The 141,407-nt window shown below is 33.1% G+C and overlaps 13 protein-coding genes across 26 annotated transcripts in view; 7 read left to right on the forward strand and 6 right to left on the reverse strand.

Annotated features, from left to right (window-relative positions):
- The first annotated feature begins 2,031 nt into the window (after positions 1-2,031).
- Positions 2,032-4,373, forward strand: Cdc6 (Cell division cycle 6). Its single transcript, XM_065357460.1, has 9 exons — positions 2,032-2,390; positions 2,474-2,566; positions 2,635-2,834; positions 2,913-3,085; positions 3,157-3,406; positions 3,488-3,629; positions 3,700-3,878; positions 3,957-4,097; positions 4,167-4,373. The coding sequence occupies exons 1-9, from the start codon at positions 2,303-2,305 to the stop codon at positions 4,245-4,247; spliced, it is 1,347 nt and encodes a 448-aa protein (XP_065213532.1). The 5' UTR covers positions 2,032-2,302; the 3' UTR covers positions 4,248-4,373.
- On the reverse strand, positions 4,360-6,568 carry Orc1 (origin recognition complex subunit 1). Its single transcript, XM_065357461.1, has 9 exons — positions 6,140-6,568; positions 5,940-6,061; positions 5,758-5,863; positions 5,523-5,693; positions 5,300-5,446; positions 5,124-5,236; positions 4,899-5,054; positions 4,704-4,822; positions 4,360-4,623 (listed from the first exon to the last, which is right to left on the reverse strand). The coding sequence occupies exons 1-9, from the start codon at positions 6,176-6,178 to the stop codon at positions 4,463-4,465; spliced, it is 1,134 nt and encodes a 377-aa protein (XP_065213533.1). The 5' UTR covers positions 6,179-6,568; the 3' UTR covers positions 4,360-4,462.
- A 645-nt stretch (positions 6,569-7,213) lies between these two features.
- LOC135840784 (uncharacterized) lies at positions 7,214-11,848 on the forward strand. 3 transcript variants are annotated; one of them, XM_065357464.1, is made up of 6 exons: positions 7,214-7,471; positions 8,108-8,163; positions 8,283-8,414; positions 10,837-10,952; positions 11,042-11,195; positions 11,324-11,848. In XM_065357464.1, exons 3-6 carry the CDS (start codon positions 8,345-8,347, stop codon positions 11,371-11,373), a joined length of 390 nt encoding a protein of 129 aa, XP_065213536.1. In that variant the 5' UTR covers positions 7,214-7,471; positions 8,108-8,163; positions 8,283-8,344; the 3' UTR covers positions 11,374-11,848. The 3 variants fall into 3 exon arrangements, with proteins under 3 accessions (XP_065213536.1, XP_065213537.1, XP_065213535.1); XM_065357465.1 differs by lacking the exon at positions 8,108-8,163; XM_065357463.1 differs by lacking the exon at positions 7,214-7,471 and having other exon boundaries at positions 7,936-8,163.
- Positions 11,849-13,136: 1,288 nt separating this feature from the next.
- On the forward strand, positions 13,137-16,112 carry LOC135842098 (membrane-associated tyrosine- and threonine-specific cdc2-inhibitory kinase-like). Its single transcript, XM_065359442.1, has 11 exons — positions 13,137-13,331; positions 13,410-13,503; positions 13,581-13,761; positions 13,833-14,034; positions 14,103-14,222; positions 14,292-14,499; positions 14,574-14,698; positions 14,766-14,895; positions 14,979-15,015; positions 15,090-15,152; positions 15,223-16,112. The coding sequence occupies exons 1-10, from the start codon at positions 13,293-13,295 to the stop codon at positions 15,145-15,147; spliced, it is 1,194 nt and encodes a 397-aa protein (XP_065215514.1). The 5' UTR covers positions 13,137-13,292; the 3' UTR covers positions 15,148-15,152; positions 15,223-16,112.
- Positions 16,113-16,662: 550 nt separating this feature from the next.
- LOC135842096 (nucleoporin NUP188-like) lies at positions 16,663-26,389 on the reverse strand. Of its 2 annotated transcripts, none has more exons than XM_065359441.1 (29): positions 26,171-26,389; positions 25,836-26,046; positions 25,553-25,765; positions 25,225-25,479; positions 25,027-25,160; positions 24,731-24,962; positions 24,381-24,653; positions 24,050-24,295; positions 23,368-23,495; positions 23,005-23,284; positions 22,611-22,938; positions 22,405-22,538; positions 22,193-22,330; positions 22,018-22,122; positions 21,763-21,933; positions 21,530-21,693; positions 21,324-21,459; positions 20,994-21,256; positions 20,746-20,912; positions 20,427-20,674; positions 20,184-20,360; positions 19,973-20,113; positions 19,724-19,849; positions 19,483-19,646; positions 19,193-19,412; positions 18,914-19,123; positions 17,139-18,829; positions 16,997-17,052; positions 16,663-16,919 (listed from the first exon to the last, which is right to left on the reverse strand). In XM_065359441.1, the coding sequence occupies exons 1-27, from the start codon at positions 26,218-26,220 to the stop codon at positions 18,470-18,472; spliced, it is 5,274 nt and encodes a 1,757-aa protein (XP_065215513.1). In that variant the 5' UTR covers positions 26,221-26,389; the 3' UTR covers positions 16,663-16,919; positions 16,997-17,052; positions 17,139-18,469. The 2 variants fall into 2 exon arrangements, with proteins under 2 accessions (XP_065215513.1, XP_065215512.1); XM_065359440.1 differs by having other exon boundaries at positions 16,997-17,055.
- A 538-nt stretch (positions 26,390-26,927) lies between these two features.
- Prp40 (pre-mRNA processing factor 40) lies at positions 26,928-32,501 on the forward strand. Of its 2 annotated transcripts, none has more exons than XM_065355341.1 (18): positions 26,928-27,097; positions 27,168-27,405; positions 27,474-27,588; positions 27,664-27,790; positions 27,860-28,008; positions 28,082-28,155; positions 28,228-28,329; positions 28,417-28,532; positions 28,608-28,868; positions 28,939-29,167; positions 29,247-29,383; positions 29,471-29,585; positions 29,671-29,783; positions 29,870-29,977; positions 30,056-30,250; positions 30,325-30,420; positions 30,505-30,672; positions 31,592-32,501. In XM_065355341.1, exons 1-18 carry the CDS (start codon positions 27,095-27,097, stop codon positions 31,922-31,924), a joined length of 2,679 nt encoding a protein of 892 aa, XP_065211413.1. In that variant the 5' UTR covers positions 26,928-27,094; the 3' UTR covers positions 31,925-32,501. The 2 variants fall into 2 exon arrangements, with proteins under 2 accessions (XP_065211413.1, XP_065211414.1); XM_065355342.1 differs by having other exon boundaries at positions 30,325-30,396.
- A 2,951-nt stretch (positions 32,502-35,452) lies between these two features.
- LOC135839510 (mucin-2-like) lies at positions 35,453-39,328 on the reverse strand. The gene is made up of 4 exons (XM_065355576.1): positions 39,044-39,328; positions 38,565-38,757; positions 38,355-38,487; positions 35,453-38,276 (listed from the first exon to the last, which is right to left on the reverse strand). Exons 1-4 carry the CDS (start codon positions 39,241-39,243, stop codon positions 35,557-35,559), a joined length of 3,246 nt encoding a protein of 1,081 aa, XP_065211648.1. The 5' UTR covers positions 39,244-39,328; the 3' UTR covers positions 35,453-35,556.
- Positions 39,329-41,405: 2,077 nt separating this feature from the next.
- On the forward strand, positions 41,406-43,150 carry LOC135841785 (uncharacterized protein DDB_G0292186-like). The gene is made up of 2 exons (XM_065358971.1): positions 41,406-41,675; positions 41,818-43,150. Exons 1-2 carry the CDS (start codon positions 41,595-41,597, stop codon positions 42,790-42,792), a joined length of 1,056 nt encoding a protein of 351 aa, XP_065215043.1. The 5' UTR covers positions 41,406-41,594; the 3' UTR covers positions 42,793-43,150.
- Positions 43,151-44,120: 970 nt separating this feature from the next.
- On the reverse strand, positions 44,121-53,159 carry Magi (magi). Of its 3 annotated transcripts, none has more exons than XM_065358970.1 (19): positions 52,985-53,159; positions 52,361-52,785; positions 50,780-51,013; positions 50,497-50,706; positions 50,261-50,417; positions 49,956-50,164; positions 49,768-49,887; positions 49,496-49,687; positions 49,228-49,416; positions 48,880-49,148; positions 48,179-48,813; positions 47,955-48,093; positions 47,681-47,879; positions 47,471-47,590; positions 46,079-46,246; positions 45,921-45,964; positions 45,674-45,832; positions 45,475-45,592; positions 44,121-45,361 (listed from the first exon to the last, which is right to left on the reverse strand). In XM_065358970.1, the coding sequence occupies exons 2-19, from the start codon at positions 52,728-52,730 to the stop codon at positions 45,249-45,251; spliced, it is 3,645 nt and encodes a 1,214-aa protein (XP_065215042.1). In that variant the 5' UTR covers positions 52,731-52,785; positions 52,985-53,159; the 3' UTR covers positions 44,121-45,248. The 3 variants fall into 3 exon arrangements, with proteins under 3 accessions (XP_065215042.1, XP_065215040.1, XP_065215039.1); XM_065358968.1 differs by having other exon boundaries at positions 45,448-45,592; positions 49,971-50,164; positions 52,985-53,158; XM_065358967.1 differs by having other exon boundaries at positions 45,448-45,592; positions 52,985-53,158.
- A 741-nt stretch (positions 53,160-53,900) lies between these two features.
- ATP8A (ATPase phospholipid transporting 8A1) lies at positions 53,901-90,289 on the reverse strand. 7 transcript variants are annotated; one of them, XM_065359220.1, is made up of 24 exons: positions 89,883-90,289; positions 89,274-89,496; positions 75,976-76,202; positions 69,058-69,156; positions 67,904-68,064; positions 65,666-65,863; positions 65,225-65,559; positions 62,966-63,075; positions 62,634-62,729; positions 62,344-62,460; positions 62,101-62,233; positions 61,828-62,024; positions 61,594-61,740; positions 61,379-61,516; positions 58,439-58,591; positions 58,149-58,349; positions 57,919-58,077; positions 57,652-57,837; positions 57,320-57,577; positions 57,116-57,234; positions 56,899-57,033; positions 56,622-56,720; positions 55,626-55,720; positions 53,901-55,546 (listed from the first exon to the last, which is right to left on the reverse strand). In XM_065359220.1, exons 2-24 carry the CDS (start codon positions 89,383-89,385, stop codon positions 55,464-55,466), a joined length of 3,558 nt encoding a protein of 1,185 aa, XP_065215292.1. In that variant the 5' UTR covers positions 89,386-89,496; positions 89,883-90,289; the 3' UTR covers positions 53,901-55,463. The 7 variants fall into 7 exon arrangements, 6 of the variants coding, with proteins under 6 accessions (XP_065215292.1, XP_065215291.1, XP_065215296.1 ...); XM_065359219.1 differs by having other exon boundaries at positions 75,976-76,205; XR_010558038.1 differs by having other exon boundaries at positions 55,504-55,546; positions 56,505-56,720; positions 75,976-76,205.
- Positions 90,290-91,395: 1,106 nt separating this feature from the next.
- On the reverse strand, positions 91,396-93,533 carry LOC135841979 (histone-lysine N-methyltransferase Suv4-20-like). The gene is made up of 6 exons (XM_065359233.1): positions 93,117-93,533; positions 92,873-93,041; positions 92,667-92,779; positions 92,400-92,586; positions 92,182-92,318; positions 91,396-92,097 (listed from the first exon to the last, which is right to left on the reverse strand). The coding sequence occupies exons 1-6, from the start codon at positions 93,209-93,211 to the stop codon at positions 91,830-91,832; spliced, it is 969 nt and encodes a 322-aa protein (XP_065215305.1). The 5' UTR covers positions 93,212-93,533; the 3' UTR covers positions 91,396-91,829.
- Positions 93,534-98,387: 4,854 nt separating this feature from the next.
- LOC135841976 (one cut domain family member 2-like) lies at positions 98,388-140,635 on the forward strand. Of its 2 annotated transcripts, XM_065359225.1 has the most exons (5): positions 98,391-101,657; positions 127,996-128,070; positions 128,552-128,575; positions 133,031-133,212; positions 133,333-140,635. In XM_065359225.1, exons 1-5 carry the CDS (start codon positions 99,722-99,724, stop codon positions 133,555-133,557), a joined length of 2,442 nt encoding a protein of 813 aa, XP_065215297.1. In that variant the 5' UTR covers positions 98,391-99,721; the 3' UTR covers positions 133,558-140,635. The 2 variants fall into 2 exon arrangements, with proteins under 2 accessions (XP_065215298.1, XP_065215297.1); XM_065359226.1 differs by lacking the exon at positions 127,996-128,070 and having other exon boundaries at positions 98,388-101,657.
- Positions 140,636-140,770: 135 nt separating this feature from the next.
- LOC135841978 (uncharacterized) overlaps positions 140,771-141,407 on the forward strand; it is a 6,011-nt gene continuing 5,374 nt past the window's right edge. The window contains exons 1-2 of the mRNA XM_065359232.1: positions 140,771-140,959; positions 141,298-141,342. Of these exons, the coding sequence (XP_065215304.1) occupies positions 140,911-140,959; positions 141,298-141,342 (94 nt within the window). The 5' untranslated portion in view covers positions 140,771-140,910. The remainder of the gene's footprint in view (positions 140,960-141,297; positions 141,343-141,407) is intronic.

The raw sequence follows: 141,407 nt of genomic DNA on the forward strand, positions 1-141,407 counted from the left end.
CGAGCTCTAGATCTTGACTCGTTAGATCAACCACAACATTACCAAAATCGAAACCGAATATAGATGAAATTTCAATTTTGGAATTAACTAATCTAGGAATACTGAAAAACTGTTGACAGTTGAGTTGATCGAAACTTCGAAAGAAGAACGTTGATAATTTTTTAATCGAGTTCTCCTAGGAATCTCACGGGGCGTCCGCTTCCAAATACTGAATACATAATAATTATGACAGACTTCTGTAGCTGTATTGTGCTGAAAGCCCTGGCGGGCAAGGCAAAGTGCAGAGAACTCAACATACAAAATCTGGCCATACCCAAACTGGTATGCTGAAGCATTGAATCAATGGCTGAAGCCTCCAGAACTACAATTAGCCATACCTCAACTTTTAGCCACCCAAAATAATTTTCACGTCTTTCTGGAGAAGTTTTTAAATTTTTAGAATGGTCAAAAATTTGCCAAAAATCGAAAATTAATCAATTTGGTTACTGTCAAAACCCCTAATTTCGGACACTTTTTCTCGTTTTTCGAAAAAGGCTTTAAAACGAGCGATTCAACTTGGTGTTTGTCTTCACATTCTCATAGAATGTCATCGTGTGAATCGTTTTTGAGCATCAATTTATAAATTTTACGTGATTTTGTTTATTTAATTTGAATCCGAAAAGTGTCCGAAATTAGGTCCAAGGTACCCTAATTTCGGACACTTTTTCTTTAACGTAAGAACTCGAAAATTTTAGTTGAAAAAGAAATTATTTACCTCTGAAAAACAACTACAATCAAAACAGCTCGAATCATGATGTGAAATGTAGAGAAAAACGATTTTTCAAGGAAATGTTCAGCACTCTCATTATCCACTTTCTCATTAGAAAAATAAGTTGGTAACATTGAACAATTTCTTATCAAACTCCTTGTTGATGATTTTACGACTCCGACTTTCACTTTTCAGTATGGTTTTTAGGAAAATGAGTGAAATAATAGTACAATATCTTCATCAAAACTGAAAACACTTGAAAAAATACCGTCGAACTCGAAAAATACACATTTGCAAGTGCATCAGTGTTACCCTTCCAAACTCGGTAAAGCGTTAACCAAAGTGTCCGAAATAATGATCCGTTTCGCGACTTTTTCAGTTTTTAGGATTTAAATAATAGAAACAAAACGTGAAATTTGATAAATGAATTTTATTTTTAATTACCAGTGACTTCTTGATATTTTAGAGCGATTTTCGTGGTTATGAAAGCATTTGGATAGACTCTGTGAATAACTTTTTCCCCACACTTTACATGAAGCACTTTGTAAAGTCCATTTTAATGGCTAAATAAATAGTGTAAAATGAAAATTCTTACATCAGGGAGATTGTCCGTGATCTAAACTAATAGAAGAAGTGTTCACTTTTACTTGTACCCTTGGTTCTTATCAATAAAAGAGCAAAAACACTGAGTGTCCGAAATTACGTACCCTGTCCGAAATTAGGGGTTTTGACAGTACTGAAATTTTTTTCAACTCAAAAGGAGGGGCTATACTGAACTTAACCGTAAACTTATTCCCTTAACTTAAGAATAAGACTGGTTTATACTGAATTTAATGTACGTCAACATAAAAGTTGCCTTTGTTTAACTTCTAGGGTTAAGTTTAAGGTTATGGTTAAATTCAGTATAGCCGCACCTAAACTTAACTTCAGAGTTCAGTTTGCTATTTCTGCAATCATGATCCCGTTCAAACCGGAGGTGGACAGTGAAGTGAACACCTCGAGAGGTTCCCTTGTATAGCTCAAATTATTATTTCCTTTCAATTCAATGATCAATCATTTTCTAAATTCAAAATCAAAAATATTGTTCAAATTCAAATCGAAGCTTTTTCTCCTGCCAACATCCTGCTTCTGCAACTTATTGTACGCGTGTCTCTTTTCAATACCTGCGCACAAGCCTGCGCACTGCGCAAACTCATTCTTGAATCTTGAATAGAAAAAACTTATGCGCATATTTAAAACTGAAGAATATTTTTGCAAATCAGCTGTTTCGAACTTTCGACAGGCAGCTGTTGATCCGAAAAAAAAAATTGGAGGGAAAGCGCCAAGGTATCATTCGTACGGCATTTTTCACTTTGTTCGTTGCGACTTCGTTTCTTTTGTTTTCTTTGATTAAATACTAAAGCAATAATCATTTTCTGTCTAGAAGACACAAACGGTAAAAATACTCCTAAATCGACTATCCAGTGATTCGCGTTCTTCAATTCTTGTGAAATTTTGTTCGATCGATTTTGTCGATCTACAAAACACGCGTTTCCCGTTCACATCGAAAGGACAATGCCGCCGAAAAGTTCGTTGAAATTTCCCGTAACCAAGAGTAGTGGCCGTCTTGCGGCGAAAAGGAAAAGTACCAAAGAAAAATTGAGTGAGTAACCCTTCTTATTGAAGTAATATAAAAATACACCCTTTTTGACTTGCTTATTTTCATGTGTGTTTCTCATCTTTCAGATGATGAACAATTTGACGATCATTGCGATAGTATTTGCAAAGAGAACAAAAAACCGAAATTGAACGACAATATTGACAATTCGTCTTCGATCGGTGAGTATTTCTGTGTTCTTTTCTTCATCGTAAATGTAGTTTCACTATAACTGAAGTATGTTTTGTAGACGATGAAATGCAGACAATAACTGACGCTTTGAGTAGTAGTACCGGCGAAGAGTTCCTCGAGAGAAACGATCAAATTAAAACAATTCGTTCTCATTTGACTAAATGTCTGAATAAAAAAGAATCCGTTTCGTTGTATTTTTGCGGACCTTCTGGTACTGGAAAAACGGCCGTTATCCAGTTTCTACAATCTCAAAAAGACGTAAGTTGATCAATATTCAATACTGATTTTAAACGTCTATTTGGCGGTATTCGTAATGAAACTGATTCATTTGTTCAGATTCAAAGTAAATTCACCGTTGTATACGTAAATTGTCTCGACCATCAAACTAACTGCAACGATGTCTATCGAGAAATCCAACAGAAACTCGGAGGAGACGCGAAAATGGGTAAAACTGTTAAAGACAACGTTGATAAATTATTGAAAACTTTGAACAGTCAAAAACAGCCTGTGTAAGTATCACTGTTTGTGTTTCGTGTTTATTCTGGTTTATAGTATTATTAATGATTACTTCGTCTTTCAGGTTATTAATATTAGACAAAGTACTCAAATTGAGCACGAAAAATCAAGCTGTACTGCATTCGTTGCTTCAGTTGCCTTCTCAAGTACGAAACGGTCAAATGGTTTTGATAACAATAGGCCATATACTCAATTTTGTTGATCGATTTTTATCCCGTATGGCGAATGGAGCTTTCATGAAACCATTCATGGTGGAATTTCCTCCGTACAGTGATCAAGAAATAGTCAATATAATTCAAAAAAGACTGAATAAGGTGCGCATATTTTGTCACTTTTTTTCGTCTCAATCTTTTTCTTAATTTAGATGTGATTCATTTTTCTATTTTTATTTGTAGATTAACCTTAAAAGTATAAAATTCGAACCAGCTGCTATTCAGTTACTGGGTAGAAAAGCTGCAGCAAATTGCTGCGACGCTAGAAATGCCTTAGAACTTACCAAAGAAGTAATCAAAGCGTGTATCGCAAAGAACACTAAAGGTGGATATTTTTTGCCTGACGATTTATGTATGTTTTTTGAAAAATTTTCTGAAGTATTTGTGTTTTTTAGATGGAGTTTGTACCATCCAACCTATCGATGTACAAATTTTAATGACTGGTATACTAGGAGAAACTGAGAAATTCGACAGATTGGATCATCTCCCATTACATCAAAAATTGATCGTTTGTGCGGTACTGATGTTAATCCGAGACCAGAAATTCGACCGTACTAAGCTGGATATTTACAAAGTACGTTAATGTGAAGTGTGTTTTTTTTAAACACGTTAGCTTCAATGACTTGAATTTAATTTCGAATTTAATTCGTAGATCGAGGACATGTACTTGAAAATATGCAAGAAACAGAAAATCGAACACTGCCGTTCGGATGAATTCATCAATTTGTGTTCTTTGATTGAATGTACCGGAGTATTTTCAATTGCTGGTAAAAAACGAGATAGACAATCAAAGGTGAGCTTCTCCGCTTTCGAAATCTGAAATCATGGCGGTTTCAAGAAACTAACGTTTGTTTTTTCTCAGGTGACTGTGGAGTGGAATGAAGATGAAATTAAAAGCAGATTTTCAGATAAATGTCTTTTTGGCACCATTCTAAGTTCGTAAACTGATCTTTCAAGATTTACTCGACTCTGTTCGTACATAACGAATTTATACAGTATTATTTATTGAGTTTATGTTTGTTCCTCGCAGAATGTAATGATAAAATAATAAACAATTGCATTGTTGAAATTTTAATATTGATTTAAAATTTAAAAATTGATTAAAACATTTCTAAAACCAGAATACATACGAATCACGATCAGTTTCATCAAATAAATTTACTCAGTCATATGGAAGGCTGTATTAACGTATTCTCCAGGTATATTTAACCTGATCTTAGAATGTATGTTCACTCTAGCATCGCTTACTTTCAAAAAACCCATTCGACTAAGCACTTCTGCTGTGCTACAAAGTTGAGTGATTGAAGGGCATCGTAAACCTGTACATCAGAAATACAGTCGAATCATAATAACGAAAGCTGCCAAAACAGGAAACAATCTCAAGAATAAATATACGTACCTTCGATAGTGCAGACACCTTTGCAAAGGAAATAAATCTTCTCATCCAAGGAGCTTTCTTCAACAGTACATTCGTCACGAACAACTCTTAGGAGTACTTTTTGGACCGGAGCTAGGGTTCTGAGCAACAAAAACAATCTCATAAGCACTTGTCTTAAACCTTTCACGAAAAAAATAATATGAAAAGATAACTCACTTTATAGTCACTGTGACATGATCGGAAGAAATTTCTTCGCAGATCTTTTGTACGACTTCTAACGTAATTTGATTTTCATTATTTTCAAGTTTGTCTAAAATTCTCCCACAGATATCAAGAGCGATACGAGCATCTCCTTCTTTCTTGACACATTTCCTAAAAAATTACCGGATTGAAAAAAATGCCACAGAAACGACATTCTGTATAATAGTTATATGAAATTACTTCATAACGAATTTTATCACTTCCAGATCAAATTCCTTATCTTGCAAACGATCTTCGACTATTGTTTCGAGATCTGAGCACGAGTACGGTGGAAATATTAATTCGGAGATTTTCTGAAAATTGAAGCATCACTCATTAATAAATTCATCGTGTTTTGTTCGAAATAAGTAACTTACTATTTCTTTGGTGAATTTATTCTTTAAACTGGATATCAGAACATCATCATTTGCAATGGTCATAAGTATTAGCTGAGATTTTTTTATTAGATACCATTGCAAGATATTAATAATCACATTGGCAGATTTGTTGTAAATACAATCCAACTAGGAGAAAGAATAAAAAAATGAGTAAATAAATCCAAGTTACATTAATCAAAAAAAAAAAAATCAGATTTCGTACTTCGTCAATAAATAGTATCACCGGATGGTTTTTAGTTGAGCGAGAGGTGAAAATTGAGTTAAGGGAACTGAGAGCTTGTTTAGGAGTAGCAATTTCTTCTGTCATTTGCTCCAAAATCCGACTATAAGCTTTCGATGGCTCTGATAAATATAAACCGTTTATTTCTATGAACTGAAACACGATTCAAAGTTACAAAATGGTTATAGAACATTCTAAAATATAAAAAAACGCTCACTTGAAAGTTGTTAGATGATTGATCGTTCTCTTCGTTTAGTCTTTCGATCACTCTGTGAACTGTTGCAGTCTTACCGGATCCAGGTTCACCACTGATGAATAAGTACCTGTCGTTGATACATGATACAAATTTTATCAAATGAATGTCATCACGATGGATGGTATCGATACCGAAATACTCACCCGTTACTTTTAGAGCTCATGTTTTCCTGTAAAAATCCCTTGATTATATCGAATTCTTTCTCCCTAGTTTTCAACGCTTCCGGCAAATTGGATTGGAGTTGAACAGGATCATCATTTATTTTCTACAAACAAAGAGCAGATGGATGATGGTAATTATTAATAATAAAGGTACCAGTATATGCATTCGATCATTGTCTTACCCTTTTTCGTCGGGTTTCCATTCTTATATTAGGACTCATCGCTTGTGCCTCAAAAAATTTAGGAGATGATTCACTCAACGAATAAAGAATAAAATGATGTATTATAAATGGAACACAGACACAAAACAAGCTTCGAAGAGAAGAATTATGGTTATAAAAGTATCCAATTGTCCTAACAAATTGGAAAATATTAATAAACTGCAATTTTATTCCATATTTCTACCACGTTCGAAAAATTTTCAAAATATTTAGCGCAAAAAAACTTATCACTCAATAACGAGCGTCTCCTTTGCGTCTCCGGAGCAAATTTGTGTTTGTGCAGCCAATCAGAAACGTGTTCGTCTTATCACGTCTTTCTCATACCGGGTGACCAAGAATAATGGGTTTTGTAATGTTCTGATATGCCAAAAAGGGAAAAAAATTTCCCTAATTAAAAACTGGAAAATGAAATAACAATCGAGAAAAAGTGCTTTCGAATTATTGTTTCGATGCAAAATGAAAGATTATTTCGTATTTCATTGAAACAATCACTCAAATGCCATTTTTTACATGATTATTTAATTTTCTAATTTTCATAACGGGAATTTTCTCTCCTTTTTGATAACATCGAAATCCCATTATTCTTGGTCACCCGGTATGTTGTTTAAGGCTCGTTTACACTATGACAGTGCTGTCGTGATAGTGCTTTCATGAAAGTTGTTGATTTTCACGCTTTCATGACAGAGGTGTTTACACACAAAGTACACTTTCAACCCTTCATTCTGACCTAAAGAGCTTCTTTTGTCCTTAAATCATAAAATATCACTAGAAATATGAAAATACTGAACTTTTAAGTTTAACTTCATTTCACACTAGCCATAATTATAAAGGTGAGAAAAAAACTCTAAGTGCACTGCTACATAGACGGAACCTGGCAACCAGCAACTAGCAACTCCGCGACAGTGGAACGAAAATGATAAGAAGTTGCTCGGTTATTGGCTGGAACTAGCAACCAAATCAAAATTTTTTGATTTGGTTGCCAAGTTGCCAGTTGCTGGTTGCTAGTTGCTGCTTATGTAGATGTCGACTAAACACCTTCCTCACTTTCACTGTCATGGCTCTACTATCATGCATGCATGATAGTGTGACAGTACTGTCACAGTGGGGTGACAGTACATGACAGTGCAATTTATACTGTGAAAGTTGCTGTCATGACAGCACTTTCATGACAGTACTGTCATAGTCTAAACGAGCCTTTACGTTGTGATGAAACATGAAACTCCCGAAAAAAGCGAAAAAGGAAGAATTAATCCGAAGGAAATGGCTATGAAATGAATGAACTATGCTATATAGGTACGATTATTTTTTGATTATACTATGCATTCATTATTCATTCTCATGAAATACCTCCCTTCATCAAAATGCATCGCAGACTAGAGCCCTGCGCCGCCGCGCCGCGCCGCCGCCGCCACCGATTTTTCAAACATTTTTCAAGCCGCCGCCGCAGTTTCAAAAATTACTTCAGCCGCCGCAGCCGCCGCCGAGTAATCTGCTCGGCTGAGCCGGCTCAATTCACTCAATCAGCAAATTTCAGGAGGATTTTTCGAATATTTTGACTTTTTCAAAAACAAAAATCAAAACTTTTCGTCATTAAAAACAGCCAATCTTTTCAGCTCGGAAAAAATTGGTATTTTCATTTGAGAAGTTGAATTTGATTTTGCTTTCCAATTTTTATTTTGGGGTAATTTTAAAATTTACGAAAAATTACCCCAAAATTTCAACTTTGTAGCCGGCTGAGCCGCCGCCGAGCAAAATTTTGGCAGCCGCCAAGACCTTCGGCTGGAATCGGCTCCGCCGCCAGCCACAGTGCTGCGCGTACTGTAGCCGCCGCCGATCATTTCGCTGTCGGCGCAGGGCTCTATCGCAGACCATATTTTTAACGGTCGACGAACCGAACCAATGAACCGTAACTTGGCTCTTTCGAAACAGCTGGATCATTGAAATACTATTGTACGACGTTTATTGACCAAACATTTTCCCTTTTGGTAAGTAGTTCATTGTTGCTCGTAAGTTCTACTTGACATTGGATATCCTACTTTTTCTTTATTCAATTACCAACTCACTCGTCCATCTTATCTAATTGATAATTTTTGGATTTTTACAGCTCCACTGCTTCAGCTCAGCTCAGCTTTGAACGGGAAAATTCATCTTTGAGAGAGCAAAAACATGTTACTACAAAACAAACGCTTGTTTCCTGATAGTGATGGGAAAATCTCAGATCTTCCACATAAAAAAGGTATTGCTATTGAGGTAATTTTTCTTTTCATTTGTGCAGGTCCCCGAGTCAACATGTTGTAATAACTGTGTGCTAGCAACCTACATACATAACTTATACAGGAGTTACACAAAATACAAATAGTGGGGGGGGCGCATAAGGATCACTTGCACCCCCCTGCCGATCCTCCGGGACAACTTTTTTCTTAAAGTGGGAGTCCTAATGAACATTTCTAGCCCTTGTCCTTCAAAACAAAAGTGGCCCTACTTACAAAATGGCAGCCATTTTGATTGGCAGGTCAGCTAAAATCGCAGATTTCGCGTTCCAACATAGGAATAGCATAAAAATTTTTAAACCGTACAAAGGTAGATCGAAAGAGCAGGCAAACTTTCATCACCTGTCAAAATTTCAAGTGCTAAAGTGCCTTTTTCGATTTTTGGCGAATTTTCAAAAATCAAATTTTGGCCAAAATGCGAGAAAAAAATCAAAATTTTACCAAATTGACCTATAGAGTAGAAAGCTGAAATTTGGTATATACCCTATTTTCGACCTGCCACATCGAAACTGTTTCATACCGTTTTGAGTAGGTCTGGAACCTCCGGCAGATTTTTGAAACTCGAAATTCTCACAAAATTTCATCAAAATGGAGTTGGAAAGCCGAAATTCTGAAAACTAAATTTAATACGCTATGAAGTCGACTGCAGGTAAATTTCAAGTCATTTTGGAGCCTCCAGCAATTTTTTGAAAATTACTGGAGCCTCCAGTAAATTTTTGAAACTTAAAATTTCCTCAAAATGGAGATGGAAAGCTGAAATTAACTATGCACTCCAATTTTAACACCCTCTGAAGACGACTTCAGGTGGGTTTAAGTAATTTTGGAGCCTCTAGTGACTTTTTGAAAGGTTTCATGGCATTTATAGCAGAATTGAAATTTCCAAAAAGTAGCTGGAACCTTCAAAATCACTTGAAACCACCATGCAATCGACTTCATATTATATTGTATTGAAATTAGTTTGCAGAGTAAATTTCGGCTTTCCAACTCCATTTGATGAAATTTTGTGGGAATTTCGATTTTCAAAAATCTACTAGAGGCTCCAGTAATTTTCAAAAAATCGCTGGAGGCTTCAAAACGACTTGAAATTCACCTGCGGTCGACTTCATAGAGTACTTATTGAAATTAATAGTTTGCAGAATTAATTTCGGCTTTCCAACTCCATTTGATGAAATTTTGTGGGAATTTCGAGTTTCAAAAATCTACTAGAGGCTCCAGTAATTTTCAAAAAATCGCTGGAGGCTTCAAAACGACTTGAAATTCACCTGCAGTCGACTTCATAGAGTATTGAAATTAGTTTTCAGAATTAATTTCGGAACTTGATGAAATTTTGTGAGAATTTCGAGTTTCAAAAATCTGCTGGAGGCTCCAGTAATTTTCAAAAAATCGCTGGAGGCTTCAAAACGACTTGAAATTCACCTGCAGTCGACTTCATAGAGTATTGAAATTAGTTTTCAGAATTAATTTCGGAATTTGATGAAATTTTGTGAGAATTTCGAGTTTCAAAAATCTGCTGGAGGCTCCAGAACTGCTCAAAACGGTTTGAAACAGTTTCCAATCGATTTGGCAGGTCGAAAATAGGGTATATCCCTAATTTCAGCTTTCTAGGTCAATTTGGTAAAATTTTGATTTTTTTCTCACATTGTGGCCAAAATTTGATTTTTGAAAATTCACCAAAAATCGAAAAAGGCACTTTAGCACTTGAAATTTTGACAGGTGATGAATTTTTGCCTGCTCTTTTGATCTACCTTTGTACAGTTTGAAAAATGTTATGCTAGACCTATGTTGGAACGCGAAATCTGCGATTTCGGCTGACCTGTCAATCAAAATGGCTGCCATTTTGTAAGTAGGGCCACTTTTGTTTTTGAGGACAAGGACTAGAAATGTTCCTTAGGACTCTCCCATTAAGAAAAAAGTTGTCCCGGAGGATCGGCAGAGGGGTGCAAGTGATCCTTATGCGAGCCCACCGACTAAAAATGTGTAGAGCCTTTTTTATAATAGCCGTAGAAAGCTAACGAAAAAAGGTGGACTAAATTTCATCGTGTTTCCTTCAAGTACGAAAAAGGGAAACTAATTTTACTTTTCCGTGCGGTTTCTTACAAATAAAACTACGGAAAAAGTACAGAATTTCTGTAATGAAAACCACGCTTTGAAATTTTGTCTTAGTTTTTTCCGTATCCTTCTACACTTATCATCATGGAAAACAAAACGAATTCAGGCACAAAGTTATCTTCGAGGTCATTTTGGGGTGAAAAATTTTTGTTGGACTGTTTTGGGGGGGAAGGGGCACTAAATTTTTGGAATTAGGGGTTAGGGCCCACAAAACCCTTAATGCGGCACTAGCGATGGCGCAATATTCAGATTCAATCAACAGATTTCTGATCTATGTAGGTGGAGGCATTGCTTCAATCATAGGAGAAATAATTCTACGGTACTGTGGCTGTTTCCGATCGCCTACTTCGTCTCGCTCTCGTCCAACGGAAAAACCGAAACCGACCGCTATCCAAGTAAATTAAATATTCATAGTTACTTTCTAGCGACTAACGCTTACACACGTCGTGAAATTCACCACTAATTTGCCATTTTTCTAAAACAGATGAGACCAAGACCTCCAGCTCATTCAGCTAAATATTACACTGACGCAATTGGATACCCCCAATTAAATGCTATTATCGAAAATTTAGAATCGCTACCACTTCGAGTTAGATGTAACGCCATAGACAAGATGGTTCACTTCACTAAAAACGCCCGTAAGTTCCCACAGTTTTACTTACTGTTTACGACTTGACGTTTATTTTGTTTCCTCACTTCACTGACTTCACTGTTGAAGTTTTCTACAAGGTATAGTTATACAAGGAAATTGTTTCTTATTTTTCAGGTGCTCAGTGGGAAGCTGGAGATAGAGGAGATTTACCGGCAATTGATTAGAATGCATAGGCGCATTGAATACAATATACACATTGGTATCTTTACGTGAAGTGAAAGTGATGGTTATCTAAATTTTTTCCCCCTGCTTTACAAATCTTTCACATTCTTTTTTTTTTTTTGAGTTATTGAGTCGACGTAACGATTCGTCGAGGTCTCATTCTACTTTTTCCATCGAAAGTTTTGTATTTTAAATAATTTCTTTTCAATTTTCTTAGGTTTAATTTTCCAAATTGGACTACAGTTTTCTAATGATCCATTCTGTTCAGTTAATCTAGTTGTTTTTCGGAATCAAGAATCTGATTAAAAGTTTAGTTATACAGCTTAAAAGTAACTGTACCTGCTTACTATCAATTTGTAATTTTCTGGATTTTTTAAATGGCCAGGAAAACGAGCTATTGATGTAAAAGAAATTTTTAATGAATGGAGTTGTGTAATGAATTGATATGAAAATAAGAATGAATATTTTGAGTTGAAACTTGTTTTTTATTGCGTGTTTTAATGAATTAGGTAGGTACCATAAAGTATTGTGGAAAATCCAGAATAACTTCGCATTGTAATAAATTTACCAAAGATGAGGTCTCATTGCTTCAGAATTGTAAATTAAAGAACTTGGATACTTTTGTTTCATCAATGGAATTGCATTGGCAAAAGCATAAACGGCACAGTCCTTCAGATTATGTTGCTGTTGGACAAGAATGAATGTCACCTTTGTTTCGTTTTTTCCATTCCAATAGAACATAAATAATACTGTTGAGTGTTGCTGTTCCTGGAGACAAATGAAAAGCGTTCATACTATCGTATATAAAAAATGCATTACTAAGTATTAAACCAAACCAACGTTGGCAAGAAAAAAACAGCCATGAGCCATGTTTTGAACAGCCAAAAAAATGTTTGTTTAAAACAAGGAAAACGTTTTAGAGCTCATGTTTTCCTGTAAAAATCCCTTGATTATATCGAATTCTTTCTCAGTTTCTACCTTTGGAGTTCGTTGCCCAAGTTGCAAAGTAATCAGGATCATCATTTATTTTCTAGAAACAAAGAGTAGATGGATGATGGTTATTATTAATAATAAATAGTACCAGCATACGCATTCAATCTGTCATCTGTCTTACTCTTCAGTCTTCTTCATCGGGTTTTTATTCTTATTTCTTATACTCAAACAATTTTAGGAGATAACTCTCATCTCACTTAGTGTCAGTGACTCAACGAATAAAGAATAAAGTGTATTATAAATGGAACATAGACAGAGAAGAACAGCTATGGTTATAAAAGTATCCAATTATTCTAATTGTCCTAACAAATTGAAAAATATCAATTTATGCATTATTTTATTCCATAATTATTAATTTCTTATTATTCTAATTCTACCACATTCGAAAAATAAAATTTCAAAATATTTTAGCGCAAAAAACAATTTCTACCAATCAAAGCATTGGAAGCCTTTTGCAAGCTCGTGATTCGTCGAATTTTCCTGTTCAATAAATTTATATTATTTTCGCATTTTTTTGTTTATTCTAAAATCATTGTTACAAAACGAAACTTTAAAATAATTTTTATTTAAATTTGCGTATAATTAAATACATTTTTCTAAAATTGATGTGAAATATTTTCAAAAAACAGAAATATTCAATTAAGTACAAACTTGCGAGTTCTGGAGGTGGAGTTTATATACGCCAATCAAATTTCATGATTTTGGCGCAATTTTTGAATATTTTGAAGCATAGAGTTCGCTGCGTTGTAGCCTAGCCACGTTATTTGTGTTTCTTCCGCCTAGAAATTTTTTTATCAGTTCACTAATCTTTTAATTTCCAGAATTGGTGATTCATTCATTTATTGCATGCAAAGTTGGGTTTATTTCATGAATACATCTAACGCAGTATTCGGTTGATATATTCCAGTACTCGGCTGTATTCCTTACAATGGAAATCATGGCAGATGTAATACTTCCCAGGAAAATGGTAATATTTCAATTCAACTACCGGTATATGTATCCAATTGTGCTTATTTTAATACTATTTCAATGTGTTTACTCGTAGCTCGATCCGGATTATCGTAAAATTCAACCCCGTGCTCCAAAACAGTGGAAAAGAACGAGACCATTCAAGGAGAAATTCGTTTCGGGATTCCAACGTAAGTTAACGTACTTATCGCAAGCAACAAGTTATATCAGTGATTATCTCATATAATAACGGTAATCGTATTTCTAGCGGTCGCTCCGTCTCGACGCTCTTGTGAATGGGCCAAAGATCCTCTTTATTTGTACGAAGCCTTTGAGAATCATACTAGAATCGGCCAAGGATCATTTGGTATGGTTTACAAAGTAACTTGCAAAGAAACAGAGGAGAAGTGTGCCGTCAAGATTTCTAGAGTCAATGGAATTTACAATTGGTAACCATTTACGCTTTAATTTATAGAATTTTGTACAATGAATCCGGTTTAATATACAAATCTTTATATAGGAAAGAATCGGTGGAAAAATTATTAATATATGAGAAAGTTAGCAAACATGAGAATATTGTTAAACTTTATAACGCATGGATTGAAGATGACGCTTTGTATACTCAAATGGAACTATGCAGGAAAAGTCTACTTCAGTTTATTTTAGATAATGTACATATGGAAGAACACCATACGTGGAATGTTATGATCGATATATTAGAGGTAAATTATAAATCGATGATTCTTACGTAAACCAGCTGAAATATGTATTAATAGCAATGTTCCTGTAGGCTCTGAATTATATTCACTCGCAAGATTTCGTACACCTTGACGTCAAACCGGAAAATATTCTCTTGGGTTTTGATGACAGATATAAATTGGCCGACTTTGATCTTATACACGACATCAATGTAAGTTTAATTTCGTTGCTAAGATGACGATTAATGAACTATTCTTGAAAAAAAGGTGTCTATTTACAGATATCAGTCGACCATATCAGAGCAGGAGATGATAAATATCGAGCACCCGAAGTTAAAGAAGATTCTTTCCAACCACATCCTAAAAATGACATATTTAGCTTAGGTATGACACTTTTAGAAATGGCAGGAGATTTCTATCTTCCTAATGGAGGTGCTCAATGGAAACAACTCAGAAGAAATAGCTTCCCTTCGAGTCAGCTCAAAGGACGTAAGTTATTGAAAACCATAATCTTAGATCTAATTTAATTTATTCCGATGACAATATTTTTGTCCTTTTTTCAGATGTCTCCGATACTTTGATCAACGTATTGCATTTAATGTTGAGGAAAGACATTCAAGACCGACCTTCCGCTGAAGAATTATTAAACCACGAAGACGTTTACGATAGAAAAATGCAAAGGTTACAGGTAAGCAAGTACGAATCGAATCGAAAATATTCGTTGAACATTTTTAATTAAGAACGTGATTCTACAGATATTACCACCCGAGTCAAGCGTTGTTCGTAGATTCGTTGATCATAATGCCATGAAATTACAAGAAAATTTAGAGTTTATGCAAAGGCTCGAAGAACGAGCTGAAATTTCCGATATAGAAAATTTCATTCGTAAGTAACTTAATCATTAGAAACGATTTTTAATTTCCGATATTCCGGTGATCAAATTGATTAATCTGTTGTATGATTTTCAGGTGCAAGATCTCAGTCACCTGATGTACTAGATATAAGGTAAATATCTTTGTTTTATTTTTTCATTCGAATAATCATATGTATTAAATTAATCGCTGCTTTATTTATTACAGTGCGGAGGAAGTATCAGCTCCAAAAAAATTGAAAGTCATTCGTCGTCTGTTCACTTAACTCAGGTATTTTAAGAGTAATACCGTTAAAATGACGTAATATGTGGCGTGCTTTACAACTAGTATCTTTTTGCAGGTGGCCTAACGATCTGATTTGTGCCTTTTGCCTATTTCTTCTGAATACCATAAGTCTCATTCGTTTTATTTATTTATTTACATTTAATGGAGATATAATTATTTATTGTTTGTTTCTCTGATTTTGCTTTTTAAAATTATTTTGTATTACGTTAATTTTGTGCTTTTCTCGTATTTATTTATGTTGATAGATTTTACGTTTAAAATGTTGGATATTCGGATGAAACATCGTGTTTTACAGACGTTATGTTACCTTGTCAAGAAAAAACAAAAAAACAAAAAAAAAACGTAAATTATTTTGATATTTACCTCATTTAGTGTTTTTGTTATGATAACAGTCTAGTCTGTTGTTTACTCGATCTCATAATTTAAGAAATTTACCAAGATTCATTGTATACTCTTACTGAACGGATGTTTTCGCGTAATATCTAAGTTACTTTTATGATTATTTTTTCCCCTTTCCCCCCTTACGTATTAAGTAGAATTATTATATTATTTCGTCGATTCCAATTTCTACGTATCATTATAATGAATACGAATCGTTGGATGTTTCCTGGATCAGATTGAGAATCATTTAGTTGCTGGATGCGACGATGTTATTCAAGATACGGACTTTCTCAGTGATCGAGTCAGCTTAGCTGAGTGTAATATATTCTTTATTTATTGCGGTCTTTCGAGGATGTGTAACGAACGTGTCGATCAAGTTGATTCCGAGGATTAGAGCTGGTGCTACGGTCGAGTTTAGGATTTAAATGGGATCGAATTTCTTGAAATGTTTTGTTTTGTTTCGTTTCATGTGATTTGACTTGTGTTTTCTTTCTTTCTTTATTATTCGCGTTTCTTTTTTACTGTCTTTTTGTAATGATTTGAGATATTATAGTTTTGCATTAATGTGGTGTTTTTCTGTGTTTTGTGTGGTGCTTGGAGGGGCAGGAGGCGGAAGATGAGGTGTCAAATCTATTCATTTGATTCACGTTTTAGGTACAGACCTATTTAAGTGTATTCTTTCTAGAGAATGCGAAAATAAGCAAATGTCATTGAAAGTGTCAATCTTTTTAAGAATTTGTCATTTGTGATCAACTTGTCAATACTGATTGTCGGTGGAGAGTTATCAAATCTAACTTATGATTTGAACATTCCTTGAGTCTGATTTAACTTGTCTACATCTGATTAGATCGAAGTTTTAATCGTATTACATAGATCTATTCAGCTCAGACCAGATCTGTTGGGTCGGATCAAATTAGAACATCCATTTTTCAATGGGAGTGGCAAAGGTTTAATGCCGAGGTTATTCTGATCGTGAGAGCACATTTTTTGCAATGCTAATCATCAAGTCAATTGAAATATTCACCAGATCATTTCGATTCTCAAACGAAAATTCACAGATTTTACACTGCTGAAGAGAAGGCCAAACAATTAATCACAATGAAAACGCAGTAGAAAAATAAATACCATTTTGATGATTATTATTTATAATATTTACATTGAAAAAATAATTTTATTATTTTTTTTTACAAGTTTAAGATTACGAAATATAAAAACGCCATTCACGTAGTTGAACTGCGTTTATTTCTAAGGTCAGTAGGACCCTGGAAACGTACTTTTCGCGGGTTCCTGGCGGGATAATGTATAAAGTGGTCGATCGTAGGCACGAACACACTTCCTTCGCTAGTAGATCCCTTGGATCAGGCTCAGGACCTGCAAAGATACATATGATTGGAATAGTGTTGAAGAATAAATTACTCGTAATAAAAACAAAACCGATTAAGGATTACCTTCTCCTTCGGTGGAACTCGGTGATGATGCGAATTCGTACGTATTAGTACGTGTCCTTCTGAAAAAGGACGAATTGTATGAGAATGAGAAAACAAATGATTTTGTATAATAACACAGGTAAGTAATGAATGGTACACTTACATCTCAGATGTTATGGAATTTAAGGTAGAGGCATGTTGTTGTTGGTTGAACGTAGGACTTTCTTTTATAAACGTCTCAATTTTTCTAGCGATATCATCACAAACGGCCGAATCGGATTCCAACAAACTGAGAGGTCTTAGCCCTTGATTTTGCACAGCCATCCTTTTGAATTCTTGGGATAACAATCGTTTCCTCAATGAATGTTTTCGCTTTCTTGAAGACAGAGAACATAACATCGTTACAGCTATCAAAAGTAAAATTTTGACAATCATTCAATTCCCACAATTCCTCACACTGATATGATTGATAAGATTAGCGCAGAAAAAAAACAAAAAATGTCCACTAAGGCAATTAGGGCACTAATCAAAACAAAATACACCAATCAAATTTCAGGATTTTGGCGGAATTTTTGAATATTTTGAAGTATAGAGTTCGCTGCGTCGCGTTGTAGCCTAGCCCTAGCCCTTATTTGGGTTATTTCACTTATTTCCTATAAAGTGTATGTATTCTTTCTAGAGAATGCGAAAATAAGCAAATGGCATTGAAAGTGTCAATCTTTTCAAGAATTTGTCATTTGTGATCAACTCGACAATACTGATTGTCGGTGGAGACTGGAGAGTTATCAAATCTAACTAGATTTGAACATTCCTTGGGTCTGCTTTGACTTGTCTACATCTGATTAGATCGAAGTTTTAATCGTATTGAGGAGCTCATTGCAAAAGTAGCCCTTGTCACATGAACTTTTAGACCTTTTTCACTCGATTGCACCTATTGCCAACTGCGGAGATCATGTTGTAATGATGAAATGACCGTCAAGTTGGTCTACCCTGAGTAGCCCTGAGAGGAATTGCTTTATAGAGTTTACATTCATGATACTGGGTTCGCTCAAGGGAGAGCTTTGGAGATTGCATAGGTTCATGTGACAAGGGCTACTTTTGCAATGAGCTCCTCAGATCTATTCAGCTCAGACCTGTTGGATCGGATCAAATTCGAACATCCATTTTTTAATGGGGATGGCAAAGGTTTAAATTCCGAGGTTATTCTGATGGCGAGAGCACATTTTTTGCAATGCTAATCAATATTCACCAGATCATCGTTCGATTCTCAAACGAAAATTCACAGATTTTACACTGCCGAAGAGAAGGCAAAATGGTTGATCACAATGAAAACGCCACAGAAAAATAAATACCATTTTGATGACGATTATGTACACAAAAAAAAATATATAAAATCAAACGTTATAAAAAAATACAATACACGATGAAAAATATACCTTGAAAAAATAAACAACTTCATTAAAGCAAAAAAAAAAAACACACACACAAATCAAATCAGCTATGCTTGAAAGTAGTAATTAATTTATAAAACAGCGCCGCGACTGTTTGCAAGGCAGCAGTTTGCAAACATTCGGTATCCTTATGGATTTCGACTTCTGATTCGTTGATATTTTTAGATCCTGACGGTGTCGGTTTCAATCCACTCATTCCTTTGAGCGAAAGCACCTGGCGAGCTGGAATAGGAGTAATAGTCGAGGCAGCTTTATCGTTGGAATTTCCACCGTCGACAGGTTCTTCATCCACGTCGCCGTTTAATCGTTTCTGCTTAACAAACGTATCGTAATCATCGATGCCAGCCGGTATGGAAACATCTTTGGTTAACGAATCGTTGATGGAGTTTTTAACAAACTCTTTCTGTAATTTAAATAATATTTAGAAAAAAACTAGAAACGTTCCTGGAATCGAAATCATTGACGTAGGTAGGTATTTCAATCTTACCAAATTCACAAAAATATGATTAACGAAGAATAATTTCTTTGATTGATCAACACCAGGATGCAATAGATACATAGAAGCTTGCGAGAATAAAAAGTTACTCAAGCATATCAACGTTTCGCCAGATTTATCGTAATTTAAAATAGTCAATTTGTTTCCAACTAGATTCTCCGACGACGGTTGTTCCATTTTCATTCGTTTCGTGAAAGCTCGCTAGAATAATAAAATTTATATAATACTCGATTCGAGGTTATTTTCAAGTTGAGGTATCGGATCACTTACATGTTCTAGAGTTACATAAGCAGCCAACATAGTAAAATCATCGTGAACGTTATCCGCATCTAATAAGAGGAGTGGAAACGAAGCTTCGGATTTGCTTTTAATTCTATTCAGCCATCTGAAATTCCAATCTTCCGGAGGCCAAGCGCCGTATAAAATTGTATCGATATGGATGCAAAATGACGATAACGTTTGTATGCCGAGTTTAACCAGGTTTGCTAATCTGAAAAATTTATTCAAAATGAAAATAATGGGTTTTCAACGAGATTTCACTTCAAAAGTAGTATTCTTACTTTTCGTAAGTTTCATTGATATCTTCGGAGATACTTTTAACGTTATCGGCGTCTTCGAAAAATTGAGGTAAATGATGCAAAGATACATTCAACAATAATGAACACATTTTCGAAGGTTGAATCAACGATGAGACCGATGCTTTGATGCAATTAAATAATAAAAACTGCAACAATAATTTGAAATGTTAAAGAAAAACACAATAGGTCTAATAAGTACGTTGAATGAGTTAAATATTTATACCATGCTTTCGACTAGATCGTTGATTTCCGAATATTTACAGAAAAATAAATGCTGCGATATTCGAAAATAAAACGTCACTACGGCGGTGATCAAATATAAATCATCTTTCTTCAACGAAACGGTTACCTGCAAAAAAAAGTACAATTTTTTGGGAATCACTAAACTAAGTTACAAATAAACGTGAATAAAAAACTAGATACGTTTATTTTTATGGACTAAATACTCAACCAAATTCGAACAAATACTCACCATACGTAAAACAGTGTACAAATATTGTTTATTTTTGGCATGGAACTCGACGAGTAAAGATTTAGATTCGCATGTCGGTTCGTTGGTCAAATTCGACACAAAATTCAGTCCGAATCTAAATAAATTATTCCTCTCGTTATCCTGAAAATTAATCCAAAATTACACAACTAAACGCTTCAAAATGAAATTTAAAAAAAAAAAAAATTTTTACATTAAACGTATTGAGGAGAGCCTGCTCATCAGTAGGTAACTCCGACGGGAATACTGATTGAAAAATACTCAATACTGATTCATTCGAGTAATAATTTTTCTTCAAAAATGGATATTTTTCGAATACGAAATTCTGAAACTGTATCAACATCTTGGCAGTCTTCGTTCCGCTGTTAATCTGTAAACAGGTTGAAAAATATGAAACATAATTTTCAACGAAACCTTACAAATTAACGATATTTACCCTTAGGACATCGTTGTTGGTTTTCAGAGTAAAGTTTACGAAATCGGTTTCTCTTAAAATGTACATCAAAGTATCCGTCGAGATATCTAAGTCATTAATAACTCGAGTGAAAAGACATAAATGGATTAATAATGGAGGATACTCGACGCATCGTTCGTTCTTCTCGTGGATCAATTTGCTGAACGTTTGTAACTTTTGAATGAGGATTTCTCCGCAAGACAAGAGAAAGACTGGAGTGTCTTTCCGTTCTGCAATAAATTAAATAATCTCATTTACAAAAACGAGCTAAAAGGAAATTAACACGAAATTTCCAACTCACCTTTTAGCACGTTGATACGTTCATTTCCAAGTTTCAAAATCTTGTAGCCAATTTCCAAAAGAGCCGAGTAAAAGTAAGGATTGTACCGGAACTTATACTTGTTCAATACGATGAACATTTTAGACATAAGCTGGAGCTCATCTTTCCAATTTGTTTGACTACATTCGCTAAAATACGTAATTTAAACGCGATAAATTAATACGCTGCAAAAAATCCTCGATAAAATGCCTAAATTAATATCAGCTTACGTGTTCCAAGTGGTTAAATAAATACGATAAATATCGCATAAGAATTTCTCCTTGTTGTTGTCTTCGGGTGATGACAATTCGTCAACCAATGATTCAAGTATCGGATACGCGGCTGTTCCCGGTGTGTCTATTAAATCGCTGCAGTGACGAGTGACAACTTGAATGAACTTTTTCCACGAATCTGCTACAGATGAAACGGGCAAAGCGATTGTTTCGAACTCGACGGCTAATTCGGCCGGTTTATCGATCACGTTGGCGCAAAACTGAGTCAAAAAAACATGAATTATCAACTGAAATTACCACGAGTGAAATAAAAACGTCGAGTCTTACTTCGGTCCATTTGTTGAAATACTCCGAGTTGAGGAATTCTCTCAGCTCAGACTTCAAATTCTGATCGATATTCTTCGAATTGACTATTTCCAAGCAGATGGTTTCTAATATGAATCCATATCCTTTAAACGACTCTCTAAGTAAAGCAAATAATAATAATCAATAATATAATTCACACTTCAAGAAATTCAAATTAAATATCGTACTTTGGGTAATTATGAAACGGATCGAATAAAAATTTCCAAAATTTCGTTTCCATTTTATAATATTGTTGCGGAACTCGTAGTTTCTTTTCCCAACACGCGTAAATCACATTTAAAACAGCGCAATGCATATTACTCAGGTATAGTTCTCTTCTTTTAGGATTATCCTATAAACGAATAATTCTATCAAAAACATTCAAATAATTCGGATATTCATGGCTGAAAATAATGCTTACAATAGCAGTATCACGAAGGTAATCTCTGGTTATCGATAACAAATTGTTCCCTTTTCTATCGGCTGTTGAGTTTTCAACGCATATTTTCCTAACTTTATCGATTTCCAACAGAGCATCAGCTATTACGATTTGCTTCATGATACAAACAGCCATGAGAGTGAGCAACGAAGACTGGAAAATTCAAAATAAACATTAGGAAAAGCTTAAAACTTAAGCATCTAGCTGAATGCTGAATAGAATATTTCAGTGTATTACTTTGACCGAATTGGATTCATTGTTCGAATGCAAAGGATATAGGAACTCTTTTTGTAATAATTCATTAGAATACTGCAGCCAGCTAAACATACAGTTTTCTTTAGTCTGCAAAAATACATTTTTCGTCAATTTTGTGATAAATTCGAGGGTAAAATGAAAGTAGAAATGTACATACCGAAGCTAATTTGATTAAAAGTTTTACGGCTAACAAACAAATAGTATCACTGAAGCAATTGTAGCGGTAACTTAGAAGGGCTAGGCATTTATCAGGTTGGAATAAATGATCGAATGATATTTCGGTCTTCTTTAATTTCTGCAAAATGGAAAAATTATTTAGTCAGGTTGCATTGCATTGAAAAAATGATACAGAAAAAATAAAATTTCTACCTTTTCGACGTCCACGAAAATAAGACATCGTTGTATTAATGAAAGAGAGTACGTAATTATGTTGATCATTATTGCCGACTTGCCTTTGGTCCAGCAGGCATTTTCCACCACAGACTCGAGCAAACCAATATCACCTGTAATGAACATACTCGAATGATTCGGGAGTTGAAATTCATATCGTTCTATAAAACATAAATGAAAATTACCAGTAATCGCAGTAGACAGCACAGTGCTCTCATTCACGCTGTTTAAAATGGATAAAACGCAAGATTTCGTAATGAAATACGTAGTCGGTAGAACGTATTCGTGTTCGTTGTCTCTAAAATCGATCAATTCTTCTACGCTTTTCTTATCAAACACATCTTTCAACCCGTGGTTCAATATTTCGTGAATAATTTCGATACAATTCCATATTATCATGTTACGATCGTCTAAATTCTTGAACTTCCAAAAATCATTGTTCACGTTGTTGTAAATATGAAGCACGAATTTCAAGCCGGCCACAGTGTACCAACTTTCCAACATATTTTGAACCTAGATACAAATTTTCATCAGTAAATTTCATTAACGAGTCTACCTACAATGCAATTCAACACATACCACTTTGTGAAAGAAGCTTAGATACGATGAGAGCACAGAATATTCTCCGGATTTAGCTTCTTTGCAGCAGACTATCGTATAAATACGACTTTCCGTGTAATACGTGTCGTATAAGTGAATATCGCGTCTTTTCATTCTAACCGGATAGCCAGGAAGGAAATTATATATTTCGAAACATTTTATAATGTCTTCTGGCATAATGCAAAATAGTACTCCTTGGAATTTCATACAAGCTGCCAGCAGGTTCATTTCGTTTGTCGAATTACAACTGCTTGAAGTCCTAGTGCATGAAAAAACCGATTTATGTATGAGCATTGAATCATAAATTTCAAAAATTACGAAAATATTTTAATCTTTACGTACTTCCAGATCACTTGTACAACCAGTTCAGAAAATCGTACGATATCGTCGTCAATGGTTCGAATTTTTTGCAACCATATTTCAACAAAATTTATTACTTCAATGATGGTGACAATTAAATCTGTATCATTCTGTTTGAAACAAAAATTATTCTTAGTAAAGGTAAAGCTTGTAGTCAACTAAAAAGGCTCGAAAAAGTAACCAAATAGTAACCAAAAAAAGTTACAACAAAACATTTTAAATGAAGAAAAAATCGCATTAAGAAAAAAAATACAAATTGGAATGTTCTGATTTTTTATTTTAAAAAGTTGAACTATTTCAAGATTTTTTTGATAAAAAAGCGAGATTTTTCGGCAATTTTTAGCAACAAAAAGAATTTATGCAGTTTCCGGCAAAAAGAGAACCTTTAAAAATTTCAACGAAAGAAGAACTTTTTTGGCAATTTCTAGCAAAAAAGTAAGAATTGAATTTTCATAACTTTTTGGAAAAAAGTGAAGATCTTCAGCACTTTTGCTAAAAAAAAACAAGATTTATATCAAAACCTAAAAAATTTACAATTTCAACAGGAAGCAGCAATTTTGGGAATTATTGGCAAATTTTTTAAAAAAATATTTAAATTACTTTTGGCAACTTTGAGCCCTGCGAAGGTTCGAAAAATAGCAACAACGCTTGATAAACAACTTACATAACCGTTTAGATACATCGTTAAAAAATTCCTCATTATGTCCCAAATAGGCAACGATTTCTTCAAAGTGACAATATCATCTTCAAAATCAGGAACAGCCACAGTTCCTCGAGGTATCACGTTGTTTGGAAAATATCTCAATGGCGACACATCATGTTCCAAAACGTATCTATTCAATTCAATTGTTCTCAAAACACATTCGTCTTTTTTCACAGAAAATGGAAGACGACCGAGAGATTCTATTATCTGTCGAGACAAACATAAAATTTACACATGTATTTCTTCAAAACTAAAATCACCGATGGGTGAATCTAAAGGTACGTCCACGTACTTCTTTTCTTTGGGCGACATTTGTGCTGAAATTCAGAATTGATCCGAACATCTTGAAAGTACTGCAGCAATTCAAAGGAAATCTATCTTTAAAATGAGCCATTATCAGAGTGCTTGACTGATTCAAAACTCCGACGTGAAATTTACTAAAGAACGATATGATGGAAGCTAAAGTGAGCTGAGATTTAAAGGCACAGGTTCCGAATTTCGTAAACATCAAATACACCATGTCATCTATGCAAGGTTCCAATACGTCGCTGATACAGTTTGTATCCTGAAATTGAAAAAAAAAAGGTTTGTCATTTGATACTCTCAAGTCATTCGTTCATAAATTTGGAGATAAATATTTACCAATATACTGCTTTGTAACGCATCCGCTAGAACTTTCCATAGATCTTCGTTTAACAGAATAAAACTTTGATTAGATAACTGTTCGTCGTAAGAACTAGAATTCATCAATCTGTGATATAAAACAAGTATCCACGCTATAACTATAGGGCCTCTTTCAACGCCATAATCCGCCGGATACATTAGCTTATTATGCGAAGTGAATTTGCTCGATTCATTTTTGTAAATATCTTCCCTGAAAATTAATTGTATTTTTAAAAAGTCGATTTTCAATTTAAGAAATAGAATTATTCACTTACTTCCAACCGATGCTCAACACCTGAATTGAATACAGAGTTATGGCGTAATGTATTTGCTCCTGCAACGCGTGCTGATTGGCAGTTAGATGAGAATGATGGTAAAAGAAGCATTGATACCGGCCAAACGATGTTATCTACGAAGAGAAATTACATCAAAATTCGTATTTTCAAGAATAATTCACTAAATAAAATACACACTTGTAATAACTCGATTAATTTATCGATATCGTTCAACGATAATTCAATTTGCGAAGTCGTTAGAATAATCAACTGCAGCATTTCCAATTGTTCTCTTAAATTATACGTAATCCAGAGAGGTATCAGCATATCAGCAAGAGTACCAAACGTACTAACGGAAGGTAATTCCAGATGAATCAGACTATGGTACTGTTTCAACAAGGAAGTATGTCGTTCTCTTGGAGTTGTCTTCGATAAGAACTTGGTGAACACAGTCTACATAATATTTCAGTTTAGTCACACATCAGTCTTTTTTAAAAATAATAACTACACCAATAGAAAAACTTACACTATAAGGAGCATATTCATCCATAGAAGCGGATATTATATGAGTGTAGCATTTCAAAAAGAAGATTCTTTCTTGGGCGTAGAATGACCAAGCCGAAAGCAACACAGCTCGGATATTCTTCTCTAGTCTTTCTTGTAAAAGGGTCCCAGAGTTATTACAATTGTACAGCAAGTAATTAGCGAATATTTGCTTGGAACTTTCCACATCGACGTGCTGAAACGTAATTTAATATCATAGAAACGTACGTATAACGGAAATTAGCTAAGAATGAACATACACTTACCAATATTTTAGATAATCTTTGATAAAATGATTCCATAAATGAAGTTGTTTTGTTATCTCGTAATTCGATGTAATTCTGAGGTATTTTGGAAGCGAACTGAAATATCCCTTTTTTAAAATGTTCTCCATATTCCGACAGTTCTGCTTCTATATCACTGTTTTGATAACGAACTTTGACCGACGTCAGTTTCATATACAGAGCTTTCCAGCATCTGAAATTGAACAGTAATGAAATTAGGCATATCCGATATACTGAGGAATCGGAAATTTGATGAAATATATGAGGTAAAATTGTAAAAACACTATTTGCGGGTATAGATTATCAGTAAGGTTTACCTGATGGGAAGCTTCGGCTCAGAAGAGGTATTAGAGCTTATTAGATTCATCGTGGTGGTTTTATTCACACAGTTATGACAGGAACATATTGTTTCAAGAAAATATTAACTGAATTTATACAGAAATGATTATTTATTACAAAATTTGATCACATTCGTCTTCTAAAATATGTATTCCCGCGAAGAAACACACAGCGAGATTCCATCATCCAAAAAAAAATTCTCAAAAATTGTGGTTCAATGTTGGTAACCTATTATTTTAGAAACGAAAAAATTACAATTCAAAAAGTGTGAATTTTCAGTCATTTTTGATAAATTCCGCATTTTTGGGAAGGTTTTAAAAAATGTTTGTCATTTTTTAAACCTTAACTAATTATTAATATTTATCAACTGCTCCAAAACGTTTTAAATTGAGGATTAAATGAATATTTATTTTGCATTCAATTAAACTTTTTTTTGTAAAAAGTGCAACAGTGTAACTGAATATTTTACAGTGTTGTTAGAATACACGAAATTAATTCGTTTTGAAATTGAAGAATTTTATTTTTAAAATGAATTTTTCTAATTAATAACACCAAAGAAAAACGTTTTAATGTTCTATTGTTTTAATTAAAGAAGAATTCTAAAGGAAAAAACAAATGAAATCTTTAAAGCTAATTTTTTCATTAATTCAAAAAGTAGTCTCTTTCTCTCAAAGGTAAATTCAAGTTTTGAATGGGTGGCAATATAAATTTTTTGTGTGTGTACAGTGTACATAAAAGATGATAAAATAAAATGCTAAGCGGCGAAAATGTGCCAACTATGACGATAATTTATTAATTTTAGTAATAATTTATGCCTTTAAAATATTATAATTTGTATTTAAAGCTCACATAGTTCACTGATCAATCTACCCAACATATTGTGTTAATGGCCAGTCATCGTTATGGTAAGTAATTTGAAACTTTTACTTTCATTTCAACCCAATCATCGGATTGTCATAACTTTTAATTTTACAGGATCTACCGCCCAATACTGCACCTAGTTATATGAATGGTTATCCCGTCGGCGATATGAATACCACTCCGAATGCCAGTGGTACGCCTCCGGTGCCTTTAGCTTTTGATCCGAGAATGGCTACACCGGTTCCGCCGGGATACATACCACCTCCTTCGATGCCTCCTGGGCCGATGATGACGCCAGCTCCAATGCCTTACGGTCTTCCTCCAGGACCGTATCCATATGCCTCGCAAACAAGTCAGTACTCTTTTTCAGAATCACGTTTAATTTTCATTATTGAGATGAACACGAAGATGTATTTCTAGGTGTACCTCCTATGGATGCTCCTATGATGCCGCCGGTTTCTACTCTGGTCGGTGCTGTTGGTGGCAATCCACCTTCCGGTGCTTTAGATATTGGTAAAGCACTAAAATCGACCAAGTACGTATTTATAGTAGTTTTTATGTTTTTGAATATCGAAGGAATCGGTCTCTAAACAATATTTTACCTTCACAGGTCAGGTATTGAAAAGAAGAGTGATTGGTCAGAGCATAAAGCGCCAGATGGTAGAATTTATTATCATAACGCAGTTACCAAACAAAGTTTATGGGAAAAGCCCGACGAACTGAAAGATGCAGCTGAAGTTAGTGTTTTATGAATTCAGTCGTCGCGTTGATTTTGTTTCTATACTAATTACCAAATTGTTGTACAGCTTTTATTATCTCAATGCCCTTGGAAGGAATATAAATCAGAAAATGGTAAATTATACTATCACAATGTAAATACCAAAGAATCTTCATGGACCATGCCTAAAGAATTGGAAGAATTAAAAGCTAAAATAACCTCTGATCAGGCTAAACAGTAAGCTCATCTGTTTATTCATAAGGTTAATTGGTGATAAATATTTTTATGGTTTTTTTCCCTTTTTTTTCAGTGCTGTGAAGAACGCAATTGCCAATATTGCTTCTGGAGATCCGAAACAAGCTCGTGATGTTGTTCCTGCCCCAGGTAGATAATTACTGCTCAATTTAAAGAGAATAATGTACGATTTTTTACCGTATATTTTTTTTTCGATCACAGGATCTCTCACTCCGCCTAGGGCGGTGGCTAGTGCAGTGGGTTCTAATTTAGATCTTGCCATGGCTGCAACATTAGCCACAATGGCTACTAAAAACGTTGCTAGTATGTAATTTGCAATTATTCGCAACAAATAATAATTTATAAATAATGACATCAATTAATTCTTCTGTAAATTTTGTCTTATTACAGATGATGATAGAAGTACCTCTAGTCCTACTGCCTATTCCGCAAACGTAGACAGTAAAGGAGTATTTAAAGATAAAAAAGAAGCGATTGAAGCTTTCAAAGATTTTCTAAAAGAGAAGGTAACGTCATTGTTCTTTCTAGAGTATATTTCCATTGGGAATACTCGTAATTTTCATTTGATTATTTTGATTTAGGATATCCCTAGTAACTCTTCGTGGGAACAAGCTGTCAAAATAATGGAAAAAGATAAACGATATGCCGGATTCAGACACCTAAACGAAAAGAAACAAGCATTTAATGCGTACAAGACACAAAAATTGAAAGAAGAGAAAGAAGAACAACGACTTAGAGCGAAAAAAGCTAAAGAAGATTTAGAAGAATTTTTAATGACTTCGGAACGAATGAATTCTACGATTAGATATTACAGATGCCAAGAAATGTTTGGCAATTTAGAAGTAAGCGTTACGATTTTTCACTCGTTTGCTCGTTTCGTGTGGTTATTTAATGGTGTTCTGATTTTCGTAGATTTGGACTAATGTCAGCGACTCGGATCGTCGTGATATATACGAAGATGTTAAATTCAATTTAGCTAAACGAGAAAAAGAAGAAGCGAAGAATAAAAAGAAGAGAAATATTCGCGATTTGACTGAAATTCTCGATAACATGACTAATATAGATTATCGTACTACTTGGGTCCAAGCTCAGCAACTTCTGTTGCAAAATCCAAAGTTTATTAATAATCCTGATTTATTAGGTATTCTTTACTTTTGTTTACGGATTTCATATTGTGAAACGTACCGGATAAATTGCACATTTAAAAAAAAAATTTCTAGTGGCCATGGATAAAGAAGACGCGCTGATTGTCTTCGAAGATCATATCAGAGAATTGGAAAAAGAAGAGGAAGAAGATCGAGAACGTGAGAAACGTAGGCGAAAACGACAAGAGAGGAAGAATCGAGATAATTTTAGTGTAATTTATGGCACTTGACAATTTTTAAATTGCTTTTTTGGAGTATTTTTCATTTCTAACTGAGAAATGATTGTTGATTATTTACAGTCTTTACTTGATGAACTTCATGAGCAAGGAAAATTGACATCTATGTCCCTGTGGGTCGAATTATATCCTATCATTAGTACAGATATACGATTTTCTGCCATGTTAGGGCAAAGTGGTAAGCTAACGAATACTTCAAAATGAAATAACGTTCGCATAAAATGATCGAATTATGCTAAAAATAAAATTACTCATTGTAATAGGTTCAACGCCGTTAGATTTATTCAAATTCTACGTCGAAGATCTGAAATCTCGTTTCCACGATGAAAGAAAAATTATCAAAGAAATATTAAAAGCGAAGAACTTCGAAGTTGAGGTATTTTTCAAATCAATAGATAATAAAACTAAGCAATATTATCTAAGTGATCGATTATTTGATAACTTTTTCAATTATATTCGTAGATATCAACTACTTTCGAGCAATTCGCAACTGTCGTGTGTGAGGATACAAGATCAGCCACATTGGACGCCGGTAATGTCAAGTTAACGTATAATGCATTATTGGAAAAGGTAAGAAAACCAGAAACTAAATTAGATTTCTCTTTTTAATAAAAATTACGTAAAACGTGGTTTATTTTTTTTTTAAAGGCCGAAGCTCGAGAAAAAGAACGCTTACGAGAAGAAGCTCGTAAACAGAAGAAATTAGATTCCGCCTTTTTAGTATGCTTGCAAGACTTGAACGTGAACCATAAACAAGAATGGGAAGAAGTACGTGAGAAATTACAAGAAGAAAGCGCTTTCAAAGCTATTACCTTGGAATCTGAGCGAATTCGATTATATAAGGTAAGCCATTCTCGTTACAACAACCAAACATTTTTAACGTTCTGTACCTTCATTTATGTTATGATTTCACGCAGGAATACCAACATATGATGGAGGAAGCCTGCTTACACGTTCATCGTTCGAAAAAATCGAAGAAAACTAAGAAAGTAAAAAAACGATCTCATTCTGCGGTAGATTTTTGTTGCATTGATTTTTTGTTCTCGCCTTTTTGCATTTTGATTTCTCCCTACTGAGATATTTTCGTTTGTTCGTAGGCCTCTGATAGCGATTCCGATTACCGTAAGAAGAATAATAAAAACAAGAAAAAAACCAAACGAAGATCGAGAAGCGTGTCGGAAAGTTCGTTCTCCGATCATCATCATTCTCGTTCCAAACATAAGAAAGAAAAGAAGAAGAAGAAAGCGAAGTCGCCTTCGCCCCCTGTAAGCTAAATTTATTATTTCACTGGTTCGCGTTTATAAACGAGCGTTGCAACTTTCAGGACGATATAATCGTTGGAAAAGTATAAATTCTACAATTATAAGTGCATGTTGAAATGAAACGGAGTTCTTAAAAAGGAAATGGCTGGACATGAATGCAAAAAGCCTCGATCGCGTCGCAAGCCGAAGGCTATTTTAGGGTGAAAGTAAACGTCTTATTATAATTTATTTTTTAATTGTTATATTTATTCACTTAACGGTTCACTTTGATCTAGTATCATACAAAATTACAAAATCATGATATTGGTTTTCATTCCATTTTTTTATTTTCCAACACTGTGTGTTCCTGGTTTCATTCCTTTCACTGATATCTCGACTTTCTGATTTATTTTAAGAATTATACTTTCTTATATTTATTATTCACCCTTATTACGATATGGTGATTATGTAACTGTTTTGAATAAATTATCGGCTGAGCCAATTTTTCAAATTTGTTTTCTTAAATATTTTTAAAACGATCGCTTTTTTTCTAGCTCGACGTATTCATGGTCCAGTCAAATGTTTTAAGAACTCCTTAAATGAACGTAAAAATACCAACATAAAACGTGCTCGAAATGTACATCGAAATTTTCCTCTCTGCTGATTGAAATTCGTTCGTAGGATCAATAGTGACGAGAATTTTATATATAAGTTTTCCGAAACAGACGTAATAATGTATTGTTTTATAAAAGAGAGAATTTTGTGAAAATTGGAAACCTCAACTCGCTGAACTCGTTAAATCGAATTTTTCCTTTTTTAAATCTCGTCCATTCACCTCGAGTAAAGTTTTATTCAGCGAACGGTTGAAAACCGAACGAACGAAATGATTAAATTTCTCTCTCGATAACCACGAAATTGACCACCATCGTCTCCATGTTCACAGGCTCATTCCAATCGTAAATATAAGGAGTCCAGCGAAAGCCGACATAAATCCAGCGAAGATGATAAGAAGGAACGTCGAGATACCAGAGATGAAAATACTCGCGAAAAAAGCCCCGAAGCTGAAAAACCATTAGACGTGGTACGCGCACCATCTGTCAGCGATGAAATTTCAGCTCCCATTGAACCCGTCGAACAAAAAGATACCTCTAAATCGTCCAAACATAGAAGTAATAAAGACGGCAGCCAGTCTGAAGAGCTGAGCGATGGAGAGTTGGAAAGAAGACGTAATGCATTATTGCAACAACTTCACGCTGATCCTGAAGATTCCGAGTGATTTTTTAATACATAATTTTCCTGATAATTATTTCGTCGAAAGAGAGTTGTTTCGTTCTGATGATCTAATGTCATGGTGTTGTGACGTAGTAATGGAGTAGATTAGATTTTTTGTACGTTAGTTTTTTAAGCAGTGTTATTTTTTCAAAATTACCTCAGCATTCGTAATGTGTTTTTTTTTTTAATTTATTATAGATGATGAATTCGGATGGCATTTTTACATAATGTTTTATTTATAACCTGTGTAAAGTTTAAAAGAATAACGCTTTATGTTTGTTCATTTATACGTAATTATATGGTAAGTGCATTTTTCTTTTGTAATTTAATCAACAATATTTAAGAACAAAACAATGCAAAAACTCATTTCTCTAGGATTTAAACAAAATACTATTGTTTTTTATTTAGGTACATATTACCTTTGTGTAAACTTCGAATGATTTAGTTTTCTAGAATGGTGTTTTAGTTTTTAATTACATTTCAAAATGTTTGTAATGAAATGAAATACCAGTATTTTAGATTGGTAAAATCTACCGAATTGATGACTCTTGTGGAAATAAATACTTAAATTAATTGCTCGAGATTATTTACTTCATTTTATTCAAAAATTCAAATACTTTTATGGCTTGAATGAATAGGTACCTAGGACCTACCTACCTACTTCAATATCACAATTACTTTGAAAGTCTTCAGGTCTTAAAATTGACTTAACATTATAACCAAATTTTTAACAAACAGCAATTTACGATTACAACGCACATGAAAAAAAATGTCGATATCATCAATTTCGTTTTCTCCTTCCAAATTCGTGAATTGTTGTTTAAGGGCTTTGATTTTGGTCTCATCGCTCGTTTTCTCAGTTGAAGAGAACAGGACGAAACTGTTTCTGTTTCCAATCGATCCGGAAAGTCTAAAATAAGATACCTAGATAACCTACCAATACCAAAGTTCAGCTCTCTAAAGCTTAATTTGATGAACGGGGACATTTTGATTTCATTTCCTTTTTTAGGCCAAAATGTCCAAATTTAATTTTCAAAAATTTACTAAAAATTGAGAAAAAATTGACTGATGCTTTATTTTTGAAATTCCTTTTCAATTTCTAGTTCAAAAAATTTTGTTTCAGGATGATGAAGAAAATGTCCAGAATTTCTATTTTTTTTTAAAAAAGACATTCTAAAGAAATTTCAATCAAGAAATGATAAAAGAAGGCATTTATTTTATTGAATTTTGTAAATTAATTTTTTTATTCAATAGGTACCTAACTATACCTACCTAATCTCAAATTCATTAGGTTTATAGAAAAACCACCACTTAGAATTTTCAAAATTGAGATTTCAGACTTTGCAAAACAAATTAACAATTTTCAATTATAAAAAAAATAATAATCACTTTTTTAAAAAATTAACTCAAGAACATATCCTCATCAGCAAGTCCAAGTGAGGTTTGAATCTAGAAAAGGGAATAAAAACTGAAAAAATTTCAGTTTTAGTTTTAGTTTTCCAGCCCTGAAATTTGCATTGAAAAAGTATAAGAAAAGTGTTTAAAATAATGTAAGGTTGAAACACGAGAAAGTATCAAAATAATTTTTTTTTAATGTCAAAAAGCGATGAAATTTCACAGAACGAAGCAAAAATTTTATAAAACACATTATTGACATGATTTTAAAACAATATGTAGATACCATAAGCATTAAAATCATTGAAAAATCAACGAAAGATGTTAACAAAATTTCAGTAAAATTCGGGGAAAATGGCATGAAAAAGTATAACTACAAAACATGTAAAAACGTGCAAAAACTGCGAGGGAAAAAAAGTTTAAAATCATTGAAAATTAGCAAGAAGTTAGTAATAATAAAATGTTTTTAACATTTGCCAAAAAATGTATGAAAGAGCGTCTAAATTAAATCTAAAAATGTGATATGTTCAATGATGGAAAAACACTATGTATAAACGCATTAAAATTACTGAAAACGATCTAGAAAAGTAATGATAATCAAATTTCAGAAAAATTTGACTGATGAAATGGTTCAGAAATTGCATAAAACATCATTGAAAATCAACAAAAAATGATGAAATTTTAGAAAATTGAATGAAGAAATCAGGGATGGAAAACTGAAAAATGAAACTTTTGGCTTTAGCTTTTAGCTTTCAAAAATCCCAAACTTCCTCAGCTTTCAGCTTTAGAAACTCAAAACCACAACGAAAAAAAACACGAGAAAAGTAAAATGTGAAAATCAAAAAAGAACTCAAACAGAAACTGAACCAAATAAATTTGTAAAAAAGCTGAAAGAAAGCTGAATAAATAAAGCTTTTAACTAGAGCTTTCAGCTTTCAAAAACCCCAAACATTCTCAGCTTTCAGCTAGCTTTCCATCCCTGGAAGAAATATAAAAAATATTCTATGATGTTGAAAAAATTACAAAAAAAAGCACTGCAAAGTTGTTTTTCTAATCCAATCCTATCTAAAAAAAAAAGTTGAATATTATGTTGCTTCAAGTACCTATTTGGTTTCTCTAAATGAAAATGTGTCTGAAAATTGCAAGGAAAAACTTGTCATGATATAGCAGTTCAATTTGAGATTTTTATTTTGTTATTTTTTTAAAATTCAGCTCATACCTGTTTTGCTAAAATACCTTATGACCGATGAGTTTTTAAAAAAATTAACTCATTTTATACTTTGTTTGATTTTTTTTCTGGTTTACAAAATACGAAAAAATTAAATCGGTAGGTAGGTACAGGAGATTTTGCTGTATCCCAGGGGGAAATAGATTTTAGATCTGATCAAGATCAAAGTTCTGATCGGATTAGAAGGGATCAGACCTGATTGGATTTAATCAGATATGACTATGAGCATTGAGCAGATTTGATTAGACCTGAAGAGATGTAATCATTTTCTTCGGAGATGTAGCCTAACTTAATTCGATGCAAAAATAAAATTGAAATTCGAAGTATAATTTAACCTAACCTAACCTAATTGGAAAAAAGGATTCATTTCTAGGATTCGTTCTTTCAAATTTATTAAGGTGTCCGTTTCACGCTTTTCCTCAATTTTTTTTGCGTCATTTTAAACTTTTTCCTGAGTTCTATAAAATCTCACTACCTGTTTGGCTTTTTCCCACATTTTAATATCAATAATTTTAATATTTTTTAACCTTGCACTCTATCAAATTTTCATGAATTTTTCTCACATCGCTTTGAATGTTTTATCCTTTGATTTTTCTTTTCAACTCTCTGCCAATTTATTTTGCACATCTGTGGGTAAATTCACGAAGTTCAAGTTCTTGTATTTGGACTAATTTGGACATTATTTACGTATTTATTGCAAATTTTAAGGGTTGAATCTTTTTGGTCGATTTTTCTGTGCTTAGTATTCTTTTTTTTCTCCTTCAAAAAAAAAAAAAAAAAAAAAAATTGAAAACGTACATTGCATCGATGAAATTATTCCTGAAGCCGAAGTCAAAACAAACTGACCTCTTTTCTCACATTTTCCTCGCCGCCAAAAATATTTCAATAATAATACAAAATTTTCGTCAATTAGAAAATAAAAATCTGCTAACATTTATTAAAAAAAAAAAAAAAAAAAAAACAAGTGAAATACAGCGAGGAACATTTTTATATTTTTAAACAAACTTAAAACATTATTTACGACTAATGGTACCTTTGACCTCCATTTCAGCCTTTTTAACTTTATTGACGAATTTATTCAATGTTTTATCGGAAGGCAACGTGTATTTTTGGTATAAAACATTGTATTCGACAGGATTCTTGTAAAGTAACCCTAAAGCGAAAAGCTTATCGTCTTCAGACCATCTAAACTGGGTGCATGTTTTACCGGCAATTTTCATCTGACCAATGAAAAATTGAATACCGTTCGAATCGATGTATTTCGATAATATTTCTTCGACTAGCTGCTCGTCTGTTTTAGTATCACTGGGATCTTTGACTGAATTCAAACGTTTTTTCAACGATTGTATTTTCTTCTTTAAACCATTAATCTCGCGTTCTTTTTGTAAAATATTCGCCTCAGATTTGCTGATCTGTTTTCGCTGTTGCTGGAAGTATTCTCTGTCGTATTCTTCGTCGTTGCAATTAGCGAAAAAGGGATCATTGTCGTCGTCATCGTCATCATCTTCGGAGTCATCTGTTTCATCGCATTTACGTTTTAGAGATGGTATAACCGTCGATTGATTTTGTACCGGAATTGTAGGTATAGTTTGCTTAGTAACATGACGCTTCGGTGTAGATGTAGAAGTTAAAGAATCGTAGGTTACGAGTACTTCGGCAGGTTTCAAAGTTGTATCGAAACTAGTCGGTTGAATTGGTCGGAGTTTCAACGAAGTTGGTTGAGCGGCGGCATTGGGTTGAGATTTACTCCGAGATTGAGAATACGATTTAGTAGCGATAGCTCCATTCAATGCTGGTGGTTGCGATCTGATCGCAGATAGAGCAGGTGAACTTTGAACACCATTAAGAATTGGAGTTCTCGCAACTGCGCCATCTTTACCGCGCAAGATGAATGATGGCTGAGATTTCGACACGTTAATACTTCCTAGCTGCACACCGAGTTGAGCTACAGATGGAGTAGAAGCTGCCGAGTTCTGAGGTGACTGTATGACTCGAGCTATCGTTGTATCTGGTGTGGTTAAGATTGTTTTTACAATAGGAGTAGTCGAAAACGCGGGTTTCACAGCTGAATTAGTAATTATCGTAAAATTTTGAGGTATTGACGGTTTCGTAGATGGTTTAACGAACTTTCCTCTAGGGCCAGAAATTGAAGTATTTACCGATGGCTTGGCCGGAGTGACAGAAGATGGTGATTTTAATGAAGAATTCGCAGGTTTCACCGGTGTTATAGTCACAGAATGAGATACCGAAGCAGTTGTCGTAGGTTTAGCTGGAGTAGAAATCGAAATGTTCGCTGCTCCTTTAGTGAGATAATTGTAACAAATCGAAGTATTGACCGGTGGCGTACCCGAAGGTATTTTCGAGGTAGAAACATTCGTCGGTGGAGTTGTCGAATTACTACTTCTCAACTCCATTTTCGGTACTGTAACCAAAGGTGTACCGGAAACGGAATCATTCGCCGGTGGTTGAGTAGCAGAACTATGCGAAACTTTATAAGAAATAATCGTCGGTAGTTTAGCTGCAGAAACAAACGCGTCCAAATTACTCGTGGAAGGTGTAGTTAAAGAGGAACTTAGAACGGAATTATTTTCCGATATCTTTACAGAATCAGAATTAGAAATCGAATCGAGTGGTCGAGGTTTAGGATCAGCGCAAGATACCGAATTACTCGAATTGGACACACGTTTAGGAACTGTATTCGGTTTCGTCGTATCGCTCGAACCACGTAGCTGGTTCTGAATCGGCAAAACAGACTTCGGATTAGCACTGGATACTAAATCTGCCACTTGAAGAGGTTTTTGAACAATCATTCCGGCGGCATTCGACGCGGTAGTTGACTGCTGCGGAGTGGACTTGGTCGAAACACCCGATTTCAATTTCATTTTATAAAGATGCGGAAGCAAATTCTCACTCGTGATTACGTAAACGCAATTCATACTTGGGTCACATTCTTGAACGGTTATATTTTTCAAAAGGAATATAGCCGGACTACCGCAAATAATGTTAACGTTGTCCGGTTTCACGAATGATTCTTCTTTTATCTCTTTCACGTAATTGGCTACGTTGAGAATGACCGACGCTGATGGTAATATTTCACACAGATCAGAAGCATCTGTATCGTCACATTTCGACGTGACTAAATAGCTGTTCAGAGTTGGACCAGATTTAAGTTTATTTTCATCTGTAGAAGCGTTCGCCATCTTGACGATATTCAGTAGCTGTAGAACGAGATTCTTGGTTGTAGGTTCCATAACTGAATAACCACTCGAACTACTATTCCCTCGTACTAGAGCAGAAGAGTTAGATGCAGCTGATACACTCGACGTAGCCGTAGGTTGACTTGTTACCGAAGTAGACGGTGTAATGGTTGATTTAGTCGAATGATTCGATCGCGGAACGTTTAATTCAACTGGAGAGGCCACTGGAGATGAACTGGCTTTCAATTTATCCGAATCCTTTTGAATTTTAATTCGTTTGGTGCTTACAGCATCATCGTCATGGTTCGATTTTGATTTACTTCCACTAATACGTCCTTCAATCGAAGAGTTATTATTTAAAATAATTTTTGAAACGTCTAACGCGGGCAGATGAACACGTGGATTTTTGTGATTATTTTCCGTACTTATGGGCATCGTTTCGTGTAATACCGGTATAGAAATGTGCTCTATATCGAGTTTATCAGAGCTTTCGTCGCATACAAGAACTTCTTCATAATGTACGACATTCACTTTAACTGAAAATAAATCAGACACGAATAATAGAAGTTTTTTAAAAGCAAAATGTACATATACACTACATAGCAGCTACGCACCTGGATTAGTTGTAGGTATTGTAGAGCGTTTATTGGATTTTATATTACAGTTCTGTGTACTCGCAGAACTTTGACTAGGTTTCAAGAAATCATCATCGTCCAACTTGCATTCCATGCCCAATTTCTTCACACTCTGTCACAGAATTTTCGTTATCAACATGAGATACACATATCATCGAGTAGACTGTGCTGAATAAACATATTTCTCACCTCTCTCATATGACTCTTGAAATCATCGAAGAAGATTGATGGCACTGCGTGATCAAGAAGATCGTTATTCTCATCAAAACAATTATCGCAAAAATGTAAAGAACATAATGAGCTGTGGAACATCGGTGGTTTCCATGACGGTTTTTTCGCAGCGTCGATCCAAGATTGCCTTCTTACCGGATCATCAGGAAACCTAAGGGAAACATTATTCACCAATTAAGGAATTTATCAAGCTGTTAATCACGTTAAATCAACAGTTGGAGCATTTATAATCGAAATAATCGACAAGATAGTGAAAAGTAAAACAACCAGTTTCGTTGCTCAGAACATTTTAGATTATCATAAAATTAATTGAAAATATTATCCGCAGATTTACGAGGGAAATGAAAGATTGATAATACATCCATAGAAAAATTTTCAGTGCAAGACAGGACACTTCACTGAAGTGGGTTTTGACTTTTGAGATTTTGAGCGCTTACCTGTGAAATGAAATAACGTAATTATTTTTAAAAAGTTCCACTTGTTCGACGGTTGGTGCGTAAGTTCGCATTTTACAGTTTGGAGCTTCGCAACGATCCATTTTTAATTTTTTAATTCGTAAAATTCGTAGTTCTCGAATGAAATTTACTTTGGAATGGAATTTAAGAGATGTGCTATGTTCACAGCACATACGGAACATAGACGAACGAACGGGTGATTCAAATGTTCGATCACTGAACGTTCGATCTGAACGTTTAACGTTATCGTTTTCGACGTTTTCCCATTTTATTTTAGTAACATTTTAGTTTAGGTACTTAGCGATTCAGCGAATTAGTGTAAATAATTAATAAATCATCGAAACAGAATGTATTGATTGGTATTGATGATTTGACAATTGATTTCGTGTTTTCAATTTTCCAAAAGTCAGAATCAGAAACATCAAATATTTGCCATGTGATCTCTGGTCTGATAAGTGATAACACAACAGAAAATCATTTCATGTGTCATAAGGACGATAAAAGGATAAAACATATTTGCAGATTATTTGTCAGCTGCCCAATTAGGTATCTATCAACTTTTGACTGAAGAAATGAAGAGCAACTTGATCTTCGTACTGACTCTGTTTTGTGAAATGGAAGGTGAATTTTGCGATGTGGTTTGCGATCATTTTTTTAGATGAGTAAATAGCTTTGGACATCTTTGAAATACTGTTTGTCATTTCGGCATCTCTGAAACGAACTTGTTTCACGATGCTTTCTGGTTTAGTCATTACTTACTTATTAGGGTTGTTGTAATCGTAACTGGGTGATTACGAGCACTTGGGTGAGAGATGATAAACAAACACATAAGTACTTGGTTGTTAATTCTTCGGGTATTAGGTACAAAGAAAGAAGTTGTGTTTATTTATTCTTCCTTTAAATAAAATAAAATTCATAAATTACTTCATTACCTTCATTCAATAGAAAATTGTTTTGATAAATGATAATAGACCATATTTGACTGACGTCACAACATGGCGGATTTGGTCCTTATCAGTACCTTTTTCTTCAATTTTGGGGCAAATATCACGTATAAGTGGCACTTTTTAAAGAATTCTCCATGAATATGTAAAATTTTAAAAAACTAACCAGAAAAAATGAATTCTCGGTCGAAAATACTTCAGTTTTTCGGTATTTTAATTTAAAATTCATCTACTCGCGAGAAAAAAAGCGAAAACTAATACTTTTTTCCGGATATTTGCCCCAAAATTTACTGATAATAAGCGACAACGGCTCGAAATTTACCGATTGTTTACGTTTTCAAGATATGGACAATATCGTTCGAATATGGTCTATATGAAAACTAAAGTAAACATTACGAGCCGATCAGCCGAATCACTTGTTCGAACAAAAAGAACGAATATTGCATGATTCTTCAGGGTCGTGTTCCGTACAGGGATGTTCCGTCAAATAACTCAAGTTATTTTACTGTAAAATAACTGTGTAAAATAACGTAATTTTACATTGTCAAATAATGCGAATTGTTTGACACATGTCAAATAACTAAAAAAATGTAAAAAAACTACAAAAATGCTCAAAATCGAATTCTCACAAGCCAATTAACAAGTACTTATTTGATTTTGATTGAAGTTTCTGTTTCTTTGATGTTGGATGTTGAACTGAACTGAGTTTGATTTAACTCATTTGCGTTGATTTGAAATTTGAGTATAATTAGATTTGAAAGTTTTGTGAAAATAAATGTGAAAAGGAATGAGATGAGATCAAAGGGTACTGTTGAGAGAGCAATGATTGTGAAAACAAATCCGAATAATGATATTAATGAATAAATTTTCATTGACTCAACTGTGATTTTGTGTTTTAAACGTTATTTCATGAGATGAAATGAAAGTGTTACTCTTTGCAGCCTTACTGGTGGTAATTTATTTAAAATTTTTCCATTTTGAAACGAATTTTGACTCATAATCATTCATAATTCATTCTTAAGCTGAAAAATTACTGAGTTATCAGTTGTTATCAGTGAATTTTCCTTGTCTGTGATTGGCTGAATTATTTTACATTCTCAAATGTAATTTTACATATTATTTGACACTTATAGTTATTTGACAGTTATTTGACATGTAATGTCAAAAAAGTTATTTGACATGTCAAGGAACATCCCTGGTTCCGTATGTGCTGTGAACATAGAACATCTCGGAATTGAATTTATTTGGAAATAACTACAACCTTCCAGTATGCACTAGCGCCACAGCCTGGTGATTACTGATTCAGTTCATTGATTTCTAAAACTGACGTGTCGACCCTAGCGAGAATTTTTAAAACTACTTTACTTGGGAAAAAACACTAGGCCAATGCCTAACAACCTAGAGCGCCAGTCCGCCAGCCACTGGAAAGTTGTTTGTTGTTCGTGTTTTCTGATAAAGTTTCTTTGAGTTTTTTTGTTAAAATAATTGAAAATTTTCATTGTTAACATGTAATCAAAGGTAAATTTCAAGTTTCTACCCCTATTTCGTTAATATATTCATGTCGACCATCCAGTAACACCAGCAATAAAATGGATCCAAGTTGTATTCTAATGTGTGCAAACATCCCTGGAGGAATTTCCGAAGATGTTCTCGTTGAACTATTTTGCATAGTACGTAAATATAATTATTATATTATCACACCGTTGATTCAAACTCGTATTCTAGAATACGAAATTCTCACCCGAACACCGGAAAATTTCACATCAAAGTCTACGAAACTACACTAGCCTAATACCGATTTTATTCTCGTAGGCTGGTCCTGTAGAAGATGTTTCGATATCCAGATCAGGCCGAAGTTGTTTCATCATTTATGAATTCCCCGAAGCGGTTCCAACAGCCAAAGAGATCTTCAAGGATGTTAGATTACGCGGCCGGCCTCTCGAAATGTTCGATCAAAACGATATCAAGCAAATACACGAGAAACAGGAGCAGGAAAGTATCGAGTTACAACAGCAAGAAGCAGCGTTTGCCGAGATAGTCAAACAACACAATCCGTTTTACAATCCTGACTCTATGACTCCAACTCACCACGCTCGAGGTCGACCTCAAAACTTCCCTCCTCCTGTTAACCTTTTCGATCCTTCTCTCATGCCATTCCCTTTTCCAAATCATTTCAACCCACCTCCAAATTTTATTCCGCCTCCAAATGTCTTCAACGTACCTCCACCGAATCAATCCTTCGGCGATAATTACGATCCCAGTGTACCGATTCGTAGATGGGGTTCGGCTCCGGAGACCAATCAGCAGTTTTCTCCTGCCGAATTAGACACGTTCAAAAGCCCTTACAGTCAACCGGTATCTCGTAAGAATTACGAACAGAATCGGCGAAATAATTACAACGATAATGCCTCGAACTCGAATTCAAACCAGACACCGAATCGTTCAAATTGCTACTCGAGAAGACATCCTGAAAACTCCGCTAGAAATGATAATCAAAATAACGATCAGTCCCAAGACACCAACAACTCCGAATACGGTTACGAAGATCAAACCAGAAGACGATTCCACGAAGGATCTCAGAAATCGTATCGAGGTAACGATCGTTACAATCATTCGAAACATAACGCTGGTTCTACTAGTTCAGATTACGCGGATCGTAACAAGTCTCGCAGTTCTTACGATCGACAGTCTCCTTATTCTCGAAACGATCATAAACGATACGATCAACGTGATTCTAGAAGGTCTAATCATTACGAAGATCGAGGTTACCGGAATCATCGCAGATAGTATACCTACCGGCGAATTTTAAGAGGTTACTTTGCGGATTTTATTTCGTTGAAAGTGATTTAATTTTAAAAGTTTTTTGATTTTTTTAATCATTTGACATGTTTTGTTCACCTCAGTTAATTATTGATCGTGAAAAGCAAATTGAAATAAAATTATTTTCTTTCATTTTGTTAAAACAATTTCGTATATAATTTACTTTGGCAAGGATACATTATTCATTAATAACAATCTTATTTACCGTAACATATACATAGAAAATAATATTTAGACGTGCATTCTACGTAAAAAAAAAGTTACCCTGCATCGATGATTTGTAATATCACGTGATAATAAATGAGTTTATTTTCTTCCGGCCGAATCTACGGGTTTCTCGAATCAGATTTTTTTCATCTCTATATTTCACAAAAAAATAGTGCATTTGTTTTCATCTATGATCAATCATCTCATCTCGAAAAGTTGAGCGAGTGAGTATTTTTCACAAGTGTTTGAGGATGGGTACTGGGAAGGGGTACGTGAATAAGACGACGAGATACTGACCAGAGATGAAACTGAGTATTGAAAATATTCCAATCATTCGAATATAAAAAATTATAATTTTTGAAAGGAAAATACGCGAGATGAAAATAGGCCTTTGAAAAATTTACAGAACTGATCCTAAGGCCGGAAAAATTGCATTCAAGCTGCAACATATCGAATCGATATCACTATCTCTACTTTCAATTGATAGTTTTTTTTTTTTTACAAAATATATAGCAAGAGACGGTCTTTAAGTATCAGAATTTCAAAAAAAAATCGATTATTTCGTTGATAAGCATTTTTTCCACATGATCCTCCATAAAATTTTCCAGCTAGAAAGTATAACGAATGAATAAAAAGAGAAAATGATCAAAAAATTGTTGACAAACTAAAAAAAAAACACAAAACAAAAGAAAGTGTCATTCGAATAAGGGCCTTCAAAGCAAATATGGTATTCGAGTGAAATATTGTAAAAACTATAATAAATGCAAATCATCATTTAAATACAAGATACGAAGAATATAAAAAAAACTACTCTGTTCAAATTTCATTTGATTCCACTCGAAAAAGCCAATAAATTAATCTAACCGAAGGCCTTACATATTCGAAGGAAACTTTCTACGTATTTTTCACCTCAGAGATAATTGTACAAAATATGTAAATACGATGACGTGCTTGTAAAATCAACGTGAAACGATGAAAGTTGCGAGAGGGGACTTAAAAATACACATTTCTGTATCCATTTTCAGCCTTACTGATATCCTCTGCTCTCTCCTTAAAATAAAGAGTAACAAAAAAAGAGAGAAAAATAAAATCATATAAAATAATACTTAGATAAATACTGTCACTATAAGGTGAACTAAGAAGAAGGGAAAAAACTACTTATAATAACAGGTAAGCATGACGAAAAAAATAACAGTCTAGATACGCAGCATGCAAAACCTTCGAACCCCCGTATAATACATAATATTTTCAAATAAAATATCAATAAATAGAGAGAGAAAATGAATAAATACGTAACACTTGTTTAAATAAATGCTTAAAAATTAATAAAATATCGTACATTAAAACAATAATAAAACGATCAAACGTACAATTATGACTGGCAAAGCTGATAATACATAAATAATAAATATAAAATATAATACGTAATTTAAAATACGATGTGTGCGGAAAATTCGAGTAATTCCGGTAACGAGAACGACAGAAAAAATAATCATCTGGAAGAAAACACGACTGGAATAAAGTTGGGGAAAAATGAAACACCATTTAGGTATATTGGAATTGGGATCGTAATCGATCCTTATTACTCGAATCAACATATCACACACATATGTTTACTGGAAACGGTATCGATCTATTCTGCGGTGTTTTTAAAAACCACGATCACACGATTTACAACATTATTGCTATTCAACTCACACTAAACCGTTTCGATAAAAAAATCTCACTTAACAATACAAACATACATGACGTAAAATACGAATAAGAAAAATAATACTGTAAAAAATTCACTTCACTAATAATCTCTCATTCTGGACCAAAATATCGCAAGCTGACGCGTACCTAGTACCTACGTACGAAACATTGAACACATCTTACGCATCTTAGTTTACTAAATGAACACACACATTCACACATACACGCGTACGATCAGCTCGTAACTCGTATCAACGAACACATTGTTTTCAAGCCGACGACGACGACGAATCTCATTATTGAAAAATACATACAAAAATGTACATAGGGCCGGGGAAGGGGGTGGGGGAGGGTAGAATTGCTGTTTGAAACATTCTCGACTAGCCGACCAGCGGCAGGAGGACGACGGCAAGTGGGGACAAAACAGTGAAGAGATCAATGGTTAAAGAATATTGTTCGGTGCAGCGTTAATGTGCGCTTCGGTGTTACAGGTGGTTTTCGCCTTGGCTGAGGGTTAGTTATCAACTGGAGGATAACTGAGTATCCCAGCTTTCTGAGCGACCGTTCATCATACCTACTGGTCGAGGTTCGCTAGGCGAGCACATCATAGCGTTACGATGTTGAGTAGGTGATTCTGTGAAGAAAAAGTACAATGAGAATAATTAGCTTGCGATGAATTTGGCTTTACACCCGTCAGAATACAGAATCAGGATAGGTTACCTTCGGATGGTAATGAGGGTACTTTACCTCCGCGTTGAACTAGTAACATGACGGTGGGACCTCCGTTGCGGATTATTTCAATGGCTTGAGCATGCGTCATGTTCTTCGTGTTGATACCGTTTATTTCGACTAATCTGTCTCCGACCTAGGTGAAACGAAAGGGAACGTTGAAATTAGAACGAACATCTTCAGAGAATTATACGAATTGAATTATTGCCGAGTTTACCTTTAATCGGCCATCCAGAGCTGCGGGGCCATTTTCGGCGATTTGTAAAACGTATAAAGCCATATTTTGGAATTCTCGGCCTCCTCGGATGCTGAATCCAAAACCTCGCGATCCTCTGCTGATCTCGATAACGTGATACTGGCCATCGTACAAATCATCCTGCAACGTTCAAGTAAGTTGGATTAGAAAAAATTGTTTTTTCTTTTTTCAAAATACATGCAATAATAATGAAGCTAGATTCACTCACCCTATGAGACGTGGAATTTGAAACTATACTACCAGCGGGTTCATCTAGAAAATTAATGATAATTATTACGTAATCAATTAGTACACATAGTTTGGAGATTTTTTCGAGTGTGATTGCTTCAATAAGAGGGAAATTTCATCAAGTTTTCATTTATTTACCTATTGGCATTCCGATAGTTAAAGTAACGCTGTAACCGGAGTCCTTGATCAAATTAACAATATCACCATGATGCAAATTCATAATGTTGATTCCATTAACCGCCAATATATGGTCACCAACGTGAAGCAGGCCAGACCTTTCAGCAGGACTACCTTCAATAATTCGTCCTGTAAGAAAAAAAAGGCATAAATTAGAAAAAACATAGAATATTCTTGAAATACGAGACTTTGAACAAATTGAAAAATGAGGAAAGAAAGGGGCTCAAATCCAGCCAGATTTTTCAAAATCAGTATACTTAGGCTTTCTGAAATTTGAAATTGAACTTGTTGCAATTGTACATATGTATTTCAAAACAATTATTAAATTCTTTGAAAACAGACAATTTTTTTAAATTCTCTTCAAAAAAATGTTGAGATCTTAAAATTATCAAATTTCTGTAAAACTGATAATATTCCAGAAATTGTTGAACTTTTTTGGAATTTTCAAAAATTCTTTGAACGGACTCTGTAATTTTTATAACTCTTACGAGTTTCTGGCAAAAAAATGGTATATATTTAACGGAAAATAAATAATATTTTTAAATTTAATTTTAATAAAAACTAATTTATAATTTTTAATAAGTAATAAAAATTAATTTAAAAAAAAAATTAATAATTATAATTAAAAAAAAAAAAAATGTGTGCCGAATTCCAAAACTTTAACCATGATACTTTCCAAGGATCGGTCAGCTTTGACTAGAGGAGGGGGGAGGTTCAAAAAGTCTTATGATTTTTACCACTAAGTTTTCATAGTTTCAATTGAAAAAACAAAAACGTCAATACAGCTGAAATTTTGTCTAGTAATTATTAGGATGGTAGTTGAGTGTTTTCAAAAAAAATGGAGAATTCAAGTCCCCCCCCCCCAAGTTGAATAAAGTTGAAATGGACGGTTTTTAAAAAAATCAAATTGCTGAAAATTCTCAATTCATGTATTAGAATAATTCTAACGTTCTGAATAACCCCTTTTTTCAAGAAAATACCCTTTCCAGCCCCCTCTAAAAAAATGCTGATTCATCCGTGCCAAGTCCCCAAAATTTAGGAAAAATTACAAAAAAATTAAAAAAAATTGAGAGTAGTTTTGAACAGAAAAATATGAAACTTGGGAAAAATGTATTCCATTTTGTTTAATTCTCATCTCTCAACTCTATGGAGCTTTATGCAGAGGGGCCAATGTTGCGGAATCAGGGAAGATTTTTTTATTGTAAAGCATGAAGGAACATTTTTCATTAATTTTTTTTCATCTTTTATGCCAAGGGGTACCAACAGTTTTTTCTTGAAAAAGTGATGTTCAGAAATTCTGAAGCAAAAACTTTAGAATTTTCAATCGTATTTCAAAAAGATTGAAAATATTACCTATGGCAGATCCGGCTTTGTTCAAGGAAGATATAATCACAAATCCAAATCCTTCGTTTTCTCTTCTCGTAACCGTTACATCGTAAGGATATCTTATTTCCGGTCTCATCATGGCATTAGCTATTTCAAAAAAAGAGAACACTAATTTAAACATCCGCAGTTCTCAAAACTTTACATACATTTCCATCAATTTTCAAAGTGTAAGCTTACTATGATTCTTGGATGGGATTCTTCTTCTGATTCCCAACGTAACTCTACCACTAGCCGCCGCTTTACCCATTAATTGAACGACATGATGATGCGAGCTATTCATTACAGATTGGTTATCAACGGACATAATTTCATCCCCGGATCTCAAACGTCCATCGACTTCGGCAGCTCCACCCTCGACAATATGACCGATGGATACCTAAAAAAATGCCTCATTTTACTTCTGAATCCTTTACAATATGAAAGATACTCGATCGATTCGCGATTTATTAACCTGCGATCCTTCTTCAGTACCGCCAACAATACGAAAACCAAATCCCGTTTCTTGTCTTTCTATTGTCACCACTGTTTCGTAATAATCACTATCTTGACCGTACATTTTCACAGCTCCGGGTATATCTCTTCTATACAATCTAAAAATCAAACAAAACGTCGATTTTATTTTTTCTTTCGTGTTTACTCGTCGATGAAATTTTTTCGAAGAAAATCGAAACCCACCTGGCGTCTCCATTGGTGGACAACGGTTGTTCGTGTTCGAAGCTGGTGCTCTCTTTACGCTGATTGTTAGCCAAGGAATAGAAATAATTATCGTTTACATCGGAAGAACTTCGACTATTAATACCGTAATCGTTGCTGCCGGCGTAATAATTATTATTACGAGACACCATTGACATATAATTATTCTCGGCGTGTTTATACATCTCGGGCGATCTTTTCCTATTCCACGAATCATTCTGGTCTAATTCGTTTCCTGGACTTTGACTACGCGAATAGCACGCTTGCATGTTGTAATTCTCCATACCGTACATTTCAGCTGCACGTTTCATATTGTTATTCGAACAATCGGGTAATTTTTGACCATTCTGAGCCTCCATCAGCAACGGGCAATTCTCCGTTGGAGTTTTCGTTCGATACATGGCCATTTTAAGGTCGTCTTTTTTATTACGTAGTTTGTTCTTGGAGAAATTCATTCTTTCTACCGATATGGTGGCTGCTTTATTACTAGTGCAATCTTTCAGTACTTGGACAACGTCACTATGGCACATTTTGCGAACGCTTATGTTATTTATTTCGGCTAATATATCGCCTTCTTGAAGATTTTCACAGCGTTGCTTGTCTATGATCTTTTTAACCTGGAAATGAGCGGGAGGATTAGAGAAAGTGGAGTCGAATGAATGAGTAGTCGAAAGAATAAATACCTTTTGTCCATATGCACTGTCGGCTATCGTGAAACCGAATCCTTCGGAGCCTTTAACGATCGACATGGTTAATATTTCAGGTTTATCATCGTCTTGTAGTATTAAATCTGTGCTGGTTGGTCGTGGTACGTGGAGTGCTTTCTCTGGTAAGTACAAGTCGGGCAGTGATTTAACCGAACTATTGGTAGCATCGTTAGAATCTGCGTCCAGTATGTGTCGTTTGAGATAGGCGTCTTGGTCGACGAATGAGCCTAAATTTGGATTATTGTCTGTAATGATTGAAAAAAAAGTTAATACAGAGTTCACGTTTTGGTGATAATTATTTTTTTTTTTCAGAGAGTTGACTACCATTATTTGAAACAGCCATAGTAGTTACAACTTTTGTATTCGGATCGTTTGGATCGAACGGCAACGGATACCCTCGGCATACTTCTATTTCAACCGTTTCACCAGGAGCTATTGATTGGAACACAGTTACCATATCATGATGGGTGTACCCCAGTACACATTTATTATTCACATAGACCAGTACATCGCCTAGTGAAAAACAGAATCAAAATATTAGCTACATAAACAGAGATCATAAATAACGCGAATAAATTTTGATCTTCGTTACCTGTTTGTAATTTGCCTTCGTACCACGCTGGGCCATTCGTAACAATTGATTTAATTTGTAAAAATTCTTTATTATCGTCTCCTCCGATAATGGTGAACCCTAATCCTTTGTATGACTTGACCAAAGTGGAATGTATCCTTTCACCGACCAATTCATCCGGATTTGCAGTAAAAAATGCGTTCTCCGATATTCCTACAAACGAAACAATACGTAAATTGGCGAGAAATTGATTCCGGAATTCGAAACACAAACACGCAGATTGGTACACATACCATCGTTGTATTTAGAATTATTCATGTAACTATTGTATGCATTATCGTGACTGTAATTATCGCTCCTGTTATTCTTCTCGCTCAAGTTTGAGCAATTATTCATATTATTGCAAGAGTTAGCTGCAACAAGTATCGAAATTACGTTAATTGTTGACATAATACGGGTACAGATGCGTATAAACACTTACACGAGGATCCCCTACCGTATTTAGCTTGAATGACTGGATTCTCGTATTGAGTTTGTCTATTAACGTGATCAATGTAGTAAGTCCCATATAAAGGATCGTCTATCCTTTCCCATCCAAAAGGTAACTCATCTTCGCTACAATCTTCCAAAGATTTCTTCTGTATACGAGATAATCGCGGATCCAGCCAATGAGACGTACTGGAGTTATGACTGCATTAAAATAAACAAAGAATTAAAATCAAGGTTCATTTTTACATAACATGCGGGTGGCACATAGGTAGATAGCAGGTGAACTTGTATACTTACTCGATGAAGTAAACTTCTCCATTTTCTGTGTACGCTTTTTCCCATTTGGGTGGTAAAGGGCCAAGCTCGTCTTCGTCGAGTTGATCTGAGTATTTGAGAGAATTTTCGTAATAATAATTGGGAGGATTTTTCCTCTGCATGTTATCTGAGTAATGATCTATATGAGAGAAATAACACATGGGAGTAGAATATTATCGCAAATAAGAAAATAAATACGCATAAGACGACAAACATACCTTTGGAATTAAGTCCGTTACTGATAATAGAACTATGATCTAAATCCTTAGCAGCCATAGCTTCAACATTCGACCGGTTACGTTTACGTTTACCTTCGGAACTCGGATGAATACCAGGTAAATACGACTCGGTTACATTTTCAAACGACGGTTTATCATTCACAGCCAGATAATTATTCCTCAAAGGTTTAGGTGTACCATAATAATTACCTTAAATTGGAACAAAAATTCGTAATTAGTTTTTTGCAACTTACGCTATAGAATTCAATTTATATCAATTAACCTTCGTAAATTCCGCTTTCTAACAATGTGCCGTTCAATTTCAACTTATTGAACTCGTTGATAGTCAGGAATACGTAATCTATTCCATTTATTTCGAACTCCTTCGGAGGTCTGGTTGTGACTGGGACCGTCCGTATGTACAAGTTATCGCGAATCGTATTCTGTAATTCATGATCAAGCGAACCTTTTCGAAAACGATGATTCAGGAAATCTGCTAAACCCAACGATAAGTAGCCTGCGAATGAAACAAAAAAACGAAAATGACACGGTTGCATTTTTACGAACACATATCGTATATACGTCGATATTTACATAACGATTGTATTCTTTTAGAGTTAATTATAATTTACATTGTTTTGTCTAATTGATGTAAAATTATAACGCATAACCTATTTAACTGATCTTATCATCAGGTGTAGTATAGAAAGTATCACTCCTTTTACTCGTCATCCATTTCAATACACTTCGATACAAATAAATACCACGAAAAGGACTTCCTGCACAGCTGGGTGCATTGAAAAGAGAAAGACAATACTGGACAATTTTGTGGAAAATTCCCATAATTTAGTATACTGTCGTAACATACGTATTCAATCTTAGGACACGTAAAACGAAAAACATACTTACAAAACACGCCAAACACAAGCACGAAAAATGTCAAACGCACGTACAACGATATTCGGATTAATTATAAAACAAAGGAAATAAAGGATATTGTAATTTTAACGTAAAAATTACCCCAACGGAAATTCAGTATCTGCACAACACACACAAATTAACCACGAGTGCAAGAAATAAACAACTATGCAACGAATGTAAAAACGAACAAAAATACGACAGCAAAAAATGTACATACACTTCGGGTGTGTTCGGTTCACTTCGGGAAAAAAAACGAACCGAAAAAAAACACTGAAACACAACTTTGGTTTTATACTTGATTAATGATCTTAATCGTGTTTCTGATTTTTTCCGATTTTTTTAATCACCGAAATCAGAAATGAAAATAATACAATTTGAATTATCGAATGTTACTCTCAACTCGACTACATTTATATTCATTTCGTACGAATTTGAATTCACGAAAATCACCGAAATCTGTTCACCAGTCACCTATTTATGATGGAAAAAATCTGTACCTTCAAAATTTCAAAGCTACATTAAAGTGATATAGAAAATTTAAGCTACATTTATGATGTGTTTTCAAAAAGATATTGAACTGAAATTAATGAATATCTTCCACTTCAACATTATTCTTCAAATCTTCACACTCAATATGAATAATGGGATTCGATTATGAGAACGAGACGAGATCTAGACTCCGGATCATAAAATTTGATCTGGCCTTACAGAGATGAAAGTCCAAATTCTTAATGACTCAAGATCAATAAATCATGAGCGGATTTTGACGAACGATAATTTATATCAAGGAAATTGAACTTTTCTCGAGTAAATTTCAACCAACGTACCCCAAATTAATCTTCCAAAACGTATCAAAATCATTAATAATTTAAATATTTTACATAATAAATCTACAACGTGAAAATTGGCTTTCCAATAATCCTTTCCGAAAATCCGAACTCACCTCTAGGAATACATTCAACAGCCACCAACGCTGAACTTTTCGCACAATGTTTCAGCCAATTCACAGCATCCAAATACGTGAACCCTGAGACTTTCTGCTCCTGGATGGTCAACACAACATCATCGTTTTCGAATACACGATCACTCACATATGCGATCTGATCATTTCGCACATGTTCGATATACACAAATTCACCATTATCGGAACCGCCACCAATTACAATACACTTATCGCAATCTGCAAACGTTCTAATGACTACTTTCTTGACAGTTTGCGACCAATGGTTAAATCTGCGACTATTTTCATAAATTACAGAAGACTTTTCTTGAGATTCGCGATCACTTGGCCTCGTATGGCCATTATTTACCATTCTGACATTATATCAGTTGAATGGTGACTTTTGCTTTCTAAATGCATCGGTGAATCTGAAATAAAAACCAAAATAATCCAACGTGAAATATTAAATATGACATATATCACGATAACAAACCCATTATTCATTTATTCTAACTACTCTACAGTTGAAAAATTTCGAGGAAAAACACTCGAATTTGTTATTCGAAATATTCCATACATTTTTATCACACTTATCAAACACATGATTTTAAAATCACGTTCACTCACCTTATAGAACACATTTTTTCACCGCCACAACCACAATTTCACCATAAATGTCATATATTTTACACATTACACGCGTTTATTCGTATATTCCAGTTAATTCGATGCGTAATATCTTCGGTATTTTAATAATTATCGAACAGGTAGGCAGTATGTTTATGTTGTGATTGAAATCTCTTCTCTTTTTTTTTTTACCTGCCTCAACAACGCAAGCCAGAAAATTGGCAACAATGCTGCATTATTACGAACGAAAAAAAAAATTAAATCGAAATAAAATTTTTTCGTCGCAAAAAATTTCAAGAATTAGTCTCGTTTTTTATTTATTTATACGCCGATGTCTCGGAGCAAAGATATTCTAGTCTGCATAATTCTCTTAAACTCTCATGAAATGAAACGTTCGCAATAAAAAAAAATCAAGTTCGGACTAACCCATAAAAAATGCATGTAGGACACCTGTTAAAAACCTGTATGAGTGAAGGTGTTTTGTCGTGTTACATCTTTCACATAATATTACCATTGAGACGCTCATTTATACGCCATTTAATAATTATAAACGAGTTACCATCACGTTGCTGTTGGGTTGGAGGAGCAAATAAATCAGAATAAATTCGCCGTTAAACGATACCTTCGTGATTTCGCTGACTAATTCTGCTCGGATAAAGGCAATCGTTGCATTATCCGGAGAAAAATGAACAGAAGAGTAAAATGAGTCATCGATAACAATGTTGAATCGATGAAATCGAATGCTTGAATAATTGTCAAGAGATTAGAGATATCATTCAACTTATTCACAAAAGATATCACCTATTGATACCTATTCAACAAAGGTATACAAAGGTAGCGTTGAATTTTTATCTTTGGATGATTAGACTTATTATTCGTACCTATTTTTTTTTTTTTATTGAAAATGAATATAATATAAACACATTCGAGAATTTTATTCAAAACTTAAAAAGCATCTTGATTTAAATACAATACATAAACAAGCTGTACAAAAAAAACATCACAACAAAATAAATTAATACAGCGATACACAATAATAAAAATTGTTCAATGTTGCAGAATTTTGCAAATAAATGATTAATAAAGTACATACAAAAAAATTATGTATTAAATTGCGATGAAAATTATCATTTTTTCCATTGTTAAACGTACAGCATATGATTCCAGCTTCGGCGATGGAATTTCGAAACTTTCTAACCGAAGCTGAAATCCTAATTGATGATTAAAAAGAGATCACTTCAAAAATCTATCTTTCGAGAAATTTAATACCCACTATTTTAAAAGCGAAAAAAAAATTCAATCCAGTGCTCAGTTCACCATCGAAAAATTCGAATAGTATAAAAAAAAATTACATAAACGTTTCGTTTAGTATTTCAAATCACCCCAAAAATAGTAAAAATAAATGCAATATTGTCACACAATAATGAAACTTGGTATAAAAATAGTTATCTAGATAGGTCTAGGTACATATTACGAACGAGTATAAAATTTTGTAGTAATTTTTATCAGTGCAGATTCGAGTACCTACATACATAATTGAAAATTTCTCAGTACATTTGAAAATGTGAACGAATAAACGAATTAAATTGTAAATTATTATATCAGTACATGGAATTAAAATAATTATTATATAATTTGATTATAAGTACGAGTAAAAGTTAAAGAGAGGTATCGATTAAAAATTTCATTTTTTCACTTCATTGACAAGTTTTAGGACCATCTTGACACATACAAAAATACTTTATTGCAATATATAATAAGTAAACAAAACGTATAAAAAAGTGAACAAATACAGCGCATAAGTGCCTTTAAAAAAGCAATTATTTAACGCGACTATAAAAAGTAGGTACAAGTATAAAACGAAGCCAAAAAAAAAAAAAACTAACCCAATGGTTTATAAAATTTGCATTAATTTTTAAACTACCCGAGAATTTAAATTGAGCTTGGGAAATAGAAAGACATTCGACGAAATCTGTGTAAAATTCAATATCACAATTTTTCTAGGTGAACATAACATGAGAATTTAGAACCCAATCGGTATCCATTAGTTTAGTTTTTTTCATTTCATTTCAAACGTAAAACAAAAGTGCACACGTGCGCTTTAAATACATAGTGAGGAAAAACCGTTTGCTCATCAAATTATTATAAAATGGTGATTTGGTAACTCGAGATACTATATACTTTACATATTGTAATTCTCTGGTCCACGCAGTATTAAAAGAGTATACGTACGTAAAATAAATTGCAGCAATCGTCATTGTACTTTAACAAAATATCGATGTAAAAAAATTCTAATCTAGTCGTCGCTCATCAGACTGTATCTTTCATGTTTTATCACACAAGGACGGATTAAAAATTATGTGAAATTGCAATCCTTATTAATTATAGTAATCGTCCATTTATAAAAATGGAACCTTTTTCGATGATGAAACAATTCAATATTTTTTAGGTGGGGAAATAAAATGAAAAAATTTTCCTATTACTTATTTTTCGTATCGTAAGATCGAACAACATCGGATTGTGAAACAACGCCACCTTCTTCTTGTGAAAAAGCAAATCCATCTATGAAGATGTTCAACGATTAATTTACTTTTCTACGATTACATACACAAAAATAGTCGAAAAAATTTTGTGTACTTACGGCTCATTTCTAATTCTACTGCAGCGTGGCTATTTTCTGATCGAAAAGTAAATACATTTCTAACGTTTTTTAATAACCGGGCTCGTTCTGATAAACTAAAAACAAAAATGTCTATTTCAATGCACATGAATTAATTTTTTTCTTCACTTTAAATAATAAACGCAATAACCAAGCCAGATGCAAATAACAATTAATTTGGCTATTTACAATACATCGTATAATATTTATGTACAGTACAATGACGATTTTTTAGTTTTTTTCAAACACAATTTAGTGCAAGATGATCCGAAACTTTAATTATGAGTATGGAAAACGGTCACGATATCACGACTTGTAAGGAAGATTTCGAGTATTATAGAAAAGGAAGAATACGTAATTGAAGTATAAGGAAGAGATTGAGATACCTAGTCCGCTGTTTACAATTTCAATTTTAGGCAAAAGCTTTTAGAAAAATTACTCCATAATTTTTTAAATTGGTAACTACATTTCTTTTTACGAATAATCGGTGCATCAAACGCAGACAAACTTCTTTGATAAAAATAATAATTATTAAATCACTTCGGTGCATGATATTTATACTTCATTTTACCTGCATTGTTTAAAACACCTCATTATAAGTAGAGTAATCTATGAAATAAACGAACCAAGGTGTTCATCATTCGCATCACAATCACAACAGAGAACACGAACTAATGAGGAAAAAAAACTCGCGAAGTAACATCGACGAGTGTACATTTCGTAGTTCTTATCCAAGCTCCCCAACATGCAAATCCTTACACCAAGAATATACTTATGAAAACGTCAATGGTTAATTTGTATACAAAGCAGTTAGGTACGATAAAATGCATCGTTTTGTATTCGATAGGTAGAATGCAATACCTAAGGTGTGATGTGTCTGTCTTTGTATACATCGCTGCCATTTTATAGGTAGGTATTTGTACGTATTTTGTATATACACGCGAGAGAGAATGTTTATTGAGAAATTTAAAATCTTACGAATGCTTATTATCTCCCAACACTTTACCGGTGTCGTTTTTCTTGATTTCTAATTCACGTACACTTTCGGTAATTGACTTAAATAACGTTCGTCGTGTTCTGAAACATGGAAAAAAATAACGTTAGGGAATAATCGAGTACCTATTTATAATTTCTCATCGTTCATTTGGTGTTAGTTCGCCCCAGAGGTTGAACTTCTGAGTACAGGTGAGAAAATCCTGGTCAACTTCTAACACCAAAATTAATTATTTTACTTCATTTCGTGTATGTAACTTACGCGATCACTGTTAAATCAAGAGCTATCACAAAGAACGGTGTGAGGATGAATCCGAGCCAGAATACCAACGACAGGAATATCATTTTATCCATACCTAACATGACGGTACCGATCGGGAACGTCGGCCAAACATGACTGCAAACAAAATACACGAAATCAGCGCGATAGTTTGCATACAAAAACGCATCCGGTACATTCATTGTGTACAAAGACGAACCTGTAAATCACGACGACAACAAACCACGAAAAAACGGATCCCCAAATCGACACGTGAGTCATGAAATTCCACGAATTAATATGCAAGCCAGCTTTCAAACAAACGGCCATAACGACGTACTGTAAAAAAAAAAAACAAATTAAAAAATATTAATATATTCTAATTCGATATTCGATCAAGTAAGACAATATAGTAAATACCGACCGTGTAAACCATATTGCCCATCACGAGGTATCCTCCTTCTCTAGCATGAGCCCAAATCACGTCTTGTGACACAGCCAACATTGGAATCCAGAATAAAAGCACAGAATGTAACAAGGCGTTAATTATCCACACCCAGAATATTTTAACGCTGAACTGACTAGAATTTTGCGAATATAGTTTCGGATGCTTTAGCATCGTCTCTGCCGAGCATACTTTATCAAATATACCAATTGCTAGAGGAGGCGCAGCCGTAAATAACTGAAACACGAATGATTAACTAAATTAACGATAAATCTGAATGAATATTTGTTGTTTTTAATAGAGTTACGTACCACATTATACAATCCAATGGTCCATCTTTCGAATAAAATTTGACCTGACCAACCGGAATATATAGCGAACCAGAGTTCCATCACATATAGGCAAATATTTTTATAAAAACTATACAGTATCAATTTGCACATTCGCGAGTAATTCCAAGCTCCGTGGACGAACAACAATCTTAATAAGTAATGAAACTGAAACATAATAAATAAAAAATTTAATCAAACTGTTTTTTTCTTTCACAATATTTCGATTTAAAGAAATCTTCAACTCACTTGGGCGATAGAGTAATCCGAAGCACAGGCAGCTTGTAACCCTTCAACTCCAGATATACCAATACCGACGTGTGCTTTTTGAATCATCGCAACGTCATTGGCACCATCACCTATAGCTAAAGTTACTTCTTTCGTAGTACCACGAACTAATTCGACGACCTGAAATTTTAATACGTCAATTAAAATAAATATGGTAACCAATATCGGTAATTTTTCAGTATGCGACTTACTTCAGCTTTTTGCATCGGAGATACACGGCAACAAATCACAGATTTACAACTAGTACATAATAAAAGGAAATCGGCCCGTATCTCCGGAGCTAGAGCGTATTTTAGAGTTGTTCCGTCGATTATCAACGCCAGAGGGTTTCTCGGTTTACCAATAGCGTCTCCGAGACTAGTAATGTGGTAATTGATCGAGTTTCTTAGAGTCTATTGAAAAATGAATTCGAATTAAATAATTGCAAAGGGACAAAAAATTTTAAAAAAATAAAATAAAATAATAATGTGAAAACACCTACATCGAGACTAGTTTCGTTTAACACAATTAACGGCGTTCCTTGAACGATAAGTCGAGTAGAGTAACCGATGTTGATGGCTGTTTCTTGCTTATCACCGGTCAGCACCCAAACATTTATGTCAGCTCTTAGAAGGGCTTCAATAGTTTCGGGAACCTGAAAGATATTCATCAAAATTATTAATACCACACAAAAAAAAAATAGAAAAAATCATGAAAAATTGAAAATTATACGATCATTTTAGCGGATGAAAAAAATCAACAGCATCGAGAACTTATTAAACATCAAGAAAATTTTTAACTTCATGGTATCTACCGGAATTTTTTTGAAAAAATCACTACTTTTTTCAACCAAATTTTCAGAAAGCTCTCCACTTAACCCCTCCTCCCTTCACGCACAAAAAAATTAACAGGGTGTCAATTATTTTTGGCAAGTTATTTTCCCTGACTTTTCCAGATTTTCCAGATCATTTTTTTCAATTTTCTATAGAAGAAGTTTTTGGGAGGGAGGTAGGATAATTTTTTTTCGAAAGTTTCTCTTCAAACTGATTCGAGAGCTTTTGAAAATATTTATTTCAAGATGCCTAAAAACGAGTTTAGGTATTTTTTGGTTTTTAAAATTTTAGAATTTGAATGATGTTTTTTTTGAAGGAAGTTGATTTTGAAAAAGAAAACAGAACATGCTCAAGCGAGGGCAAAAGTCTTCGAAAATTTTGTATCGAGAAGTAAAAAATCATGTTTTTCTTTCATCACAGGCCCATATTCGAAATTTGCAATTGATCGTTTTTTTCAAAATTCTAGAGATTATTTTTCATGAAAATTTACAAAATCCCTTGACTTTTCCAAACCGACCAAATTCCGCGACTTTTCCAGACTTTTCGGGAGAATGGACACCCTGATTAACAACGTCAAATTTTTCACAAAATTTTCAAAAAAACTGAAATTGGAAGAAAAATTCTATACCTACAAAGTATTTTTCATTTTCAATCAAAATTATAAAGAAAAAACGATACAAAAATGAACACATTAATGAATTTTTAAAAATTTCACTACCTTTTTCACTACTTCCACTACCCATTTTTAAATCACTACTTTTTCACTACTTTTACTACCTGTTAGATACCCTGTATTTGCAGAATTATTGAAATGGAACAAAATTCAAACAAAAATCGTACAATCTGAAATTAAAACCGATAAATTTCATCTCCGATCATTTCCATCTTTCCCTCCCTCTCCCATCACTTTTCCTAGAAACTATAGACCTATTCAAATTACGAATTATGTAATTCATTCCAGAGTTCTAGACACACCGTCTTTTGAGGTGGGAAATTGGAAAAGAATTTCTGCTACGTATTTGAACTGACCAAAATTCAGATTTTGGAAAAAGCACCAACATAGCATCACTTTTTTCCTTTCGTCTTCATCTGCGCAATCAGGATACCTCACTATGGCTAAAGCATATGGTTCATTTTTCAAATTTTGAGGAATTTTCAAAAATCAAAAAGTTTACCAAAAAGTCATGTTTCTTTCTAAAATATAATAAAAATTGTAGTTTTTTTGTGAAAAATTCCACAAATTTTTGCAAAAAGTTTCAAAAAGTTTTACTTTTTTCGCCAAAAATAGCTAAAAAAAGTCTCGTTTTTTTTGCCATAAAGACGTTAGGAAATGATCTCATTTTTATCGCCAAAAATTTTCTGTTTTTTGATAAAATTGCCAAAGATTCGATCCAGTTACATCATCAGATTAGGTATAATTATTACTAATTAGAATGTTTTGTTTCGTAATTTTTTCACATTAAATTCAATTGCATAGTTTCAAAGTTCTATTTTTTTTTTGGTGATTTTTTTCGACACGAAAATGTTTTGTTTTTTCCTTTTTGATTATTTTTTTCATTTTAAAAAAATTTTTCATTATCTATTGAAAGTTACTTTTTTTTTGGAAAACACTGAGTAAGTACAAGCCGTAGAGTGACCTTTTTTTTTTTTTTTGGCTAGTTAAATTTTATTGCATATTGGAAAAATTTACCCCTCGTCCCTAAATTGATGTAAGTTCCATATTTGATAAGGAATTCTAAAAACCATATTTTCATTGATTAGGAACATCTAGAAAATTTTCGATTCTTTCCATGATAATAAAATTTTTATTTGAGGAGTTGAAAAATTTGGTTTTCATAGTTTTCACTCTTGAACTGTCTAGCACAAAAATCCGCAGAAATAGTATTTATTACACAACGAGGGCCGAAAAAGTGATTTTGAACTCGTGTGAGTTGTTCCCCTCACTTCTCCGAGTTTAGTGAAGTAATTTTTCCTGAACGAGGATGGAAAGTACTTATTTTTACATCCGAGCGATTCTCGCGAGGTTGGAAAAGTAGTACTTTTCAGCCCTAGATAGGAAAATCAATTTTTCGCAATTAATATAAATTTTCAAGCAGAATACCCGGACATCGAAAAATTAATTTGAGTAGCTAAAAGCCTGATCACTAAAACCAAACTCTAGTTAAAATCCGGAGTTTGACACTTCAGGGCTCAAACAAGGGGTTTTCTCTTTGCTTTTTTTTTTTTTTTTTTTGTAAGTTACATATTTTCAAGAGCGAGGGGGGGGGAGGCAGAAGGACCGTCGAAATTGAGGATTATGTCAAGGTTCGTAGGAGATAACAAAGTATCAAGTAAAATTATGAGCTCCTTTAAAAAAATCTTAAAACTGAATAAACACTAATGAAATTTTTCATTGTACACATGTGATATGTACATATGTTTCATTCCCTTTCCCTGTCATTATCGATCTGGGCGATGAAATGAGCCAACATCGTTCGTTCGTCCAGTCAAGTACCTACTCAAAATTGTCCCACATACGTAGGTTAGGTACTTAATTAACGAAACAAGAACTCAAAACTACACGACAAATGTCATAGCGACAAGTAAACATGTCGTCGACATTAACATACCTTATCTTGCAGCTTATCTTCAACCGCTGTCGCTCCTAAAAGGTGTAAATCTACTTCGATCATATTCGACACTTCTTCTAATTTGGTTTCTCTATTATCCAAAGTTGTGCTTGCCTCGTGATGTAAGAGCTTCCATTTCTGAAATAAGTAAAAAAAATTAATAATTCACAGAATCTCTCCTATTCTCAGTGTAGTGTCATATTATTTAATCTTACGTTATATTTATCGGCAGGAATCTCGACCATGCCACAGCACAATGTTCGTAAACCGCTGTTGGCGAATTCTTGTAAATGATATAACGTTTCATCACAGAATGTCTGTCCTTTGGATGATAATCTTTCAAAAATAACGTTATCGGCTCCCTAGAAATTGACGTATAAAAATATTACTCGTCAACAACCGCTGATTTTCCTCGTCATAATTTTCAATTTCAACAATTCGATAGGTACCTTGCAGTATAAAATAATTTTATCATCGGCAGTTCTAACAATAACAGACATTCGTTTTCTAGCGCTCGTGAAATCCAGCACGTTCAATATTTCGTATTTCTCTCTCCCAAAAACCGTATTTATTTCGACCGAATGAGGCGTACGAGTATCGAAAGTGAACCCAAAATCTTGAGCACCGAGGAGTAAAGCTCGTTCATCTGCGAACCGAAAAAATACACACGTTTCGTAACCTGATACCATGTATGTTTATTCCTACGATTAGAAATCAATTACCAGGAGACGAAGCGTGATACAAGATTTTATTCTCATTTTCCGAATCTTTTTCCGGAATCACAGTATGACAAACGGATAATAGCGTGAGGAAATGTCGTATCGTAGACGCAGTGGCATGATTCTCGAGTAAATTCTACGAGCAAAAAAAAAAAAAAAAAATACCAATGAAATTAGAAAAATACCACATTAATACCAACGGTGTGTGGTCGTTTCGTTTATAATTCATACGTATGTAGAGCTTACATTAACGAGTATATTTTTTTTATCTTCTTTATAAAGAAGCCCGCCTACAGAACAATGTTTGAATTCCATTACGTTCCTCGTTAGGGTACCGGTCTTATCGGAAAATACGTACTTCACCTGTAATCATCGAAAAAACCATTATCGCAATATCGAATGTTAATATTTAAGTTGACATCGATTCGTTATTCGTGCTCCAAAACAAGCATGTTATGGTTTTTTTTCTCTTTTTTTTGCACGCGTACTCGGTAGTCAGTATTACATACACACGTAAATAACGCATTAGTAATTACCATTCCTAATTCTTCGTTTAAATTAGATGTCCGTGCCATAGCCGGTGTATCTGATTCTTCGTGATACATATCTATATCCGTATTGATGAAAATTGCCTGCAAATGTACGAAAAGTATAAATTTAATCAACGTGTCGCGTTTCTCGACATTGTTGATAATCGTTAAGCGAAAAATTTATAACACGAGGTTGGATATAGTTTGACATATACAGAGTCGTAGACTGCTGCATGGTTCGGGTCACGTGATATAATTTATTACACCGAAAAATATCAGCTAAAGCTTTACTTCGTAGCGGGTATTACATAAATAAATCGAAAGCGTTTCGTAGGTACCTGAAAAAATCTGACGACTTCTAGAGTCACTTGTAACGAAATAGGAATCAGATTATTGTACAGAATGATGAAAGTCAACAACGTGTATCCGAAGCTTGTTTTCGTATCGGCTGAAAACAAAAAATACAATAAAACATCATTACGTTGAATAAAATATAACAGAACGTAACAAGGTTATCACGAAAGAAGAACGAATCAATCATACACGAATTTTATTAGGGTTTACCTATTACCTATGGCTATACAGCTATTGTTCATTTCAAACATATCACCCACGCGAAGAGAGTATTTTCAAATAGTTTTTCATCGAATTCATCGTTAAATTTCAAATGAAAATTTGATTCGATTAGTTTGAGGATTAGGATAATCTTTCTTCTTAATATTAAGCGGCTATTACCCCAATTCGATATATTCAACCAGACACTACATAATTATACTTAGTTTTAGGTATAATCATAAAGAAAGTTTAGCTATCCAAAATCAAAACTCATGTGATCATAACTAACCCTAAAAATTGACAAAATATTTTAATCATCAATTGAATAAAAAATTTAGAAGTTTTAACTCTCGAATGAATTGAATCATGTTCACTTTATTTATATCTGAGAGAACTCGACTTACTGCGAAAATTGAGGATAATATTATCAAAGTCATATCGTTGCTTCTTTCAAAAAGCATGATGGACATCCTCAAAGAAAAATAGGCAGCATTTTCTCCAAAATTTTGGGTAAAAATTTCAGAAAAATAATTGGGGCATGTAATGCATTGATTAACACGTCAATGGAGGAGCTAAACACGAATATGATTTCATTTTCTCGATTGAAATCATTCAAAGTCATTAGCAACCCCCTTCCCCCTCCTCTGACAATACGCGAGCAAAATATTTCAATGCAGAAAAAAATTATCCAAAAAAACAGGTTTTTAATTTTAAAAATTTGGACTACGAGTATTTTGTAATTTTTTTACAACTATTTTTGATAATAAGTAAAGTTTTTATTTTTTTTAGCAAAAAATCCTATTTTTAACAAAAAGCCAGACTTTGACAATTTTAGTAAAAGGAAGGCAATTCTAAACATTTCTAGCAAAAAAGGGAACTTTTCAACAATTTAAAACAAAAAACTTTTTGAAAGTTTTAAAAAAGTACAATTTTTCAAGAGCTTTGCTGAAAAACGAAAATTTTTTGCCAATTTTACCCCAAAAACGTAAATTTTATAATTTTAGCAAAAATCACAATTTTTTGGTCTGGAAAAAAAATTACTATTTTATTTTGACATTTTTACCAAACACGAGACTATTGAGCAATTTTTGAAAAAAGTGCCATTTTTTGGATTTTTTTTCAAATAAGAAAAATTTTTTAGTCATTTCATAAAATGCAAAAGTTTTTGTAAATTTTTGAAAATACGAGAATTTTTTTGGTAATTTCTGGCAAAATAGAAACGTTGGGGACATTCTTGAGAAAAACTGAGACAGTTTTGCAAAAAAGCGATATTTTTTGTCAAAAAGCAAAACTTTGACAATTTTAGCAAAAAGCAGAACTTTTTAGATATAATCAGCAAAAATATCTTTTTTTCGCAATTTTTGTCGAAAAAGCGGGACTTTTTTCAATTTTTTGTTTTAGTAAAAAAAAAAAGAGTCGTATGAGTAATTTTTTGAAAAAAAGTAAAAATTTCCAGGAATTTGGCAAAAAAGAAAATTTTTGGGAATTTTTTGGTAATAGTTGAAAAAAATGATTTTTTTTCAGAATTTTAGTTAAAAAAGCGATACTTTTTTCCAAATTCTAGATGAAAAAGCGAGATTTTTTTGCCTAAAAAGCGATACTTGAGCTAATTTTTGGAAAAATGCAATAAAGCTACAATTTTTTTTTAGCAACTTTTAGCAAGAAATAAGACCTATTTGGGCAATTTTGATAAAATAAGAGATTTTTTTTGGTACTTTTGGCAGAATGCAGAACTCAAACAATTTTGCTAAAAGGCAGGGCTTTGGCTTTGACTTCTCCATGTAAACCAATTTTTAGATCCTTATTTCAAAATTTTCATGGAGAAAAATTCATAAGGTAGGAACTGATACGCTGCTTCCCCTTTTTAAAAATCCATCGAAAATCGACCAAGAAAGCTTTAAATTTGGTTCAGAAATCAGGGTAAGGTTCTTTTTCAGTTGGCGAAATTTTAGCTCGATCAATGACATCAGAATAGACGAGTTGTAAAGGTGTACTGACAATCAGTAGATATAATTTCATCATAACAAATTTATAATACTCACTGTTAGAATCATCCGAAAAAGGAGAACATGTTTTATTGCCTTGATTCAACGTACAATTCTTCAATCCGAGATACCAATTAATGTCGTCTTGAGCATTACTCCACAAAACGCTGCAGATTGTGCTGACCAAGCACAATATCAGCAACAACATGAACAACATGAGGATTTGAGTATTGGTAAGTTTGTCGATTGTGGAACGTTTCAACGGAGCTGAGGTAGAATTTTTGATGAGCTTTGTTTCGTGCCCGGTATAAATAACGAGACCGTAAACCCATCCAGTGTTTCGCAGCATTGCTCCACGCAGCAGAATACGATCAGGTCCTAGAGGCAGTGTTCTGTAACCATACAAATTTCGACAGAATGATAAAATGACGTTTCCTATTCGAACGATGAGGATGATGAATCGGATATTATTTCCAAAAAAATGATGGATATACTCACGTAGCATTTCGTCTAGTTAACGTTCCGGTGAAATCGTAAATTTGTCTGTTGGGCAGATCACATTCAACGATACCTTTGAATTTAACTAAATCTTTAACATCGATTAAATTAGCCGTTTCGGGAAGACCTTGTCTGACTTTAAGATTAGTTTCTCCATCTAAATTCATCGTTTCGATATAACACATTGCTTGAGGCTCGCTGTAAACAAAACCCAAAAATACGATGCATTTAATCGATATATCGATACGGGACCCATTAACCGAGCTGAGCTATTCCCGGATACGCTGTTTTAATTTAATAGGAAAAAAAACCACTCGTAGTTAGGTACTACTTACCTACCTACCAAAATAATAAAAAATTTCTCCGAATTAAAGGCTACCTACTCGAGGTCGAATTTTGCCAATATTTATTATTTACTTCGTGTCAATGGGTAAACATAATTACGTCGCGTAATTATTTTCGATTTTTTTCCGAATAAAAAACTTCACACATGTTTGAATTTAAAAGCTACAACTACATACATACAAGGTAGCAGGGTATTTTTCAAGTGTGAAATTCGCCGATTTAGTTTTAATAATTTACTAACAAAGCGGAACGAGACGACGCGACGATTTCAAGCGCGTCCATGAAAATCCACTCTCCAGGTTTAATTTTCTAAATGGTCCTGGTTTGTGTTCCATTTGACGTGAATTTACTACATCAAACGAAGTATAGCATTATCAAAATTAGTCTGTCTTTTTTATTATTATTTTTTTTTCAAGAAGACAAAAAGAAATAATATGATGGAGTGGAAATTTTCTTAATAAAATTACAACCCAGTGATGTCGTTAAAAATATGTACATACCTACAAAAATTTTAAGAGTATTTTCAATTAGTTTCGGTCAATTTTTGTCGAATGAATCATTCAGGAACTGCGATATTCGATCTCACAAATCGAATCGTCATGATGGTTTTCAACTGGTTTGGAAATATCAATTGATTTTTGAATTTTTTAGAGACTAAAAATTCAGCGATTGATTTTTGAAAAAAGAAAAATTTTTTTTTGACATAAACACGGATTTTGTGGAAAATTGATGAATCCGAAATCCATACTGCAGGCTCCAGAATGCCTCGAAACTGCTACCAGTCGATGGGAGGAGGTACAAACACAGGTTGTAATTCGAATTTTGGCTTCTTCAGGAGTCAGACGAAATTTTGGTATTTTTTAAAGATCAAATTTGAGTTTTACATTTTTTTTTTCAAAATTCAACTTTTCTATGATGGTATAAGAGTCACGGGTTCAATGAATTTTTTAAAATTTTCAATTACAAAACCGCTGGAAAAGTATACGAGTTCAGTTTCGAAACTAGAAGAAACCAATTTTGAAAAAATGGTGTGTAATCGGTTAAGTGGGTCATTAACATTTATGCTAATCGTTAATTTGGACGATTTTTATGGGACTTTCTGAAAATTCGGAATTTTTGAAATATGACTGGAGGCTCCAGAACAACTTGAAACCATCTACAATCGACTCAGTATGTTGAAATTAGAGTAAAAAAATGAATATCAATTTTCTTATTTCATTGGATAAGATTTTGTGAACATTTTATACTTTGAAAATTTTTGCTGGAGGCTCCAGAACTGCTCCAAATAGTTCAAAATCGTTTTCAAAAGATTCACAGGTTTAGAAATAAGGTACCCTACCTATAATGTATGTGCCGAATTTCAGATTTCTAGGCCAATTCAGTAAAATTTTGGTTTTTCCCATTTTTGATCCAAATTTAATTTTCAAAAATTCACTAAAAATCAAAAAAATGCACTTCAGCATCCGAAATTTTGGCTGGTGATGTACTTTTGTAGTTTTACATGCTCTATTAATTTAGCTTCAATAGTTCAAAAAATTTTCTGCCCCCTCTCCCGCCTGATTTTCAAACACCGAATTGAATGAATCGCTCGAGACAAAACTGATAATTTTTTTAACAAAAAAAAAAAAAAACGCAGAATATTTTCTGACAGATAAAATATTATCTATCAATTTAGCAAACTGTATGGGAGAGTTGAAATTTGATAAATTAGAGACCAATTATCCTTAACATACAATAGAAATTTCAAAACAATCGAATATTTTTAATGAAATCATCAAAACGAAAGACTAAAATGATTTGAATGCATAGGCAAGGCACTTAATTTGAATATAATTTTCCTACTTCCCAAACTCTCATTCCATTTCGTTAGTTAAAAAATTAAGAATGCATTACCTCGTCGCAAACACCAGCAAGTCGGCCGGAAAGAAAGTATTATTGAGGACTTTGACAATATCGCCCACCATAACCTCTTTCCATTTAATCCATTTCCATTCTCCATCTCGTAACGTCTCAATCCGTCGATGATTCACTTCTCTATCGGCTTTATGTCTTTTCTGCAAACAAATATTAAAAAAAAAATGTCATAATACCAACGAATCGAGTCAGCATACCTAACCGAAAAAAGGCCCTAAACGCCGCCGACCCGACCTATTTTTAAAAGGCCAACATTTACCAATGAAATTGTGATTAAAGAAAGTAAAGCTTGGTCATAACGTAATAAGATATAAAAAGTTACACTCGACTCGACATTTTCAAAGGGGGAAATGTCAGTTCAATAGTTATTAAATTCCATTACACGAAAGGTCAACAAGATAGGCTCTTTCTGGCGAATACGAATACCAGTGTACAATATTTCAGGTGTAATGGGCGTGGGTTTTGCTTAATAGTGATTGATATTACTTTTTGTAATAATGGAACCGAAATAGAAACGATATTTTTCAAACAATACCATCAACCTGGCCGATGATATTTTTCCTAATCATGAAACTCGCTCGCCCCGACGACGAATCATCATTATTTCAAACATTTCCTTTACAAAACCTTTCTTTCACCCTCCGCCATCGTTGGTCGAAGTTTAATTACGACCAATGCAGCAATTTTTTTAATCGATCCATTCCGGTTACTTTTCGGAGACCTTCAACGTTTATGAAACTTGGGGGATCGTTTTGAAAGCTCGCTCAAATTTTTCATTTTTTATAGCATAAGGGAATATTAAAAAAAAGCTGACCGACACGCCAAGTTAGTATATGAGATATGTATTACAGTTTCGTTTTTTCACCTGTTGTCACTATATATGCTAGGCTTTTTAATTTATTGCACTGTATCGAAAAGGGAGAAATTACGAGTATTTTCTGCTAAGGCTACCCCACAATTATAACATAATCGCATATTTTGTTAAAACACCTACGAATTTTTTTAATACTTACGAGTATTTTTTATTATCGGTCAACCAACCTATACTTGAACACGAAAGGTCACAATTTCACTGGTTTTCTTCGTTTCGAACAATACCAAAAGTTCATTTTATTAATTTATTTTCAACTTACCACATCTTCTATCATCTCTTTGACGGCCGATACCAAGAGAATGAACACCAGTGGTACCAATGTCGTATATCTTCCCGTTGGAGATACATCTGGTATTTGCTAATGAACAAATCATTGAAAAATAATCGTTAATGAAGCTTCGTAAAAGATACGATTAAATATAATTATTTATCGGGTATTTTCCTACAGACGATAACGAACAGCTGGATAACTTGGATGAGACAGGCATTAAGCTAAGTATTTTAATCTTACAAATTAATGATACGTTAAATTAACTAGGTAAATGAGAATTGATTCAATTTCACGGAATTCTTCGGTTAATGAAAACATTTTGCTGACTCGCAAAGGAGAAATCTGAACGAAATTTTTTGACATCTTCGACCGCTCATGAGGAAAAATTTTCAGGTGACAACAAAATTGGAATGAAGTGGGGTCAGATGTCGCGTGGTTTTCAAATTCAAAAAATTTTCAAATTCAAAAAATTCAAAAATTTTAAAATTGAAAAAAAATTTACAGAAAATTTCTTTTTTAGATAGAATTTAATTTACAAATTTGTGTGGAGAGCAAACGCGTAAAAATGTCGAATATTTGTTGAAATTTCATTTTGAAATTGGCAAAAATTCAGACATTATCAAAAATTTCGAATTTAAATTACAAAAAAGATGAAAAAAAGTTACCCTATGTATTTTCCATAAAAGTCCAGTATAGTTTTCCAAAACGAACATTTTTTTTTCAGCTGGAAAATTTTGATGCTGCATAGACCAAAATTCCAAAAGTTTTAAAATGAAAATTTTACAAAATTAAAAACCCTCACGACATATTTTGACCTTCTTTCATTCCAATTTTATCCATTTGTCGTAATGTGAAAATTTTTCTTCACAAGCTGTCGAAATTGTCAAAAAAAAAAAAAATTAATCGAATTTCGTTTGCATGTCCTTTGAACTTCTTTAAGACATTAAATAGTTGAATAAGTAGTGCAGCACCACTGAACATGCTCATTGCTCATTACCTACTCCAGGGTGTCTAACAAAACTCCCAGATAAAAAAATCATGACTTTTCATAACCTATTTTTCACATTTTCACCGCATGAAAATACCCCCCCCCTCCCTCCAAAAAAAGAAAAAAAATTAAATAACTTGAAACCGCGAGGAAATTTATTTAAATTTGTAGGTAAGTAGGTATTTCAGGTTTTTCACTTTTTTGATTTACTGAACACATTTTTGATTTTTGTTTCATTTTATGGGGCTTTTAAAAAATTTTCAGGTGTGTTCGAGCAAAATTCATGACTTTTTCATGACTTTTATGACTTTCATGGCCGTTAATAGACATCCTGTACTCACATATACCTATCTATGTACTCTAAATTCATTTTTGAATTCAATCACTCTTATCTTGACTGCGCTTTAGAAGTGAGAGGTGCAGTCATGCAGTGGCATTGGTGAATAATTTTTAAAATTTGGACAAGAGTTTCAAAAAAAATCAAACTCCTCGATGAAAAGAGTCATCGATTCAGAGTTCGATTCTTTTTCAAAAAGAGTTTCAAAAGAGTTGAAATTGGAACTCTTTTCAAAATGAGTTGAATCGACAGAAGATTTGATTCATTTTCAAAAAAAGTTTGCCCCGTCCTGTCGATATGTTATGAGGAAAGGCATTCTCTATGCTTTTTAAAGAAAAGATCTCGCTCCAGTTTGAAGGAGGGGGGCGAAAAAAATTGCAGATTGACTGGGTTACATTTACTTCCAAAAATCAGTTCAAAAAATGGGAAAAATTTTCAACCAGGAAATTAGTTTTTTCAGGCTAAATTTTAGATCAAAAACAGCCACATGAATAAAAAAAAGCATTAAGTATATAAAAATAAAAAATTGCAAAATCTGCACAATTGCAAGGCTCTTACTCAATTTTTCCCAAAAAATAAAAAAAAATTAAATAAGTCTGAAAAAGTAACCAAAAAGTGAACAAAAAAATCTTATAAATTGAATATTTTCCAAAAAAAAAGAAATAAAAGAACTTCAGGAACCAAAGAATTTTGAAAAAGAAGTCAAAAAGTAACCAAAAATCGTGTAAAACGTGCGCAAAAATCAGAAAAATAAATTCAAAAACTTTCAATTTTTTTTCTAGATTTTTTGAAATTGTTAGTAATGACTAAAAAATTGGCACTACTGCGTTTCAAAATATTTTCCCAGTATCAGGAATGATATCTTTCAATATTTTAGTTAAATTAATGCGTAATATTTGCAAAGAAAAATCATTGAAACGTTCATAAATCATAATCCTAAATTATACGACTGCAAATCAAGTTTACTTCAATACGTAGAACCGTATTCTATATCTGCAAATTTTCAAGATTAGATACATTTGAGTTTCCTTCCAATGAAAAAATAACCAATTAACGCGATAACATACCTATATTTTTTCACACTCGCTGATTCGTATTCGAATTTCGAACTTTTGACCAAGGTACGTACCTATATATATAATTGTAATTTATGGATTTATCGCACCTGTGAAATGTAAATGTACTAATTTCAGGTATCTTCTAACTACGAGTACACATATTTTCGAAGCGATCTAATTTCGCACACGAAAAACAATACATGATAGCCAATAGTGTTCATTTCATCCATATTTTTTAATATGTAGTTCATTAGAACTATGTAACTCGATTTATCTGCTACTTCTAGTTCAAATTAACGGTTGTTTTGTTTGTAATTCAATCACAGTCATCACGAGTATGACTCAAATCGGATCGTCAGTCATCATACTCGTACATTGATGCTTGATTACGTCATGATTTTTTCATGTTAAGCTCTACATTATATTGAAATTAATACATAAGTATAATGTACAATATGTATTCGGTTCAAAGTAAAATACGAGTAATATAGGTATCAAAATTTCGTATGTATATAATCAGATCCACAGGCAGAAGATTTTCACAAAAAATTGAAGAGTCGAGAGAAAATCCAGTTCTCGACTCCTGAAAATTTGCATAAGAATTGGACAACTACGCTATTTTTAAAAAAAAATATGTAGTGAAATACATAAAAAATGACGAAGACGTTGCAGTGGTACAAAAAAAAACGTAAATTTATGAAAATTCGGCCACAGAATTAACAATTATTTTTCGTCGAATGAAAAACAGGCGAAGAATAATCTATTAGAAGGAGAACCAGTAAGTCAGGAGATGAATTATTGCTTCTCCCGTCCCTCCCTTATTTCCAGAGCAGCGCATGGTGAAACAGTTTGCCCTAGAGGAGGAAGAGAAGGACAGCGAGCGGAATTTCAAATTTTAAAACCAAGTACGTACTTTTTCTGATTTTGCAGGTTTTTCAGTCGTATTTCGGGTAGTATCGAGACTTATGATATGAAGAATTGACAATTTTGGCAAAATATACTGCATGTCCAATATAACCAGCTCAACAAGTAAACCAAACACATCGTTCTTCATTTTTTTCCAGTCGAAAAAAAATTATGAAGCAGATTACACCACTTGAATGTAAAGTCAGATTGTCTACTAAAATCTATAAGAAAAGAAATTTTTTTTTGTACTTTTGAAATGAAAATTCCTATCACGTTCACTCTGCTCTTAGCCTAGCCTACCCCCCTCCCCCTCTGAAAAAAACATCAAGTTTTTTTATCGATTTTATTCGCGAAGTAAATTTAATTCTGAAACAAAAGTAACGAAATTTTTTAACCGCTACCCGCTTCAAAGGAGCCAAATGGCAATTCTTGTTGAAAATTTTTTTTTCTTGAGGCCAATTTTAACCAATTTTTAAAAAACTTTCAAGGATGCTTTACCCTACCGAAAAAGAAATCCATTCATTATTTTCTGGAAAATGGAAGCAAGAAAAACGAAAAACTCTCACAGAGAAAACTTCGCGACTCAGGCAAGTGAATGCCTCACCTCATACCAGAGCAAGTAGTCGAGAGTTAAAACGGACCTAAACCGATATAATTTCACCTTCCTCTCCTCCATAGCAAATTGAAGGGCTTTTGATAGGCAAAATTGCTGTTTCAGTATTCTACCGAGCTGTAACTTGTCTTAGCGAAGCTTTCAAAAAAATACAAATATCTAACAATTGAAATTTTTCAATTAATTTTGAAAACTTAGCACCTGTACGATTGATAATTCATCATTCATCTTAGTTTTCAAGAAAAATTGGACTCTTTTCCCTCCCATCACTACACCTCAACTTTTTAATTCTTCAAGTAGGTATCACAGCTGATCGTCATTTCTATAGGTAGGTAGAAAGAAATATCTCGAATAAAGATACACATTAGCAGGGTGTACCTTATTCACATAGAATGGCAATTTTTTTGTTTTTTTCGCTCCCACACCCTAAAGTTGTTACTTCGGGTGGGAAAATGACGCCGAGAAATTTTCAGCCTCCTTGATACATACAAAATGAGTGGTTGCCGATAAGCCTCCCCCCTCCCCATTTTACAAAACATAAAAAATCGAATTATCGGACAAAATCTTGAAAATTAAGAACTTTCTAGTTCCAACACCACAGTCAAGGCCCTACTTAAATAAAATCAATTTATATACCAATTTTAGCATCCTATCTCCACCTATGATTAACGGGCTCCTTCTATTCTGCCTTGCACAAAAATCGTCTCCATGGTATCCGCTCTCGTGAGCCGTCCGAAGTACTTAAGTATATCCGACCAAGGACAACGCCTTAATAAAGTTGTCGGGTTTCATGAGAAAAATTCCTCCAACCATGTTAGTGAAAATAAGTCATACCAAGAAGCCCCCCTCTTCCCAGTTCTCAAAATATAAGTACAACGAATCTGAAAATTTTGAAATTTTTACGTTTAGTTTTACCTTCTAATCCTTAAATTTTGTTCATTTTCATTTGAAAAACTGTTAAATTCTTTAGACCTCTCTACATTGAAGGCAAACCTTTCCCTCTTCCACAAAAAATGAAAAAAAATATCATTTTGGAAACTGAGGAAAGGTTTTCCTAGAAAAAAAAATTATCTAAACGTATTCTTCTCAGAGATGAAAAATTTTCAATACGTAATTTGTACCTAGACCTAGAGATATCAATGTTTCATATTTTTCAACTTTGGGGGTTTCATACCAGGGGACCAATATCATTTGGAATACAAAAGGTTTTATTTTTGAAAATGTGATTATTTAAAGGTATTCTGCCCAGAAAATGAAACATTTTGAAAAAATTTGTAAAGATATCAATTTATTATTTTTATATTGACTTTTTTTCAACTTTAAGAGGCTTAGGGCCATTCTACGTCAATTTCGACCAAGAAGTGGTGGGGGGGGGTTAGAATTTTTTTGAAATTTTTCCTGTGGAAAGACCTTTTGAAGGGATGACCAATGGCGCAAATCGCAGCCTTCTAGCCCTTTTTTAAAGGCTACTAGGGGGTATTAAAGTTTTCAGTGAACTTAAAATATCACTCATATTTTAATTCCAAACATCAAAAAAAGTTTAAATTTATTTATTTGTCTTATTTTGACCTCTTTCTGGCGTGTTTCATGAAACAGTTGATAAAAAATCACACTCATGGCAAAAAATTAAAATTCGTTTATTTTTTGAATTTTTTCGAATTTTGATTTTTTTTTTGTGATGAGTTCATTTCATCGAGTCAAAGGGTTTTCTCAACTTTTTCCAACGGATACGTAAAAATAGGGGTCAAATGGGTCAACTTCACCAGTCAACATTTTTTTTCATGTTTTAAATTTTAAAAATCGCATGTTTTCGCTAACTTTCAATTTTTTAAATCGACTTTACGAAATAACGCTATCCCAATTTTTTAATTTGTTGTTCAGCATGGAAAGTCGTCCACAATATATATTTTTTAGAATTTTTGAGAGTCGAAATGATATGAAAACTACGTTTTGAAACTTTTCGAGCTAATTTTTTGTACGAAAAAAGTGGCAACACTGATTTTCATGATATCACCAAAAGGCTTTTCAAAACCCCTGACTATTGGAAAAAGTTCTATTTTGGTAGGTATCACAGTTATCGATCATCCACTGCTGAAATGGATGATATTTCAAGTTCATTGAAAATTTTGACACCCCCTTAGCAGCCTTTAAAAACGGGTTAGAAGGCTGCGATTTGCACCATTGGTCATCCCTTCAAAAGATCTTTCCACAAGAAAAATTTAAAAAAAATCGCCGACCCCCACCCCCTACCACTTCTTGGTCGAATTGACGTGGAATGAACCTTTATAGAGAACCAACATCATTTGGGATACCTGAGGAAGGTTTCTATTGAAAAAGTGCTCATGTATTTAGAAAGATTCTGCCTATCAAAAAATTTCTACAAATGTCAATTTTTTGTATGTTTTCATTTTTCCCAAATTCTGGGTAAGGAGGGGGCTCCATACAATAGAGACAACATCATTTAGGGGTCCAACGAAGGTTTTTTCTTGAAAGAGAGTTATGTAGAATAATTCTAATGTGGAAATGAGATATTTTCAAAAATTTTCCCTGATTTTGATTTTATTCTCATTTTTTGTGATTTTTCAACTTTGAGGGGTGCCTTACTAGGAGGCCAATGTGGTTTGAAGAGCTGGGAAAATTTTTTTATTGAAAAGGGGATTATTTAGAAAAATTCTGACGCAGAAACAAACATTTTTTTTCATTTTTTTTTTCAACTTGAGGGGGCTACCGGCACCACTTTTTTGCAGATAGGGGGAAAATAAAAAATACTGAATCATTTTCTCATCCCTAGGTAACAACTTTTGGCGGTCAAAGGTGGAAAATTCCAACTTTGCAAAATAAGGTAGGTACTCCCGAATACACATCATAGATATAACATGAACAACCTGTTGTTGGAATATTCCACTCTTGGCCAAGTTAAGTTTCAACTCATCCTAGAGAATATGTAGGTACTGAACCACTTAAGTATAATAACTTAAGCTATGAAAATTAAACGCAAACTCACCTGAAGCAAAGCGATGAGCAAAAAGAAACAGTTCGAGTATCGGCGAAATTGTTCGAACAAAAAGCACGGTATAAACGACAAGAAACTGTACTTCGCGGTGGAGATCTTATTCGAGCAGAATTTAAAAGGTTGAGCATTATTGATGAATATCACACGATGCTCGCCGCTGGTCTTCGAGACAAATTCGTTTTGGCCATCTTCGACGGAAGCTGCTGGAAGCCCATCGTCTTCTGAAAAATATTCGCATTTTAGTTGCTTTAATTTCACAACCTCTTCGTGCATACCTTTTTACAACACCGCACGTCTTTATTCTATAACTTTAATTACGCGTGTACTAGTAATAGGTACCGACTCCATCAACAGCACAAATTATTGTACATAAAACGAGCCACACAGAGAGAAAGAGGCGCGATATTGTACAAGTACATAGACATACGTAATACATTAATACGTATGCAGCATATCGTCAAACAGACTATACAACACATTACTGTATATACACAATAATGTTGAATGTTGGCAATCATTAGTATGCTTCGGGCTAAACCGGGCGCATTCGCCGGTGAAATTTTTCTATCATATTTACATTAATACTATAACAGCCAGCGTTATGGTACGTGTGGAAAAGGTGACGCGATTGTGTAAATTTTTATCGAAAATGTTACACTGTAATAACGTTAATCCATGAGCTCGAGCTCGACTATAAAAAATTTCTCGTTAATCTTTAACGTGCGATATTTTCACCTCATCGTCGACTTTTTCCTCCAACATTTAAACCGAGTGTTAAACTTATCCATGCACCTGTTCCTTTCTATCCACCGACGACGTTGTAATTAATACTAATTACCTTTTTTGTTTTCAAACAGCTTTACGTGCGAACAACGAGGTAACAAAAAGCTCAACTTTTAATATCATCGCGACGCTACGAGTATGACTTTTTCATTTTGTTTATACTCCTACACCTCGTAAGCCCTATCCTAGTTCTACACATTAATTGGCAAATTACTCTTCCAATTAACAATGCTACGATTAACACTCCCACGTTGTACAAATTAACCTAACAAGTACATTAGCATACGACAAACGGAATTATACTTTTAAAATATGAAAAATGATGACTCGACACGATTCTGCCATTTGAATATTTACAAATACGTTGAAAAAATCCAACCCTGTAGAAAAAACAAACCTTCTCACTTCTCGCCCTTTTAACAGACTAGACGAAAACTTAATGCAATCAAAAAGCAAACAATTTTCAAGGAAATCCAAGCGTTAAAAGTAACCGAAAAATACCACACCAGGTAACGTGACAGTTTGTCTATAAAATGACGTAATACACGTTACGTTCCAACTTCCAATTTACGTTATTTTTTTGGGAAGGTATTCTTTAAAAATCGTGCGAAAAAAATACATAACGCAGACTACACGGTGTACGTTTACAATAAGGCCTGTATTAAGGAGAAAAATGTAGGCGATGTTCAAGGTTTTCATCTTATGTACCTACAACACATTGATGGCAAGTCTACCGAAAATGAAATTTATATAACTAGAGGATGAAGGTAATTTATTTTTATAAGAGAAAAATCATACGTAGGTAACCGAGAAAATCCACCGTTTAATGAATAAGGATAAGGCTCAAATGGAATATGTCTCAGCATGGTTCAATTTTTCAGTAACTGGGAAACAGGCAAATGGGGGGGGGGGGGTTAAGTATACGTATATCGAAATGATTTATGGCATACGTTTGATTGAAATGATGGAAACACTGGAAAAAAACTGTTTTAAAATACATGTAAAGTTTGTACGTACGATCTTCGGAAAAGGGTTTCTAGGCCAATATGTTTTATTTTTTTCAAATATACCTACTTTTTGTAAAATAAATCGTTTCAAATTTCAGTGTAAAATACTGTAAGTATTTTGTTGTCCTTTCAGATACTTATCCCAACAACGTGCAAAATATTTCAGTTCATAAAAAAAAATAGAAAGGACCCATAAAAATACATTAACCGACCTTATCATATTTTTCACCCTATAGACCTTTTCCATAAAAAATATCGCTCGTCATTCAAAGTTCTATCACCTTCAACCACAAAACGAAAAAAAAATCCAAATTATATCATTATTCATTAAGGACTTCGCACGAAAACGTATACTGAAAGGTTATAGGCTCTATTTTTCGCCTTCTTTACGATATTCAGACATATCGTAAAGCAGACCAATTTTTTTCATTTCGTTTTCCATTCAACGTATCTATTTTTTAGTGCTCAAGGGAAATGAGACTGATAAAATTTGAATATTTTCATTATGCTTTGCAAAGGTTTCATTTGATTACTCGTACGTACAGAGTGAAATTATTATTATAATTTTTTTTTCAACGAAAAACAAATTTCACCTAAGGTTATTAGTAGATGTTGCTATATTTAGTCGAAAAATCAACTTTGATTACAAAAAAATATTTATAACATGACCCAAAAAAAAATTAAATGCAATCATAAAATCTAATTTAAAACACCACTACATGATTGACAAAATGGAAAATACTTAACGATAAATTTTGAATTCAAGTAGGTATTCAAAATTCAAAAATGATTTCAAAATTATGAAAAAAATCACTTGAAAATAGAAAATGTTTCTTTAAATAAAAAAACAAAAAATTTATTTGAAATGGAAAACTTTCCAGAGGACAATATTTCAAAAAATTTATATAAAATTTTGTTCAGAATTCAATCCAAATGGGTTGGAAAAATACATCAAAGAAACAAAATAGAACCTAATAGTTTTCAAAAATTGCGTGAAAATCTATTCTCGATTAAGGAACATCCTACATATGTAATTATTCAAAAGTTCATACCCCCTCCCCCCCAAAAACCATCAAATAAATTGCTTCAAAATTAGAAAATATTAAATTTAGAAATTGCCCATCTATAAATCTATTTCGGTAGGGATCTGAAATGCTTCTAATAATCATGTACATTTTTCTCAAAATTAAAGAATTATCCTAAAATCAAAATTAAACCCACTGAAAATCATAAGAAAAATCAAAAATCGTGTTCTTTCGTCAACTCACTTTTTGATACACCCAAATTTCTTTCTTTTAGAAGGCCCTTCCACTTTTTACATGTAAACTAAGCAAATGGATTAAAATCATCCTTCACTGATACAGGCCTTTTTTTGTATTTCCTTCCTTGTTAGGACGCTAAATTGAAGTTGCAAGTCCCCTATTTTCACATGAATTATTTTTTTATTGTTTAGAAAATGTTAAACTTTTTTGAAATTAAAAATTTTGATCACTTTTTTTTTGCTTTTCAAGTAATAATGTTCCTTAATTCAAAAATTTCAATGTGACAACCTAGACAGGTTTTGTATTTGTATAAGTTTGACCTAAAAAAAAATTAAAAATTTTTTGAAAAAGTTAACAAAAATTTATTTTTATTTTTCTTAAAATTCTTTTTTTTTTTTTAGTTTTTATGACATTTTTTCAATATTTTCAAACTCCCCTCCCCACTCCCCCACAAAAAAGCCCTGCATGGAAATGACGTTGAAAAATTTTTCAATCTTCCCAACATTTTTTTTTTGAAATTGAAAAATTTAGAAGAAAAATTTACAAAAACACTAAAAATTTAACATTGAAATTAGATCAAAGGAGATAACGGTTAAATTTTTTTACTTCACATACCAAATTTATCGTCTTCACAACACTTTAAGGACGACCAAAGGCCAAAGAAAATGTATTTTTTTTGCAAAAATTCTCATTTTTTTTACAAGAAGAGTAGGCTTTTAGCAAGGAAAGTATCTGAACAAACAAAGATTTTGAGTTCAAACACAACTACATACGAGTACATCAAAAGAGCATGTAAAAAATACACAATTATCCAATTTTCAGACTTTAATGTAGGTATTTTACTTACATTCTTTACGTTGAAAATTTTTGAAAATCGACTTGGGCTGAGCACGAAAAAAATGAATAAATATCCAACTGAACCAAAAGGCTGAAATACGTAGTACAAGGTGTCTACTACATCAAAAAAATCAAAAAGGATGACCCTTTCATGACTTTTGAGTGACCAAATTTTCACTTTTGGACGACCTTTTTTTAAAAATTACGTAGGTTTCAAATTTACCCTAACTTTTTGCGCTGATCACTGAAAAAATGATGAAAAAATACCATCAAGTCAAGATTTTTCACATTTTCAGTGTTGGGCACTATTATCGTTGTAATTCCAACAATTTTTGTCAACATTTCAAGTTATTTCTATCATAATTTTACGGTCTATGTAATTCTTTATTGTGATTTTTTTCACGATTTTCATTTCATTACTTTGATCATTTTTTTCGTAATTTTGCATCATTTTTTTAATGTCTGAGCATTATTGCAATATCTACTTCGCTCAATTTTTCAAATAATTTTTCTTTCACATTTCAAAAAATTTTTAAGTAATTTTCGCAAAATTTTTGTTCAATTACATATTCTAATTTTTTCATCAATATAATATGGTAATTTTTAGTAAGTAGGAGGTCAATTTAACAATGACTTTTATAATAATTTCTGCATTTTTGACAAATTATCAATCAATTTGGAAAATATTTGATTAATTTTTGGCCAAAAAGATGACTTTTATGGTTTTGGATGACTTTGATGACTTGTTAGACGCACCTATACGATATTCGTGCGTTCTACTTTATACCCTGCGAATCAAAAATTGATTCGAAGCAGCTCTAGATTGCTTTGATTGAGAAATTCTGACACCTTCAGCAAAATTGAAACCTATAAAAAGTAGCAATAACTTTAATGATTTGAGATGTTCAAAAAGTGGCCATTAAAATTCAATTCATTTACTTGATCAACAAAAAAAAGTCACCAAATACGAATTCTATCCCAATTAAAAGTGCCTTGTACCCAATTTAAGACAAATCAAATGAAAACTTGCTCAACTACGCAGTTTTCCATTCAAAAAAAAAAAAAAAAAAAAATGAAAAATACGGATTAGCAAAATTTTTCAGGGATTCACTTACAATTCTAGAGTTGGTCAAATGACCGGATTCACAGACTTTTGAATATTCTACAAAAAAAGGTCATATTCACATTTAGCTCATGTCCAACATTGAAGGTTCCAGAGCATTTAGAAAATTCGAATCAATCGCAGCTTCATAAATCTTAAATTTGGGCTAAAATAGGGAAAGACCTTATATTTTTTGCTCGTTTCCAATTCCGCAACACGAATCAATCCCATTCAGTTCATCTACAATATTCTAAACGAACTATACAACACCTTATATAAAGAATCAACACTAAACACTGTAAAACTCTGCCTTCACAATTTTCCTGAGTTAGCAACCCAATCAACAACCAAATATCCACGTACTGAAGTAATTTTCATGTAAAATTTTCTCGCGCTGATAACACACGTCCTCGCAGTAATTTTTTTCGTCATAAATCGCATTTTTTAGCAGCATGGCTGCGTTCCTAATATTTTTACAACTCGAACACGCGTTGAAACAAGCTGACTTTTGATAATAATCGTTGTGCGCGTAATTTAACGACATTTACGAGGAGGGTCGAGTCGTTAAAACACAGCTTGCTTTTAAAAGCTCGACGTATTAACAATTTTGATAACTTTTTAAACGCCTAACGTCGATACAGATAAACACGTCGAAGTCAAACTCACTATTGAGTATATGGACAGGTGTGCTGCTCGTTTCTATCCCATATGGTGAAAAATGACCACCCAGCCAGACTGAACAACACAGATTTCCAACAAATACACTTTGTACTTTCAATGCACCGTCGAAAAAAGTAAAACTTTCCCTTTTACTGGCGATCAATTCATTCGGCCGATGACATTTTTATGCGTTTCGAATTACTTTACAACATGCATAGATTAATATTTCATCGCGGATGACATTTCGTTACAACATGCCATCTATAAATTACCATCGCATTATTATATTATGTATTAATAATGCTAAGGTAATAATATAAAAATCAAGCAAGCTTATAGGCTCAGGCGATATAAAGCCATCGTACCGGTAGCGAAAAAATTCACAGTTGGGGTTTCTAAAAAGCGTCTCATTATAATACACAGCACTCAAAACGGTTCCTCAAACCGAAGCTGGAATACAATACTACGAAAAAAGAAACGCGCAAACAAATCTAAATTTAATGAAAGTACTGTCAAAATGCCATTTAAAAAAAAAACAATACGCTTTGAACCGTAACCAAAGCTTCATTTATTATTGTCGGTCTCTCAAAGCAGAGGAAAAAAATCGATTAATGTCTGAAGAGAGAAAAACCGGGAGCTTTAATCGAATACATTATTGCATTTCGTGGGCCTTTGCGAGTGAAAAAATTAATAATAAAATCCATTTACAACTTTTGCTAACCAAACAGATCAATGATATGTGATTGGATAATGAACAGTGATGCATAAATTATCGCACCCAAGATTACACTAAATTAAAACTGACAAAAGCTATCCAAGTTTAAAAAGCGTGTAAAGAATAACAGAAAATAAGGGAAAGGTGGAGACTTGAGACAGACACAGAGGCGAGATTTTATCCACCAAAATGTAAACCGATTACAAAAGATTATCGATCGAATGGCGTATTTTCTCAACGTATAGTTAATGTTTTCTTAGAAAAATGCGCTCGAATATTGTTTCGTAGAAAAGTTCATCAAAAGGGTAATATTATATGAACGAGAAAATGAAAAGGTTTAGAAGTTTACAGCTGACTCAGCGTAAACATAAAGTATCATTATCGGTGAAGGAGCACGAAGGAAGGCGGCAATTTGAAATAAATTGAAACAAAAAAGCACATCAGTGTTTCAAATAACCAGCAAGAGTATTACGAGGGCACATAAAACTAGAAATTTTCCTCCAAAAACGAAAAACAACACAGTAGTTATCCACATGAGACCATCATTCAACATCAAATGAATAGTTGAGATACTTGCCAAGAGTTTTTTGTCGTTGAAGAGGGGTGGGTGGAAGGGAACAGGAAATCTTTTTCCAGCCTTGAACTGTTTTCGTCAAAACTCATTTCGTTTAAAATCTAACTTCGTATTTGGAATTGCAACGTGTGAAAAATTGAACAAAAATTATTTTCCAGATCATTTACTTAAATTCAAAGTGGAACCAATTTTTAAAATTTTTATTCTGCCAGAATAAAATCACCTGAAATAATTTTACACATTCTGGTTCGCCTATGTCCTTTTGTCAAGGGTTTGAAACATACGAGAGAACAATACGACTATCAAAATTTTTGAAATTTCCAAAATTCATGCTAGAAAAGCGAGAGAAACATATGAGGTTGAAAAAATGATCATCAATAATGCAATATACGAGTAGAATGTAAAGATTGATTTCGAAGCAAAATATTCACTCATCTGATACAAAATTAAGAGTACTATTTTAGGAGAAATTTCATACAACGAGCACACAGACTTTTTGGCGACGCCACGTTGTTCGTCGACATTCAGAAATTCGACCCTTTTATCATAAAACTATTTTAAGTACCCCTGAAATAGGAAAAGATGGCAGAAATCGACCATTTATATTTAAATATCAAACATAGGAACTTTTTTTTCAATTCCAAATATTTGATAAAATTTCAAAAATTTAGCAGCATCGTAATACGTACCTAACTCCGTGGAAAGTACAAGACGTATTTGTTTGAGACTTTGAGAGGAGGGATGCGGGAGATACGTAAACATTATTCTTTACGTTGCTTCAAGGTCAAGGTTGAATCGTACTCTCCCTATAGTCACCACTTTCGAGAAATTTTCCAGAGGAAAAAGCTAGAATTTAATATAGCCTAAAATGGTACTGTTTGGATGATTCGTACTACTCTAGCTAATGCCTGTAGTTTGCGTTTCAATAACACTGATATGATATCTTTATTTTGTGATAAAAATCAGGGGGAATCCGGATCATTACACGATTTATTATCAGCGAGTGAGAACTGATGAGTAACAGAAATGTAGTTGGAGAGAGGAGAAATTATTTCGATGATTAATTATACAAGCAGAGAAAAAAATTCAAAATTTCAAATTATTGAATAAAAATTTCACCCTTTTTAAAGTTTTGATCGGGGCGAAGAGGAGGGAGTAGTCCGATATTTTTGTATTTCAAATCCAAAAATAGACTTCATGAACCTGAATCGTTTTCATGAAAAAAGAAATTGAACCTTGTCCAACTCTTGATTAGAAAAAGGGCCTAGAAACCATGATTTTCCAATTTAAAAAAAAAACAATGACCCTTTCTTCCAAAAAAAATAAAACAAACGCGATAGAGGCATATCTAGACTAAAAAGAAATTGAATTTTGTCCAACTCTTGATTAGAAAAAGGGCCTATAGAAACCATGATTTTTCAATTAAAAAATTTGAAAAAAAAAAGGTAGGAAAACGTTTAATGACCCCTTTTTCCAAAAAACTTGAACAAGTGAGATAGAGGCATAAACTTTTTAATTTTTAAACGTACACACACAGCTTGAATCACGAATACCTAAACAGAATATCACCAAATTCAGGTCTCATTGCTGCGTTCATTAACATTTGTGATGTAGCAAAGAAGACTCTGTCATTTGTTAGGAAAATTTCCAATGTTAACGAGCCTTCGATACTGGAATTGTACCTCGAAATTGTAAAATTCTAATATTTCGTCGATGTCTAGGGAAATAAAATAAGCCATTCGAATGTGAATAGAATTTGTAATTACTTGCTAAACGTGTGAGAAATTTCGTTAAAATTTTTTTCATGAATTTTAAAAACACGCAAAGAAATTAAGGTGTATTTTGAATTCGAATAAATAAAAGCTCATTTTGGAATTTAATTCGCAGAATCGAATTCTTATAAAAAAGTTCAGCTAACAAATTCAAAAAATTATCATGCGAAAAATTGGACTGAAAAATTAATGTGCGATACACAAAAAACTTAAATAAATTTGAGTAATCACTCAATATGTATTTAAAATTGAGAATTTTCTTTAAACGATTAAAAAAATTCATTTCGGAAATTTAAAATTAAGAAACTAGAATTTTAGAAAGTGAGCAAAACAAAATTTTAATGTTTTGAATTTTTAAAAATTTATATAAATTTTAAAAACACTCCAAGTATTACAGAAGTCTCATATGATTACATTACACTGATATGCTTTTGACTTTCAACTTGAAATCTTGGAAATATAAAGCTGAACAAATTTTCTGGTCAACTGATGGTTGAACTCACGAAGCTAAAATGAAAGAGCATGCAGAACCAGTCCGAATTTCATGTCTTTGAGTGCTTTTTTAGATTTTTGGTGAATTTTTAAAAATCAAATTTGTCCCAAAAATGCAAAAAAATCAAAATTTTATCAAATTGATCTATGAAGTTGAAATTTATATCCCATTTTCAAGCCTTCTCACGAATTAGATGAAATCGCTGGAAAGATGAATGGTTTCGAACCAACAGAGACCGACTGTGAAAAAATATCGTGTTATCGATCAAAAAGGTCACTAACAAGATGATTTGCTTCTATGACACTTTTTAAAAATCCAAAATTTTCAAATCATAGCTGGATGCTCCAGGACAGATTGAAACTACTACCAATCGACTTGACATTTTGAAATTGGGTAACAAAGTTCATTTTAGCTCTTCAACTTCAGTGGGTACAATTTTGTGGAAATAATTATCCATTTTTAACAATCTGCTGGAGATTCCAGAACTGCTCAAAACGGTTCGAAACGGTTTCCAATCGATTTTTGGAGATCAAAAACAAGAATTAACAAAATTCTAGCTTTTCAAGTCAATTTGACAAAATTTTGATTTTTTGCATTTTTGGTCCAAATTTGATTTTTAAAAATTAACCAAAAATCGAAAAATGCAGTTGGGTACCCGAAATTTTGATTGTGTGCGCTTTTGATTTAGCAGCTTCATCGTCCTGTCCAGAACATTTTATGCTAATTTTGATATTTTCCCAGCCATAATTTAAAAAAAAAAAATCAATATTATGAATCGAGTAATAATAAATTTGATGGTCTTCTGAAAGAAAACTTTTTCTGCGAGAGATATAAATTTTTTCAAAATAAATCTCAACATGGAAGCTTCAACCTAAAGTAACAAAATTTCAGCTAAGTAGGTATTTTCATTTTTAGTGTGCGTAGCACACTATTGGTTTTGCTTTGAGAAATGAAATTTCATTATACATGAATGTTCTCTTAAACTATCCAACCGTTTTTTGTACCTATTGGACACCATTTGAGAATCATTAAGGCGGAGGGAATAGATTATTTTTCATTCAATTCGGATGGGTAATTGCTGAGTAATTGCAATTTTAGTTCATTATTTTAATGCATTAAATCCTAAAAAAGGGAAAAGGGGACTTGCAAAACACCTGCCGCTCATTGTACCCTGCTATACCCCCAGTCTATTCCATCTCCGCTTTTCAAATCAGCTGTCTCATTGTACCCTGTTACACCCCTCATCTGTTAGCTGTATGTTCCAAGTGGGAGTGGTTTCATGGTTTGGTGGGGCGTTTACCCAACAAATATATTCTTTTAATGCCCTAACCCACCATGTGAACTCGTAGTCGAATGGTTAGGGCATGTAGGTAGGAATAGGAATTGTAGGGCCCCAGGTTCGAATCCCCATCAGGTAGGTAGGTATAGGTGACGGATTTTTCGTTGGAAATATTGGATAGGTAAATGCTGTGGAGTGAGTACATGATGCTGGTGCAAAAAAAAACGAATTTTGAACCCTGTAACCCCCTCATTTTGATTTATAAAAACAAAGTTATGAAATATGATGATATCATTTTGCTAAATGAATTTTCATTTCACTTATTCAAATACTTTTTACTATACCTATAGCGCCGTAAGTACAGTAAAAATTACCTTGAGATGAGTAATTTTTACTTTTTATGATATAAAAATTACTTTAAAATGAGTAATTTTTACACAACTTGGTTAATGTAATTTTTATTATCATGCTTTAGTAAAAATTATTAAAACAAAATGATTTTTACTAATGTTATAGCAAAATTTATTAAAATGATGATTTTTACTATAAGATTACAGTAAAAATTATTATTGTAACTGAACAGTTGAAAATTGCTGATTTTCAAAACAAATTTTATCATACTTATATTATGTATTTTTGTATGGGATCTGGTTATTGTGCTAAATATGTAGTCAACATTTTTTGTAAAAATTACCCATATTTTTTTCGTGTTATTTAGAGGCAATGCGAATTCTTAACATATTTTATATGATTTAATAACTTTAGAATCAAAGGCAAATTCTGAAAATTGGTTTGAAATTTTATAAATTTGAAGACAATGGAAATTCTAAAAAAAATATGAAAATTTGTCATTTAGAGACACTGAGAATTCCAAAAATTGATTAAAAGTTCTATAAGTTGTAGATAATGTGAACTTGAAAATGATATGAATAATTGAAGAGCTCTATTCCAAAGTGGGTTAAGTCATTTTTTCCTCCAAAAAATGCGTTCAAAGTTTTTGATACTGAAATTTGTTCTGTTTCCAAAGGTCGGTGCACCTTTCCTTTCTTTGGACATAGAACAATCACTTGTAGAAAAATTTACTTTGAAAAATCCATCCCACTTTGGAATAGAGCTCTTCAATTATTGTATGTAATATATATGAAGATAATGAGAATTCTGAAAAATTAGAGGCATGCACTACTTAGCTATGTAATAGCGGTTATAGCTGTAGAAAAGGCAGCTAGCTACGCACACTTTGCAGCTAAGCTTTGCTTAGCTGTCTAGTTTTTTTTTTTTTTTTTTTTTTTTACAGTGCCTTCTTCAAGTCAAGATTTAAGCGAACTAGGCCACAAAGAAAGATCCAGTCATTTTCATTTCACGAAATGATTCTTTTACGTTGTGATAAGACCCTTACAAGTACAACTCCTTCGAGGGGTCAAATGTGACTAACCTACATTCTAATAATACAATAATACTGAACTTGAAAATTTTAACGATGTACAACGTCAGAAACTAAACAGTAAAATAGTGGGTGAAAATTTTTTCAATGATTCACAAATTAGTTCTACCTTCTCTCACCTCACATCATCACATTTCATACAAAAAACACAAAGTCAAGTGAGGCTTCGCAATAAAAATTTCATTCATCCGTTCACGAAGTAGCTTAACCGTCGACAATAGCTAAACATGAGTCATTGAACGTCATGAACTCCTACTTACTTTATAAATTTCAATACAAAGTTGTATTTATTCCTACCATTAAAAGATTTCGATACCGAAGCCAAGAATACGTCATCAGAAGAACAACTTTCTGCGTTAAGAACCAAGCATATGTACATATTTCACTTCACTCATCTTACTAGAAAAATTTCAATGTGTTTCGAATTTTTAGAAAATCGATACTTTTCAAATCGAAAGCCAAGAAAACGAAGATTTAATTTTTAAATTCATCGTTGAATTCGAATTCCACGCTGTATTGGAACGAAAACACGTAAATTTTCATTAATTTATTCGTGCAAAATGAAAACACCTTCGGGGTAGAAGTGTTTATAAAATATCATAGCTTAACAGGCTGTTTTTTATTTTTATTTTTTTTTTTTTTTATTTTTTTTTTATAGACATGTTAAGCAAACGATAAACTACTAGGAAGTGAATTCAGAAACAAACTATGCTATCGTGCAGTGTTTTTATCGTAATAACTCATCCGATCGCTATACCTAATTACGAATAAAAATAAACATCAATTAATGTATCGATAAACAAAAAATGTGATTTAATTGAAGTTTACACGTAAATAATTGCGTGATTTCAACACGAACCTTTTTTTTTTCAATTCAACAGAATTTTATTCAGTTTAGTAGAACTCTGATATTCTATAAATGGCAAATTAGGTACTTTCGACGAAAATATAAATCTTATCGAATTCAGAAATGATATCATCTATGAGGGGAAATGACTAACACACAGCTGATAGGAGTTTTGGTTGGATTTGTTGGAAGTTAAAGCATAAAATTGGCCCATCCTTAATACACACGTACTCGTAGGTATTTATACTATACTTAATAGGTATATCAAACATGGCAAAATAAACAAAAAGCGTATAAACTCGAGGATATAGTATAAAGTTAAAAGTGAAAAAATATTTACAAATACGATAGTATATAGAAATAGATAGATACTTGAAAATGGCTATATTGTTACAGCAGATAGCAGACCAATTAAGAAAGCTAATCTGTGTCCGGTGTGAGCTGGAGCATAATAAAGAGAGGCACAGTGCACCCAGAGAGAAAAGAGGTAAACCCATTTCAATACTTAAATGCTTACCTTTACCATTATCACGACTGGGTCCTTGTACCCCATCATCTAGCATATCCTTATCTTTATTATTTGCAATGGAAGACGTAATTTGTTCTAGAGGTACCGTGTTGGATGACATTTTTCAATAATAGGGGATTTTACACTCAAAAAAACCACAATAGGAAGGTATACATACACGTATAAAAATAACACCGAGAACGAGTAGTAAATGCAAAGCTACAAAACAACTCTGGAATGAAAAAAAAATGACTTTTCGATTACATACATTCAAACATACATTTATAAAAAAAAGCTCATGCAGGTTTAAAGTAGTATGGCCATACTCTATCTCATGCATATATTCATGTTATTACTCAAAAAGTCTATAAGTCGATAGAATACCATACAATATACAATCATTTTTACGATGAAGAACACCATACACGACTCGAATGCAGATATAATTCATCTCAAGTCGAGCGTATTTTCCCAACCTTTTGTTAATTTCAACATTGATAAGCGGTAACAGATAACATTTTTTACTACGAAATATACCAGAATACCTTCGGTTTTATTAGAAAAATGATGCTGTCTTACGAAAAGGTACTCAACAATTAAATGTTCAAAACCACTTACCTAATAACCTAATCATATCATTTTGATTACTCATGAGTGCGAAGTATTTCAACTCACAATCACTTTCACATCGAAATTTCTTATCTACATTACGCCCAGCGTAAGATTTTCTCAAAATTAATTAAAATGAACGAATAATTTTGATCTTCGCATCATCCTGATCGTGAGCTCCAGAATGCTACCATTTTCACCATACAAATCACTAACACTTTAGATCGGAAAATTATGATTTTTGAAGCGAAATTGCGGATAAACAACGAATTATGAACATTTCAATTACTGTTAATTAATTATTAATTATTTATAACCCTATCATAACTACACGGACTTGTCTTTTCTTTTTTTTTTTTTTTTTGTTTTGTAGCTCTACATCGAATATTGTACAAACATCAACAGATTGTACCCGGTGTGATTGTGTGATAACAAATTTGACGAGTTTACAAAATAAATTTCTACGTAGAGAGCGCCACGTGCTAAATGTTTTTAAATCAGTGCTACCAGTTTAGCTGATTTGCATTTACCCGGAGGAGCTGCAGCTGTTGAAACTCTTGAAATTGAGGCCGAGTGATTGCAAATTGAAGAAATCGCGAATTTCATAACACTTTTTGGATAGAAATGAAATGAAATTGACGAAATGGATACATCGAACATCGAAAACAAATGAAATGCTCGCAAGGGAATGGTTTTTATTCAAATAAAGTCTCGTAGATTACTAGCGCGATTACACGATTGACATTCTTTTCCCATTAGGTTTCATTTGGACTGAGCAAAGCAATAACATAATAAAGAAAATCATCAAGAGCAAAAAATTCCATTAATAAAATGACCAATTTGGTTAACGATATGTTTCATTATTAACACAGGAAACAATCAAGGGAGTAATGTACTCAATTATTGATACGTTGACGTCGGATAGGATAGATCGGAGTAGGAAAATTGAATGTAATAAGAAAAAATTCAGACACCCTATAGAACATAATAACGCCGACGGAAAAATAATATAATACTTTAATAATTATTGCGTTATACAGCACAAGCAAAACAAAAAATATTAACAAATGAAATAAATAATCGACGCATCACAAAAAATAAAACTTGCAAAAACACAAAGTCAAAATTCGAGAAATTCATAAGAATAATCGTTTGAATTAACAATATTAAACAAAATCGTAGTCAAACTTGAAACATACATAAACTAAAACATTTACTAATAGATCAAGTAATTTTACAATAATACTTGAAAATACTAAAATAGACAAAACATCGAACAATTTTCAATGTGTTGTAGCCTACCTACATAATTATACGACCAATATAAAAAATTAATTAAAAAAAAAAAGATGGAAGATATAAATGAAACATTTTTTGTACTTAAAGTACCAGCGTATTTCAATAAACCGGAAATAAACGAATGATTTTTATCGACGATAAAATAATGAAAAAAATACGTATATGAAAGGGAGAAACGAACCTCAAGTAACGAACTTGAAATATTCGAGTTTAAAATAACGTATAAACTCTTTGAAAGTGAAACGTACTTTTTGTAGAACTTTCATTCAACCGGGCCATCGACTTGTAAACGCAAAACTTCGTATTGTTCATATTGTTAGCTATTTCTAAAATCTGAAACATTGTCTAGAACCGAGCTTTTCTTCATCTTCGGAGTTGACTTCAATGTACCGGAATAATCACGCCGTTCTGTTCACTTTTCGACGAATCGTTGACGACAGAATCGTTTTTGAAAAATGCACTTTTTCTAGTCAAAGGTTGAATAGTTTCATCCTCGTTTTCATCGAATTCATAAACGTCTTTTACGTTCGGCGATAGATTCTTCGTATGGCAGTGAATAGTCATTAAGCATTTGATTTTTTGGCACTTTTTGGAGTAGTCTTAGTTGCCTTTTGAACACAAGTATCGGCATGGAGAAGAGTTCTCGAGCGGGTTTCATCAACGTTGCGAGGATTTAAGTCGTCTAAGTTCGGTGAAAGTACATTTTTCGATAAGGTCTTGATCGTATTTTGTAAGACTTTTTTTACGATTAGCAGTAAGGTATTCGTCTTGTTTCAGTTCTGGGGTTTCTTTAGTCACAGCCTGTATAGGCAAAAGCGGAATATTCTCCTTCACTTTGTTCGATTTTTTGTAAGCGTTGCGAAGGGGATAACGAACACTTTCGGATTGGGTGTTTTGTTTCGTAGCAAATGCACCGGATCCAGTTCTGTAATATAAAATATAAAATGTTAAATTGAGGATATTTCAGACACGATGCCACATTTCTTTTTTTTTATTGATCGGTGATTACCTTTCACAAGTTTCACATTCGCAATAACAATTATTATCTCCGAAAAAATCCTGACCATAGAAACAGGTGATTTCTTCGCCAGCTTCAATATCACGTAATACTTTAACGCAAGCAGTGTCTCGGCCAGTTGGAACTAACTGATGTACAAACAAAATCCAACGTTCAAGTCGAAACAATATCGTGATTTTTAATAAAAAGAAAATCTAACACAAACGTACTTTGCAGTTCGCTCCGCAGTCATGATTAAGAAATGCAGCAGGTCCCAACCATAATTGAGCGCAATTTTTACGACAACTGTACATCACAGAGAAATCGTTTTTACCCGGATGCAGTAATTGTTTTTCTTCTTGTTCAGTCAACTCGGCGATACAACCAACCAAATAAGATATTTTGTCATTTTTGCTCCTGCGAATGCACGTAAATTATATCGTTATAATTTTAGTACCTACATTATTATGGCTTCTATCTAAATTTGTATAGCTCACCAATTCTTAGTAGCCAAGACTTTAGCACCTTTTTTACCTTCCATACTGTACCGATAACAAGCATCAATCACAAACCCTGCATTTTTATCGAAAACTCTCAAATATCTGTAAATCTACGTAGAACAAATCAGTCGTCATTACTCATTAGAATTACATTTATGTCACTATTAGGTAATATACGATACACCAGAATGATAAACACATACATGTTCCTTTAATCGTTGCTGGTGTAGTTTACTTTTTAAAACCCTCATCGTTTTCGGCATCCATTCTCCCTCAGCTAACTGAGCGTACGTTCTATCGTAGTCTTGATGTTCGATGAATTCCAAGATTATATTTTTCAATTTTTCTTGGTTCGCTTTCAGTGGACGATATCTACGAAAAATTATAAATTATTCAAAAGGATTCTTCCTCAAAAGGTGAAATGCTTGATTTAATCAAAACTCGTACCTGATGTTCATCTTATGTGTGGTGAATCCTAAAAAAGGATCGAGAATCAAACTAGTGGCCAGATCATCATTATCGGACAACTCCTTCGGTGACATATTTGTATTATGAGAATAAAAAACCACAAAATCTTCTTGTACCGAGTTCGAGTGTAAAATCGTCGTCAACACAGAAATTCTTCGGATATTTTACAGCCACAAAAGTTCCTTTCGGATGATCACTTCGCACTTCGGAAACGACTTAACAGTAATTAGTAATTATTACGATTACTACTACTTCATATTTCTCATTTTAATTCGTAGTATAATTTTAATAAAAAATAAAATGATGAACGCATTTCAAATTTGAAATTTTCTCATTCTTATCAGCGATGAAATCGCAAACATGTGTTATGTGTTTATTGTGTTTCTGTTTTCGATACTAGGTGTAGGCTGGTGTTTTCGGAAAATCGGATGTGCATGTTTTGACTTGGTTACTCGAGTGTTGATTTTTTTCTTCAGGGGAAATTTTCGAAATTTTCGAGTTTGTGAGACTAAACTTGAATTTTGTAAGTAGGCAAGATATGGGAAAATTGTTTGAATAGTTTAATAATAGAATAATCGTTGATCTAAGGGAAATTAATGGATGGATTTTAGAACAATGGAGCATTGGTAACCTCCTGTGTTTTCGGAAAAACCAGGTGTTTCGCAAAGTAGCGGGAAAATGTGATGAGCAATCATGCTCTTACGATGCCTCGTTTGTTTTTTGTCGTTTCGTTTTTCGTTTCATGTTTCATCGTTTGCCCTTTCACTTTTCAGTTTAGTTTTTAAAATTTTTTGAGTAACAAACTAACAATAAATTGAATAAATAATTAACTTTCGTAGAACTAGAAATTAGAATGGAAAATGGAATTAAAAATCTTTGTGACCTTTCATTTCACACTTTCACAGTTCACTCAATTTTCAGAAAATTCATAGTTTCCTCATTTCTGCAAAATAATAATTGTCTTGTTTTTGCTTTTTGACGACACTTTTTAGTTTTTTAATTTTAATTTTTTTTACAACTCCAAGAATAAACTTTGAAAAAATCTAACCACTGACTAAAAATTTATATGTATCATGCTTTTTCTTCCTGCCAATGGTTTTAAAGAGAAATACGCATTAGAAAAATTTTCCTGTCAATAAAATTCGTTTTGGACAAGTTAAGAGTCTCAAATTGCAATGTAAGAATAACTGCAGCAGCTCAATCTTGAACATTAAATAAATTCACATTCCATACAATACGAAATGATTAGGTTGGTATATTCTGTTTTAATTATTTATTTTCACTTTGAAATTGATTGAAATTTTTGTTCTATTGTGATTGTAAGAATTCCATTTCTATTTTATAGACAGTTTTGTTGAGAAAAAATAATATTAACGCTTCAGTGGATCGATGCATAGGTACCTAAATTCTAGTTGAATCTCGTAAGGCTCCGGAAATAAAATTGATGATCTCAACTCAACGATAACTTTTTTCTTGAATTTCAATAAAATTAAAAAAAAATAATTTCTGAAGGTTAAAGTTAATTTTTTGCTAAAAGATTGAGGGCTTTTCAATTCAATAATTAATCTATTCCTTTTCGTTCATTTTGTCAGAAATTGTAGACCTAATAATCAATTCTTGAAAAAAATAGAATGATAACGATCCTCTCCGCTATACCATACCTACATCGACAACTTCAAGTTGATTCTCATCTAACACAATGATTGAGATATCACCTTAGGACCTTAGGTACTTTAAAATTTGTCGGAATTTTGATGGAAATAGAGAACCTTCGATGTGTACTATTTTGAGTCACGCTGTAGCTTTTCTAAATTTTTAAATAGGAACTCCAAGTTGAACTTCCATATCGACAGTTTTATTTATGAGATTTTCAAGTTTTAATTGCTGTTTGCTACTTTTAAATCTTTCATTCAGGTACCTACCTATACCATTAAAAAATTTGCAACGGCATGGAGTAGGCCACCAGTCAGTGTTTTTCTAAGGAAAAAATGAAACAAACCTTTTAGATATGAAAAGGTTGATTGTTTCAGACTATTATAAAAATTCGCAACGATTTTATAAAATATTAAGGTGAGATTACAAGACGTAATGACTAATTTTTTCTTGGTGGAGAGGGGAAGGTTAAAATTTCAATTTCAATTTTTTTCACATTTTCAGTGTATTCAAATAATTCAAGATTTTTTAAGGTATGAAGAGATGCAGATATTATAATAAATACCTACCTTTACTATTTCAACATTTTCGTTTTTCAAATTTTTAAACTTTTCAATCATACAAATATTTTTCATTTGAGGAGGTGGATAGCAAAACGCAATAACTCCAAAATTACGAAAATTGAGTTTGATATCTATCCTTATGTAAAATTCAACGGTGAATCCATTCCCGGTGTCAGATTTTGTCCATCAGTTGAATATCATAGCGCAATCGAGGAAAACAAGTCTGATTTTAGAGCTAAATGCACTGAAAAATGAGATTTTGTTTGCAAAACGCAATAACTCCACTACTTTTTATACATTTCAGTTGCGCAGATGTGGTAACACTGTTTTTTTTCATCGGGTGGGTACTGAAAATCGTTGGGTAAGAGTTACTTAAAAAAAATGGTGCTTTCGTTGCCACTCTCTGAATGCCATATCACACACAGGAATTGTTTGAATTTCACATTCCAGTTTTTTAATTGTTTTTTATCGAAAATTCTCGATTAAACATCAATTTTTTCAAATAAAAAATACGTTTTTTTGCAGAAAAACACCAAAAAAAAAATTTTGCGTTCAAAACGCAATAACTTTTTTTTCTTTTCCTCACTGTGCTTACCCAGGTGACCGAAATTTTGAAATTGAGTGAAAATTTTATTTGTGGCACCTTCCCCTTTCATTTGACACCAATTTCGGAACTCGACCCCCCACCCTTCCCCTCCTGACAATTTTTTCTAATTTCCCAAAAAAACCAAAAATGGAGTTATTGCGTTTTGCTATCCACCTCCTCATTTAACGTAACTAGTTCTTTTTTTTCGAAAAATATAAATCACTTTCTTAAAAATTATCATTGAAAGAATGAAAAAACGCTTCTGCCTGAGCGAAGCAAAAGCGTAGAATTTTTGGTGCAATAAAAAGTTCTAAAAAGTTAAACAATAATGGGAATTTTGCAAATAAATTTTTTCAAATTCTACAAAGGGGGCCAAGGGGGGATTAAAATACATATAAATTAAAAATTTCAAATTCTGACATTGGGAAAAAAGGGAAATAAAAGATGGAGACAAATAAAATTGATATCCATCTTTCCTCCACAGCATTCCATGATCATTGAAATAATTGTGTGAGAAAAATTATCAAAATTTTATAACTCAAAAAATAGTCGAAAAATGCGATTAGGCAGCTACAACTTTGGGAATAGTTTTTTCTTGTCACAAGTCTTGTTTCCTAGAATTTAAACGCGATTTCGAGTCTGCGCATCAAAAGTGGAATTTTGGGCCAAAAATTTTCAAAAAATTGCCCAAAAATGGTCGAAAAACATGATTGAGCAGCTACAGCTCTGGGAATCGTATATTCTAGTCAACAGTCTTGATTTCGAGGCTGCCAAAATATTTGTAGGTATTTCGTGACGTGAGCTCAAAATTTTTGAAAAATTGCCCAAAAATGGTTTAAAAATACGATTGTGCAATGTGCAGCTACAACTTTGGAAATCTCATTCACGAGCACAAATCTTTTTTCTGAAGTCTGGACGCGATTTCGAGTTTGCGCATCAAAAAGGGTATTTTTTGGGTCTAAAATTTTCAAAAAATATCCCAAAAATGATTGAAAAATCGATTGGGCTGCTAAAACTTTAGGAATTACCAAATTTGTAGCCGTTGAATCGCATATTTTCGACTATTTTTGTACCAATTTTCTGAATATTTATGGGACTCAAAAAATACCTTATGGGCCCTAAGGCACGTTTTTTAATTTTTTTTTTTAATAAGCGGAATTGGTCGAAAATCAAAATTTTGGGACCTTTGGACCCCTGTAGAACCCGTAATTTTGAGATTGGGCGGCTATAAATTTTGTGGTGGACTATCCATAGGAGTCATACGTTAAAAAAAGAAAAAATCGAGTCAAATCGGTTACTGCACATTTGATGTGAAGTTCTCTTGTTAATATTATTTTTTTTTCTCCTCAAATTTTAATAGGTAAGATTTTTGAGCTCACTGCTCATGATTGTTAATTGGCTCCTTTCTGAGGGATTGATGAAGCTGGAAGGAAGCAAGCCCATTATTTGTTTAAATTTACATCAAAATTTCGTGGTTTTTCATAATTTACATCAATTGAGTATTTCAAGAAGAATAGTATATTATCATGTTCATAAACTTGAGATTTCTATTTCATGGAGTAAGATTTCATTAAAAATAGTCCAACATAAATGCAGATAGGCTTTAAAAAAAAATGAAAGTAAATTACCACAACTTGAACCGACAAAAAGAGATATTGAAAACAGGAAAAAATAGATAAAAACCACAATGAACGTTTTACACCTTTATATAGGCACAATTCATATCGCCTTGATTCTAAAAAAAAAAAAATCCAAAATTTAGTCGTGCTATTTCATACATTAAAAATGAAACCAGTCGACAGATGTAGGTTTATTGTGTTTTTGTTTTAGGCTGTTGTATCGAACCACTGTTTACCTTTCAGGTCCTCTAAATAACAATAAAGAAGAAAGGTGTGAATTAATGTTATGTACTTTATACCGCATAAACAATATGTTGGCATTAAACATCGCATTATGATGAGGGATACGTAGATGCACACAATCCTCGATGTATACGTATACCATGGATGAATTTAATTAGTTCATTTTAAACAGCTTGTGTATGTGTGTTGTGTATACTTGTATGTATGTACACACGTACCTGAATTTCTCTCCTCATGTTCAGCCAACACACACACACACACGCACACAATTGCAAACCTATATACCACCTAACTTGACAAAAGAACATATCACACACGTAAAAGAAGCAAAATACCTACACATATAGGCCTATACAATGGTTCTTTCATTTATTGCACAGAAAATCTACTCTACGTAGGTACTGAAATAGGTACGAGCTTACTACACACGTATACAGTTATAGAAGGATAGTACACAAACACGTTTAAAAAGGGTTGAGTAGATAGGTTTAGGTAGGTATATGTAAAACTCGATGTCAATTAAAATACACAAAAATCATATAGATATATTTTATAACTCAGTACTATAAACGGTGAGTATGAAACGTAACGTTTGAAATTCGCAACTAGAATGAAAAGCTCGAAGTCAGATTGTGTTGAAAGTTGGATTGTAGTTGGTCGAGTGATTCGCTCTGAATGGGGTTGAAGTGGCTGGTGCGTTGGCGCTTGGCGTCTTCGCTTTACCCAGTTATTGATTTTTCAGAATACGCGAACGTACTAGGATTATGTGTTCAGTAAGTAGAATCAATACGGCAAGTACGGTGTTTTTAGTGCCGGAGTTCGAACGCCGTTATCTATTAATTTTGATGGTAAATCCTTTCTTTGGCGGTAGCGTACGCGTTTATATGCGTTTTTTAAAAAACCAATACCTACGTTAGCTTTTTTTTTCTCTTCGAATACGGTGCTATAGTGAACGATATATTTATTTATTTTTCAACGTAGGTACTACATACGTATTCTAATATAGTAAAATAGTATTTTTTTTTCAAAAGTTCGCGATCCGCTCGTTGAACCTTTGGAAACAACGAATTTCGCCGCAGTAATTCAATTAAACTAAATAGGTACCTATAGCAGAAAAAAGCATCGCCGAATCGAAAGGAAAACCTTTTACTTCGACGTACATAGGTACACGGAAGCCATTCAGCGATCGCGCACGATCTTTTCAGTTCACCCTAACTTGCGCTCTGTTTCAAAGAAGGGGGATCTACAATCTACAAATGACCGAAGAGTGGGGCCTGAACGAGACCAGCGAGTAAATACGTAACAACCCCAAGTAACACGCATCTACTAGATAGTAATTCAGCACGATCGATAATTCTCAGACGCGAGATCTTTTCCTGCATTGTTTCGGTTCAAAAAGTTGTGTTTTTTTTATTCGTTAACGATTTTTCTTTCGATTATCGAGTTTCGAACGCGCGTGGTATAGAGTCGTGATGAGGAAAAGTGCGGTGTGATCGATCGCGATATCGATATCGGGATAACCTGTTCGGGTAAATGATGACCTGTTGTTGTTCCTGTAGTCGGAGGCGGTGGTGAGAAAATTCGCAGCCTATTTGGAAATATACTCCCGATGCAAGTTGGCGATTTTATCGATACAACGAACGAGGCGCGAAGCGATATGCATTATTTTAGGAATCAAGCTGCGAGGAAAGTTAGCCGGAGATGTCTGATATTTTTGAATTTTTATCATTTTTGGCATCGATAACGTACATCGGCACGTATCGAACACATCCCCCCATATTAGTAATGTCAGTAACTTAGTATACTGCGTGATCTTACTCACCCTCCTCGTGTAATATTTACAATAAAACAGGAGTTCGTTGCCTCATCATATAAGTAATAAAAGATACACACACCTGAGAGATATAGAGTGATAGAATTATGGAAGAAATGCCCATCACGATGGGTGAAGGGCACCAGTTACACGGTGACAGTACCGCAGCGACAATTACTCCGATACGCGGAGGTACCAGTGCATTGGCAGCGTTGGCTGCCAGAGCTCACGTCGAGCTGGCCAATCTGCAGAGAGAAGAGCTATCTAGGCCTGCTGTATTGATCCCAGCTCCATCCTCGAATAATACTCGAAACGGTAAAGAATCGGTTATCGAAGAAGTACCGGTAACAGCGATCAAAATCGATTACTCGAATAGCAGGGGGAATTTTTGCAACAAACGTAAGAAATTCTCGGTCATCGTTAATCATCCGGACGACTCGAGAGATTCGGACGACGTAGGCTCCGATAAAATATCGAATAATTCGGCCAGCTCGGTGGGTTCGATGGTCGATTGCCAGAATACCAACAACGACTATGGCCGAAATACCGGTAACAACAACAGCTATCAAACGCAGCAGCAATCATCGTATCCTCATATATCGAACTTGAACGGCCGCATGTCACCTCAAAGGTATAGTCCGAATTCGTCGTACGCTACTCTAACACCCCTGCAGCCTTTACCACCGATATCAACGGTATCGGATAAATTCGCCTACGGGCATTCCAGCAACGTTACCGGATCATTTACTGTAATGCAACATAACATAGCCATGGGTATAGGCGTACATTCGCCTTACAGTTACGATAAAATCATGTCGCCGCCTCATCCTTACTCGTCGAATATCGTGATGCATCAGCAGAATTCGCCCGATTCGCCTCAAAGCACCTATAGTCAAAATGGGCTCAGTTCGCCGCCTCGAAGCAGCTCACCAAACAGTTGCTACGACTCGCCGTACAATCAAGATATAGTCAGAGATCAAGTTACCTCGTCGCAAAGTCCGAACATTAGTCCAAGATCGGCATCCATGGGCTCGCCTCCTCCTGCCTCGCATATAGTCGGACCCGGAGGATACGCCACCAACACCGCTCACAACACGATGCCTTCTTCGATAATGCCAGCCATCAACGGACTCATCTCGGCGGCTCACGTGATCGCCTCAACATCCGGTAGATGTTCGCCTCTATCGCCTCCTCTGGTGCATTCCAGGCAGCCATCTCTGATACAATCGCTGGCCATGGGATCGCCGCCAATCGACCAACCTCCGCCGATATCACCTCCGCCCGAACCTCCTCAACCGCCTTCGTTACCACAACACCTGCAACCTCTGACGCCGACCAATTTAACGCATCATCAGCAAATTCAACAAGCCATCTTGGCTCAACATATTGAAAACGAGGTCGTAGTAGTATCATCGCCTTCGCCACCCAATCATATCCAGCAGCACCACAATCAACAACAACAACAACAGCAACATCATCAACTCCAAGCTCAGCAACAACTGCAAAGGCCTCAACAACAACAGCAGCATCCCCCTCCGCCCCTATCGCCTCAGCAAACGCAACAGTCTCTAAGTCAACATCAACCTCAGCCTCATAATCAAGTACAAACCTGTATACAAGCTCCTCAGCAACAAATAAGGCCACAAATTCAACAACAAATTACCCAACAACAGAATAACGTCGGTCAGCCTACCAATGCGAATCAGCAACAGCCTCAATCGCAGCCTATGTCTGTGCTTAAGGTTATACCTCATAATAATGTATCGACTCCGATGAACGCTACCGTCAATAATACCACTGATATGGAGGAAATCAATACCAAAGAATTAGCCCAAAGGATAAGTGCCGAATTGAAAAGGTACAGCATACCTCAAGCCATTTTTGCTCAAAGAGTCCTCTGTAGATCGCAAGGAACGTTATCAGATTTATTAAGAAATCCAAAACCGTGGTCCAAGCTGAAGTCTGGTAGAGAGACTTTTCGCAGGATGTGGAAATGGCTGCAAGAGCCCGAGTTTCAAAGGATGTCCGCTTTAAGGCTCGCAGGTAATTCGAACGAATTTTATTTTTATCAAATTTAGAAGCTTTAAAATTTTATTAGGGTATTTTAAGTCGAATACAGCTTTTCGATGATGAAATTTACCCATTTTTATTCCTCTAGCCTATATTTTTACCAATTTCGAATAATCGTAGTTTTTTTTTAAATGCTCGAAAATTGACGCGATTCAAAGTTACGTAAATTGCTCTTCCATGAAAGTCATACCTATTACTGACCACGTGACTTCATATCTGGCGCGTAAGCTATGTACTATCGATCAATAAAGTTTTGTTTACCACTTTAAAATGTCAGTAGGAATCAGGAATACAAATGCCTACGACCTTAATACCTACCTATCTATGAAAAGTGCGCGAGATTTTTTTTTTTTTTGAATTTGTTCTACTCGCAGAAATAATTTTTAAAGCTTTTAATTATTCATCGTTATCTTCTTTGCATAGTTAAATTTCCCTAAATGAAATTTTTTCACATCATATAAAAATGAGAGACTTGACTAACAGGCCAAAAAATAACACAGAAACTACTTTAAAATCGTTTTGATTCCTGTAATGCCTTCAATATTCGAGATAGACAAAATTTCAAACACTTTTAAATAAGTAAAAGAAGTAATGATGAAATTGAAGCTATTCTATACACTGAAATATGTGATAAAAGGGGGGACAAAATAGAGGTAAAATCTATTCTACTGTATTAATTAAAATAGGAAACACAGAACGAATTTACAAAAATTCTACACATTTCACAAGTTGATAAAGAGTCATCAGCCTTTGAAGAATACATTGCCTATTGCCTCGTATAAAATACAGACGAATTAATTGCATACGTTTCCACGGACTTTCATCGATTATGCAAAGTAAATTTTCAGAAAGCCAAAGAAAGCAAGGGTTCCAAAAATAATAATTAATACGATAATGGCTTATACAGTTTTCTGCTTTATTTAACTTGAAAGAAATAATTCGATTTAATCATTCTCAAAAAAGTTCTCAGTTTTAAGGCTCACGGCAATAAGGCAAGCTATAAGTATAGACAGGAAAAGACGAAAGAAGGCAAAGGAGTCCTTACCTTGTACTCGCATTCCTTTAAAATGTAAATGGGCGTATTAGAGTGTCACGCGAAACTTATTTATAGGGGTGATTTTTTAGGTAAGAGGAGGGTGAAGGTGGAGATGACGCGATTTTCTCTGATCTAATTTTTCAATCATCAGTCGAAATTAAAAGAAATCTTTGCCTGAGCAAGTTTCAAAAATTCGTTAGGAGTTACATTGGAGTAATTTTTTTAAAATTTGAAGAAAAATAAACTTTGAAAACCCTGAGACCTAGCGAGGTACGTACTTTTTAGAGAAGTTCAACCAATAAATTTCTAGTATTTTCATGAGAGAAGCTGGTCTGAACAGTCAGAATGTGATATTGAAAAAAAAATTGAGTGATCACTCATTTTGAAAACAGAGGAATTTCCATATTTTCTCAACTTTCTCCAAACGATTATGATGATTTTTTTAAAAAATTTCCAGATGCTACAGAAACAAAAAGCCAAGTTGATAGAAATTTGCTGTAAGATTTATTCATCAGCTCGACATTTTTTCAATAGTTTTTCTCAATTTTTTTTTATGAGACCAGCAAAGAAAAAATTGAATGCTCCAAAATACGAAATTGCAATCCGTTGTTTCAACAACTTCGACAGCTCACAAGTAAAAACGCGACAAAATTGAAATAAATTGGGGTAAAGTAACGCCGGGGTGTTCAGTTTTGATCAAATTTCATTTTGGATTTTCAATTTTCAAAAAAAATTGATATTTTTTTTAGAAATTTGAAAATTAATAAAATTTTTACGTTTTTAAATTATAAAAAATTTCTGCTTTGAATAAAATGAAAATTCATTTATGTAAAGAAAAAAAATGCAAAGATTATGAAAATTGCTGGAAATAATTTCATTTTGGAATTTGAATGAAAAATTGACAGGTAAATTCCTCATTGTACGAATTGAGAAATGATTAGAATAAAATAAAATCGAATTCCAAAAAGAAATAGTAATTGAAAAAAAGGAATAAAATTTTGCGTTTTGAAGCATCAAATTTGCCCCTTTGGAGCCCTATAAGAAAATTGAGACAAAAAATCGAAAAAATTTTCGACTCATAAAATTTCATTGCAGATTTCTATCAAACTGGTGTTTTTATCTGTAAATTTATCTTTGGAAATCAACACAATCTTTTAGAGAAAATTGAGGAAAATCCTATAATTCCAAAATGAATGATCACTCAAAAATTCATATTTTCTCCAAATAGCACAATCTGGTTGTTCATTCCAACTTCTTTCGTGGAAATTCTTGAATTTATCAGTTGATCTTCTTCCAGGCATTAAAAATCTAACATATTTATTTATTTATTCTAGGTCTAGAAATCACGAGGAAAATTTGAATCGATCTGAATAGTTGTTTGAATCCAATGATTCCATTTTTTCAGAATACTTTCTCATCCCATCATTTTTAAAAATAACCATTTAAAAATGTTCTCATGCAAAAGATAGGTAGACAGTTCTGCTAAGAAATTAAAATTCACTTTTACTTGTGAAAACAACTAGTAAACTATGCATCGATCAACATTTTGTCAATTTTTCTCTGTTGTGTATTTTTTTTTTTTTTTTTTTTTTTTTTTTAGAACACGAAAACGTTGAAAAATTACATTCTGAACGTAATTTTCGTCCCCTTCCCTCACTCCTTTGAAAGGATAAACGTGAAAATAGCTCCAATAAATGTTTATTTTAAAATTTTCTTAATTATACTATTTTTGTGTGAATTTTTTTGGTAAAATTTTGGATTAGGTAAATTCAAATGTTGAATTTATTAGGTAAGTACATCATGATGAATCATGATGATGCATACTAAAATTTCAAGACTGCAATTCTACGTTCTTTTCTTAATTTTTTGAGATGTATTGGAATTTGGAGTCCAGGGAGGGGGGGGATTGTGATGAGAACACTTTGAAAATGTCAAGAACAAAAAAATCATAAATTTGCCAACAACGAGATAGTTGAAATACGAATACGAGATTGAAAATTGAAACACTACAAAGAATGATCAGCTGAGCTAAATCAAATTTTGACTATACGATTGAAAAGAGTGTATCAAGCTTAAGATAATTTAAGGTCTAAAGGATAAAACAGCTGAGAGAAAAAATTGTGCTCATTTTTTTTTTCAAATAATAATAATTTTCCCCATCGAATGCAAGTGTGAAAGAGCAATCGCACCAAATGAACGTACAAATAGTTTTCAAAACATCGTCTATTAAACACTATAACGTAAAAAAATCGTAATACATAATATTATCATCAATGACAACAGTTATAATTCGTAAATGTTAAATGAATCGCAGGTAAATGTCGAGAGGCGTAAATACAAACTCGATGAATAAATAAATTCTATTCTGAATAATTGAAGAAAAAAATTCCCATCAAGAGAGGTACATTTTCCAAGCAGAATTCATTTAATTTTCTGAAGGGTAATTGCATACCTAGGTACTCGTTTAAATGAAAATCTAAAAGAGTAAATACCCATAAAATGAATTGAAATAAATAATGCCGGAACACATTTTCAAAAAATTGATAGGTAGGTAACTAAAACGCTCGACATACCTACATAGAGGAAAATACATCTTTCGAGATTTTCACGCGAATACAAAACTCTGGCTGTTGCAGACGAAAAAGGGGAACAATTCCCATGAAAGTTCATACTTAATTTTGAAGCTTTCGAGATAGCTCGACTATAAAAAACGCCAGTATTCGTAATGAAAAAGTTGGCAACACTGTAATATGAAAACTTTAAGCGGTCTATGTGTCTGTAGTATTTTACAAAGCATCGTTTTGTCGGCGAAATTCTTAAATGCTGAAGCGCGTGTACGTTTCCAGAGATTTTCGGTTGGCAAAATACGATATTATAGTTGCAAGTTTTCTCCTCTTTCGCTTCTATGTATAGTCGTACATGTGAGTGAGTAAAGTAGGTACCTACAGCGCAACGCACTATGTGTTTGAAAATCATCCCATTGAGACTGAAAAATTTTTCTCTACCTGTAGTGGTTACTTTTCCAACAGATTAACCCTTTTTAATGGAATACACAAATTTGGTTTTTGAAAAACATGTGTTTGGACCGGAGGTTTTTCGAAAAAAAAATGTAATATTATGATTCACACACAAAAGTCGATTAGATTGTTGAGTATAGGAAAATATACATATAGGCTAGACATTCGCCACGTAGAGATTTTTTTGCGACAGATTCGCAAGGTGGAAAATTCGTCTACTTTAAGCTTATCGCTAGCTAGGGTGATTTTAACCCAGCGAAGTTATTCAAAACAGTAGAATAACTTGTTTAGGCGGTACGGTACAAGGGAAGGAAAAAAGTACACAAATGTGGTACCATAGTATAGGCTTCGCCATCGAGTACCTTACTCTGTAGCCTGTACAGCTACAGCAAGCATAGCGAGTTTTACCCTACGATATGAACGATCGCGACAGCGACAGCTGACAGCAACTGCACTGTACTGTACGCATACCTCTCTCTCTTGACCCTCCTACTTGTATGTGTTTTGAACATTTCCCCTTCGCGAAACTCCCCAATTCTGGCTTTGTTTGATACGCTATCTTTGTAATGAAAATTTAAATGTGGACTTGGATGACTGTATGCCAATTTGGTTACAGTATTTCACTTTTTTTTCTTCTCTTTTCACAGTTTAATTTACATACGTACGTACATACTATAGCGACGATAACCAGCATGGTTTTTTTTTACATCCTATCGTCACCTATATAGATATATTCGGCTGTACACGAGTTTGTACATGGCTTAATATACCTATATGTAGAACTCCGTATACCTCTACGATATAAATAATGTGTAGGTACCAATAAGAGGTGGGTATGTGTCTCTATCACGAACGTTTAAACCATGAAATCAGAAAATGATTCAACATGGGGTCAATTGAATTTGCAAAATAACTTTGAAAGTGACTTCTCTTCCACCTCTGTTTTGGAGGAGATTTCAAAATCAAAATTTCCCAAAATGCAAAAAAAATGTTTACTCTCATTTAGTTTTTTTTTTTTTTTTTGGTCACGAAAATTTTAAAAAAATAAGGTTAATTGCTTATAAGGAAGATGGGGGGGGGGGGGTCAGAAAATTCTCTGAAATCGTCGAGTATGAAATCAAAATTAACTTCGATAATTTTGAAATTATTTTGTGGATCTTTGTGCTAATCCATTTTGAAAAATGAGGAGTCTAGAAGCAAAACTCACTTTTGGCAAAAAGTTTTCGAGAAAACAAGGGAAAACGAGTTCAAATTTAGGTAGATGAACTTCGAAACTTCAAATAGTCTTAATCTGTAGTTTAATACCCGACGACTCTGCTTTAAAGTAAAGATCAAGTTTCGAAAAAGTGAGTTTTGACTCCAAGGTCGAGAATTTTGGTCAAAAAACAACCGTAATCGATCGTTTCAACTATTACCACTGTAAATATAAAGTATGTGGGTACAAAAAATACGATATAATGGAGAAAAAAATTTTCAGTTTGCAAAATTTATTTTCACAATTAGCGTGATTTTGATGAAGGTACGTACAAAAACTTTAATTTTCTCAAAATTGCACTCAAAACGTTCAACTCAACTTCTCAGGACCCATCATAGGTTTGATCTTGTCATAGTCGTGTTTGATCCATGGTCAGAAGCATCCAAATCGTACAAAAAAAATCCTAATAAAAACTCACTTTTGCCAACCATAAAAGTGAGTTTTGACACAAACTCTCAATTTACGAGAGCATTTTTACCCGGAATCGTAGCATAAAAAAGAAATGGGCATAATAGCTGGTTATGGATCAAGAAAAACTGAATTGATTTTGGTGGCAAAAGTGAGTTTTGCTTCTGGATCCCTGAAATGATTCATACAATGATACAGAGAAATAATCTCATTTTGCGAAAGTACTGAATAATTATACAGTGAAGCGGAAAAGCGTCCCAGATAAAATCTAATCGCTATCATCTAGAGCTGGGATTTTTATGCAGAAATATTATGAAAATATGCAATATGTTATACAATTTTTTTACCCAAAATATGCAAAAACAGCTTGAGTGACGTATCCCTGAAAAAAGATTTTTCAACCTAAAAAAAACATGAAAACTGTTAATTCGAAACAAAATGAACCCAGTGATCAAAAAATATATTTTTCTTTTTAAAATATTATAGGCAAAACAAGTCATTTATAAATTCCTGAATTATTCCGGTAAAAAATTTTCTTGATGACATTTTTGCAGTGTTGCGATTTTTTGAACAAAAAAAGTTTTAAAAATCTCAATTTTTGCAAAATTTCCTTTATTAAGCATGTAGTATGTGAAAAAATTACCAGAGAATGCTCAAATATAGAAATATGCAAGTTTCCTCCCAAAAATATGCTAAACTATGCAATTTGGTCTGAAATATGCAAAATGATATAGGGCTCATTCGCCAGGAAATTTCATGATTCGTCGTGGAGATCTCATCACATTTATACACTTTTTCCAGCCCATGGAAAAAATATACAAAGCATAAAAATCTCAGCTCTACTAATCAAAATCTTTAAAAATGCTAGGTAGAAAATGTTCTATGAATTTGTTCCTCTTCACTTTTTTTCAAAATGTTGAATTTTTTACAAAAATTCACTTTTTGTGATTGAAAAAATGAAAAAATCAAATTTTTTACAACCAACGATTTTAAATTAAACTTTCTAGTTTTTTTTTCGAAATGCTTCAAAAACCAAACTTTTGAATCACACTCTGTTGAAGGAAATGTTGAAAATTTACAATTTCGTTGCTCTTCGTTTTTTTCGTGAAACTCTCAGTTTTTCCCAAAATCAATTTTTTGATATGAAAAATTTGAATGATTAAAAAACGTTCATCATGAATAATTAATTTTTGAATTGGTCAGTTCTAAGATTTCAGCCAGGAATTTTTTTGGCTGTTTTTTTCATAAATTCGCAGGTAGGTATATTTTTCCATCATGAACTTCAATTGCTGAAATTTTGGATGAAAGGTGTGTGCTTGATACTCGATCGATTGATGTCACTATTAACCGGATCTGGGATTCCAATTATAAAACTTCTACCTTCTTTTCAATAAATCCAAAATGGCGGTATCAATTATCAAGTATCAGTCTAGGGCAGAAGAATATATGCTCTAAAAAACTCCAAAATATGCGCATACTTTATGCGCTCATTTTGATGAAAATATGCAAAAAAATTTCCTAAAAAGTTGAAATATGCCATAATATTCCCATCATTTTCTACACAATATGGGTATCGTTTTACAGGGGAAAACAAAGCGAATTCAATGGTAACCTCGATAGTTTGATAACGTGAAAATTCAAGGAGGCATTTGTAAGGAAAGGATAAGGAATTCAAAGTTTTATGAGAAAAAATAAAAATTTGTGTTCAAAAAATTAAAAATTAAAAATTAAATTTTGTTTTCCAAAAATTTTGTTTTCAAAAAATTACAAAAAAGCAAATTTTGAAGATTTTAAAAAATATTCCCTAAAAATTGATATGCAAAAATATGCAAAATAACATTGGCTCAGTCGACTTGAATTCTCTTGATTCGCAAAGATGTGTTTGATATTCCCTGCCTAATAGCACAGAAAAAAATATGCTAAAGAATATGTTCTTCTGCCCTAAGTATCACACACACACACATCTTTTGGCCAAAATTTGAGCTGCTGAAATTTATATGGTGGAAAGATATAGTATTTTTTCCCATTCAACGATCTTCTAGACACCATTTTTTATGAAACAAAAATTGCCAGAAGTCAAAAAATCAACTTCTTTAGTAGAAAATTAGGGAATGCGGATTTTTTGAGGCCCTCATTCGATCCATCCAAGTTCTATTCCAATCGGGGATTGCGGAGTTTCAAGGCCGTCAAGGGATTGCCTCGTGAGAGAAAATAAAAAGACACCAGAAAGTAACCCCCTTTTTAATTTTTGGAAAATTTTTGTTAATTCGAACTCGATTTCTTGAAAAAATTAAAATTAAGTATAGTCGACTAATGTAGGAAACTAAAATTCAGTTTACATACGTACGTAAGATTTTTGGAATTTTCAGTTCCAAGAAATTTCGAAACTGGCACAGATACTTACTTGTATTTAAAAGTTCAGAAGATTGAAAGTAAATTAAATTAAAACTACGTACATATAAGATCGCGCATATTTGAATATTTTCATAACCTTTCAATCTTCAATTCAAAATTCGAAAAATGAAATTTTGCAACTTGAGTTCAACACGATAATGTGACTGTATAATTTGAATTTTTTTTTCACTCATTTCTAGCGTTGATTTGAAATTTTCTTGGCCATTTAGTTGGTGTGAATTTTTCAATAGAATGGAAAAATGTGAAAAAAATATCGAGAAGTATTACGTAATATAAATTTATGCCGAATCAGCAGTCTTTTTTCACACCAATTCTTTTCTTTTTTTTGGAAACTCTGAATTTTACAAAAACCAAAATTTTACACTTTATAAAAATAAATTAACGTACGAAAAATCAAATGGGAAATTTTTTTGATTATTTTCTAGTAGAATAAAAAATCATATTTCTCAAATCGGTAGAAATTTATCGATAAATACAGAAACAGAAACGAGAATGAAAATTTCATCACCCTGAGAAACCCTGAATCAGTGTAACAAATTGACCTCCAAGAATAAATTGGTAGTTTTGAATTCGAGGAAGTCCAGCACTTTCCATAATAAGTACATCGCAAATCAAACCTATCGTATAGGTAGGTATCAGCTCCACATCGAATCTTGTATTTTGGAAACGTAACTTGTTCGAATTCTCTACTCTGTATAGTTTTCCCATACAGAAGGGTTGGCATTGGCAATTCGCATCCCTTACAATTTTATGTGTAGGTACCTACCTACATACAACTTCTGCTCGTATATAGTCATCATAATGCTATAATAAAACTTGTTAAATTTTCTGCTTCTTCGTCGCTGCGAAAATTTCCCAGTGTAATTTAAAGTCGCGCAGGTAACCATTTCGGTGGCATAAAATTGAATTGCATTAGAATTTGCGCACTAACGGTATATTTCATGCTTAAAGTGTTTTCGAATCTCGAGTAAATCTCATTTCAAACTATTACACGAAACGAGATTTTTCATTTAATGAGATTCTCGCAAGATTTCCTCAGCTTCTCATTTTTCCACGCCCGTATCTTTCTCGTAGGTATACCACGTTAGGTATACGTATACCTACGTAAACTTGTGTGTGTGTGTGTTTTTATAGAAAATATAAAATCAAGGGAACGACGACGACGAGGAGATGAGGGTAGTACAGGTTGTGATATTTTCTTTTTCGTTTAGTTAACTATACTCTTGTAACACGTTTCTCGCGCATTTCTCTCTCTCATTTCTCATCTGCGACTAAATTAAAAATCTCGTAATTTATTATTTAATTTGATAAAATATGTATAGAGTTACGTAGGTGTACATGGTACAACTGTGTGACGATTCGTGTGTATGGAACTGCGGTAATTTTTCACGCGAACGAGTTATAATATACGGCGGTGCTATATTTTATCAAATATAATAAGCTTTAAGAAGGTTGTTTTTGTAAACATCTCCAGTAGTAGAACTGCTGTGCAGTTTACTCGAATAACTTGGCATAAAGTTTGTAGGTACTTTTGCTCGACTCGACTATGCTATGATTAATGTACTCGTATTTTCACCCTTCAAAATGAACTAAAATTGGTTGCCCTTGGTAACATGCTAACGTATACCATAAGATAACTCGCCGCTTGCGCCTGTTTGTAGATCATAATCTACCATTTACCACGTTCTCTGCCCTCTGGTCTCGTATACCAAACCATACACGGCGAATAAGAACCATGCAACCGTGTGAATTTTTAATCGTCTGCAAATATTTCAAGTTTCGCAAGATTTTGTAATTTCGGTTGAATATGCGACGTGATTTTGATCATTTTGCTCAAATTTGCAGTTAAGTATTTAGTTATAAGGCCTGAAGGATGAGAGTGAGATGGTAAAGGGCGAAGACGTCTTTGAAATTTCACCTGAAGTGTACAAATAGCTTGTTGAATGAATATAACCGATCGATACACATATCCATTAGATAATAATAAAGTCAGCGAATCAGCATTCACAATTTTTGACGAAAATTCAATATAAATTTTTAAATTAGCAAATGAACCACTTACATTGCGACCAAAACTATCGAGAGCCATATTTGATTCCGAGGGAGAGCAAATTAGAGGGCCGTATTTGCGCAATATTTTGAAAACTGGGTCAACATTAAGTTTAAAAAAACAAATGTACTAGTAAGCACAAACATGTGACCGTTTTAGCTACTCGTATTTCGAAATTAGAACGCAAAATTGCAAAATTTGTTGTGTACCAGGTACTCTTGAAAAATCATAAAACTCGCTAGAAAGCCCTTTTTTCGTAGTTCCTTTTTCCAATGCAGTGGATTGAATATTTTTTCTGATTCCAAAATTTGATTTTTAAAAAAAGTTACCTGCGAGAGTGATATAGGTCTGCGTAAAATAATTTTTTAAAAACTCAAAAATTTTAAGAATTTTTTAAAAAAAGCTATTTTTTTTAAAATTTTAGCAACAAGTGAGCGGAACTTCCGTCTCGCTAAAAATTGCTAAAAAATTGACGAAAAATATTTTTTCACGAAAAAAATTGACGAAAGTTTTATTTAATATCACTATTGTTTGAAATTCCCAACTTTTTCTACAATTTATTTCAAAAAAATTTATTAGGTATAGGTATTCACGAAATTATTTTAAATGGAAACTCAAAATCAAAGAGAGAAATGATAAAAAAATATGTGTGACCATTACATTGAAATTTTCAGACTTTTTGAACAGGTAATAAAGTAACAATGGAAAACATGCTACCTAATAATTTTTCAAAATATTCATGATTGAGATTTAGTACATTTTTGGAATTTTTCCTTACACTCTGCTCATCTGCCTTAATTGCGTTTACACCTGTAAAGATGAGTGTTCGAGTAGTTCCCTTCTAACGACAGGTAATAATAATTAATTTATAGGTGAAGAGATGCGTAAAATACAACTCACCAGACCGTATAGCAAAGTAGAACCGATAATGCGATCCTTTAGTTGGCTTCTCTATCGTCTCGATTTCAGATATTCATCAATCCAGCACCATATAGATAGTTTCAAGCAGGAAAGCTTGGCAGTTCTATAAAAAAAAAAAAATGTACCCATACTGATTATGTTCTACAACACATGAAATTCATTAAAAGAAACATCAATATGTCCAAAATTCAAATGATTATGTTCACATTTTACAATTAGTTTTCTGCACATTATTCTAAAAAAATGCAAAGGAAACGAGCTGGAAAAGTTCACAAATCTTGATGGAAAATATGAAATGTGTTCATTATGGGGAGAGAGGAAGGAGAAAATTGAAATCTCTTTAAAATTGTTTCGGTGAAAAAAGTCACGCACCAGAAGCCTTTGAAAAAATGTGGCAATAATATTTTAACCTTCTCCCTTTTTCTTAAAATTGAATTGACGGGTTTTGATTCTGTGCAGTGACTAAAACTTAATGAAATGAAATATTAGATTTTTTCCACCTAAAAGGCAGACATCAAAGATTCATAAGAATTGAGAGGTTATACCTAAAAAATATCACAATATGGAGAAATCAAGTTCACCTATACCTATTCATATGTATTTCAATTCAACTTCACTTTCTCCTATACTCCTCTGAGACCACCTCCGGCGATTTGAATGAGAACTGGGAGGAAGAGAGAGAGGGGGAGGGGGTCGTTAGATTGAGAGGTAAGGTCATATTTGTGTTGAGTACATTTGAAATCATATGCGCACCATTTCATATACGTGTATCGCACAAATTCATGAATTTTTCCGGCGTTTGATTCTAAGAGAGGGGTGCTTTGAGGACGTGGAAGACGTAAGATATGAAAAATAAGGTAATAATTCAGAAATCATGTTCATACCTCCGAAAACAGTTCATTCGATAAGTCGCAATACCCTGACAGTTTACAAAAATGTTGGCCTCAAATTGAAGAGTTGGGATGCTTTCTTTCATGGCACGTATCCATTTTCAAAATAAAATAATTATTTCAAATTACATTTTTTTAAAAAAAGTTTGAGTTCAATTTCTAAAGTTGAATTTCAAAACAGTTTAACTTTCAGCCTTTCAACATTTGTATTAGGTACATGAATGGCTGAACAATTCGAGTAATCGAAAGACACGGCGAAAATCGTCTTTTATGATGAGATTGACATGGAATAATACGAGGGTCTTTCAAGAGATTGAAGGGAGGGGGTGAGGGTAAATAAAAATTATATTTTCAAAGTGTTACTATAAGAATTAGGAAACAAATAGAGGTCTTTAAGAAAAAGCAAAATCACACTCTACTGGTGGAAAATTTTACACCTTGTAAAAGCCAAATTCATACCTACTTTTCACTCTACCCATAATTATTCTCCCCCCCCCCATAAGTCTTCAGGGGGTTCACAGATTTTTAAAATTCTGAAGAGGAGATTTTTTGAGATATTTTTCTCCTTCCATCGCTTCCTGAAAGTAGAGCAAAAACTTTGAAAAGTTCTTTCGTTGTTTTTAAATGAACGAAAGAATTGTCCAAAAAAAGCTCACACAACCTTTAACAACGTTCATAGTCAAATTTTGTGATTTTTGGGTTATTTTTTGAATTATTAGAAAAAAATGTAAGGGTACCTGCAATGATCCGCAATATTCTCATTTCTTTCCTAGCTCACAGATTTTGTAAAACAATCTCATACAATTGTTTTCCAGAAAATTCAATTTTGAAAAAAAACTCTCAAAAACCTACGATTTGAGAAGAGTTTTCCTTAATTTTTTGAACTATAATGGCATAAAATTGGAAATTGGAGAAAAATTCGATTTGGATAAACTTTGCATATTTTTCAAAACTTTAGCAACCAACTAAAAAGTTGCAAAAAATTGCGAATTTAAAAAATGATGCTAAAGTTTTGAAGTAGATGCAAAATTTATCCATCGAATCGCGAATATTTGCCTTTAATTTTCTGATATATTTTCGACCATAAGATACAAAAAATTCAATTTCGAAAAAAAGCAAAGCAGCCCGAGCGAAGCAATGGCCAAATCTATCAAAAATTTGTTTTAAAATAGGTACTTCATTTTTGACGATAAAATCGATTTTTTGCTCTCTGGATTTTTCAGATTTGAAGAACAGTTTTTTAGAAAATTTAATTCTGAAAAAAATAAAATAAAACGAGCGAAGGAAAAAACTAGGATTTGAAATAAAAACTGAAAAACAACGATAATTTTAATAATGACGTCAATTTTTCAAAATTTTTTGTACTTTCTGAAGAAATTTCAGGAGTATTTTCGTACTTTGGTGCTACCTATAGGTCAAATTAGTATTTTTTCGTATTTTTGTACCATTTTCGTACCGGGAGATACCCCTCCCACGAAAAAATTCTCTCACGTGAGAAGTAGATATTCATTTTTTCTCAGGCAGTTTCGTTTAGAAAGAAAATTGAATAGTTCAACTCGAATCAAATCTATTGCCACGAGAAACTTGAATATTTTTACATATTTTCCGTCACAAAAATCAACTTTTGGGAGAACCACGAGTCCTAAAAAGAACAAAATTGCAGTGTTTAAATCTCCTCCAGTTTGAGATATTTCGAGCAAAAATTACAGACAGGTTTCACTCGATTTAAATACATATTTTTTAGAGTTTTAAAATTTTTCACCCTGCATAGTGAAAAATACTATTTTTGAGACATGGGAAACGGACCGGAGTTTAAAAAAATGTGTTAATATAACTTTCGAATACTTCAAAAGATCATGCCTATTTTAGTTAGGTACCTATTTGAAAGCAATTTATGGACAAAATATTTTTCACGACCACCCTGAAATTCATCTCAGTCTATTTTTTCCAAAAGAAAAACTTGGACTGAAAATGTGAACTAAATTCAACAAAAATAATTCTATACGAACTCGTGTAAAATTTAGCAGTGGAACCCCTCTGGAAAAAGAGCCCAAGGAAAAGTAAAAAAAAAGCCTAATTGAGTTAACAGAATAGGTACCTACTCTTTTCCAGTAGAAATCTTAAATACCTACATATGTACGCCTATTTGAAAATATAAATACCTAAACCCCGAGTAGATAATATGTTATTCAGGTCAATTATTCATTATTTGCGTTCCTTAAGAATAAATGGAACTCTATTTTATTTATAAACAACACACAATATCGTCGAGGGCACTATACCTCTTTCTTTTCTTGCTAAGATACATTGCCATAGCGAGATGTTCATGCTAGTACATAACATACCTAACAAAACCACCCTAATGCATAGTTTTAATATCTTTTATGCGGAATCGAGAATATAAATAAGTATCATTCGTTTCGCGTGCGTATTAAAAATACATACGTACATAATATGTATACACGGTCATATCGTATTCAAAGGTATTCACAATATACACGACGACGATGTCGAAGGAATTCTTCCTACACAACGAGCTATGATTAAGTAAAAATTTTTGTACATTTTTTCATCGATTATACTCGTAATACGAGTATAACTAGGTCAGTACTGCAGATAATTTTTGGCTCATTCGCCGCTGAATTGTTGGTAATAGCGAAATGTATACGACTGAACGTACAAATCAATTCCAACGGCTCGAATCGTCTAGACTTTGAAAGCTTATTCTATAGGCACAGTTGCTTTGAAAACGTGTAGAAAATATCGACGAATTTACCACCTCATCAGCAGCCGTCTAGCTGTGTATAGGTAACTTTTACGGAAACTCGACTTGGGTGGTGAATGGTGATTAAAATTGACGTTACTTTGATTCTTCAACACATCATCGTAGGTATTCATTGTGATTTGACGTGTTTTGAAATTGAAAAAAAAAAATTGATGCGCGAATTAGTTAATTAGTGAAAATTTACTAAAAGGTCATACAATTGAGAGTTCCGTATCGTAGTCATGGCAATGTTATAAACATTAAAAGTTCAACAGAAACCCTACGAAACACTTATTAATAAATCGATAAATAACACGTGCATGTCTCTTCCATTTGTAGGTATACGTTTATTTGCTTCGGGATTTATCGTAATATTTCTGTACGTTCTTTTTTTTCCCTCGACGATGACGACCATCGCGAAGTATGGTTTCAGCACAGCCAACGATGATGAGTTTAGATTTAAAGCGTTCAAGTTATACTTTACGTATACTCGTACAGCGTGCTTTTATGTATGTTAAAAGATGCAACATTCTTCGAGATGACAAAACGACGTAAAAAGTTTTCAGTTTTCTAGAAGAGTAATTCATTGCATCAGCTGCATTTTATAGTTCATCAGGATCCATTTATGTCGTCGTCGTCGTCGGATGTTTGGTACGAATACGTGTTTTCAGATAGTTCCATTTTTATGACTTATATGCGATACGAAAACAGCTATATAGCTCCAACGTCTAGCTTTCGAGTAAACTGAGCAGAAAGTTTTCTACATGGGTGAACACTGAACTCTAATACGTTAGGCTTTTTTTGATGGAATAGGCTAATCAAGTCGCGTACCTACTTAGTGTTAGGTTCGTGATGGGGAGGAAGGGGCTGTATCGTTCTAAACGACTCGAATTCGAGAAAAATGGATACAATATTGTGATCAGACGTTTTTATGAAAATTTTTGTCTTCAAGTTCCCCTGCAAATTGACTTAAATGTGTTTGAATCCTTTAAACAGGTAGAGAATAAGCCACAACTCGATTTTTACCTGCCCACATTGATTTCCACATCTTATGGAATTTTTTTTTAATTTTGGAGAAATTGGAAATTGCGCTGGAAGCTCCAGAATGGCTCGAAATTGAAAAATTCGGATTGAGAAGTTGATTTTATATAAGTTACAAGATGTAGCCATTTATGCAAATTTCAGAACATTCTCGACGAATGGAAAAATTTTGATTTTTAAAACTTTCTTCTCATGAAATTTCAAGAAAAACGCACTCAAAGGTGTCTCTGCCTGGAAATTAGCTCAAATGTGGATGAACCCTTCAAATTTCCACGCCTTCTGGAGAAATCTAAAATCGCGTTGGACACTCCAAAATGACCAGAAATGATGGACTTTGGTTCGAGGGAGTTCAGTTTCCAGTATTGTATTAATTTCCATCAATTTTACATATTAAATAAGTAGGCCTATACAAATTTTTAAAAAAGCATAATTCCCCAAAAATGGTCAATTTTGAATTTTTAAAAATTCAACAAATATCAAAAGACAACTTAAATTTTGGTTATGGGCAATTATGGGAGTTTCAGACCATGCTCTATTCAAAAATCGCGATCAGGGATCAAGGATTCTTTGAAACTAAGCAAAAAATTGGTTGAAAATGGCAAAAAAGGATGAAGGGATTGCCTTATGATTTAAATATTCAACTGATATTGAAAATACAGAAGTAATTTCAGAAATTCGTGTTTTTTTGAGGAGCTAAAAAATGAAAAATTCTAAAAAAAAAAATGAAAAAATATGCTAAAATTTTTCTCCAAAAATTCATACTTAATTGAGAATAGAACACAAAAATCGAGACAAATATGTTTTAAAATTCATGAAAGTCGAAAAATGGATGTTTAGAGCACTAAAATCTGCTCCAAGATCAAACATCTCTACAAATAGACCAACACTCTCCATTCATTCCTGACGACCCCTCCGAAATAGAAAAATTCATCACCTTAATAAAAAAACATAACTTAGCGAATTCCATAATATAAACCTCTTTACGAAGGGTGTAATAATCTAGTAATTAAAAACACTCCCCTCCCCCCAAAAAATAATGGAACGCAGATTTTCACAAATTGAAAAAAGTCAAAATATAGGATCAGAAATGGATTTTTTAAAAATTCTATTAAACAATTCTTCAAAAACTGTAAAAAAATTGAAAAATTGATGTGAACTTTTGTTTCTTAACTTGATTTGAAAATCACAAAATTAGGGCAACACAATGACACCGATTTTTAATAAACGAAAAAGGTCAAAACTTTTTTGAAATAGATGAATGTTCAACAACTGAAAGAAATTTGAAAAATTGCTAAAATCATGTCCCTCTTTTGCTTAAAAAAATCACCGATTTAGAGCATCAGCTTGATTATTGAATCATAACATAATAAAAATTGAAAAAAAAAACAAACAAACAAAACAAAATTTTAAAAAAATGGAATACCTACTCATATTTAAAAATCTAAAAGGATTGTAAGAGAGTTGAAATATTGATGAAAATAGGATCCTCTTTTAGCTAAAAAAATCACAGAACTGGAGCAGTTAGATTTTCAGTTATAAAAATGACGAAATAAAAAATTTAAAAAAATTGTAAAAAATGAACCTTTTCAAAATTTTTGCAAGATTTTGTGTGCAGTGTTTCTTGAAGTGTACACCCTCCTCCCCTCCTCTCCCCCAAATAAATGTTCAAAATTTGAGAGCGTTTTTTCGGGTTTTTCGTATTTTTATCCTCCCCCACCCCTTTTTTAAACTTTAGCGTCAACGTTGACTATTTTCACTTTAAACAATACACGTTAATAAAATGAATTTTTTACAAATTTTCAATGGAAATTGTAGGATTTTCAGAGCTAAACTCAGAGGGTTTCTGTATTTTTTTTTTTCAATCATTTTCTACACCACTTCATTTAATAGAGAACTTGTAGGACTTGTCAGAACACTGGCCAAATTTTGGGAAATATTGGCTCATCACCAAATGAGCACGAAAAAAAAAGTACGTTTAGACAATTTCTTGAATAGCTTGTAATAAGATTGTCAATTGAGAGGATCAAACTAATCAAAATTATTTCTCATCTCATCTCATCTTTTACGTATTTTTTGGGCTAAATCTCAAATTTGCAGCAGCACAAAATTTTATACTCGCACAAAGTTCTTCAAACCAAAAAATTTCATTTTCATGTCAAAAAATCAGATTTTTTCAAAAATTTTTTCAAAAATGGCAACTTTTTTGAAAAAAGTTTAAGTTGAATATGGCAAAACATGAAAAAAAGCCAAGATTCGTTCTACCTAAAATGTATTATTTTTAATCCAAAATAGGCATACTAATTGCATTAAAAAGCTTTCAAGTTACAGTCAGCACGAAGTTGATATATTTTGCCTCCCTTTATTTTAGAACTTTTGAAGGGTGCTAAGACTGCTAAGTTGGCGTATTTAGATGATTACATTATGAAATGATTACTCTAGGGGTAGGATTTCCACTTGTATGCCTTGAAAATGTGTTTTCTGCGCATATGTTTTTTAAAATTATAGGTAAAATAAATATCAAAATATTCCAAAAAGTTCAACATTTGAAAATGTTTTTTTTTTAATGGCCAAAAAGGAGTATCAAAACGCAGGATCAAAAAGAAGAAATATTTCTGATAAACAAATTATCTATTCTGCAAAACAATTCATCGTGAAAAATTCACAGCTGAATGCCAGCAACTTGAGATTTTTTTGAAGAGGGTATTTCTATTTTTATTCAACTTGTAAAATACCCTTATGAAGCGTGAAATATGTGAAATTACCTATGCCTAAAATGAAATATGTAGAGCAGAAATATAATCGTTGATGGGTTCATTGAACTTGGATTTATAATATTCATTGAGATACTCCGGATATTTCTTCCAGATACATGTTGAAAAAAATATTCAAGTGGACGAAAATCACATTTGCATACATGATTCACTTCTTTATGGCATCTCAGAAAAGTTCTGATTTTTTTTTTCGTTTTCCGCTCTTTTAATCTAATTTGCCATTTTACTATTTGAAAAACACTTCTTATGGAGGCTGAACTTGGAGCTTTGAGTATTTAAGAAAAATAATTCTGAGACCCCTTTCAAAATAAATTTTGTAACCTCGGTACTCCCAATACTGCATTTTGCTATCACCAATCCCTTTCATATTCTCAATAATATAGCCCAAGCTTCTAATAAATCACGATAAAATTGCGAAACATTAGTATAAGGTAATTCAACGAAGAGTTTTTCAATACAATGCAAAACCACTAACTTTCATCCAAGCACTATGTACATGGTCAAAATAGGATCAAAATAATTGACAAAGGTACACGTCAAGAACTTCCGGGTTTGAGACAAAGTGTACCTTACCCATACCTCAGCATCGCCGGCTCTCTTATCGAGTCTAGTGTCTTTTATTATGCTTAATAGGATTTACGAACTGTACTAAAACTTAGTCGACTCGGAAAGCAAAGCTTTGAATTCTTCGACTGTAACCGAAAGTTTGGCGTAGTTTTATAATGGACACGTTTATTACACTTACGCCAGCCGCAATGTTATCGTAAATATCAATCTGCAAAGATACAAAAGTATTACGTCAGCGAGTGAATCATTACGAATGAGGCAAAAAGCTCGTTTTAAAGCTCCTTTCGAGACATTTATTTCAATTTTTATCATTTCTCGAAGCGCAAAAATTAAAAGTTGTAAAAATGTCGCAGACGCGGCGAGTTTCCGTAAAATATTTCTCACCGGAGTTGTTTACACTTCGGGTTGTCGGTCTCCGTATCGGACATTAGGTTTATTTTTCAATTAAAAAGTATATTTTTACCACCCCACAAACAACGTCGACATAAAGTTGGTAAATTTTAAATTTCGTTCCATTTTAGACTCTTGTACGAGTAAAAACAAACAAATCATACGAAGCGGAAATACCCAAACGTCCCAGCAAAGTTTCTAAACTCCAATCGATATAAGAAAGAAAAAAAATACAAGCGACAATAATATTAGGTACCTCGAAGAAGTGGGGAAAAAATTACCGAATGCAATTAAACCATTATGGATTTTTGGTAGCAAATTGAACAGTGGGTTACTTTCGGAACCAAATCAACGAATTAGAGTTTTGAATCAATACAGTCTGTCTCGTTTTTTCCTTTCTACACCACTCCATATCGATCCGGTTACATCATAACCGTTTATTTTTTACGTACACACGCATTTGACCCCAAAAAGCGCGGTTCAAGTTCATTAAACCTATTGATTTGTGTAGTGAGAGTTAACGGAAATACCTAATAACAATTGAACAACTTGAGTTGTTTTTGAGGTTTCTTATTTTTTTTTTCATTTTATCGAGCTTTCTTCGCGTACGAGTAGCATCGAATGCGACCAAGTTTCAGCCCTATTTTGTTCCAGTCGACGACGTTGACTTTTATATGTACTCGTACTTGTATGTAGAGGTATCTATTTCTCTCTAGCTATGTACAAAACTTGCATAGGACGTACCCTTGTTCGTAGATATACCTTGTATTTAAACTCTGAAATGAGTCTCATTCCTCCAGTTTTCATAACCAGATACCCATTGTTTTTTTTTCTGTTTCTTTTACACAATGAATATTTCAAAAGAACCACCGATTTTTCAATTTTTCCCCTCGGATTGTTATTTAAATAAAGCGTCGAATTTCTTTTATATTAGAGTTGAAAAATTACTTCGCCTAATTAAACTCGTTGTTTTTTTTTCGTCGTCGTAAAAAATTCGCAATCTGAAATGCGCCTACGTTTTGTTCTCCAGAAGGAGAATTTTAATTAAAATGTTTCTACTTTGATGGCACGTTACGATTTTATATTGTCGTTTGTTCCATACACACGAAATGAATCATAATACCTATTTACCATTTGAGATTTTTTTTTTATAACCGAGATGTAAAATATTATAAGGAAATTATTCGATACGATTTAGGTGTTTTTTAAAGCTATTAGCAGTTTTGAGGGAAGGAATGGTGTTTTTGGTACATTATTTTATTTTTAATTTTTCAAAAATAACTAATAAGTATTTCTTTGACAAGGTCTCCAACGAAATTTCAAAGTAGTTAGGTACTTTTGGCAGGATATTTCACACATTTCACATATTTTTGAGACAGGGCTGGCACTTTTTCATTTTCCCACCCGGTGCAAACTCTAATGTTCATAATTTGGTGAAAAGTGTGAATCACTTTTGGGGGGGGGGTAAACAAGAAGCACAAAAATCTTGAATTAGCTGTGATGAAAGGAAAGGAGGTGAGATTGCAGCAGTACCACAGCATTTTTTATGCAAACACAGAGCTGGAAAGAAAACTGAAAATGTTTCAATTGTTTTGATTTTTCAAGTTCTGATATGGATTGAACAAAATTTCGAATTGAACTTCAGAATTTTTTTTGAGCTGAAAAAAATCAATTGATCCCTTAATTTTTAATGAATTTTCGAAAGATCTGAAAATGATCAGGTCTTTGGAAACATTATTCCATACATATTCTGGATCATTAATCAACTGTTTTTTTGTTTTGATTTTTTTATGACGTTTTTTCCACTTTGGAATTATTTAATAAAAATATAGCTTCAAACTTCCCATCTTCCAAAATTGGTTTTTGAGATCGGCCCAATTTTTCCACAACTTTCTGAAGGTGCGCATAAGGCACGTTTCAAAAATATAAAAAAATACATAGTAGATTAGATTTCATTTAACAGGTTTTTCCAAGTTCGAAAAAATTCAATAGGCAGGAACTCCGGGTCAATTTTCAACAAGAATTGAATGATTTTTAAAAGAAGAGAATGATGAAAACGGGAACTCTGAAAAAATATTGTGATCTACCTTCTCGCCATCACTTTACTCCTTCTTTACGTGACAGAGTGGTCAGCTATGCAATCTATGCGACAGAAATGAAAATTACTTACATTTTTTTTTTAAATTGAAATAATTTCATTTGAAATTTTTATGCAAGAAATAGGGTTATTTTTGGAAATGTTTTGCTATTTTTTTTTTTTTCAATTGAAATATTTTTCAAATTTGAAGGGTTTTGATTTGTTTTGAAATTTGTATATGGTACTTACAAAAAATAGGTTTATTTTTTGAAATTGTCGCCCGGTGCGTTGCACTGGGTGAAAATCTTCGCCCAGTGCAAGCGCCCGCTTGCACATGGGCTTCCGCCGGCCCTGTTTTGAGACTAATGGAGAAAAGGGCTCAAAAATTTTACGCGCCAATTTTGTTTTTTTAGATTTGAAATTAGAAAAATTTTTTGAATTTCATTTTGTTTATTACCAACGAAAATAAAAACTTCAATTTTACCTCGATTTTTTTTTAAAATTTCGATTTTTCAAAAAAAATTTTAAAATGAGAAATGATTTACCCTGACTTTTCCAGATTTTCCAGACAGCAATTTCTCCAATTTACCATACCCTTCAAAAATGAATTACACATAGGGTGGGGGGGGGGGGGGAGTGTCAATTTTTTTTTGAATATTAAGACCACAAAATATCGTTAATAGGTCTACATTGTGCCCTTTTTTCCCAAACACGACTATGTGCTCAAGTATGAAGCTGTGGCTCTGTGAAAAAAGCTCAAAATTTGTCATGTATTTAAAAAAATTCAAAAACATCATCATTGAACTTTGACTGGGTGAGCTGTTCAGCCCATCTGGGAAACTGCAGAAGAATTGCTTGCCGATGTATCATCAAGTTTTTTCTTTGGTCTTCCTCTGCGCCTCCTACCAGTTGGAATGTATTCTTTGACTCTTTCAAGGGGACTGTTCATCAGGTATTCTATCAACGTGTTTTCGCCATTTCTTTCTGTAATCTTTCACTCGTCTAATGATTGCCTCTGCTCCTAGCTCCTTCAGGATGTCTTCATTCCTTTTCCTGTCTCGTCTTGTATATCCTGTCGTGGCTCGCATGAATCTCATTTCTGCCGCAGTTACTCTACTTTTTATATCCTTTATTCTCATCGTCCATGTTTCACCTTCACACAGCAGCATTGGTCTTGCCAGCGTATTGTAGGTTCTTATTTGATCGAGTTTCAGCTCTGACTTTTTTTGGAAGAATGGCTCGGTTTATCACTCCGCTTACTTTCAGGAATTTGTTGATCTTAAGTTGTGCGTCGACTTCTCCTTTGTATGATAGCTCACATCTGAGATATTTAAAGCTTTCAAGTTGTTCCACTGGCAGTCCATTTACAACAATTTTATTGTGTATTGGCTCTTTCCCCTCAAAGGCCATCACTTTTGTTTTTGACAACGAGATTCTCATTCTGTATTTATCAGCTCCTTTCTGAAGGTTGTGCATCGCTCTCTGCAAGTCATCTTTGTTGTCAGCAAAGACCACCTGATCATCAGCAAATAGCAGGTTATTGACATGGGTGTCATTGATGTCTAGCCCTTTTGGTTTGGTTTTCAGCCATTCTTTAATCATGTCGTTGAAGTAGACGTTGAACAGACTACATGACATTGGGCATCCCTGTCTTACTACTCTTCCTATCTTCTTTGCTTCTGACATGTTTCCAAATCTTACTCTTATTACCTACATTATCTGTGTATATTTCTTCAATTAGGCTTACTATTTGTTTGTTCACTTCGATTTTCCTCAGGAATTCAAACAACTTCTTCCTTCTTACTCGATCATACACCTTCTCCAGATCACCGAAGCACATGCAGGTTTCTAGGTTATATTCTCGTCTCTTCTTCATCAGCAGCTTTGTTATCTATGCATGATCTTCCCTTTCGAAATCCATTTTGGATTTTGGCATTCCAATAAGGTATTATTGGCTCTGCATGGTTCTAGAATTCTTCTCACTAGCATCTTTGCAAGTATTTTGTAAGCAGCATTTAGTAGGCTAATTCCACAGTAGTTTCCTGGGTCATCATAAAACGAATAAAAACAAAATTCAAATGAGAAATGGAAAAATCTGTTTGAAGTAACTTTACAAGTACTGAATCACACAGTTGATTTCGTTCACAAAATTCCCTGACTTTTGAGTAAAAAATGCTGAAAATTTCAAAATTCCCTGACTTTTCCAGACCGACCAAATTCCCTCAACTTTTCCAGGTTTTCCAGGAAAATGGATGTCCTGTAAAATGTTTCCAAAAACTGGTAACTAAAGTGAAGACCCATTGGTTTAATTTTTTTCAAAATCGAACCAATTTTGTCCACCTTTACACATACTTACATTAAATAAGGCAATAGGTAAATCGATTCTAACGGCGAATTTCAATTCGAAAATCAGTCAACATCATAAAGTAATGTTACGAGAGGAGCGTTCAAAATCAACTTGAAAGTAATTTTCATAAAAAATATAGATGGAAAAAAGAGCGAAATTTAAATTTTTGGCGAGGTAAATAGGCTAATTGAAAACCAAAAAAATGAAATCTTCCTTACAGTTTCTAGGAAAACATTTTCAGTTCATTTCCACTTTGAGAAAAATTTTATTCAAAAAAAAAAAAAAAAAAAATGCTATCACCATTGTTTATAAGTACAGATGTTTGAAAATATATTGGGAGGGGGGATTGGGAGGAGGAAAAGGTTTTAGTCCTGCCAACATTAAAATCATATTCTGCTACAGCAGTCCTCTTTCGAGTGATTTGTGGTTCGCTCAACTTCATCTTTCTTACCACATCACATCCATCCCTTGATCCCTTCATCTATCACGATATCAGGAAATGATGAAAACTGATTTTCTGACATTTTTCTCTGCGACAGAACTGAATACTCGTAGATATATGGATTACAAATTTTCAATGAGAATATTCAACGTGAATAAGGAAAATTTCTGCAAACTTTCAAATCCATAAATAAACAACAAAGGAAAATTTCAAAAATTTGAAAATAATTGGAAATTTATTATGTAGTTGTACTTGATAATAATGGACTTTTCAAACTGACATTTTATCAAAATAAGTATGACATACCTCATATTTTGAAGAATTATAACTTTCTGGAAAGCTTCCGCAAGTTTCCAAAATATGAATTTCTTGAAATTTATCATCCCTACCGATTGGTAATGATCACTTCTGAGTTCTGATCATCACGAGGCCTTCAACTCTCTTTTTTTGAGATAGCTCCTTCTTTGAGTGAGTGAGTGAGTGAGTGAGTGAGTGAGATGACTGACTGGCCCTGTTTGAGCTCGGATTCGTTCATCACGTTAGGCCACTGATTTTTGAAATAATAAAAATGCTAAAATATGTATTTATAAATTTTTTTCAACCAGCAGTCAGTTTGAAATTGTTTAAAGTTCCTCTGAACCCCACATAAAATATACCTAAATTATCAAAACCAAAGGTTGAGATTAAAAATAATAAATTCAAATAAAGCCATTCTGAAAATTTCAGGAACCAACCACTATAATTATCTGGAAAATAAATTCCCTGTGTTTATTACGATTATTTTTTACATCCCCATGAAATAAATTTCATTTCATTCATCCATTACAAAAAAAAAAAAAAAAAAAAAAAAAGGAAAAAACCCAGAAAATTGGATAAGAAGATAAATATTCGCTAAATGTATAAGTGAAATAACTAAATGGAACATTTGTTGATGGTATTTTTTTCTTTTTTTTGACGTACCACCCACTTTTTCCTACACAACACGCAGGGTAGAGAAAACAGAACGATTTATTAGATAGGTTAGCCAAAGTAGTCTGCCATTGCTCACTCTGCGGTATTTCGAAAACTTGGTACAAACATTAACTGGGCTCATTTTTTATACGCTGTAATACTTACCACAGGATCAATTTTAAGTCCACGTCCCACATCCCACCAAACACTAATGCTTCTGACTAATCACTCGTAAATAGAGTAGGTAGGTATCTAAATAACGACGAGTTCGTGAAATTCATTAGCTCGAAGGGTACGAAAAGAAACAAACGAAAGAATCAGTATAACTAAAACTTCAAAAATAAATTTACTTCGGTATATAAAACTAAAATAAAAGATTTCCATTCGCTTTGAAAAACTGTTCAAAGATAGCAAAATTTTATATTTTCCAGCGAGTTAGGACGAAGGAAGAAGAGTAAGAAGAAAAATGAAAAAATATTTCTTCTTCGTGCTCGCGAAGAGTTTACTTTTTCAAATACTCGCGTCCTCATTTTAAAAACAGTTCTTCATAATGATGTTTCACCGGGGAAAAAACCGTTTGAAAAAGTTTTACCCGGAGAATTTTAATTATTGCGCGCTACACCGAGTTAAGCAATTGTGAAAGTTCTACATATAATTATTTCCTTTTTTCTCAACCAAACGAATAAAACATGTTTGTGTATTTTTTCCGCAACCGTTCAAAGCTCTCTGTGCTTGTGCTGGTATTATACATACCCTTTGAACGTATGCGGTTTAATTTTGAAGAGGAAATTTCTCTTGAAAATGTCTGGCTTCGAAAAATTACCAATGTGTGCCACTGTAATAACAATCGGTCGTATATTATACGTGGAAAACGTCACACATTACTCGTATTTTTACGTATTTTATTATTATTTTATTTTGCTGCTATTTTTTTTATTTTGTAATCATGTATTGATATTAATTTTTTAGATGAATCTGTAATTGTGTCTTGTGATGATGCATATCGTTCGCAGTACATGCGCTATCCTAATCAACCTTATATCGGTAAATATTTTATCATATGTATAATTGATCGTATAATTTTATAATAACGCTTTGTTTGTATTTGTACATTTTTTGTTTTGTTTTGTTTTTCAAACACATTCGACTCGTAGCCAGACATTCGAGTGTCAGAGTGATCAGTATTAGGAGATAACACGTCGTGAATTTTAAATATTCGTGTAATATTCATGTATGCGCATACTAGATAACAGGCTCGAAGTATTGGTAAAGGTCGTGTGTGATGTCTGCTCTTATGGGTATCTAGGGGCACTTACATTTTCATTATTCCTAAAGGGTGTCTTTTTCTTTGCGGTGTATGTTTCATCTTTTTTTTCTTTCTCTCATTCATTCACTCGAGCTTTATACGTATTTGTATGTATATGCACAAATAATGTTTATACGTTGAATATTTATCATGATAAGGAGATACGATAATTTTCCTTCTACTCTAATGCAATTTTTTTTCTCTTTTTCTCTGTTACAGCTGCCCAAGTGCCGCAAAGAAGCAGTGAGTATTTTATTGAATTTTCAAACTCGTCGGTGTAAAAGCCAAGCTGGGGTTCGATTGACGGTATCTGGATGGTTGAAATTTGTCTCGATATTACTCTACGTCGTCTTCTTTACTTGGTCTTTATAAATCTTTACTTACTGATTCCAAAGCGATGAAATCTATTTTTATATTAGAATTTTCTCAATTTCTTTGGCGGTCTCCATTTCGAAAATTTATCAATTTCTATATACCGTGTCATTCGCTCATGTTCTCAATGTCTAAGAGTAGAATCTACTTGATTAGTTTGGAAGACCCGGAGGTGGTAAAAGAAATGCGCTAAAAATTCATTTTTTGGGTAACTAGAAAAAGGTGGTATTGGGAAGGGGGTTGAAAAGTCGAAATTTCTTTCAAAAAAACACATTTAGGGAGCCTTTGAATCGATACCTATATCAAATTCGAGCATTCAAATCAATCAGAAAAGGCTGCATGCAAGTAACAAAATTCAAAACTGCTAAAAAAAGGGGGCAAAAATCCATTTATCAGTAACTGGAAAGAGGAGGGGGGAGATGGAAAGGTTCAAATTCCCAAAAAGCATATGCAAGGTATCTTCTGAATTCACCTGTCAAATTTCCTCTTTCTAAATCAATTCTGAAGGGCTGCTAAAGGCGTGTACAGACTACAGCGCTCGTACTTGGTTTTTTTCCAAAAAAAAAAGTCACTTCAGTAACCAAAAAACTCAAAAAAGTAACCAAAAAAGAGACAAAAACTGAGCAAAACATTTTAATGTAGAGAAAATCACAAACAACAGAATATTACAAACTGAAATGTTCTGGTTTTCAATTTTTAAAAAGCTGAACTAAGTATTTTGAAACTTTTTGAAGAAAAAACGAGAATTTTTAGCAATTTTTGGCAACAAAGTGAGAATTTTTGGAATTTCTGACATAAAAAACATTTTAGGCAAAACGAAGCGAGACTTTGACAATTTTAACAAAAAAGGAACTTTTTGACAATTTTTGGCAAATAAGCGCAAATTTTGGATAATTTTTGAAAAAAAGTTTTTTTCTAGTCAAAACGCAATATTTGACAATTTTAGCAGAAAGTAACAATTTTTGAGAATCATTGGCTAAGAAATTTCGAGATTTTTTTTCACGAAAGAGAGACTTTTTTGCATTTTTTTAGGTAAAAAAGCGAGACTTTTGGTTAATTTTTGAAAAAAAGTAAGACTTTTGGGAATGTTTTGCAAAAAACAAGGATTTTTGTCAATTTTCAACCAAAATAAGACTTACAGTTTTAGTAAAAAAAAAGGATAATTATTGGCGAAAAATGGCACTTTTTTGTAATCTTTGATGAAAATGAGAGACTTTTTCAATTTTTCGGTTAGAAAGTGAGACTTTTTTTTTTTTTTTTTTTTTTGCAAAGAAATAATTAATATTTTTGAATAATTTATAAAATAAACTGGATTTTATTTGGAATTTTTTGTAAAAAAGCGACAATTTTTAGCACGAACAAAACTATTTGTCAGTAATTTTGGATCAAAGTTATCTGCTTTCAAACTATGAACTTCAATTCATCAGCAAACTAATTTTGAGAAAATTTTATTGATGTATGTAGCTTCAAGTCAGATGCCCAGTAAAACTTTTTAAATTCTAGTTCAACATCAAAAAAAAAAAAAAAAATTGAAGAAAAGGTCATGATTGATCGAAATTTTTGAAAGGCTACGACTCCTACAATTTTACATTTAGGCAAAACATGATGCAACTTGATTTCTAAAAAATTAAACGCCCTACAAAAACTGTATTTTCATATTTGGCCCGTTGTGTTAATTGTGAACAGGCCAGAAATGAGTTTCAGATAGTTGAATCGCATTAAGTGCCCTTTACGGACATTTTTCGAAAATCGAAAAAGAAAAATTCAAACGTTTCCTTCATCTTCAGATCAAACCCTGCATTTTTGTATTTTTTTAAAAAGGCAATCCAATTTTCAAAATTGATAAGTCAAAATTTAAAAAACTAAATTCAGCGTATGAAATTTTATATGGTGGAGAATTTTTACATACGTTTTACATTTTTTTTGTTTATTGTAAAAAATCTAAAAAAAAAAATTAATCCAAGAGCCAATTAAGACGTTTACTTACACAGAAAAACCTAAATTTCCAAAATTTTTATTCAGATTTTTGAGGGAAAATAATTAACCGCTTCAAACGACACAATCGTTCATGAAAAAGAAGTGAACCTAAAATTTAAGTTTTTTTTTGCCTAATTTAGTAGATCGAAAAAACAAATTTCTGGCCTTAACAGTTTCAGGTGCAACTCTTCAAGTCCAACAAAGATGATTCTTTCATAAAACAGTCAATTTCAGAAATTTGGCAAATAAATTTTCAAGATACAAACTTTGAAATGGCAATATCTTATTGCCTCTTCCTAGCTCATTCAATTCTACAGATAGGCAATTTTACATAATAATGCCTCGAGAAGTTACATCCTTATTTCACCTTCGATGTCAAGAAAATTTCAACTTTCGAAAATTTTGGAAATGAGGAATTTTACGAGAGAACCCTTTTTCGTTCACCTATTGCAAATCTAATGATTTATGTTACCCTCCTGTGACTTGGGGACAAATTTTTTTCAAAAAAAATGATCCGTCTTCTTGTTTCATGAATTAACCCTCAATCTTGGCAAGCACTTTTTCATTCCCTTTTAATATTCATATTTGTACTATTCAACATCGTATCATTATTCTTTTAAAAATCAAAATTGATGGTTGAAAAAGTAAGGAAGGAAACAGAAAGATGAATAGGAAATATTATTGTCCCAAAAAAGACATATTTTAGGCCTTTTTCAAAATTTCCAATTTTATTCAGCTATTAAAATCAGCCAACAGAAATTGAATTTGAATCAACGACATTGAAAAAACAAAGCAACCTTCAGACCAAATCTATATCTCCAAACATATTCGCAAAAAAAATTATATTCTTCCAAACAAATTATTACATTTCTGTCGCCAAATTGAAAATCATATTTCGGAACTGGAAACGGAAATAAATTTGAAATTTATAGTCCTGCGAAAAGGTTACTTTTCTCCATTAATGCATCGAAAGAGCAATTTCGCAGTCATTCTTGTATTTCTTTCGCTCGGCTTCAGGGTCGTTTTTATAGTAGCATTCGACTGAAAGCAAAACGAACGCCAAAGACACTCGAGCATCGAGCTCAATTTAAAATTTTCAGCGAGCAAAAAGCATTATTTTAGCAGCAACGCGAAAGGTGAGGGAAAAAATAGACGAAAACTTTTCTAATTTTTTCGCAATTTTCTGATTAAACTTTGCAAAACCTTTGGTTAAATTTCAAATTGAAAATGCTTACAGAGGAACGTCTCATGTTTGAATTTTAAAACCCCCAACTTCTTAGATATTTAACCAAGTTTGAAATACCGGTGATAAAATTTCTCATAAATTAAAAAATTGTCTCGAAAGAAACGAAACGAACGGCGGCGGGCAGAAAAGTGATTAAAATTTAATCTGCGAAGGGGAAAAACACAAATATCAATTTAATAATTTAGAAGTAATTATTTGCGTGGAATGGATAATTTTTCATACCTTTTCTTCCATTTTCTCATCGTTAAATCCCCAGCAATTTATTTGTCTCTTTTTATTACGCGAAACAATCTCGCGCGACTTTTTTATTTCTCATTTTGAAGCGACAACGCGACTGGAAATTTCATTAAAAGATGAAATTATTCGGATTTCCTTTTTCAAATTGGAGAAAAAAGTAAATTAATCGAGGAACAGTTGAAATCTTTCAAAATGAAGTGGAAATGATTTATAGCCTCGATAAGTATATTAACGAATGATCACGTGTTCTGCACCAGCCAATCCGGCATTCCCCTCCCCCCTCACCCGGTCGCCTTTGGCTTTTCACAGAAACGAAAAATTAACCACAATTTCGTTCCACGGATGGGGTTATTTTTCACGCGAAAAGCTCCCAAAACGCGGAGGAGCGCGCATTACGTAATGAAAATTGAATCTGTAAAATTTCGCTGCTGATGTAGCCTACGACGCGACGCAGGTGGCGTGGCACACATGCGTTTAAAAAGACACGGATAGAAAAAAAAATAATAATAAAAATTAGGTTGCGTTTTTGCGCCCTGAAAACTCGTTAATGTTGAGAATTTTTCAAGTTTTACTCGTACAATAGAAATATAGGTAGTACACATAGAGAATCCTACCTACACGAATTACATCACGTTTTGTAGAATAAAGTTTACGACATAAGGGAAAAATATAAGTTGAAACCGTATCAAACATAGATAGTGTTTCGTAAAACCTTTTTTTCTTCTTCTCTTTCCTGTTTCCACGTAGGAGTGAGGCTTTAGTGTAACCAGATTCCGCAATGTAAACTCCAGTTTAATAACTTCCTTTATTACATATCTTTCAACGTTTTAAATTGCCAACGTTGCTAAATTACTATTACATTACAGCTCCTACCACCAACAACACCACCACCACCACCACGACGACGCCATGTAAACGAAAAGAAGAACCTACTCAGAATACAAACACAAATAATAACAACAACAATAATAACAATAATACGCCGCCGAAAAAGCCTCGTTTGGTGTTTACAGATCTTCAGCGAAGGACATTACAAGCAATTTTCAAAGTAATATAATATTTGTATTGTTTATGAATGAGCATTTCATGTGTACTGTAATATCAGTCGTCGTCGAATACATAGGTATGTAATTTCTCTTTCTCTCTCGTTTTGTTTTCCACTTATTAGGAGACTAAAAGGCCATCGAAAGAAATGCAGGTCACAATTGCTCGTCAACTGGGTCTCGAACCTACCACCGTTGGTAATTTCTTCATGAACGCGAGAAGAAGATCGATGGATAAATGGAAAGAAGACGAGCCGCCTAAAAGTGCCTCACCACCTCAGCAAGATTTCCAAGGCGAGCCTATACCATCGGTTAATATTATCACGCAACAGCCTGATAATATTCTATAATGAATACAATCTTAATTGTAATTTTATACTAAGGTAGTGTAGATGCCTAATTCTTTCTTTTCTTTTCTTTTTTTATATTTCGGTAACGATCTCAAACATTGTGATATACAGGTGCACCTCCCATATAAAACAACAACCCACCTTTAGACTTGTTTTCAAAATGCCAAATGCTCATTTCCTGGTCCAAATTTTCCACGTGACAGGTCTATAAACATACAGGGTGTTTGATAGAAATGGTACTTCCCTTCCCTTCCCCTCCATCTTAATTCAAAAACAGAATCTAAATTCTAGCAAGCTCCTAGGCCTTTAGTCTTCTTGGACGGATTTTGGGCACCCCTCCTGAATGTTTTATTTTGAATTTTGTTCGAATTTAAAATTGAAACAGCAATCTAAAAAATCAAAATTATGAAATTTTCATAGAATCGACCATGTTTACATTAGGCAATTAATTTTATAAGCCTTGCGCAGCAATTGAAGCAGGAGGGATGTCAAACAAAAGATTACATAGAAAAAGGTCAGGTTAAAAGTAAGATGAATAACAAAACTTATACAGTAGAAAATTATCCAAGCCTGAAAGCAAAAGAATTATGAAATTTGGAAATATAATCTGACTGAGTAAAGCAGCGAAGAAACCTCTCAACTCGTCTATTTCCACTCCTATGAGTAGCGAATTGATTTTCCAATTGGAAATGTTGGATTCAAAATGGTCAAATTTGATCAGACTTGTTTCAAAAAAATTGAAAAACGTATTTTTGGAAAAAAAATTGAAATTTATAGGCCATGATTTTTTACATTTTATCCATAGTTATAAATTTTTAAAGCTTTCCTGCTCCTTTTAATCTAATTTCTTTTTTAAAAAAACATCAGAGATCTGCTTGATTTTTCATCTTTATCAATTAACAAACATTTAACGGGATTTTCATCCAACATGATTTTAAAGGGTGGTCGGAGTGATCGGGGTGGTCCATTTGTAAGGTTCCAAAAAAATGAATCATTTCAGTGAAGTTGAACTATCCAATTTTTTTTCGAAGTGAGAATTTAGAGAGCATAATTACTCACATCATTTTGGTCGAAAATTTAATGAACTCAAACGTTTCTTTTCATTTTTTTTTCTAACAGTTTTTGTTCTTTTGAGAAAACTGTGATGAAAAAAAGAGAAAAATTTAAATTTCTCAGAGGTAGAACTAAGGGATCTATGAAAAAAGTAAGGCACGTAATAAAATTATGGAGGATAGGATGGTCTGGATGGTTCATTTAAGAATATGCAAAAAAATCGTCACACTTTGCGGATCATAAAAAATAAATTTTTTAGGAAAAATTTTGAATTTTGTGAAAAAAATGAAGAGAAGCAAAATTATGATGCATGAAAGAGTTATTCCCTGGTAAAATAGGTGAAATGCCCCTGTCCTCGAATTTTTGAAATTTTGATAAAACATTGCTAGGTGCCTTTAAAAAAAATGTTGAAGCCGAAAAATCCCCCCCACTCCCCTCCCCTCACAACGGTGAAAAAACGTTTTTTTGGGGGAAAAATCATAAATTTCAACGAGTTTTGAATAAAAAATTTTGAATTCACCCAAAATGTATTGAAGAGACCTGAGTCTAGCAACGTGAATTTTTTCAAATTTTTTTGACTCCCCAAGGGGGGGGGGAGATATTGACAGAAGAAAATTTTAAACCGTCGTATCTACAAACCTAATTCTGGTACACAAAATTTGGGCCAACAATTTTTGAAAAAATTCACGTTGCTAGACTCATGTCTCCTCAAAATTTTTTATTCAAAACTCGTCGAAATAATTATGATTCTTTTTTCGAAAAGAGTGTTTTTTCGCCATTGTGAGGAGGGGGGGTAAGGTGGGGGAATTTTTTTTGGATCCAACATTTTTTTTAAAGGCATCCAACAATGTTTCATCAAAATTTCAAAAATCCGAGGACAGGGACATTTCACCTATTTTATCCGGGAAAACCCTTTTTTCCCCCACAAGAAAGTCATATTTTTTGAAATATTGTGAGCTAGATTAGGAAAGTTCACCTTGAATCGATTCCTTGTGCATTGTTAAAAGTTGAAATGATCAAAATTCAAGCCCTCTGAGAATAAAATGAAGGGAAACAAAACAGCAGAGCTTAAAACTTCCCATCTGCAGTGATGTATGATGAATGTTATCCAATTTCCACAAAGCTTTGTTTGTAGGTAAAATTGTTTTTGGAGTGCTCCTGGCGCAGAACTCACCTCAGATTATTTCACTCAAATAAGCAGTTACATGCTCAAAGCTTGAATTCTGAGACATGGGATGGTAATTTCGCGAACTGAACTGAACTTTGAAATGGATAATTAAATTTAAAAAAATACAGAGTCATACAAAAAAAAATGAAAAGAAGCAAATTGTGTGAAATTAAAAATTTTTTAGCTAATGGAATGCAATGATTTTTTCTTTCAGGGGGCTTTGTTTTTGATATACTTAGCTCCACTGAAAAAGATTTCCTATAAACATTTTTGTATAAGGGCCATCCTGTACAAAAAATCATTTCGATATAAATAAAAATCCTCAAAATTTCCACGCATTTCTCCCATACTAAATGCTCAGAAAGCAGGCAATCATACTCTAGATAATCCGTAACCCAGCTTCTGAATCAAAAGAAACCCTTCATCTCTTACAGAACACCCTGTATGTTGATTTATTTACTTTCAGGTTCTTATTTGACTCAATATCGCAACTTTTGATTACTTCCCAGCAGGTTTTTTTCAAATATAGAACAGAATAAATATATTCTAATCCAATACCTATCCATTACATTAACTCGACAGAAGAGCATTTTGAAAACAAGTATGAAATCTAGTCTTCTGAATGGGAAATTCCTACATAACTTGGAGATGACCATCATTACTCATTTGTTGATTGATATACCCGAGACAAAATACCCGTCAACATTCATCATTGGCAAAGGGTTAATTTGATAAATAGTTGGCCGCCGCCGTAAAGTACCATGTACGAGTATGCGAGCATACCGAATAATGTCATTTATTCACGAATAGAATGCAAAAGTAGGTTTGTCAAATATTTACATTCCCAATCGAAACTTTTATTTTATTCATAATCCATATTGGCGAAGTTTCCCTAAAAACGTGCATCGTATCGATTTATGTACATTGGCGAATTTTTGCTCGCTTCGAGAATATACCTAGAGGCATTCTCGATTCCGCATACCTAATACTTAATTATAATAAAATTTTAGAATGAAAAATTTTCCAAATAAATTACCCCCTTTAGAATAACAAGTCGAGTTGAAGAACCCTATAAAAAATGTTAAAAAATTCTTTAAAAAGGCATCGTTTTTTTAAATACTGTTCCATCGTATGTTCGAAATTCGAGTAAAACCTACCTATTTTAGAGATGAAAATGGTACCGGATGAATTAAATAATTATTTATTGATTAGATTACCTACGATACCTACTCGAGCTATTACACTAAAATGACGCGATGTTTTCGCCGTAATTACCTAAGTACATATTTAAGTGGCCTCGTATACTCGTAAAGGTACATGCTTTTAAGCGTTTCCCAAATGGTATCACTTGTGGGAATATTCGCCTTTTTAAACTGCATAATCGAAGTGATTCTGAAAAATTAATGCGCCGCTGTGTTCATTCTTTTGTGAAATTGCCAATCGACTTAGTCGACTCGACTGTACATTGTGAAAGTTGACGGGTTCATTTTGCAAAACACGAATCATTTATTTTTTATTTTATGTAATGTGATTTCTATTCGAATGAGTTTTGAATTCCTTTAAATACCTATTTCATTTAAGACGCCGATTAAACTTTAAATTGGTTACGAATGGAATGATTTTCCTCAAAAGTAGCCCCCTCCCCCTCCCACCTTTATTCCTTCGACATCTCGCTTAGTTTTTTCTCACCACACCTTTGCCTCGCTAAAGAAAATGTTACGTTCAGACACAAAAACACAAAAATGAAAAATGAAAAACTTCTCACGAGCAAAAAAAAATATACCATAACCATTTTACAATTTTTATTCTACTATTTTTCAAACCAACGATACATCCTACGCATTTCATTTACAGAACGAAATTTCTTACGAGTTGTATATACCTAAGGTGAATTTTTTGTTTGAAATTTTCCTCCTTAGATTTACCTTTGTTCGTGAAATATTGCCTTTGATAAAAGAATTTCTTAGGATATTTGATATTAACATCAAGGTTATAGGAAATATACGACGGAGGGAAACCAAACGAAAAGAAACCGAAGGGCTTTTCAAGGTGGCAAAGTGTTCATTTGGACCAATTTAAATAATTATTTTTTCGTAAAAAATACTCGATTCGGATTTTTTTTCGATCTTGAGGCAACGATAATATTTTTGTAGAGAAAAAATCTACCCACGTATCACAGTTACTTATTCGTCAAATATTTTTTCATCACTAAGCGAATACCTCTAAATTTAATTGAAATTTTCAGCATTTAAAAAATGATCATGGTGCTACTTGTTTTCATCACTTCCTCTTCCCTTCCATCGCCTAAACTAATTAAATATTGATTTAGGTATTTAAATAAAATAAAAAAATTGGCAAATAGGTGCCAATTAAAAAGGAATTCAAAATTCATTCTTTTACCTATTGTTAAATTTATTTGAGAATTTCAAAAGTAAATGATCATATTGAATGAATTTGCAAAATGAAAATCATTAACAGATTTTTTTTTAAAAATCTATCAACGAGAAATTTCAACACTGGTAACAAATCTAGTCAAATACTCGTATTGAAATTCTAGTCATTTACAAATCATTTTACAAAAAACTTATCGAACTTATCTAGTCAAAATATTGTAAATGAACATTCCAAAGAAAACAAACCATTGGCCCAAAGAAACTACATCTAGTCACTTTTGTTCAAATAATTTTCTATACTAATTTTATGTTTACAAGATGTCATTTTATTTTAATAGTACAAAAGGTTTTTTTTTTTCTTTTCAGTTTCTATTTACGTTTTAAGTAATATTGTGTAAATATGAAATGTTTTTTTTTTTTAAATATCTAGTCTGAAATTTTCATCTTGAAATTTTTTCTTACCACTTTTAATTTGATTATAAGTTTTTATTTTATCGTTAGATACAGCTTGATCTTTTGCCAAAATTTTTAAATAAGTAATTAGTTTCTAATGTATCAAAGCTGCATATAAACGTGTATAGTAATATTTTAGGAATTCGTTAAGTTTTCTTTTTTTTCAAATTTTCATTTTAGTTGTATTTTTCAATGAATCAAATACAAAATGTTTTTTTTTTTTTTCTAAATTGCGAACTGATTCGGTTGCAGTAGGGTGATATTTGTTGGAAGGGTTACTCGATTTATGTAGAAATAAAATGAAGCAATTTTTTATGGTGAAAAATGAAATATTCAAATATACCAAAAAAACTTTCCATTGAAAAATATTTTTAAAAATCACAATCGACCGAATCAGTACAACTTCATCTTATGTAAAAGAGCTTGCTAGGAATATTTATAGAATATCACATAATAGGTAATTTTATCCGTCTCAGGATACGAGAATAGCAAAAAAATGATCAATCTGGGAAAACAATACAGCACTTCTAGTTGTTCCTGAATTAAAAAAAAAAATTAACGAAAATGAAGCCAAAGTCTGAAAAAGTTTTATATATTGTTTTAATATAGTTTGCTTACAGATTTTATTGTTATTTGATCTGTTTATTATTATAAATTATTTAAAAAACGTTACCTTTTGTATTTATATGTATAAAATATTGTTTTTGTTTATTTTTTTAATCTTAAGTATTCATGCAATTTTGAAATTAATACAGGCGAAGTATCAAAATGCAAAAGATTTATCAAAATTTTTACACGTCTTTGTGAAATACGTTTTCTAACATTCGAGTCCGAATAACTTCAAAATTTTTTCTCCATAATTCACGTTTTGAAAAGCTGTATACAATACACGAAAACAATGTATATTGTATTATACACGATTTTTAAACATTCCTTAATAATATTATAGTTGGAAAAGATATTGTTAATGTAGTTGAAATAAATTGTTTTGGGTTTGAGTTATAGTAGAGAAGCATGATTGGTATATCATTTGTATTTGAGAAGGGCTGGAGGGAAAGAGCAGCAGACGACTAAAAAATAATAATCAAATCCCTGATATTTTCCTGAACAGATTTTGAAACGAAAAATTGCTTCAAAAAATGAGTTACCTATTTGAAAAAATAAAATCGAATTTAAAGTGAAAAATTTATAGTTACAATTAACACAGATTTTGCGTTGAAAAAATGTTTTAAAAAAAGGGTGCTTTGAAATTTTTCAACAATTTTGCTCTAAAATTTGGGGAAAATGCAATTTTTTGACAAATGATATACCAGTTGAAGTGAACTTTAGATGAAGTAGGTAGTTAGGTAATGCATTTATTACTTTTAGGAACTGTTTAAATTTTCTTTTTGATGTCAAAAATGAACTTAATACAAATGATTATAATATTGAAATCCGATGGAGTTGACGAACTCTTCAATAAACATGATATTTTTTTTTTTAAATGCATACTTTTTTCTGGGGAGCCATCGGATTATTCACACTTATGATATTTTTCTACTTAAAAATTTAAACTTTCTAGTAGGTAGTAAAAAAGAAATGGTGTTATTTAGAAAATAAAAAAAATATTATAAGCTAACTTCAATTTTGAACTACTCGACAATGGAGCATGTATTTTCATGATATGCCGAGACAATCAAATTTTTAATTAAAATTATTCCATAAAGAGCTCAATTTTTGATCCACACGAGGAAAATTTTCGAACTCCGATTAAATTGAAGTTAGCTTGAAAAAAAAGGCAATAGCTCACGTAAATGGGAACACGATTAATCAGTAACAATGACATCGCGAGTTTTTTTGTTATATCCTAGTTTTTTTTTGTTTTGTTGTTACTCGTATTGAAAAAAACTTGTAGATATATTTTTTTTAACGGAAAAATTTTGAATTATGAAGCAGTTTCATAAGTATGGGATAATTGTAAATACTGTTTTATATGATTAGATATTTTTCACAATAAAAATTTTTGAAGGAAGTTTCATTTCACTTGACGATTTTAACCGCAATTTCTTATAAGAAAATACAGAGGTGGATAATGGAATGTGTAATTTTGAGAACGCCAATGCATTACAAACAATTGCGTATTATGAAAATGAATCATACGAAGGTGGAAAATATGATACGATATTGATTCAGCTGCAATGACGATTTGAACCAAGCTGAATATTTTCGTAGATATTTCGTCTTGAACATTTTGTACTTGAACTTCAAAAAAATACAGACGTATTGCATCGTGAAATATCACTCAAGATGATGATGTTCAGACATAGTTCCTTATTCATATCAGTTTTAATTTTTGGTGAGTAAATGAAACAAAAATTATTAAAAAGGATGAATTTGAATAAATTCATTATTTTTGAATTATCGACGAGTCGTTTCAAGAATGAAGTCTCATTTTTTTCCCGCTCGAGAATTTGATTGCCAGGAGGCAAATTTTGATCACCCCTCACTTTTGACCTCTGGTGTCCACTGAAACACTAAAAGTATCAACATTTGACAAATCACATCCGATCAAAATTCGGCATTTTGCCTCAATTTTATCAATGATATTTTGGAAAAATGAGATCGAAGTCTTGAGATGAGACACGTATTTTAATTAATTTGATTTTTCAAAATTAAAAGATTGAATTTCCACAGCTTCTGCAATCGCTACATCGGAGAAACAAAAAGGAGATGTACAAGGTATGTACTCCACATTTTATGATTTTCTTTTAGCTCTTCAGTGTTGATTAACTGAATTTTAAAAG

The sequence above is a fragment of the Planococcus citri genome, chromosome 3 (assembly GCF_950023065.1).
Source record: "Planococcus citri chromosome 3, ihPlaCitr1.1, whole genome shotgun sequence".
Lineage (NCBI taxonomy): Eukaryota > Metazoa > Arthropoda > Insecta > Hemiptera > Pseudococcidae > Planococcus > Planococcus citri.

What these genes read in the sequence shown, in the direction of transcription:
- Cdc6 (XM_065357460.1), top strand. Translation starts at nt 2,303, where the DNA reads ATGCCGCCGAAAAGTTCGTTGAAATTTCCCGTAACCAAGAGTAGTGGC. An exon ending in AACAGTCAAAAACAGCCTGT is followed by an intron (nt 3,086 to 3,156) that starts GTAAGTATCACT and finishes TTCGTCTTTCAG; the next exon opens with GTTATTAATATTAGACAAAG. An exon ending in CTAAGCTGGATATTTACAAA is followed by an intron (nt 3,879 to 3,956) that starts GTACGTTAATGT and finishes TTTAATTCGTAG; the next exon opens with ATCGAGGACATGTACTTGAA.
- Orc1 (XM_065357461.1), bottom strand. Translation starts at nt 6,178, where the DNA reads ATGAGTCCTAATATAAGAATGGAAACCCGACGAAAAAGG. An exon ending in ATGAGCTCTAAAAGTAACGG is followed by an intron (nt 5,864 to 5,939) that starts GTGAGTATTTCG and finishes TATCAACGACAG; the next exon opens with GTACTTATTCATCAGTGGTG. An exon ending in ATAAATTCACCAAAGAAATA is followed by an intron (nt 5,237 to 5,299) that starts GTAAGTTACTTA and finishes TTCAATTTTCAG; the next exon opens with AAAATCTCCGAATTAATATT.
- LOC135840784 (XM_065357464.1), top strand. Translation starts at nt 8,345, where the DNA reads ATGTTACTACAAAACAAACGCTTGTTTCCTGATAGTGATGGGAAAATC. An exon ending in CGAAACCGACCGCTATCCAA is followed by an intron (nt 10,953 to 11,041) that starts GTAAATTAAATA and finishes TTTCTAAAACAG; the next exon opens with ATGAGACCAAGACCTCCAGC. An exon ending in TCACTTCACTAAAAACGCCC is followed by an intron (nt 11,196 to 11,323) that starts GTAAGTTCCCAC and finishes CTTATTTTTCAG; the next exon opens with GTGCTCAGTGGGAAGCTGGA.
- LOC135842098 (XM_065359442.1), top strand. Translation starts at nt 13,293, where the DNA reads ATGGAAATCATGGCAGATGTAATACTTCCCAGGAAAATG. An exon ending in TAATACTTCCCAGGAAAATG is followed by an intron (nt 13,332 to 13,409) that starts GTAATATTTCAA and finishes GTTTACTCGTAG; the next exon opens with CTCGATCCGGATTATCGTAA. An exon ending in CCTGATGTACTAGATATAAG is followed by an intron (nt 15,016 to 15,089) that starts GTAAATATCTTT and finishes TATTTATTACAG; the next exon opens with TGCGGAGGAAGTATCAGCTC.
- LOC135842096 (XM_065359441.1), bottom strand. Translation starts at nt 26,220, where the DNA reads ATGAATCTAATAAGCTCTAATACCTCTTCTGAGCCGAAGCTTCCCATC. An exon ending in ATGAATCCAATTCGGTCAAA is followed by an intron (nt 21,934 to 22,017) that starts GTAATACACTGA and finishes TGAATTTTCCAG; the next exon opens with TCTTCGTTGCTCACTCTCAT. An exon ending in ATCATATTTTTGTGAATTTG is followed by an intron (nt 18,830 to 18,913) that starts GTAAGATTGAAA and finishes TTTAAATTACAG; the next exon opens with AAAGAGTTTGTTAAAAACTC.
- Prp40 (XM_065355341.1), top strand. An exon ending in AACTGAAAGATGCAGCTGAA is followed by an intron (nt 27,791 to 27,859) that starts GTTAGTGTTTTA and finishes ATTGTTGTACAG; the next exon opens with CTTTTATTATCTCAATGCCC. An exon ending in AAATGTTTGGCAATTTAGAA is followed by an intron (nt 28,869 to 28,938) that starts GTAAGCGTTACG and finishes TGATTTTCGTAG; the next exon opens with ATTTGGACTAATGTCAGCGA.
- LOC135839510 (XM_065355576.1), bottom strand. Translation starts at nt 39,243, where the DNA reads ATGTTCCGTATGTGCTGTGAACATAGCACATCTCTTAAATTCCATTCC. An exon ending in TCAAGAGTCATATGAGAGAG is followed by an intron (nt 38,488 to 38,564) that starts GTGAGAAATATG and finishes ATTCTGTGACAG; the next exon opens with AGTGTGAAGAAATTGGGCAT. An exon ending in AATACCTACAACTAATCCAG is followed by an intron (nt 38,277 to 38,354) that starts GTGCGTAGCTGC and finishes ATTTATTTTCAG; the next exon opens with TTAAAGTGAATGTCGTACAT.
- LOC135841785 (XM_065358971.1), top strand. Translation starts at nt 41,595, where the DNA reads ATGGATCCAAGTTGTATTCTAATGTGTGCAAACATCCCTGGAGGAATT. An exon ending in TCGTTGAACTATTTTGCATA is followed by an intron (nt 41,676 to 41,817) that starts GTACGTAAATAT and finishes TTATTCTCGTAG; the next exon opens with GCTGGTCCTGTAGAAGATGT.
- Magi (XM_065358967.1), bottom strand. Translation starts at nt 52,730, where the DNA reads ATGGTAAATAATGGCCATACGAGGCCAAGTGATCGCGAATCTCAAGAA. An exon ending in TGTTGAATGTATTCCTAGAG is followed by an intron (nt 51,014 to 52,360) that starts GTGAGTTCGGAT and finishes TTTCATTCGCAG; the next exon opens with GCTACTTATCGTTGGGTTTA. An exon ending in TAATTCTAAATACAACGATG is followed by an intron (nt 49,688 to 49,767) that starts GTATGTGTACCA and finishes TTTCGTTTGTAG; the next exon opens with GAATATCGGAGAACGCATTT.
- ATP8A (XM_065359219.1), bottom strand. Translation starts at nt 89,385, where the DNA reads ATGTCATCCAACACGGTACCTCTAGAACAAATTACGTCTTCCATTGCA. An exon ending in AAGAGATGATAGAAGATGTG is followed by an intron (nt 68,065 to 69,057) that starts GTAAGTTGAAAA and finishes ATTTGTTTGCAG; the next exon opens with AAAAGACATAAAGCCGATAG. An exon ending in TTTTTCGGATGATTCTAACA is followed by an intron (nt 63,076 to 65,224) that starts GTGAGTATTATA and finishes TTTTGTTTTCAG; the next exon opens with CCGATACGAAAACAAGCTTC.
- LOC135841979 (XM_065359233.1), bottom strand. Translation starts at nt 93,211, where the DNA reads ATGTCACCGAAGGAGTTGTCCGATAATGATGATCTGGCCACTAGTTTG. An exon ending in AGCAACGATTAAAGGAACAT is followed by an intron (nt 92,780 to 92,872) that starts GTATGTGTTTAT and finishes TGTTCTACGTAG; the next exon opens with ATTTACAGATATTTGAGAGT. An exon ending in GTCTTGGCTACTAAGAATTG is followed by an intron (nt 92,587 to 92,666) that starts GTGAGCTATACA and finishes GTGCATTCGCAG; the next exon opens with GAGCAAAAATGACAAAATAT.
- LOC135841976 (XM_065359225.1), top strand. Translation starts at nt 99,722, where the DNA reads ATGGAAGAAATGCCCATCACGATGGGTGAAGGGCACCAGTTACACGGT. An exon ending in TCCTAATCAACCTTATATCG is followed by an intron (nt 128,071 to 128,551) that starts GTAAATATTTTA and finishes TCTCTGTTACAG; the next exon opens with CTGCCCAAGTGCCGCAAAGA. An exon ending in CCAAGTGCCGCAAAGAAGCA is followed by an intron (nt 128,576 to 133,030) that starts GTGAGTATTTTA and finishes ATTACATTACAG; the next exon opens with CTCCTACCACCAACAACACC.